General features: G+C 42.2%; 8 protein-coding genes across 10 annotated transcripts; 4 read left to right on the top strand and 4 right to left on the bottom strand.

The window, feature by feature from the left end:
• The first annotated feature begins 13,037 nt into the window (after positions 1-13,037).
• On the top strand, positions 13,038-21,201 carry LOC311498176 (cdc42 effector protein 3). Its single transcript, XM_084558646.1, has 2 exons — positions 13,038-13,250; positions 18,751-21,201. Exon 2 carries the CDS (start codon positions 19,259-19,261, stop codon positions 20,189-20,191), a length of 933 nt encoding a protein of 310 aa, XP_084414772.1. The 5' UTR covers positions 13,038-13,250; positions 18,751-19,258; the 3' UTR covers positions 20,192-21,201.
• A 995-nt stretch (positions 21,202-22,196) lies between these two features.
• Positions 22,197-30,513, top strand: ercc2 (excision repair cross-complementation group 2). Its single transcript, XM_084558530.1, has 23 exons — positions 22,197-22,514; positions 22,825-22,924; positions 23,242-23,319; positions 23,444-23,506; positions 23,642-23,755; positions 23,895-24,011; positions 24,546-24,662; positions 24,890-25,013; positions 25,112-25,208; positions 25,318-25,451; positions 25,980-26,148; positions 26,350-26,468; positions 26,550-26,619; positions 26,876-26,945; positions 27,165-27,266; positions 27,381-27,444; positions 27,587-27,708; positions 27,805-27,897; positions 28,043-28,115; positions 28,218-28,288; positions 28,859-29,002; positions 29,168-29,311; positions 29,603-30,513. The coding sequence occupies exons 1-23, from the start codon at positions 22,510-22,512 to the stop codon at positions 29,693-29,695; spliced, it is 2,283 nt and encodes a 760-aa protein (XP_084414656.1). The 5' UTR covers positions 22,197-22,509; the 3' UTR covers positions 29,696-30,513.
• Positions 30,514-30,622: 109 nt separating this feature from the next.
• klc3 (kinesin light chain 3) lies at positions 30,623-40,792 on the bottom strand. The gene is made up of 14 exons (XM_084558531.1): positions 40,607-40,792; positions 38,328-38,576; positions 37,532-37,597; positions 37,051-37,215; positions 36,295-36,370; positions 35,572-35,717; positions 35,366-35,448; positions 35,105-35,192; positions 34,765-34,866; positions 34,303-34,476; positions 34,043-34,142; positions 33,254-33,434; positions 33,041-33,107; positions 30,623-32,936 (listed from the first exon to the last, which is right to left on the bottom strand). The coding sequence occupies exons 2-14, from the start codon at positions 38,535-38,537 to the stop codon at positions 32,853-32,855; spliced, it is 1,542 nt and encodes a 513-aa protein (XP_084414657.1). The 5' UTR covers positions 38,538-38,576; positions 40,607-40,792; the 3' UTR covers positions 30,623-32,852.
• Positions 40,793-50,821: 10,029 nt separating this feature from the next.
• On the top strand, positions 50,822-55,072 carry ckmb (creatine kinase, muscle b). Its single transcript, XM_084559293.1, has 9 exons — positions 50,822-50,869; positions 52,232-52,344; positions 52,562-52,658; positions 52,794-52,948; positions 53,113-53,245; positions 53,347-53,518; positions 53,855-53,978; positions 54,083-54,272; positions 54,492-55,072. Exons 2-9 carry the CDS (start codon positions 52,252-52,254, stop codon positions 54,668-54,670), a joined length of 1,143 nt encoding a protein of 380 aa, XP_084415419.1. The 5' UTR covers positions 50,822-50,869; positions 52,232-52,251; the 3' UTR covers positions 54,671-55,072.
• Positions 55,073-55,198: 126 nt separating this feature from the next.
• On the bottom strand, positions 55,199-100,984 carry mark4b (MAP/microtubule affinity-regulating kinase 4b). Its single transcript, XM_084559437.1, has 17 exons — positions 99,986-100,984; positions 85,464-85,661; positions 84,251-84,304; positions 72,143-72,191; positions 71,991-72,056; positions 71,115-71,185; positions 70,755-70,811; positions 70,282-70,518; positions 69,793-69,912; positions 69,326-69,425; positions 69,084-69,193; positions 68,799-68,988; positions 68,438-68,658; positions 67,868-67,971; positions 64,944-65,222; positions 60,224-60,268; positions 55,199-58,213 (listed from the first exon to the last, which is right to left on the bottom strand). The coding sequence occupies exons 1-17, from the start codon at positions 100,031-100,033 to the stop codon at positions 57,880-57,882; spliced, it is 2,283 nt and encodes a 760-aa protein (XP_084415563.1). The 5' UTR covers positions 100,034-100,984; the 3' UTR covers positions 55,199-57,879.
• Positions 100,985-106,620: 5,636 nt separating this feature from the next.
• On the top strand, positions 106,621-109,066 carry LOC311498299 (uncharacterized protein; the record flags this gene model as incomplete). The annotated part of the gene is made up of 1 exon (XM_084558832.1): positions 106,621-109,066. The coding sequence occupies exon 1, from the start codon at positions 107,138-107,140 to the stop codon at positions 109,064-109,066; it is 1,929 nt and encodes a 642-aa protein (XP_084414958.1). The 5' UTR covers positions 106,621-107,137.
• A 332-nt stretch (positions 109,067-109,398) lies between these two features.
• LOC311498298 (uncharacterized protein) lies at positions 109,399-122,574 on the bottom strand. The gene is made up of 13 exons (XM_084558831.1): positions 122,005-122,574; positions 121,359-121,711; positions 121,185-121,254; positions 119,504-121,094; positions 118,756-118,763; positions 114,454-114,599; positions 113,099-113,197; positions 112,762-112,975; positions 112,555-112,619; positions 112,267-112,389; positions 111,833-112,112; positions 110,663-111,408; positions 109,399-110,454 (listed from the first exon to the last, which is right to left on the bottom strand). Exons 1-13 carry the CDS (start codon positions 122,420-122,422, stop codon positions 110,188-110,190), a joined length of 4,380 nt encoding a protein of 1,459 aa, XP_084414957.1. The 5' UTR covers positions 122,423-122,574; the 3' UTR covers positions 109,399-110,187.
• On the bottom strand, positions 115,421-118,782 carry LOC311498556 (uncharacterized protein). 3 transcript variants are annotated; one of them, XM_084559202.1, is made up of 4 exons: positions 118,553-118,782; positions 117,366-117,681; positions 117,279-117,329; positions 115,421-117,070 (listed from the first exon to the last, which is right to left on the bottom strand). In XM_084559202.1, the coding sequence occupies exons 1-4, from the start codon at positions 118,712-118,714 to the stop codon at positions 115,620-115,622; spliced, it is 1,980 nt and encodes a 659-aa protein (XP_084415328.1). In that variant the 5' UTR covers positions 118,715-118,782; the 3' UTR covers positions 115,421-115,619. The 3 variants fall into 3 exon arrangements, with proteins under 3 accessions (XP_084415328.1, XP_084415327.1, XP_084415329.1); XM_084559201.1 differs by having other exon boundaries at positions 117,279-117,681; XM_084559203.1 differs by having other exon boundaries at positions 117,279-117,681; positions 118,674-118,752.
• Positions 122,575-128,489: the final 5,915 nt, after the last annotated feature.

Below are 128,489 nucleotides of genomic sequence, written 5' to 3'. Positions count from 1 at the left end.
GCATTGTGACAATCAGAAACTACACTTGGACCTAATATTCACTTATTGTTTGAGCCATTAGTTGATCTGTGCAGTTATTACCTCCGCTGTCAATCTCATGACCTCCCACAAACGTACAGTAGAAAACGTGCACGCTTATCGGTGACATGTCCACTTCCAGTATGGATCTACATGTAGGATCAGTTATCTCCAGAACTTCCATTCCTTGTTTCTGCCATTCACCATAAACAGTTGGAGCGAGGAGCGAGTGGCAGCGTCTGAATCAGGGCGATGAAAAGCAGTCGTTAGAGTAACTGTGGAGTCGCGGTAGAGGAGCTTATCGATGTTTTTGACTTCCAGAAGATTGTACAACAGCTCTCAGGATCATTGTCGACAGTCTTGTGTATAAATGTTGATCATTTTAATTTATTTTTTTATACTTGGGTAAATGTACTTCCTCACTTTTTTGAACTGAATCATTTTGTATGTCACGACGTGTGGTTACCGCTCACCTCAGTGGGATGCAGGCTCTCTGAGACGGGACGAGGAGAGAGGCTCGTTTCTTCATTTGGTTTAATGTGTGAAGATTCAGACTAACAAAGGATTCACTATTGGCTCCTCTCTGCCAGGCCGTTCAAACGCCTGTCAGGAGCGCTACGGTTCATTTGTTCTTTGTTTTGTAGATTTATTTTTATGTTTTTTTTTCTCACTCTGTAAATTTGACCAGTTTCCTTCCTGACTTTGGAGGAGTGGCGTTTTCTAACTGTACACTGTAGGTGAGGTTGTAAGTATTTAAATAAAGTTGACACATGATCAACCAGTTAAAACTATGTTTCTGCATTTATTTATTTCTTTTTATTTTCTGGTTTGAATCATGTATTACAGCCACACGTTATCTAAGCTTCCATGTCTGTCACAGTTTCAGGCCAAAATAAAAATGATTTAGTTTGATTTTGTTCTCTTGTCATCTTGAAATATGCAGTTTGATTCTGACAGTTGTCTGTCTTTTCTGTCGTATTTATTTTAAGATACTTAGTGAACCAGACGGGTGGGGTTAAATAAAATCAGGACAGGTGGAGACTGTGGTCACTGAGCGTCACTTTGTTTCCTGTGACTATTTCAATTGTCTTTCTCTTCTTCTGTCGTCCTGCCTGTCTCCAGTTAGATGATGATTTATTTGAAAATGCTCTTTTGACCCAGTCCCTCAAATCCATTTTTCACAACCAGGCATGCTGCTGCCTGTCGTTCTGATATTGTTCTTTCATCTATCTAGGCTCGACTGAACTGTGTCGCCCGTTTGGCTCGTCGTCCGTGGCTTCAGATCAGCACCTCGGCGGCACGCAGCCAGTTTCCTGGTCAGCAACGATTCTCGAGTGATTCACTTCCTGTTCACCCTCCCATCCTGCAACGCTGGCTCCAGGAAGACAAACCATTCATCCCGCACCTCAAAGGTTTCCTATCACACACACAAACACACACATCCACTCCGCTGCCAGTTTATTGGGTACAGCCCTCTGGCTTCACGCTGCGCCCGCTCTTGACCTTCAGTGCAGCTGTTGTTTATCGTGGACTCAAAAAGTTCTGGATGCATGAATTTTGTTTGTTTGAGAAAAACATCTTGACCGGTGCTGCAGTGAAGAGTACTTTCCAGATATTTATAACTCCTTCTGCTGAGTGTTGGTCACTCTTAACACTCTTATCGCAGACTCTTTTTAACTTATTCGTAACCTCTTGCAAAACAATTTCCTTGAAGGATTAATGAAGTACTCTGATTCTGATTCTCATTCAGTAATGACATATTTCTTGCAATATGAGGCATAACTATTATGAAATCTGGGTGGAGATGATGTAAAGTCTCACCAGGGTTTTCCGGGACTCCCCTGAGGCACTGAAATTGTCTACTCCCTGTATCTTTTTATGAGTAATCTCCTTAGCTTGCAGTTCAGGGAAGCTACCTGTGGTGAGTGTATATATAGAAAATCTGATCCTCTTACGGGACGACTTCAGCTGGGATTTGGACGTTGGCGGTCTGTCCGCTGCAGTGCCTGTCTGTGCACTTGTGGGGGCGCCGTGTGTGAACGGCTCCGGTCTAAAGATGCTTTCCGTCTCTCTCTGCTTGTTTGTGTCTGTCTGTCTCATTATCCTGGGAGTCACTGCTTCATAAACGCTGCAAAAAGTTCCCACGTGCTGCACTTAACAGAGAGGAGGGCGCAGAGGTTGTGGAAATAAAGGAGGTTTATTCCACCCAGAGGACTGGCAATTAGTGTTCAAGACCCTTTATTTTTGCTCAGAAACAATTATACGACTGCGTTAAGAATGAGTCATCTGCGTCAAACAAATAAATGTAAAGAACACATTGTTTTGCTGTAGTTTTTTTTTCTCCCCGGCGCCCTCGCTCTCCAGTCAGGGAGTCTGTCTGTCTGTCTCTGTGAGTTGCTTGTTGTGAGCTGCTCCAGATAAGAGCGTCTGTTAACGCCAGAAATATACAAACTCCTGCCTCGGATTTCTTCTCTGTCTTTGTCTCACTATATCAGGACCGCCAAGCTGATAATATTGGAACATAACTGCCAGAAAACGGCATCATCCACCTGCGGCACCGTCCGCTCACAGGCTCATATGAAGTGGTTTTACTTTGTCTCAGGAATGTTTTGTTTATCAAAGCCGACAAGAAGGAACATTGTGTGCTGATCCAAACAGAATAAACACCACCATCATTTTATTATGACTTGATTGTGTTGTGCCGGGCCATCTAACCTTATTAGTATTTTAAATTATATTAATTTTAATCCTGTGACCAGTCAGGGAACAGATTTATTTATGTTATTTGGTAAAAATGTGTATAGTGGCTTAATTCGTACTCAAATCCCAGCACCTCTGGGTATTATTTAGTTATTTAAGTTGTAAAAACATTACACCCTCGTTAAAATACAACATAAATTGCCTTCATGCTGATATCTGCGCCGCCTGTGGACTCTGACGTGTGGGGCGAAGGTCGTGAATCCTGAAGGGAAGCCAGGATGGATTCTTGCAGTGTAACGGACAAAAACCTGGCCTCATGCCTCGGCAAACTTCCTCTGCTGGGATGCAGCAAATTAATTTCCAACTGAGTGTGACACTTTTGCTATTTTCAGCTTGCGCTTTCAGCGGATAATCTGCAAACATTAGCTCTATTTTATATCATTTTATCTGCAGTAGTAGTTTATCTGTGTGACCTCAGGACAGTCTGTCTGCAGAGACACCTCAGGGTTGGCCGTTATCTTGACAGAAAGATAAAGATTTTTAGCATGACTGTGTAAGCATAGACACATTTTGACTCTTAGGGTTGCATTTGCTCACCATCGAGCACCAGACTGGTGGAGTTTACTGGTTCCGTTATCAATCACTTCACAGCACAAACATTTTTTCTTACAGTTTGAAACTCCATTGTTTGGCCTGAAGGACTTCATCTGGTGCTACTTCTTCTCTTGTCCTCTCTTATTATACAACTCCACCTATCTGGGTAAATAAATCTGGGTGGCCAGTGTTACAGAGCTCCTCATGACGTCAGAAGATCCAGAACAAATGGTTTCTACAACGCGGACAGAGAAGAGAGTCGACTGTGTCCACTGTGGCCTTCAGCTGCGGAGTGGCCGATGAATAGATCAGCAGCAAGAGGTTGAGATGAACAAACTGACATCACTGTGTTGGTATGTATCTGCTCAACATGTGACAGAGGCCTTTGTGGCAGCCACATGCTTTTGTGTGTGTTCCTATAGTGCTGCATTGCACAATTCACTATCTGTGTCTGCATGCATGACTGTGTGTGTGTGTGTGTGTGTGTGTGTGTGTGTGTGTGTGTGTGTGTGTGTGTGTGTGTGTGTGTGTGTGTGTGTGTGTGTGTGTGTGTGTGTGTGTGTGTGTGTGTGTGCACACACCAGTCCTCATCTCATTTACAGTAAATATGTACGTCTTGTCATTTTCTGTAATGATGACTGTGACAGAGTCTGAGTCAAACTCCCTTGTCGTGCTTGATTTCTGCCGATGTTCAACAACATCAGTGACACTGACTCGTTGTTACACGTCTCTTATTTACTCCCTCTGCAAGTAAAAAGGTTTTACTCTGGCCTGGTGATCGAGATGCAGAGACTTTTCGTGTTTCAAATTTCTCCCAAGTGTCTCTTATCGAAGGAGCCCAGATAATTTTTTTAATTTTTTTATTTTAACATTGCAGTTACTGAGCAAATATGTGAATGTGTATATTTAATCAGTGGCTAGCACAGACCAGCAGCAGACTGGCCCGTATCTGTCTGTATCTGTGATGGCGCAAACGAGCGATCACAAATGGAGGGACCATACATTTAAACAAATGCGCCACTTTATTTGCAAAGCCGAATAAAGTGCAGTAAATACACAGATCAGCCACAACATTATGACCACTGACAGGAGAAGTTAATAACATTGACCATGTTGGGACAATTCAGTGTTCTGCTGGGAAACTTTTGGATCAATGGTGTGGATGTTACTTAGACATGTAGCACCCACCTAGACCAGACCAGGCACCCCCACCCCATAGCAATGACACTCCTTGATGGCAGCAGCCATCCCCAGCAGGATGCAGCCTGACACAGACACACACACACACAAAAACACATTAGGAACAACTAAAAAAAAAAAAACATGAAGAACAGCACAAGGTGTTGACCTGGCCTCCAAATTCACTAGATCCCAAACTGATCAAGTATCTGTGGGACATTCTGTTGCCAGACACTCTCAGAAGGCCCATGTCCATTCTCTGATGATGGTGATAAAAACAGTGGTTGACTTTTTTACTTATAAACACAAAGTAGATGATTACAGAGAGTCACGATAGAGGAACAGTTTTGTCAAAATCAGTGAATGAAGAGGTTTAAAACCGCTATAACTAGTTTAATAGTAACAATAGATCACGTGACCACCTGTGTGTGAAATCAGTGGTTCATCGTAGTGAAATTACAGAAACACACAACTTTATAGTTTTGGTTTTCCAGTCTACAATATTTCTGTGCCTGTTTACTCTCAAAAGTTTAAAATACTCACATGTTTAAATAATTTCCCTGCATCAAACGAGAGAGAGACAAAGTCTGCGACCAGCTGGTGAACATTTGGAAAGAATCCATGTGAACGCCCACTTAATTACCATTCTGTGCTCTTGGTGTTGTTGGGGAGATCCTGGTCATTTTAAATATTCTGGATATTTTTGTCCCACATTTTTGTGGGCTGTGTGTTGGAAATACTGAAGCACATGTGGTCAGTTACGTTCTTGTGTGTGAGGGTCCACATTCTGAGCGGGGTTAACTGCTTTTTTCCTCCACTGTGTCAAGCCTAAAAGTCTGATTCTCAAGTGTGTGGTTCCCATGAGGAGCTCACAGTCAAATGTTTTTAATTGTGTCTTTTTGAGGACACTCCTCTTCCCTCACATCCTTAAACCGGAACCTAAATCTTAAAACCCGGACTCTAAAACCAAATATGAAGCCTCAGACATCATTTCGAAGGCGTGTCGGAAAGAGAGAAACGGACAAAAATGTCTAGAACACAAACACACACACTGCTTCCTGTCCCTGCTGGAAGAATTTCAGCCATCACTGATCTCATCCTGGGAAGACTCGTCCTTTCCTCTCCTTTCTTTTCTTTAAATTCACTTTCCTCCACAGTCTGTTTAATTTTCTCAGTTTCTTTTCTTTCCCTTTCAGGTTACTGTAGTTCATTGCTTCACGGTCACTGTCCTCGCTGTCAACAAAACAAATTCCTTCCATATCTCCTCCTGTTTTTCCTCTTCAAGCTCCATATTGGTCCCATTCCTCCTCCTCCTTGATGGATCACTTGTACAACTAAACAATGCCGCGCTTTCCTGTCAAAGGCAAAAAGGAACATTATATTCTCAGTCGGGCCATAGCCTGCCAGCCAGCCAGCCAGCCAGCCTGTCTGTCTGCAGAGTGATGATCATCCCTAAATTCATTGTTTAAATCATCTTTCAAGCCCTGTGTGAATATGGGATCTTGAGTTATTGAGACTTGCTAAGATCCTCCAGTATATTTTAAGAAAATATGTAAACACTCAGTAGTTATTTGGTTAGAAGCCAGTTTATCAAACATCTGAGTGCAATTTTTAGGGGGTCTTATTAGGCTGTGACGCCGGTGCTAATTTGTTTTCATAGTGTTTATTTACACAGGGACGGTCAACAGAGCATGCTCAGTGCAACTCTGTCTCTCTGTGTCTTGAGAATCCATTGATGGTTGTGTTTTGCAGATTAAGATAACCAGTCTGTTAATCTGAGATGCTGTAAATGAGTTTTGGAGAACAAGATTCCCTAAAATTTTGCATTTTTTCACTGTCTTGGAGGTTTTCAGATAATCAGGCCGATATGTTAGTCTCCGTCTGTCCATTGCATCCACATTGCATCACGTATGTTTGATTTTGCACATATATGCACATAATTTGGAGGATGTTGTTACTCAAGAGCACGAGTTACAGCCTTAAGTTTAAAAAAATGTCACCTAATTTAGTATTTATAGTGTAATGCCATATTTTATGTTTATGTTGTCTCCATATCATATAGGCAATAAAGGAAGAACCAGGAAAGTTGTTTTGTTCTGATCTAAATTAGCTTTTGCATGTGATGTTTTAGTTAGCACTGATGCCTCTAAGCAAGAAGGTTCTGGGTTCTAATCCATGGTCCAACTGGTTCCTTTCTGTGTGCAGTTTGCATGTTCTCCCTGTGCCTGCATGGGTTCTCTCCAGGTTCTCCAGCTCCCTCCCACCGTCCATGCTGGTTAGGTTCACTGGTGATTCTAAATTGGCCGTAGGTGTGAGTGTCTCTCTGTGTTAGCCCTGTGATAGACTGGAGACCTGTCCAGGGTGTACCCCGCCTCTCGCCCGATGACAGCTAGGATAGGCTCCAGCCCACCCACGACCCTCCAAAGGACAAGTGGTTACAGAAGATGAATGAATGAATGTAATGTTTTGTCTCTGGCTTGGTTTAGTGGTTTGATGCCCGCCTCCATGTGTCAAAGTGTCCATGAACATGACTTCTCTACTCTAATTGGGTAAAATAATGGCAACCACTTACAATTTGTTCAACATTAAACTAAATATAAACTGAACACAGATTCATTTTGATCAGATTCAGCTGTATTTGTGTTAAAACTAAGAGTAGATATTACCTATTGGTGCCATTTTGACCTCCAGTCTCTTGAAAGATCTACAATTCTTGTGGTGATTGGACAGAAATTCCCAACATCTCTGACTTGGAGTTACAGCTCGGTGGCTGACATCATTGTTTCCACTCTGTTTGTACCTGCAGTGTTTGTGACGTGGCATGATCGTGGCATTATTCTTGTTATCCAGGATGTCTTGGCGTAACTAAAGCATGCCGTGACATGCCAATGGAAAATGCAGTAGCCTTGAAACTCACATCGCCTGTAAAACATGCTCACTGATACTAATGTGGACTAATATTTCTGGTATATAATTACTGTATGACTCTGCAGCAGCTGTGATGAGAAACAGCTAAATTCAAGAGCTCCAAATCTACGTGCCTCAAACTGAGATGCAGTTCAGACACTGAGGCCTTTATTAAGCTCAGGGGAACAATTCCAACATGACGTCCACACGACTTGCGGTGGTGTGTCAGGCCTCGGTATTCTCTGTTCCCAGAGACTCCAACATCAACATCTCAACTTCCTGTTGTGGACCGAACCAGTCCACGGGACAGATTTAAAAGTGGTCATGGCTGGCATGTTCCCAAACACACACACACACACACACACACACACCCATACACACTTCACCACTGCAGTAAACATTGGCACCGGATTTTGGACTCCCCTCTGTTGGAGGGAGATACACTCTTTCCACACTTTCTCACAATTCTTAATGTTGCACAATCACATACACACTCCTCAGTCCTGATGTTTTAAGTTTGATATAAACCCTGGTAAGAGTTTTAAGGCTTCCATCTGCACACACACACACACACACATGCACCTTAGTCCTGCTGGAAGCTTTCCAGCATCAACAAGGAATGAGCTGGATGTTTGTTTGTCTTGCGTTTCAACCATTGAGGTTCCCAGGTCTGCTCTGTCTGTCAGTCACACACATGTAAACACATGTGTTTGTACTGTAAACTGCTCTACACTCCACATATATAGACCCTGGCCCTGACATGAACATGAGGCTAATTGACCTTAACCCTTGAACCAAGTCTTAAAGGAAGCATTTGACGTTTTGGGAGATTTGTCTATTTTCTTTCCTGCACCATGTGAGATGAGAAGATAGATGCTTCTCATATATCTGTTCAGTAAATATGAGTCCACAGCTGGCGGCCAGCTAACGTAGCTTAGCATTATGAAATCATCAAGAATCAACATATGTTGTTTGTTTTTTGCCTCCGCTGATTGCTGGACGGTAAAGTCCCAGTGATGCAGAGATTCATCATTTGTTTCTGTAGAAAATATAATAAAAGGTTTTAATCAATTAGCTCCAGTTGCCCGTAGACTTATTATTTCCTACAATTTCCCGTCTTTTTGCTTGGTTAAGATAAGATTGGCTTATGATCTGTGCAGGAACTTGAATTAGTGTATTTCTTCTGAAGAAGTGAGGTCAAAGCTGAATGTCTTGGTTTCAAAATGAATGTTCACACACTGTGTCCCTGTTTCATTCACGCTCAGCGATAAGTAGAAAAGCAACCATCCGGCCGCTTCCCTTCCTCTCTTTCTCTGCCGCTGTCTATTTCGGTGTGTTTGTTCCCGGCGGGCGGGGGCTCTGACCCTCCGGACGACCTCCGAGCCTTGACACGGAGAAGGAGAGCAGGGGGGAGGAGAGGAAGGAGAGCAGGGAGAGAGGGAGGAACGGGGGAGGCCAGAGGAGAAGGAGAGGATTGTGGGAACGGAAGGAGGCCATAGAAGAGGGAGGATCAGTCCTGGATGAGAAGATGGACACTGATGAAAGAGAAAGTCAGCTGTGAAACATTCATTTATTTGTTTTTCCTCTTAAATGCTTTTATGTAATAACTCTCTGCAGCGCTGGTGACAAGAGAGAAAGGTGAACTGGAGATTGCGAGCCATTAATTTATTTATGTAACAGCACTTGTGTGAAGCGGTTCATATTTTAAGGCTGGATTGACACGTTTACGGTGTCCTCTGTTATTCTGACCTCGGTCCTCTTACATCATTCATTGTTTTGCTTTCCACCGCCTGCTCGCACTCTGGAAATCAATGCTGCAAAAAAATGCACAAAAAAAAAAAAATCTTTCCCTCATGAGTCACAGATTTTATCTTCATAATTTTATCCATCTCACCAAAGAATTTAAGGAAAAAGGTCTATTGTTCAGGTGCAGTCACACAAACGATGACGAAATTACTTCTGTAAGCTAAAAATAGAAACATCATTCGTTTCCGTCAGTTAACAGCCGACAGTCTGACGATGTGGTTTTCCAGGACGATGTCCACACTTCTGGCTTGCTTTAGCATCTTAGCTAATATTTGCTAATTAGTGCCACACAGAGCTACACTTGTGTACCCTTAAAACGACTGGAGAAGTTAATATATTGTCTGGGAAACATGAATGTCTGCAAAAAGTCGATCAGTTCAATATATATCAAGACATTTTTAAGTGAAAACTTTTGCAGAACTAGATTAAAATCTGTATTATTAGTAATCTGGGGAACATGAATGAATGTACAAAGTGTAACAGCAGCGTCTCTCATAGTCGCTGATACAAGACAGTGTGGACCAAAGTGGTGGACATCATCTTATTAACTTTCTTAAAGGCTTTGTTTAAAGACACAAAGAGGCTACTTGCAGTCTGGAGGTCTTATATTGGTTTGACGGCCTTTTATCTGCCTGTTATCATGGTTAAAGCTGTCTCTTTGAATTATGTCAATCTGGTGTATTAGATCCAACAAATAGCTCTTTAGTTTTGAAATTCATGCTTCTCACATCAACCCTATTATCTTTAATGTTTGTTTTAAGTTTATAATTTGTGTCTTATCTGAAGAAACTTCTTCTTCTTCTTCTTTTCTTTATTCTCTCCTCTTCCCCCTTTCAGCATTTTCTTTTCCTCCCTTTCTCCCTCTTCCTCCTCGCATTTGCTTCAATCACAGAAAAACTAAATGGAAACACATGGAGGCTCGTTTACTCACAGATTCCCAGAATTCCTGGCTATGAGGTCACTCTGAGCCTCAGTCGTACGTCGTTTGCGACTTTGGCTGCACGGAAATGAAAATGCAACCCCACGCTCACCAGGAGCCACTCTGGTCGTTAGACGATGTGGGTCAGGACTGCTGAGGCCAAAACGCTCTTAAAGATTTTTAAGTCGGATTTATGGCGGTGGCGTTTATGTGAAGTAGTTTAGGAAACTATTAAGAAAGACAAAATGGATCATAAGACAAGAAAACATTCCCATAAAGGAGCTCTGGTAAATACAGTCAGTAGTAGAGCTTCAGGCTTTTCACTGAAATGCAAAAACAAATAGCTAAAAAACACTTTCAATCATTGTACAGGCTATTTACACAAACTATATTTTCACTACAGCTAAATAAAGATGAACTTTAGAAGTGTTTTTTTTTTTTTAGATATATATGAGTGAGGCAAGAAATGGTTCTGGGAAGGAGACTGGAGGTGATTCAACAAAATTTCATCTCAATCTAGACGCTTTTATTGTGAAACTGCATGTCTCACGGGGACGGATTAATTCCACCTGGCTGAGTGAACCCCTTGCATAATTTCCTACAATGAGAGAGGCCCGACTGGCTCTGGCTGTCGGCCCAGGCTGCCAGCGTCGGTTTAGAGGATCAATGGTGCCATGTTACAAAGAGAGAGAGAGAGAGAGAGGGAGAGAATATATAATCTTTTTCCTTGTTCCTGTAATTCTGACACTTCTACTTCTTCCTTCTGTCAGTGATCGATCTACTTAGAAGAAACTAAAATGATTCATATTTTTAGAGTTAATCCCATCTTCTTCCTCTTTTTGTTCCTACTCAGTTTATCTGTAACTTTGGCAGACTTCACATTGATCCTTGCTTGGGTTGTGCTCCCTCCACCCAACACACACACACACTTTGTGCCTCAACGCTGGAGAAACACCAACCTCTCTGGGGGTCTTAGCATGGGGCAACACCTGGGGGGGGCTGGAGGCCTGGAGGCCCGCCATGAGGCCTGCTGGAGTGTGTGTGTCTGTCAGAAAGAGATATATGATAGCGGTCCTCATGTGGATCCTCATGTGGACCCACCCCGCTGATCACATCTTGATTTACTTAGGTGATGTCATATCTGTGAGTCAGTCTCTGCCGTGTGATATAACCACATCTTTCACGGACTTTGAGTAATTCTCCTCTTATCTAGTTTACACATTCCACTCGGCTTCAAACACTCGCAGAGAGTGAGAGCTGTGCAATGAGCGAGAGAGATAAAGAGCGAGCTTTATTTTAGTCTTTTTTAAAGAAATCCTGCAGGAACCTCTGAGATTGAACACGTGTGTGTGCTGAAGACACACAGCGAGTCAAAACACAGATGACGCTGCATGAATTTCTGCTGCAGTTTTGATATCTTGAGACCCTTTTGCTCTTGTGCTTCTCCTCTCCTAAATCCTTAAACCAACATCTCAGATTGTTTGGAGGTTCTGCTTGTGTGCAGTTTTAGTGTGTGATGCTTTGGGCACGCTCCAGTGGATGAGCAAAGAGGGAATGGGTTTAATTTGCCTTGCAGGCGTCCTTCAGGAGCCGTAAACAAGATGTGTCTGCAGTCTGACCCGATGAACAGCCAACGTACGCATTCTCCGTTTGTTAAATCCTCATTAGTTCGCTGCAATTATCCTCAGCATCAATGCTGTTGGGGCAAAACAGAATGTGCCTCCAAACTTTATGCTCCGCTGGGCCTCGGCTGAGCCAGCAGTAAAAATCTGAGGGCCCATTTAAATGCATAATTATCCCTTGTAATGCAGAGAGTTTACAGCTCTGTGGAGAAAACAAGGCAAATGTTGTTGACCCAGATAGAGCCACACAGACAGACATTACATGACATCAGCCGACGGAAAATATTTCAAGATGCAGTTGTTTTTGCAAAATTTTAATTTCAGGAATCTCAGAGATGTCAGTAAACTACACAGCATGATGCTCCACGTTTCGATTTAATCTGATGTTTATTGCCCTGGTTCAACAACTCTCCAGATGTTTAACCATCACCTGAATGCACTTGATCTGTTCTCTAGTTTTCAGTCTGTGCTGCTCATGGCTGTTGGACCGTGAAGCTGCAGGCCTGGGGTTTCTGCCTGCTGCTAATCAAATTAAAGAACAGAGTATTCATCACCTCCACGCCGTCTGTCACAGCGAGAGATCGCCTCTAAAGACTATTCTCTAATTGGCTGTGAGAAGCTGACAGGTGGTCAGAAAACACGACTTTCGCTTGCAGCTGCTTTGCAAAGCTGGGAGAAGAGAAGTCGCACGCAGCAGTGAGCTAAATTTGTGTTTTGTTAGACGTGGATGTGGCATAATCATAAATACAGGTCCACTCAAGAATGGTGACACATTTATCCTGGGGGTTAAACTGTTGGAGGCTACATCCAGATATTATTTCTCACCCTTTGACCTTTAACCTGTTAGGGTTTCACACCTGTTGATCAAAGGTTAAACCGAGGTGCTCCACCACCAGTGTTGTTTCTCAGGAATTTCTCTTGGCTTTAAAGGTGAATTTGATCATGAGTCACTGCTCATTCTCTGTTATCAGAACAGTTCTGGTGGTTTAATTATTACAAACTCATTTAAAGAGCCGTTTAATGGGTTATATGTCAACTCCATGAGTCAGTTAAAGTAACACCGGAAGTTGAATTGTTTACCTTCAGTATAAAACCAGGCAGGCATTGTTTGATGTTAATTTTCTGGGAAAACCGGTCAAATTAAATTCAGAAAATGTCACAAAAAAAGATGAAAGTTTCATAATGTGCAGATTAATATCTCGTATTTTTTCTGGCTCAAAAAAGTCTTCCTCATTGAAGCCCAAACTGGATGGCGTTCAGTCAAAGTGTCTTATTTTGAAATTCCCAACCGGATGTGCTCTGTGCTCAGTGCTTCAACTTGACTCCTCTCGGTCGTTCTGGTGAGCAGCTTTACTTTCCCCGTCCAGAGCGCTCCAGAGACAGTAATAACCCTCCAGTAAGAGGTTTACCAGCCTCAAGCTCAGCTCCGTGTCCGTGGACAGTGCGACTAAACCACTTTTTTACCTCCAGAAGAAAAATAAAAGGAGCGACGGTTCATTTTGGAGGTAAATATCAATTTAAATCATTTGTTTTTGAGGGTTTTGTTACTTTTTCCTGCGTTTAAATGTGGTCACTTGTTGTGGTCTGTGGTTCGCTGTTAACCTGTTGAATAGACTTTCTGTTTTCTATTATGAAACCTATTATCTGGAATAACAAAAAGAAGAAAACCGCGACCAGAGAAACATTTTGCTTTTTAACATAAAAGCCTGGGAACACTGTGAGTGACACTCCCTTTGCTTTCAGCGCGCAACGTGCGCAGTTTGTCAGGTTGAAGGGGTCTAGAGGAAAAACTAAAATACACATATTTTTACACCCTTCTTTCTTTTTTTTTAAAAAACTTTTATCTGAGCATTTTCTTTGTGGTTTAACCTATTGTAGCCTCTAGCAACACGCACCACAGTTGTTTTTTCTTAATCTACTACTGATTTTGGTGACATAAGAATATTAAAATGCAGCCTGACTTTGTTCCATGTACAGTAATCGGTGTCTCGCCACAGTGAGACAGTTTAGGCAATAATGGACAATATCAGCCATCTGCGCTGTGATGATCTAATTGCTAAGCTGATTAAGCGGCGCAGAAGCTTTTCAGAGGTGATGAAATTCTCCAGAAAGGCAGGGCTAACCGTCGATGGCGAAATATTTTAAAACACAGGCAGTGACTCATACAGGCAGTTACCTGCTCAGCTACCTGTGCCGTCCCAGGAATAAACTCTGGTCTGCTGCCAAAGAACTGGAGGTCACATCACTCCACAGGGAGCCGGTCGACCTGGTATTTCGTGCTATTTCAGAACAGCCTCCAAAATATTCACCTATATACATGTTTGTCTGTGTGGATTAGACCAGAAGGAGGTAGACTCGTTCCACTTGCACCAATCGCTCAACTACAGAGGGTCTGCAGGAGGACATGGGATGATCTCAGAGGCTACAGTTACATAACACACACAAGGAGGAAGAGGAGTATGGGGGGTTAACTGACTTTATTCTTGAACTTCATTCTTTAATGTTTAATCCTTGCGCGTTATTAGTGTTTCTGGTTAACTGTTAATGAACACCAGATACACATGAAGCTACAAGGAAAAGAAAAAGGACAAAACTAAACCGTGTTCTCTGGTTTTAGGATCAGCTGAGTCAGTGGCTGCACATTACGAGCTCCTGGAGGCTATTTTGGTCCAAAGAACCGCAATACGGGAAAATTAGTCACCATTAACTCACAGAAATGTATTTTACTGAAACCTGGATGGCTGTCAAAATCCGCTTTATGGTAAAAACAAACGGATTAGCAGACGAGCAAAATGCTGTTTTTTTTTTTTTGTCAACAGTCTCCTGCTGTGCGTAATTACGCGCTGGATAACAACAATAACTGCAGCGTCGTGCGTCCAGTTGTGTTCCTTTGCGTGTGTTTGTGGTGGAGGACGACAGGGCTCGCTGGTGGCTCTCTGGTACAGTTTTTAGTGAGAGACAGGAAACAAACGGAGCCTGAGAGCAGAAACAGATGTCAGACCAGCCTCCTCTGTGGCTGATTGCATCATCAACAGTGTCCCAAATTCCAGCTTCCAGGAACGACGGTGAAGGAGGCAAAGGCACACTTCCTCTCTGTAAAACCTGGCACGATGAACTGAAAGGAGGGTTTTACAGAATATTGTCTGGTCCTCAGTTGGTCTTCTAGTTGCTGGATGATTCAGACTTGATCTCATTGTGGAGGTGGGAAAGTTTTAGGTTTGAGGTTTGACAGAAATTCACCTGGGAACAAACGTCCAAGTCATGGCTCAGTGGCTCTGGAAAGCTCCCAGTAGAGCCATGTATGTTAGCATGATATGCGTCTGGGTGAAGAAGACTTTTTAATCTTTCTACAAACATATCTGTAGATTTTTTTATTATATTAATTACCCCTATACTGTAAATCAGAATAAGAAGAGCAATGATCAGTATAATTTATTGCAATCTTTGTGATTAAGTCTCACTACATTTGATTTAGACCCACACATTGAGCATGTGAGTGTGTGACGACTCCTCATTGATTGAATTTCCTCACTAATGTCATTAAGCAACAACCTCCTCATTGTTAGTTTAGAAAAAAAAAATCCGTCTGAAGTTTATAGCTCTGGTTCACTGGAGGTCAGACATTTGAACAGTGACTGCAATTGTCTTTCATAGCTGCCTCATTTATTATTTTTTCCATCTAAAATCGGGATATGTTGTATTTATGAGTCTATTTTTTGCATCCCTGAAACAGTGGAACGACTGGAGGTGTATGCTTGGACAGCCAGAGGTTAAACTTTACTAATGAAGACTTTAAAGTGGCGATATAACCTTCACACACTGGCTTAAAAGACAAGAGTTGACTTTGTTGGTCAGATTTTCAAACACTAAGTCCAAAAAGAAAGACTGAATTAAATATTAAACACTTTCTTCATTTCCCAGGCTTTTTGAGACATATTTAACCAACTTAATCCTGCGATATAACACCAACTGTTGCTTCATCGCGTCCCCGTCCAGTTCTTCTGCTATTATTCCTGTTTGCACTGTTGTCCCGTTTCAGTCTGGTTGTTTTCGTGGGCTTTAACGAGGCCGACAGAGCGAGCGCGCCCTCCCTTCATTAGATGTGATGGTTTGTTAACACAGCTGCTGGATTCATCTGTTCCGTTTCTTATAAAGTTAGAGCTGGTGCTGTTTCTCTTTGTGTTAAAACCAGAGCTGACAACTTAATGTCTAATTCTTTATGACTCTCAGTGGCTTAAATTAGACTGAGCTGTTTCAGATGTCATCTTTAATAAATCTGTGGTTCACGTGGAGAGAATTTCTGCCCCAGCTTTGTTCCTCATTTGTGGCCGACAGATATTTGTGGATAGCGGCATTGGAGGGACAGAGGAAGAAAAGAAAGAGAGTCTGAATCAAGTTCTTCACATTTGAAAAAGACACAGATTCTCTCACAGACAGGAGCTTCACCTTAATCATGCGGACTCTTTTTACCTTTGACCTCATGGTTACAAATCTGCATCTGGAGGCTACAGAGGCTAACCGAGCAGGTAACTTAAAGTAGGTAATGTAAAGACATCTCAGTCACAAACTGTCCACGTGCAAGGTTGTTAATACCACAAGAGGGCGCCGTTTATGAGGCGTCTTCTCATGAAAAACAATTAAAAGGCGACAGCATTACTTTCACTAAAGTGCTTGTGCCTCAGCCTCTGCACTTTTCTAATTCTCAAATCTTCCTTCTTTTATTGAAATCTCCTACATTTCCCAGAATGCCTTGGAATAGTCAAGTTGTTGCATGCAGCTCTGGTTGTTAGACAGTTTCATTGTGCTCAAATACTAGAATAAGACTGAGAGACTGCAGCTAAGCAGCCAACAGGTCTGAACCAGTGCTATGTTATGTTTACAGCAACCCTGCTAATATGTCGATTTAATGGCGGTTGATGATGCTAATATTTGCTAATTAGCACCAAGACACAGATCAGCTGAGCTGTAAAGAAGCCTCACTCTTAACTAAAGGTAGAGGACACGTCATGAGACTAAAGTCGCGTTAGGATTCATCCTCTGGAGACCATGAACATCCATTAAGTAGCTGTCTAGATATTTCTTAGTTTCAAACTGATGAATGACTCTAGTATGGACTGGAAATAATAATTAGAAATGATCTCATGGAGAATTGTTCATGAGATTTATCAGAAACTGTCTGAGCTGACGGTGGGGATTTCAGGAACAGTTCTTCAGGATTGAGTTGATCTGTGTGTCAGCGCTGAGCTCATTACAACAGATGTACTGTAAACGCCTTGGCTGGTGCCAGCTGATCTGATGCCACGCTGCCTCCAGATTCAGCCACAGCACCAGTACGACGCCTGCCAGGAAGGTTACTCATCGCTTTTCTACAGACGAGACAATAATCAGGTTACAGCTGTTTCAGACGACTTTAAATAAGATTTAGATGATTCCTAACCACTGAAACAGAAACACGTCTGGAGCAGCTGGTGTTTGCAAAAGAAAGTGTTATTCAGTTGATTATAATCTGCAACCTCTCCACTAGGTGGCACTCAATTCTACACACTGGCCCTTTAATTTTCATTTTAAGATGATACTCATTCTTTTTTTTTTTTTTTTTTGCCTGTTCATGTTAGACTAATCCACCTTTAGTGCCTCTTCTAAGAAAAGTTTTGCAACACAAAGATTTTCCATCGTGTCAGTTCGCCTGGAGTAAATTTCTCGTCTGCCGGGTCAAAGCTTGTCCTCTGAGTGGGTGCATGTGAAGTCCCGTTGAGTGCGATACATGCTGCAACCTGAAAAGACAGCATGAAATACTGCAGTTTGTGTCGATTGAAGAACCATAAAACCTCCGGCTGGTGAGAGACCGAAGAAGAAGTGCAGCAAATTCACTGATCTGTGCCTCTCTTGATTATTTTGAGCTTGTTTTTATTCTCTCTTCTTTATCTTTAGCTCTTCTCAATTAGCCTCAAAATATATCAGCTACTTAAAAGAAAATCACAGTTTTAACTCTGTGGAGCCGGAGCCGGGGATGGTGACCTTTAAATGAGGCCCCAGTGTGAACATTCACAGGACCCTTTCAGATGCCACTGAGGCGTGAAGGAGACAGGAATACTCTCATTCTGCTGGTTTTTAAAAAATTTAACCCTGCGCAGAAAGTTAAACAGAGAGTTCAGTCACATGCTCAAGTAAAACAAGTCCCTAGAGACAGAAACATTTAAGAGATTTAAGGCTGAACAGCAGAAAGTCAAACCTGTTTTCATTCTCACAGTGATGTTGTGTAATAATTATCTCCTCAGTGAGAGACATCCAGTCACAAGATGAACCTCAGGACACTTCTTTTATGCTCTATTTAAATTCACTCTGCTGTTCTTAAACAATGGTGAGCATACAGACATGGAGTCAAACCTCAGGCTGCTCCTCGGTGTGGATCAGGAAGGATTGTCCTCCTCGTCTAAACTCAGCCTGGAGATAAAACCCAGCGGTTAAATAACAGCAGGAATGTTTGGATGTTTGGATGCTGACTGAATCACAAGATCACACAAGCTCCAGGCCTGACCTGCGTGTCGTCCCATAATTCAGCGTGTTTGTCTCGGTTGAGACACTTTTAGGGTCCTGGCCTGATAACAGGCCGCCACACGCCGCGGCGCCAGAAGCTTCAATTTCCGTGCGGTAATTTGTGTTTCCACTAACGAAGCCGAGGGGTTTTAGGGGAATGTCTGACCAATTTTCTGCTCTGACTCGGTGGTAAGAGCCGCTCTGGGACCTCAAGTCACACATTTTCACACCATTAGGGGCCTGCGGACCCCTCTCAGCAAACACTGAGGATTCTTGGAGTGTTTTCCATCATATGTCCTCTGGCTCTCTGAAAAGACAGTTGTAAATCTCCCCCCTCCTTCATTCCTCTCCCCCGTGCTCCGTCCCCCTCCCCTCTGCCCCATCTATCTCCCCTTGCGCTTCCTCCCTCTCTCTTCATCTCCTTCGGCTTCTTTCTCACTCCCTTCTCCCTCTTGTTTCTCCTCACAGATCTTCACTGTTTTGATGTCGCATTCCTGAAGTTTCTGAACAACTCAGAGGAGCGATCAGCAGCAGACGGCGAGGCAGCCAGAGATCATATTCTTCATCCCTTCATCCTTGTTGCCTGAGCGGGGATAAAGAAGCCAGTGTGTGTGTTTGAAGAGTCAACGACTCAGCGTCTGCTTGGATATGGCTTTTCTGTGCATGAGAGGAAGACAGAGGGAGCTGATCTGAGGTCAAGGCCTTCCTCCTCTCCCCCCGAGTCACATGTCAGCGTGAGGCTCAACCCCCGGGGTTGCTATCGCTACACAGACCGACCTAAATACTTGTAAACTCACCAGGAGAAGCAGCACAGACTGGATCACTCAGCTGGGAGTGGAGAGAGCTTCTTATCAAGTGAGTTTGCTTTGGAGCTGTTGACATTTCTCCTGCTGGTTTCCATCCCTCTGGGAAACTGACGGAGTGACGGAGTGAGTGAGTGGACTGAACCACCTCACGTCAAGTTTTCAGAAGCAAAATGCCGGCAAAGACACCGATTTACCTGAAAACAACAACTCCCAAAAAGGGCAAGAAGCTGAAGCTGAGGGACGTCCTGTCAGGGGACATGATCAGCCCCCCGCTGGGCGACGTCCGTCACAGTGCACACGTGGGTCCTGAAGGGGAGGGCGACATGTTTGGAGACGTGGGTTTCCTCCAGGGTAAGATGGACATGCTGCCGACTCTGAGCCGAGGACAGAACGGCCACTCGCGCTCCTACAGCGTGGAGAGACAGGAGGACGACGGCTTCGCTGCCAAGCAGGACTCACACAGCTACGCCTACAACGGTTACCACTACCAGCACTCCAACGCCGGCCTGCTCAAGACCACCATCTCCATGCCCGTGTTCATCGCCCACGAACAGGCTCCACCCAAACCTCCACGTCTCCACCTGGACGACCCCGCTCCTCCGTCTCTGCCCCCTCAACAAAACCACCTCCACCACCATCAGCCGCCTCCAGAGACCAACCACAAACAGGCCAACGGCTGCAGGCCCTCAGACAGCCCACACCTGACCCTGTCTCTGTGTGAGAATGGCGTGGTGGGTCGTCTGGCGTCAGAGCCCTGCCGTGACATCTCCCTCTCTCCTGGCATCCGCCGGCTCGTCCCCTCCTCTGGCTCCTTCTCGGAGGTCTCGTCTGAGGACTCCATGTCAGAAATCTGCGGGTCCCTGGACGTTCGCCGGGGCCTCAGCCTGGACTCTGATGCCGGCCTGAGCAACGAGGACCTGAGGAGCGAACGCAGCGAGTCGCCCTGCCCTGCCATCCACCACGCCGGCCTCACAGCCTCATCGGCCGTGTCTCGGTCCGACTCTATGGCCGGATTAGACCTGGATCTGGGCCCTTCCATCCTGGAGGACGTCCTGGGCATCATGGACCGCTACAAGACAGTGGACGATCGCTGTGAGCTGTGAACAATAGAAACACTAATATGACACATATATTTTTATACATGGTTTAATATATCCTTAAAAACTTTATGAAAAGACTGGAGGAGGACAAAAGATGGAAGACTGGGAGCAAGAAGGAGGTGAAACTGTTTTCGTCAACAACACGGTTCGAAGGTAATGAAAGACGTGAGTGTGGACAAAGTGGACATTATTGTTAAGTGGAGGGACGTCTCAGCTCGACATGACATAAGCCGAGGCAACAGGCTGGTCCTTAGGAGCCTTCACCAGAGCTGAACCTTGCACTCATAAACCGTCTCAACACATTCCTGACGTCTAGAAGAATACCTTCCACTGTCTCCGTTGCATCGTCTGTTTTTATGAACAGCTCTGAGGATTTTGTCTTCACCTTTCTGCTCGTTTATCGTTGACAAATTGCCAATCAGAGGTTTTCAGACTGAACTGGGGAAAATGATCAGCTGCACAACTACTAATTATTTCTTTCAACGTTGAATGTGAGACAAAGCTGAACTGCAAACACAAATAGTTTAACGCTACAGGCCACGATCTGTCCTACTTCACTTTAACTGAAGTATCAGCTTCATGAATATTAATATCTCCACAGCTTCTTTCAGATGAAAAATATAAAGAACTGGTGAATTTACTGATGTCTCTACCTGCCGTCTGGAGATGCTTTTCTCTGGAAGGTTTCGTTTGTTGATCAGAGAGAAACTGAGGATCTTTATTGTCGTCGTTTAAAAAGCTTTAAGTGTCAGAGAAGTGCTGCTTTGTGAACCATTTTTTCAGATATTGGTCTTTTCCTCCGTTTTTGAGGCTCGCTGTCGGCCTCCCAAACATTCACTGTCTGCATTATCACAGTAGCCTATTATTCAAATGTCATTTATGCTGTGTATACTTCTGTAAATGAATAAATGTTTCCTATAAATAAATCTTTGTGTATGGACGAATTCTTCACGCACACTTAAATATATCAGCTCCATATAAAGATTTTAAAAGCACCAAGAATCTCACACATACTGTAGGGAGGGATGAGGGATGTTTATTCTGAAAAAAATATATTGGAAGTGATGAAGGGAATATAAATTTTGCTTAAAAAGGTTTAGGGTTTAACACTTATTTCAGATTAGGGCCAGATTAAACCAGATGTGATAATGTGAAAATAATATGAAAGGAAACATCACATATAAGGATATTAAAACTAGACCTTCACTAACACTGCATGGTAAAATAGCGCATAACCGTTATTTTTTATCGACGTGCATAACGTGTGCGCTCAATGTGATTTATTTTGAAAGGAACTAGCGGAAGTCGTACTATACTGTCATCGATATTAGCGCACATTTTACTAATTTTAATGTGCCCGTTGAAAGTCCCTCTGTTCCATTATGTTGTGTGTGTGTTTACTGCCCTCCAGTGGCCAAAATATGGAACTGCATCACATTACATTAGTAAAGTTTGCGTGAATGTACAAACTAAAGCGCGTCATTATTTCTGTTTAAAATTTTCAAAATAAAGTAAAAGACCAACCGTTTTGATAGAAACAGGCCAGCCTCCTGCAACTTGAGGTTCATGTAATCGACAAATAGCTCCTACTTAGACTTAGACTTCTTTATGGTAAGTTGTCTGTTACGTGCTAGAAAGGTTGCCGTAACGTATCCCACAGATTTATATCTGTCACGGTATGGCCCCTACATTGTACGTCCTAGCGATCTTTTCATTAAACGTTCGGTGAAGAGATGCCAGTAGTGTCCATCATAAAATAAATCAACTTAGTGTGTTTCCGGTGTCTTCTGTGCATTCGTTTTATTTTCGTAAAATGAACCCGGAAGTTGAACAACATATCTGCATTGACGTAAATTTACTAATCTTCAAGTCAAGTTAGCGTTAATAACAACATGCTAACATTTCCGGTGTAGCTGTTGCAATAAAACTCTTAAAATAGACGATGATTAAACGTACCGTATTGTAACAATGAATATACTTGGTTTAATTTGAGTGATTAGGAATATTATATAATAGTCATATCAACCGCGAGTTCAATTTAGTTCAGTTATTTAATTTTGTTCCTTCGCCAGTTGACGATTGAAGTAATTGCTTCATCGTCCAGTTAGAGGGCGGTAATTCAACAAGGACCATTTAACCCGACCTGAAAACGTAGAAGAAGAAGTAGTAGCAACAGCAGCAGGAGAAGAAGAAACGTATTGTGGTGTTGCTAAACTGCAGTTTGTTTTGTGTTTTGCCTGCGTTTAAGATATCGATGACTTTTTCAAAATAACGGAAGTAATTGACAAAGAAGAGGAGCGGCTCTGACACATTTTGTAAACATGAAGTGAGTATTTTAACGAGAATAAAAACCGTCTTTCCAGACGACATGGGCTGTCACTGCTAGCTTGATTACACAAAGTTTAATGTTACCTAAATGACACACCTGAGCTAAGCTAATGCTAAATATGATTTTAGCAGCTGCAGGTTATCCAGGTTATCTTTTAGAAGTTTATTTGTTATTGTAATTTTGACGTAATGAGACTGCGTGTGCATTAGCTTAGCTTCATTTACACGTTTTGTTCATTAAAAGTCCAGTTTGTAGCCCGTGTTTCTGCTGTGAGATGCTAACACACACACTCCCTGTTTGTCCCCAGGCTCAACATTGAGGGTCTGCTGGTGTATTTTCCTTATGACTACATCTATCCTGAGCAGTACTCCTACATGCTGGAGCTGAAGAGGACGCTGGATGCTAAGGTGGGTGGTGTTGAAGTGTTCTTTTTTTCTACAGGATGCAGATATGAGCAGTCAGAGATGAAGCTGGATTGTTTAATTTTATCCTTACGACTACGTCCAACTGTATTTCAGAGTCTGGTTATAAGATAGTTCACGTGTTTTCTCATTCAGGCTGAAAGCAGCTCAATCATATCTGTGTATATTATAAAATGTGGGGTAAATGTTCTTTCATTATTGTGTCTGAGGAGATTCCTTTCTGAAGTCACAGTCTTTGTGTTACTCTGTCGTATTGTGTGACTCCTCTGGTGAAATGCCTGCGTGAACCTGATTGTGTTCAGGGTCATGGAGTCCTGGAGATGCCCTCAGGAACAGGGAAGACCATCTCTCTGCTGTCTCTCATCATTGCCTACCAGAAGGTGAGTTCAGTTTCTCTCAGACGTGCTGTGTCTTTAGGCTTAGCTGGAGTTAAAGTTTCACTCTGGGTCCACATCAGCTGATGACATGTGAAAGTCTTAACACGGTTTATACTTTCTCACACAGGCTTATCCTTTGGAGGTGACCAAGTTAATATACTGCTCCAGAACAGTTCCTGAGATTGAGAAGGTGAGTGAATGTCCAGTCGAATGTGTTTAAAATCAAAGCAGCAACAGTTTAATTTAACTTTCCTGCTGCTTGGTTGGAAGTTAAAATGTAATCTCTGCATCTTGAGTCATATTTATTTGTGCTCCGTCTCATGAGGTTGTGGAGGAGCTGCGGAAGCTGATGGAGTTTTACGTCAAAGAAACTGGAGAGAGCAACAACTTCCTGGCTCTGGCTCTTTCCTCCAGGAAGAACCTTTGCATCCACCCAGAGGTATGAACATTAACAGGCCTCACATACAACACAGAAACACTCAAAGCTGATTTATCACCAGCACAGTTATTTTTTTTTGTGGATGTACGACTAAGTTTATCTCTGCTTTGTGTCTGAAATATGACCTACCTTCACACAGGTGAGCTCTCTGCGCTTTGGTAAGGAGGTCGACGGGAAGTGCCACAGTCTGACGGCATCGTACATTCGTGCGCAACGTCACAGCAACCCCAACCTGCCCATCTGCCGCTTCTATGAGGTAACGACTCACCTGAAGTCTCGCCAATCTGAATTACTGGAAGCTTTCTGCAGAATTAAGATGTTCTCTGAGCTGTGTTTGCAAAAAGTGTGGGACTAGATGCAGTCTTGCTAAAAAACAAAAACTGATTTTCATATCAACATGATGATTAGACAACTGGTCACAGCCGACGTCCCACAGCAGCCGTAGAACAACGAAAACTGACATGAACTGACTTGTGTGTTACCTCACTGTTGGGATCTCTAACTGGGTCACAAACAATGAAAAGTACTCGCATAGCAAGTTGTAACTACAGACTATAGCTGGTGTCTGGTTTCTGGTTGTCTTCTGAATGGACTAACATGATCTCAGGTTCAGAGATTAATCTGATGTAGACTCACTGAGGTTCTGCAACATGAGAAATGATGTTTGAAGGTGGAAGTAAAGCTCAGAATCTGATCCTGAACAACTCGGCCATTAAAAAAATCCAATGTATTCATTTTCAAACTGACTGATGCAGACAAAGTTCATGTGGTTTATCCTCCTCTGTCGTAGGAGTTTGACGCAGTCGGCCGTCAGGTGCCTCTCCCTGCTGGCATCTACAACCTTGATGACCTCAAAGACTTTGGCAGGAGGAAGGGCTGGTGTCCGTACTATCTGGCACGGTATTCAGTAAGTTAATGGACAAATTTCAACAGTACAGATGTGAGAAAGAAAATGCTTGGGCGTAGAGTGTTTTATTTTAGTGGTTTATTTCTCTTATTAAAAGTTATTGCTCTTCCACGTTAAATTTTTTTGTAGTGAGAATCCATGTCCAACAATACCACAGTTAAGTTTAACAGACTAATAAACTGTAGTTGTATGTCCTGCAGCTCATCGTCTCTCTCCTGTCTCTTCAGATCCTTCACGCTAACATTGTGGTGTACAGCTATCACTACCTGCTGGACCCCAAGATCGCCGATCTGGTGTCCAAAGAGCTGGCCAAGAAATCTGTAGTGGTGTTTGATGAAGCTCATAATATCGGTGAGGAGGTGAACGTGTAGATTTAAGACGTTTAGTTGAGTTTCTTGTGTAGAAATTTAGAATTAGCTTTACACGAACGTTGGTGTTTCGCTCCCCAGACAATGTCTGCATCGACTCCATGAGCGTGAACATCACCAGACGAACGCTGGACCGCTGCCAGAACAACGTGGACACGCTGCAGAACACCATCCACAAGTACGAGCGACTGAACCGGCTGCATCCACGTTTCCACCAGAACGAGAAAGTGGAGGTTGTTAGTCGGTCATAGATGATAGCCGTTGTGTTTCCTCTGCCTCTCTGATAGGATAAAGGAGACGGACGCTGCCAAGCTGAAGCAGGAGTACAGACGACTGGTGGAGGGGCTGAAGGAAGCTAACGTTGCCAGGGAAACGGACATCTACCTCGCAAATCCAGTGTTACCTGATGAAATTCTTCAAGGTTCGACGTCAATACTGATTTAGTTTTTCTGCTCTTATTCATTCCATTCTCTGCCCTGATTCTAGAAAAATACTAAGTTTAAAATGACACCTTGGTTAACTATCGTACTACTCATGAAATAACCAGCCACATAAAACCACAGAAGAAAAAACTTTAGACTGTTTACAACTTCTTTACTGCTTGTGGTAACAGTTTTAGTGAGACAAATTTTAGTGTTATAGCTTCATCAGAGAAAAAACAGAAGTCAAATTGCTTTTAGGAATAGAAAACATTTGTGGTGTTTCTTCTTCCTCAATGATCAAGAAATGAATTAAATTCTTACTTCCCAACAGAAACGTCACAGCCAAGCCAAACTTCTCAGATTAGCCCAACTCTACAATGTGTTTTTGACCGTTTCCAAACTGAAATAAAATTTTAGTTTATGCGTTTATGAATTTTATTTGTACTAAAAGCACTTTACAGTCTCAAAACCGTAAAGCTAAGGCTCCAATAAACTGATCTTTCTTTTTCTCTCTCTCTCTCTGTCAGAGGCCGTCCCTGGTACGATCCGCACAGCCGAGCACTTTGTTGGTTTCTTGAAACGTTTCCTGGAGTATCTGAAGTCTCGTCTGAGGGTCCATCACGTCGTCCAGGAGAGCGCCCCGCAGTTCCTCAAAGACATCTTTGAGAAAGTCTGCATCGACCGCAAGCCTCTCAGGTCTGTTTTGGCCTCATAACTGAAATCCTACAAGTCTAATCTTTATAACCTCATTCAGTTTTCTTCACTTTCCCATCTTCTCTTCAGTCCCTTCACCACCTGTTTAAGCATTCATTTATTTATTAGCTAACTTTCTCCTGATCCTCATTCCCATTCTTCCTGTCTCATAACCTTGTACCTGTCCTCTTTGTGTCTCTGCAGGTTTTGTGCAGAACGTTTGCAGTCGTTACTGCGAACCCTGGAGATTGCAGACATCGCAGACTTCTCAGCTGTTACTCTCATCTCTAACTTTGCCACCCTTGTCAGCACCTACAGTCAAGGTACGGATACACTCCAGTCTGTCAAAGTCACATTTTAACATTTGGCAGATACTACACATCTCTCTCTCTCTCTCTGTAAAGGTTTTACTATTATTATTGAGCCCTTTGAAGACAGAACTCCAACCATCGCCAACCCCGTGCTGCACTTCAGGTGGGCTGGAACTCATGAATTATGGATTTAAAATTGGGAACCATAATTACTTGATGTTTCTTTTGGTGCTTCCTTTATAGTTAATAAATTTACCGTTAGACAGACGTTTGAGAAAGTTCTTACAAGACATGGAAATATCCTCATAAGAGGATTCAAGGTCATTGATTAGTCTGGTTGATATGAGACTCTGTGAGATCATGTCATGTTAATATGGGATGTTTTTTTCCATCTTTGTTCCTCTGTGTCTCCCTCTCAGCTGCATGGATCCATCTATAGCCATCAAACCTGTTTTTCAGAGGTTTCAGTCGGTCATCATCACTTCTGGGGTATGTTACACATCACAGTGGAGTAGTAATATCACTTTTGATTGCTAGCTTTTTGTGAATGAGTTTTTATTTATATACACCGATGCATTCATTGCTTCTCATCCTGAGTATCCTGAATATCTAGTCTTTCTTTTACCCTGAAAAGAAATAATGTTGTTGTGATCATTAGACTCAGTGGCTCGCCTCTAACCTCCCGTCCATCTGTTTGTCTCGCCTCAGACTCTGTCTCCTCTCGACATCTATCCCCGAATCCTCGACTTTCGCCCCGTTACCATGGCATCCTTCACCATGACGCTGGCTCGGACCTGCCTCTGCCCTCTGGTGTGTAGCTACGCTTGGACACACGCGTAGAAAAGCTGAGCTTGGTGGACGGCAAGAACACTTTTGAATTTGAGACATCCTGTCAAACTCTTTTTTTGTTTTTTTGTTACTCAGATTGTTGGCCGGGGAAACGACCAGGTGGCTCTGAGCTCAAAGTTTGAGACCAGAGAAGACTTTGGTGAGTAGAAACGTCTCTCATTATTTATTAGAGCGTCACGTCCCCGTATGAAGACATTAAATGTTTCCGTTTAATCACAGTATCTCACTACAGAACAAAAACAGTATCAGTCTTCATACATATCTGTGTTTTTCTTTCCCAGCTGTGATCCGTAACTATGGCAACCTGCTTCTGGAGATGTCTGCTGTTGTTCCAGACGGAATTGTGGCGTTTTTCACCAGCTACGTCTACATGGAGAACATCGTGGCGTCTTGGTATGAGCAGGTCAGTGTGAGCGTACAGATGCATAAGAACAATAACATGGAGTATGTCTAACTTTTATTTATTTAGTGTGTTATGTTTTGTTTTTACTTGTATCAGGGCATCCTGGAGAATATCCAAAGAAACAAACTGATCTTCATCGAGACTCCGGATGCTGCAGAGACGAGCATGGCTCTGGAGAAATATCAAGAGGTTTAGAGAGACTCCTGTTCTCTGTTTATTATTAAAGAACTTACAGAAACATTTACTGTGAGGTTCTCGTTGCTGCCAATTGATGGTAATGTTATGTGTCATCTTGCTGTTTTCCTTGTGACCTTTTTTCCTTTTTACTCTTCAGGCTTGTGAGAACGGTAGAGGAGCCATCCTCCTGTCTGTGGCCAGAGGAAAAGTGTCTGAAGGAATAGATTTTGGTAAAAAAAAAACCTCTACATGGTTATATGTAACAAGATGCAGCAAACATTAACTTGTTCAACATGTTAAATTATATTAATCTTGTTCTGTTTTCTGTTCAGTGCACCACTTTGGTCGAGCTGTCATCATGTTCGGAGTGCCGTACGTTTACACGCAGAGCCGCATCCTAAAGGTCAGAACTATCACTGTGTCCGAACTCTTTATTTGATGTCCCACAACAGAAAAGTTCATTTTGTAGGTGGAGAAAATGATAGTGTTGTGACAGTTACTACAGCTGTCTGTGATTATGCAAAAATAATAATGATCATTTGTAAATGTGCAAAATCTCAATTTCCTAAACTGCTGGAAAAGAGTGCACAAGGCCGTTTTATAATTTTGTTATAATGTGAAGATTTTCTAATATGCAGCCTCATTCAGAGTCATTTTTGTGTCAGACTGCATGCATGTTATTAAACTTTATCTCATGGCAACTGAGGTCTCGAAAAGTTTGTAGATCAGGTAAATAGGCTTGGAAATCTAAATCAGTGAGGATATCAAAGGTACAAATATTTCTTTAAACTGGTTTTGTCTGTGAAGTTTGATATCAGAAACAATACTTTTAAGATTTACCTCCTATCAACAGAAAACAAGGGACAAGCAGGGATATTTTCATTTATTAATCACATCCATTTCTTTGCCTCCGTCTGCTCATACCTTCCCGGTTTAAGAATATTTTTTCCTCTCACTGAAACACACGATTCAGGCTCGGCTGGAGTACCTCCGGGATCAGTTTCAGATCAGAGAGAATGACTTCCTGACCTTTGATGCCATGAGGCACGCAGCTCAGTGTGTGGGCAGAGCCATCAGAGGCAAGACCGACTACGGGCTCATGATATTTGCCGACAAGGTCTGTGATGTTTGAATATTTAATGTCCTTCTTGGCGTCACCTGGCTTCACGTCCACAATCCACTGATAGTTTGCTCTAGCTGAGCTCCAATGGAGGGAGTGAAGATGAGTCAGTATGAGGTGATAGAAGCTGTAATGACTCCCTGCCCTCCTCCACTCCGACAGCGTTACGCCAGAGCAGACAAGCGTGGAAAGCTTCCTCGCTGGATTCAAGAGCACATCAGTGACGGGAGTTTGAACCTCACCGTGGACGAGGCCATCCAGCTCTCCAAGCACTTCCTGCGGCAGATGGCTCAGCCTTTCAGACAGGTACAAGCTGGGATGTTTTCTTTTTTCCACTGCTAACCAGGTAGTTACCTAGTCTAACGGTACGTTTAGTAGGTTTTGAAATAACAAGGTTGTCTTCAAAACAAATCAAGTTTGAACATTTAGTGTAGTTTGAATTGTGCAGCCGTGAATGTGAATCAGAAAGCTGATTTGTGGCACTAGTTGTGAATAATTAAGAAGAGTTAGTAGCGCCATCTTAGTAGGACACAGAAAACATATTATTATAATAAAACCTCCACTCTTACACACTCTCTCTCCTCTCCGTCTCTCCAGGAGGACCAGTTGGGTCTGTCTTTGTTGACTCTCGAGCAGCTGGAGTCGGAGGAGATGCTGCAGAAAATCGCTCAGATAGCTCATCAGACTTGAAGGTGACCTGCACTGCGTAATGCCATCACCATAGCAACGCCCTTCATCAGCCGCTATCAGCCCGACATTAGAACCGCAAGTACAACCTGTAGAGAGCTCACAACCAGGACAGCTTTACTAGATTTAGGACGTTATCACCAAACAAAAACACCATTAAGAAGTTATTTATGTCGTATTCATATATATCAAACACAGGTTGGTTCAGCTCTGTGGTGACAGTGAGGATTTCTGGCAGATGAGCTGCCTGTAAGATTAAACGCCATCGAAGGCCTGAGCCTCAGAAAACTGCTCAGTATTTTAGAGTTTAAACATATCGTAAAGGTTTGCCTGGTAAAACACCCTGAACATGACATCATTCCCTTGTCAGGATGTATTTCAGTACCGTTTATGACTGTTCATTGTATTACTCACCTGTAAACTGCCACTTAAACCAATCAGATCTGTTTTAAATATTAGATCTGTTAATTTTGGCCCAGAATAGTCAAAGCAGATGTTGATGCAGCATTTTGTAAAAGCCAAATCACAGATGCAACACAAAACAAATTGACATGAAAGAAAAACTGAAAGTCTCAATATGAGATGTGCTAGTTTACAGCATTCTCAGTAGTTAAATTTTTTTTTCTTTTGTTTTGATAAGTGAGATGTGTCAGTAAGTTACAGAGGGTCAATGAATCAGCATGTGGTTGGTCTATATAGTGTCTGTCATACAGACAAACCTGCTGTTAGTTTCCTTTGCTACTGTACATAAGTTTTATACTAAACATGAATATTTGTCTGTTTTCCAACCAGACAGTTGGAATATAAATGTTTGTATTCAACAGCCGACTCAGGTTTTTCTTTAAAGTGTTTTAATCAGGACAATGTGTTTGTTTAAAGACTTATTTCTCCGCAGACAGCCTTCACAAAATACCTACACAAGAGTTCCAGTGTCGTCTTAAAATTTATTTCAGCTCAAGTTTGCAAATATAAAATACAAACATTCATCTTTATCAGAATAAAACACCATCAGAGGAGCTTCTACGTACTTTACCCCTCTGATTTTATACGTAACATTCTCACGTGTGCTTCGTTAAGCTGGTAACAGACTGTAGCTTCTACAGCGACTAAACAAACAGCAGTGACATCTTCTACCACAGCAAATGTACAATCAGTCCAGATAGAATATGATGAGAGTCCTAAGAGGAGTGTTATTGGATAAAATGAGGATCTGGTGTTAAAGAATCCAATATTTCCAAGCAGTGCTCTTATTTGCTTCTGTATTTTTGTTTATTTTCAACATTCACGAGTATTAAAGTATGTTTAAAATGACTGTTTAATGCCCAAAGTAAAGCCATAAAATGTTTGAGACCGTTTAGCAACTAGAAGCAATTAGCTCAGCAGAACAGATGTGTCATTTAAAGTTAGTTAAAACTGTTTAATAGTTTTTTTTTGTGGATTTTAGGCATTTCAGTGAATAAGCACAGATGTAAAATGAAACCTGAAGGTAGTCTACGTCAGTTGTCGTTTGTTAATGCTACATTAAGCTACTTCCACCATAGTGGAGCAGAAAGTCTCCGGAACAAACCATCAGCTTGTCCAATAGTTTTAGCTTCTGTTCGCAGAGACACTAATTTCCTTATTTATTTATGCTAGCCAGATCTAATTTGTCTCTTTGCATAAAGTCATATTATCGCTGATGTTTGCTTCATAGTTTATTCTTCACCGTTGTCCACAGTGAGTTTGATATTTCTACTAGAAAAAAAAAAGTAGTGGAAAGGCGAGTTGGACGTCATATCAGACCAACGCTGGCTACGTTTACATGGACGCTGGTCTTCAGACCAAAAACACTTCATGTAACCACCTCAATCAAAACAGACCGGCCCTGATCAGAAGGAACGCCTAATCGGATTGAGAGGAGAGGTGTAAACCTTTTCAAAGATCTGTTCATTAGAAAAATATGAGCTCCCAATAATAACTCTGTAAACTGATTATTTTATTTAGCGTCCACGTAAACGCAGCCACTAACATTCAGGCACACAACAGCGACTACAAGTATCCAGAAAGCTTTGGAAGTGGTTTCTGATTAGACGGTCGACAACTCAAGATGCAACAAATACGAGATGGCTGAATACTAAAATGTGTTCGTTAGATGGAGGATTTACCACCATGAGAATAAGTAACTACAAACATAGAATGTGCAAAATTATCCAGTTTTTAAAAAGTTGGATATGTGCCTTTTTAGAGCTGGTGTTAATTTTTTTTAAATGGTTCAAATCACATGATGAATTTCTTAACTTTAGTTTTTTTAGTTGTTTCCTTATTTTGATAATGTGGAATGTCAGAACTGGACTGTGGTCCAACACAGTGGAAGTAAACAAATCTTTGTTTTTATGTTTTAGGTTTCAACAACATGATTAGAATGACCGTCACATTTTAAAAGGCAAAACGCATCTATTACATTTATAAATAACTTCATCAACAGTATAAACTTAGCTTAAAGTTTCTCCCTCGTAAACCAGACGTAAAGATCACAAGCTGACAAACGCGTCATGTTTTGATCGTTGTGCAAACGACTTTACATCCCCGTGCTTCTCAAACGAGAGTTTATACAATTTAAAAAAGTAAAGTTTGTGTGCCTTATTTAATAACTCAATGTCAACTGGAAAGTTGCTTAGAAGGGCACACTAGCATGAGGAACACTATCTCATGCAGGTGTGGTTTTTGGAAGAATGTAAATTGTGAAGTTTTCTTCACAGTGTAATGGGAATACTTTAAAAGTCATTTAAAATAGTTTGTGTTTCACATAATAATTGACGGTTAACTTGTAATTTGGAAACTGATGTTTTAATCTAAAACCAGGAATGAAGGAATATTAAATTTCAAGTGATGAGGAAGGAAATGTTTTAGTGCAACGAAGACGTATCAAGGTAGATTCAGTGTAGGACCCTCACCTCTCGTCTCGTTTGAGACATTTATCATTGTTATATCGAAAATATTTATTTGCTGTTTAAAATATCATGTTTGTGACACTTTTGTCCTGAGGGGATTCAAAGTGGTGAATCCACTCTGACATCTGATACGATCCACACAAAGCAGCATGTTTAGTCTGTGTGTGTGTGTGTGTGTGTCCAGTTGTCTTTGAGATGTTGCATTTAGAGGGAGGGTGTGTGTTTGTGTGTTAGCTTGTCCCACCGAGTGAGCCTCGTCTCGTCAGACTCTGCGTGCTGGAGCTCAGGCCTCGGACGTCCGCCAAACGGCCTGGCTGAGGAAGACAAACAAACACACAGGACAGATGTTGGTGTGTTGGGTGGAGTCGATGTGCAGCTATTTTAAACGTGAGACTTGTAGATTTTCTCTACTCCTCACCTGGGCGCCGTCCTGACTCTCTCTGGCTCCAACGTTCAACACATTCAGAGAGTTTGCCCTCTTCATCCTGAAAACAAGACAGAACATCAGAAAGAACTCAAGGAGAGAAGTCGACAGCCTGAAAGATGAAACGAGTCACAAGCAATTTAAAACCATAATCAGGACATTTCACTTAAAGCTACCGTCAGTTTAACATCTTTATAACAGCATTACCCAGCATTCCTTGGGGTTGTCTCCTCCATTCCGACTCCTTTCAGCTTGCGCACTAGTTTCTCGCTGCTTCGCCGTATCGACTCTCTGAGTTTGGTGAAGGAGCCGCTACGTTTCAGGTTACCGAGTCCGTCCTGTCTGCAGCCGCCGTCCTCAGCTCCAGACCAGCTGGGACGACCGTCACCTGGAGGACAAGACGGATAGAATTACCACCTTTAGATTGAGGAGTATTAAACATTAAAAAATAATTTTCCATCTGTCACTACCTTAAGAGTGGACTAAAACTTTTGAATCTTTCAGGGTAAAGTTATGAAGCCAGCCCAACTTCCCCTGTCAACAACATTTTTGTGGGGTGTTTGTCTGGAGTCTCTCCGTTGGGGAAATGATCTGCCGGGTTAATCAAAAATGGGTGGGGCTTTATGTGGTGATGAGACAGAAAGCTAACAGCAACAGTAGTCTTAATTGTTATGAGCGTCTTGTATTTGAATTTGTTTGCAGAGAAACTGGTTGGAGGACTATCCAGTTGCATGCAGATTTGTTGGAAAACGCCCCATAATGAAATGCAAACGGCGTGTTACCTGACTCATTTATGTCCATTTACAGAGGTGACCTGAATGTCTGAAACATTCACAGACACAATGGATTGTCTGTTACTCTTGTATAAAACGTGTGACAAATTAGTTCCAGGTTATCTGGGAGGATTCTCAGCTGTGTCATGGTTATGTCAACTTACAAAAACCTAAGCGTCAAATTAAAATATATAACATATACACACGAACACACACACCGTACCTTCCACAGATCCAAACTCCTTTTCATGCGCTCTGGTCAGGATCTCTTTGTAAAGAGCTTCAGCTTGTCTATATTTCCCCTGCTTAAGATAGCACGACGCCTGTGGACAAAGAAAGAAACGGGATGATGTGTAAAATAAATATAGTTCCATTAACAGCGCTCATGTTTGAAACCAGTTTCTAATTTAGTTTCATCACCTCTGTAGTTTTAAAAGCTTGTTCTGATTTGAATATGACAAACATTCAGACACTTCCTCTCACCAGGTTGTTCTTGGTCTTGGCCACGTTGGCGTCGTCTGGTCCCAGTTTGCTCTGGTAGATGTGCAGAGCGCGTTCGTAGTATTCCTCCACCTCCTGGTACTTCCCCTGGTTCTGACACAGCAGGGCCAGGTTGTTCAGCTGCTTGGCCACATCTGGATGATCTGTACCCAGAACCTGTACCCATACAAATACACAGAGTGAAACACTTTGTTATTTCTGGAACAAGGATGGAGGCTGGTACGGGACAAGGCAGAGAAGATCTGGACGTTTCCTCAGAGTTGTGCATGCCTTTAATTGAGCATTAAAAAATAATAGACAAATAGTCTAAGTTGAGGACATTGTGGTGGGTAGGGACACAGATTTTAAATTAAAATTAAAGAACATTAAAGATTAAAATTATTATTAGATTAGGTTGGATGAGTTACATAAGAAAATCAAATATGCACCATAATGTTTTCTCACCTTTTCTCTGATCTCCAGAGCTCTTTTACAAAGTGGCTCTGCCTCCTTGTATTTTCCTCGTTTCCCATAAAGCACCGCCAGATTGTTGAGCGTTGCTGCAACCTGCACCCACACACAAAAACAAATGCTGTTAATTATATTACAAACAAAGCTTCATCTTAATCACAGGGAACAAGGGAACAATTAAAAAAATGTCAACGAGCAACAAATGACGTTATAATATCTGGTATGATTCATCCCTCTGCCAAACAAGTTTTATCTTTGAAGTTTAAATCAAGTTGAATTAAACTGTCTCACTAGAAGTTCTTTATGTAGGATTTACTGGTGGAGGGTAACTTACAGCCGGATGGTCCATTCCTAGAGTTTTCTCCCTGATCGCCAACGCATCGTTCAGCAGGTTGGCTGCTTCTTTGTATTTGTTCTGGTCTCTGTGGAGAAACATATTCCCACTCAGATCAGAGCTTCTACATAACATTGCTTTGTCTTAACTGAAGATTTTGAATGTTAAATCAGTTTTTAGAGACATTTCTGAGTGATCTTAACAACTTAAAATGTCCATTAACGGAGTTGTGGAAACTTGTCGGAGAAAGTGATTGATCACCTGTACACCAGCGCCAGTATATTCAGCATGGTGGCTACGTCTGGGTGGGTGTGGCCCGAGGACTTCTCCAGGTCTTCCAAAGCCTGTTGAGACACGATCGTCAACCAGAATGGATCAGTTTAGTCCTCTGGTGCTTTTATTTTGATAAGCTGCTGTTAACAGATCCTGTATTGGGGCAGCAGTTGGGGATAGAAGCCCCTCCTCACCTGTTTGCACAGTGGCACCGCGACCTCGTATCGACCCTGGGATGCGTACTGGATGACCAGGTTGTGGAGCGTCCGGAGGCGGGCGGGGATCTCGTAGCCGCCCTGCTGAGCTGCTGCTGCTGCACTGCTGTGGTGGGGCTGGGACACTGAACAACAACAAACAAAGAGAAAATTGTTTAATTTGTTATTTTTCTTCATAAATTACAAACGATCTGACATGATTATATAACCAAGAAATTAACTTTATTGTTGAGTCAGATTTAATCTATGTCAACTCAACTAATTTTTTTTTTATTATTTCATTGCAGCTTTAAATTCTTCTGCTCAACGTCTGTTGCATGTTTTTAAAGATTCAAGTCTTCATTATGTCCGTCACTGTGCTCGCCTCAAACAGATTCACCCTCTCCGTTGAGTGCGTGTGATACAGATGCTCAAAATGCAACATCAGTGTTTGAAATCTGTTTGTTATGTGTCACAAATAAAAGCAGCAGCGTAGTCTTCAGACAGATCAGCATCTACTCACATAGAGTGTTATATTCTGAGCTTTTCAGACCCCTTTCATTGTGTCTTACTTGAGTTTTTCTGTGTCACTTTGAATTTCGCCTATAGGGGATCAATAATTCTACATCTTATCTTAAATTTGACAAATTTTGAACAAACATTTGACTTTGGTAGGGAGGCGGTAACATTATGAACCCACATTTGACACCCCAATAGCCTTACTCTGAGACTGTTCTTCATCCTCAGCAGGAAATAGGTCATCCAGAGACTCCTTGTTGGAGGAAGTGTCTTTGTCATCCTGAAAGAAGAGAGAAACACTCAAGTTAACTCAGAATATAACAGAAAATCACTGTATTCACAGCACCAATGTTAACAACTAACCAAAGCTTCACTATAATTTAACTCCTAGTTTTTATTTTAGAACAGTCTAAGGCAGTTTTATTCAAGCTGTAGCGATCATCTGTTTATGCCCAGCAAGCTCTAAAAATCTCAACTGGGAATAAAGTGCAGATAAAAAGCCAGATTATTCCCCCAGGAGTTTGTTGGAGACCAAAGCAGACGTAAACGGAAAGTAAATATTCAAACGACTCCAAAGTGAATGATAAGTTGTTCCATGTCCATGGCAACACACCTGCAATTCTGCTGCGTCAGGGCTGCACATCTGACGTCCGTCTATGCAAAACATAATTAAACAGCTTTACTAGATCTCTTTAAATATCGGCTGCAGGTCCCCATTGGTCTCTACAAACTGTCTCCTCAGGTTAACCAAATTTCAGAACAGTGGTTTCCTTGAACATACACACAACAGCCTGATAAAAGTGCTCAAAGATCTAATTCATGGTGCAGAGCAGACTCTTCTCATTACTCTTACTACGCTGGTTTTCTTTGATGCTTTGTTACTATAGCCTCCTGCTGGCTGGTAAAGAACGGCAGACAATGCATGTCGATGTGTTTGGGTTTGCATGTGATTTTCCTCACCGGTGGCGGCTCGTCCTGGTCGTATTTACGTAAGGAGGACATGAACTGGAGGTGTCTGTTCTGCTCCTCCAGGGTGACCACCTCCTGCTCCTTGCTCTGAAGCCGCTGCTGAGCACCGGCCAGCTCGTCCCTCAGCCACTGGTTCTCCTGACAGAGACGACGCACCTGAGGAGGACGTGGGACAGAAGGATTAGATTAAAAATAAGGAGGGAAAGAGATGGGAAGAGAGAAAAGGGACAGGACAGGACAGGAGGAGGACAGAAAAGATGATAACCAAAGAGAGAGGAGGAACAAAGGGATGAGCATTAAGAGAAGAAGAAGGGCAGAGTAAAATAAGTAGAGGAGGAAAATAAAGAAGTAACTATGGGATATTATGAGGAGAAGATGAGGGAGAATTTGAATCAGCTTTGACCAACAGAAGAGCCTCAGAAAATAAAGTATGTATGAACACAGTGTCTTTGTAAGTTTCTGTGAAACTCACCTGAGCTCGGAGCTTTTGTTTCTCAGCCTCTAGTGAACCGAGGTGAGCCGACAAAGCCATCATCACCTGGAGGGAAGAAAACATCAAAATTATAACTTCAACTGATAATAAATTTAATTTATAAACCAAACTTAAGACTCAAAACAAAGTTCACAAGACAAAAGTAATGGGGTGTACAAAAGGTTCTAATGTAAAATAATATTTAGCTGCATTTTCCTAATGGAGTTCTAGTCCTACAGACATTTACTTGACCTGGTAAACTCTTATTTGGTGACTGAGTTTCTCTCATTCATATCACTTGTGTGCTATTTGATGCAAAAACATTTTTAGGATAATACTTTTTAAGTATTTATTCTTTCTTCTTGTTTTTGTCTGTTTTCTTTTGTGGATTATCTACTTAAAATGGTAACGCTCCGTGGAGCCATGTTTTTACACTGTCAGCACCACAAAGTCAGGTGAGTGGTTTATTACCCGTCTTTGTGTTTTTTTGGTTTGAAGAAGCTGGCTCACTTTTAACCAGAATAAATCAACAACATAAGTGCAGCTGCACAATTTCAGCGGATCAGATCAAATCCTTTAAACAGGATGACTAACAAACACATCACTGGAAATACACACAAGAGGTTATAATTAAGTTCAGTCATTGGCAACAAGAACAAGAAACTCTAGTCTTTCTTTGATGTATATCCACCTTAAGTGATTTTTTTTTATTGCCAATAAGCAGATTTTCACCTAAAGTGAATCCTGTGTAAAAAAAATTTTATTTTGTTCCACTTTATTCAAAGCCATGTTGTACCTGTGCCTCGCTCAGCCCCAGCTCTATGCTCTCCAGGGACTGTTGGATGATGCCGCTCTTCTCCTGCTCCACGCTGCCGTTCTCGGAGGCGGCCCGGCTCTCCACCGCCTCCTGCAGGCTCTCCAGCAGGCTGCGGTTTTCTCCCCTCAGCGCCTCCAGCCCGGCGATCACCTGCTGCGTGCTGCACAGAATCTCCTCCGCCGACAACATGGCTCCTGCTCTGAGGTTCCTGCTCTCACAGCAAATGACCTGGAAACGACATGAATGGCAGAATCGTCATTGCAATATTTGTAATAGCAGTAAAAGGAAGAGCTGTACAACTAGTAGCAGAAATACAGAATGTATGAGAAATAGTGATATTAGTAGCCAACAGCAGCATTAACAGTGAAGCCTGGTGCTATAGAATATGAAGACTGAAAGAGGAAAAGAGAAAAGAGCAGAAGATAACCAAGTTCAGTTCACAACTGTCAGCAGCTTTAATAAACACAAACTTATGATGGTTTTTCAGTTTCTTCTTTTCTGATTTGAACTGAGCTGTAAGTCAGAGAGGAGAAGCAGCCGTCTGAACTAAATACAGATGTTACAGCACCTCAAGGGCATGCAGGAGTTTCCTCTCCAAACTATGAGTTGATATACGCCTGATAAACATGCATCTGCATATGTAACTATATGTTCTATATTATGCTTGTGTGTACTTTAATTGTGTTTATTTTGTGTATTTGAACTGTGTTTTAAACAATTCTGTACGGTGACCTTGAGTGTCGTGAAAGGCGCCTATAAATAAAATGTATTATTATTATTATTATTATCTATTTCAGCCTGAATCAAAAGCTGTGTTGTTTTAACACCTGAGTGGCAGAAGTTTAAAAAATAACCTAATAAGCAGGTTTTCTTATCCTGGCATACAAAGATACAACCTGAAAGAGATGCAAAGTGACCATGAAGGAACACAAGAGAGTGGAGATTAAACAACACGTCAAAGCAACACAGAATGAGCACAGAACAACTACAAAAACTCAAAGCAACAAGGCAGGGATGCAAATTGTGCACAATGAGATACAATACTGCTAAACCAATGTAAAGAGACATAAAGCAACTCAAATTACCACTACAAAGCGACATAGAATGATGACTAAATGACATTATGGGATGCAAAATTACCACAGTGGGAAAATATAACCACACAGCGATGCTAAACCGTTGAAAAGAGACAAAAAACTACCTCAAACCGACATAGAATGACGACAAAAAGGCCAAAGCAACCATAAAGGGATACAAAATGTGCACAGAGATTCACAGCAATGCCAAACCAATGCAAAGAGACATAAAGCTCAAATTACTTAAAACCACTACAAAGCGACATAGAATGACTACTCAAGGACATTATGGGATGCAAAACAACCACAATGAGAAAATACAACCACACAGTGATGCTAAACCGTTGCAAATAGACAAAAAGAGACAAAAAAGGCGAAAAGCAACCAGAAAGGGATGCAAAATGTGCACAGAGATTCATAAACAACCACAAAGAGACATTAATTACCTCAAAGCAACATGGAATGACTACAGAAAGACACCAAGGGATGCAAAATGATCACAAACAGACTTTACAACCACCACAAAGAGACATTTAAGCGACCAGAAACAGATTCAAAAGAGGACCAGGAAGAGTCGCAACACAACTACAAACAACATGGCGGTGTGATGGGGGTCTTTCACAAATTTAATCCGTCCATGTGTTCATACAGTATGACTGGATGTGTGTGTGTGTGTCCATCTGTCAGTGCAGACACAGGAAACGGTCACATACCCCATGATACTTAAAAATAATGCTGGACTTTGGTGCCATTTGGGATCTTTATAAAAAGCAGCTGATCACAATATTAGACAATGAAATAGAAAACCTACAGACACAGACACACACACACACACACACACACACACACACACACACACACACACAGTATCTAAGCGCTTTGTTTACTGTGGGCGGCGCAACAGTTCTCAGCGTCAGTCTGTCAGGAATCCTGTATATCTATGTTAATTTAAAGTAAACTCAAACCTGTCACCTCATATAATTACAACTGCGTCACATTAGGAAACATTTCTATTTATTTCTCTAATTAAATTAAATGTGTCTGCAATGAAACATCACCGGCTGCTGTCGCTACAAGACATCAGCGGTAAATTAATAATCCTGCACCAACATGAAGCTGTAAACATGCAAATACACACAAGAACCTTCATTTCAGATCGACACAAAGTTATTTATAGCCTACCTGCTAAAGTCCAGGCTCCCGGTGCGCGGTTCCGTCTTTTTTTATCCACTCTGAGCTATAATTATTATTTTTGTTCGTGAAGTAGAAGCTGTCAGTGGCAGGCGAGCATTTCTACTCACAGTAACTTTGACTTTATTTGGTGCTGAACAGGTGGGACGGTGAAAACCGGAGGCTGTAAATCATCCACCTGCCGCCTCCTCGGCTGTCAGCTCCTCCTGTCATCACAAGTCCAGCAGCGGCAAGCTGGCGTCAGCAAGGCCGCCACTTCCGCTTCTCAACTTCAAAGTAAAAGTCTTGTAAATTACGCATTCCAAGTGCTTCAGTTTAGTTAAAGAAAAAATGTGAAAAGTGATTGATTTCAAAACAAATTATATATTTTTTATTTTGAGAAGGTCTTATTTGTCTTAACAGTTTTAGTTAGTTAGGTGTACTTTTACATTAGAATATAAATGCCTTACATGGCAGCCATTCTTGCTTTTTCTTTATTTTCTTCAGACAAATCTTCAGACAAATCTTAAGAAAACTTAAGTCAGGTGGATCTTAAATTTCTGAGATTTAATAGTCAGCAAACACACAAACAGGATATTTAAATAAAAATAACAGAAATAAAATGTGTTATTTGGTTGGTGTTTTTATTACTTTCTTGCTTTAAATTGACCACAGACCAGTGTTTGTGTATTCCTTGTACATACAACTAACTCCTCATCTCACATAAAATTCATTTTTTGCTCTAATATGACATACAGATAGATTTATTATTATTAGTATTATTATTATTATTATTATTAATTCCTACCTATTAAACACACCTGTCCATCATACTCACTACAATGCACGAAAACATTGCCATTAGGCAGCACAGCATGAGAAAACAATTAGATTCTTATCTTACATGGTACATATACACATATACTGGATAAAATTTACCTAAGTGGACCTTAACGTCACATCAAAGCCTTCAAAATAGTTTTGAATCACTTTTATTTTGAAGGCAAATTCTCATAACTTCCTATATTTGTCCCGCTATGTTTACTTTACTTGACGCACCCGAGAAGCTTACCTGATCCCATATTTCCCATCATACACCGCGGCACCGGGGCTGGCCGTGATGGTTTGTCCGGGACAAGGCCACCTATCTGCCGGAGAGATGAACTGCCTGCAGAAAGAGAGAGAGAGAGAGAGAGAGAGAGAGAGAGAGAGAGAGAGAGAGAGAGAGAGAGAGAATGTATTATCTGACATTTTCTTAACATAATCCATTATAATGTTTTAATTTTGAAATCATCCTCATGTACATGTACACTTTTGTTTAAAACATTATATTATTGATTCAAATACACATTAGAAAACTCGTCCGTTAATTAAAAGTGAATAAAATATATTGTCAGTATTTCTGTTTGTCCTGTGTCTACATGCACACACATACTTCAAGCTTCCCTCTGAGCTGTGATTGTGTTGTTTCTGTATTGTTGCCACCTCATCACAGATTAACACAACGTCCATTCGGGCAGATTAACCGGGGGGTCTCTCTGTATGTTTGTGAGCCAGAGGTCAGCCAGCATTAGTCTCATTAATGTCCCATTAGCTCAGCTATGAGGGGGGAGCAAGGTTTAAGGAAACAAACAAACAATCACCTTGAGTTCCATTAAGACTTTACCGCAGCAGCGTTTAGGGTGAGTCAGCGGGGCGGAGGCTCGGCGGCTTAACATGAAACGTTTGCAAACCAGTTCTGTTATGTTGTTGCGTGTGGCAACAATTAACTGGAAGACAATCATGTAAAAGGCCCCCACCTTTCCTGCACATGAGCATAAAGACTTCAAACAACATTTTGCATGTGAAGCAGAGCTCTTCAGCTGCTGCAGCCGCAGGATAAAGAAGAGAGGTGGCGGTATGGTGGCGTGGTGTCAGGAAAATAAGGTCTCACAACACTCAGCTGCTCCTCAAGAAGTTTCAACACAGACTATCCTTCTGGAGAAGGCTGAGAAAATTTAGTATGTCAACTAAAATCCTTAGCAACCTTTACCATTTCAGCCACAGTGTGGTTTAGAAACGCCACAGCTCAGGACAGGAAGGATCTCTAATGTGTGATAAAAACTGCACAGTTAATTTCTGGAGCAACCTTCATCATCATTACACATCCAAGGTTATCAGGAGAAGCCACAACATCACCAAGGACAGAACACACCGACAACACAACCTCTTTATCATCCTGCCGTCGGGGAGACGATATACGAGTGTGAAAACAAGGACAACAAGACTCAGGGACAGTTTCTACCCACAACGCCTCACTTCACCATCCCTACCACTGACTGTCTCTGTTTTATGCCTTTTACTTTATTTACTTTATTCAGCAGCACCTTGTTTTTATCAGCTCACACTGATAAACAAACACTATGAACTGTCATTCTACCAATATTCCCTCTTATAAATCAGCTTAATTGGGTCTTAATATAAATAATTCCATGCTTAATATAATTAAACTCAATAAAACAAGCCTGATCTCTACACAGATTAGTGTCCAGTGTTGTAACAGAACATTTAACACTACATTAGACACAAAAAGACACTCTCTGGGTCAACTTTTAATATTAAACACCCTAACACATGAACAGCAAACTGTTCGTCTCGTCACTTCCACAGGAAACAAATGCTTCAAGTCCTCGCCATGAAATGTGAGTAAAAACCTGCAGAGCAGCAGCTGATGACAGCCGTCTGACTCAGCTATGGATTAACATCAGTGGTGGATGAAACTGTAAACTTACATTTGTCTCAGACAACAGGAGGACGTGTGACAGCTGAAAACACAGCTCCATGAACAGATCAGCCTTGATTATGTACAGCTGGAGCAGTGCAGTGTAGTGGCAAGGAGAGGAGAAAGGGATTGTGGGTAAGTGAGTTTTTCTTGTGTGAGATCAGCAAGACGTCAACATAAGCATTTATATCCTTTAATATTTAAAACTAGTTGTGTACTTTATATAGTTTCTTACTGAAAAAGCAATTTCTTAAATATTCTTTGTCTATTTTAATATTGTTTTCTCAAACTTTACTATTTATATTTATGTGTTCTGACATGCAGTACATCCTTTTTATTCGTTCATTCATCTTCTGTAGCCGCTTGTCCTGTGAAGGGTTGCAGAGGGGGGCCTGGAGTCTATCCCAGCTGTCATAGGGGCGAGAGGCGGGGTTCACCCTGGACAGGTCTCCAGTCTATCACAGGGCTAACACAGAGAGACACTCACACCTACGGCCAATTTAGAATTACCAATGAACCTAACCAGCATGTCTTTGGACGGTGGGAGGAAGCTGGAGTACCTGGAGAGAACCCACACAGACACAGGGAGAACATGCAAGAACCCAGAACCTTCTGGCTGTGAGGCATCAGTGCTAACCACCACACCACTCTATGATTATTGCATGTGTTAGCAAAGTGAATCCTGTTCTGATTTTGATAGTTTATTAATTTCAAGCTGAGTAAGTTGAGCTTTTACTAGCAGAGTTTTATATTTCTAATGAACAGCTTCTGATAGAAATCATACAGTGATGTAAATACACTATAATTTATATGAAATGCGCAGTAAAAGAAATGAGAACTGAACCCCTCACTGCTGAAGGACCACCACATATTTCACATGAACCTCTGCAGGTCAAAGTCCACTCCTCCACCTTTGGCCTTGGCGCAGAAAATAGAAACAGCTCTATTTGGTCATCTGTGGCAGTCAGAGTATTTATCATCCAGGTCATGGTATATCCAAAAAAAACAAGCTGAAACAAGGACAAGACGTTTCATCCATGTAGCTTCTTCAGATCTAAAAGAGTGGTGGGGAGTTGGGGTTTAAATAGGAACATCTGCGGGGGGAGACCACCTGAAACTCACATGACCAGAGTCCGTTAAGGACCAGATACCCACCCGCTGCATTTGTTTAATTCTGCCTGTTTATTTTCTGTAAAGTTGACCACACCAGATCAATTGGTGTCACTTAAATGACAGAGGGATGACCAGCAGGGACAAACACTGCGTTAATGTGAAAAGATAATAAAATAAATCCCTCTAAGACTGTCCAGCCTTCTAAATCTTCTCCTAAACCCCACTGACCATTATAATAACTGTTAAGTCACTGATATTAAATGTGAATGCACGCTTTCACTCTTTTAACTTATTTTATGTTTTGCAAAACGTAGTTCACACACACACACGCGCGCCGGAGTCTAATGAGGCGTCTGAAGATCATGATTGAATATATCTCACTGGTTCATTTTGCTCTCGCCTCTCGGTGGCAGCGCTGAGGACACATTAGCATCTCTGCCTATCATTACAGTGTCACATCTAAAAATAACAACATCATTAATTATTCAGCTACGCCTCCTCACACGCGTAATACACTCAATAGCAGGTCCCTGACACACGGAGAAGTTTAACACAGAAAGACAGAGACTGAAGTGTGTGTTTTGTGTATTTCTGTGTGTTTGAAGCTGAATGAGGCATGTGCATGGTAGAAATATGTGCATGGACATATGTTTTGTATGCAGACACACCGGTTCTGAGAATTATGCAACACACACACACACAGAGCAGAGTCAATATGTTACAGCTGTCCTGGTCAACGTCCCACTGATGTAAAAATAGAACTAGATGCCTTCAAGAACAAATGGGAACAATGACACACACACGCTAGACTACTAGTCTACAGCTATGCTAACATGCTCATGGTGACGTGGTTTAGCAGGTATATGGTTTATAATTTTAGTTGCAGCCTGCTAACAATGCTAACGTTTGCTAATTAGTAGCAGCAAACACAAAGAGCAGCTGAACTGCACATTTCCAGCTTTGCAGGAATTTAGCTGGAAACCAAAGAACAGGACAAACTGTAATGAAACCTGAGGATCACCTACGATTTATCCTCTGGGAACCGTGCATATCAAGTGTCGTGGCAATCCATCAAGTAGCTGTTAAGATATTTCAGTCTGGACGAAGGTGGAACACCCTGCAGCCATGACACTGGTGGGTCCTCCACCTTGTGACAGCAGTGAAGGTATGAGACATGAGTTGAACATGAAATTATATATCGTGAATCATTAATATGTGTTCATCCTGGGTACAACGTGTTTTCTCTTCACAGCAAAAGATCAAATCACAACAGTTTACTGCTCTTGGCTTGCTCCAGTAAAATGAATTTCAGCAGTCTGCTTAAAGTGAAAGTGGATGAATGGACGGAGAGATGGAAGGAGGGACTGACTGACTGACTAACTGACTGACAGCTGAGTCGATGCAATTCAATCGGGAGAACTGGCACCAGAGAGGACCTGGTGAGGCGGCACTAAAGATAGAAATCCACGGTTCCCCCCTGAGCTCCCCTCACGATGAGCTCATGTTTCATTTCCACCTCACCACCGTGATCTTCACGGGATGCACACAAAACCACAAAAAATAAATAAATAAAAATCTCATCTACGAGAAAGAAGTTGCACAACTCAAGATTTGTAAAATTTGGAAATACTGTTTTATGTAGCTCAGTGCAGATGGGACAAACAAAAATCCAATTCACCAGCTTCATCGAAATTTCAGTTGAAACCGGGAAAAGATCTCCAATAGAGAATATGTTTTAAGTAGAGATTTAAAGAAATACATAAAACACATCCTATTTATTTACCCCTAACACATCGATTAATGCTGCTCACCTTGTCATTGTCATCTTTCTTTCATTACTGCTGCTATGTATGGTGAAACAAACCCCTCTTTTTTTGTGTCCATTGTCTGTTGCTATGGTATCTTCTTACTGATCACTATGAACTTGAACGTCACAGTGATAACTAGAGCTACTCCGTGACCTCACTGTCAAACCAAATCAAAGCCTGAATCAGTCCAAGAATTTTATCTGTGAGGTTTCAGTTTCAAACAAAGCACCATGGCAGAGGATCATATGAGAATCAGCAGCAGAACCAGATGTACTGTCTGTTTTGTTCCATGCATTTTTCTTTTTTTCTGTTTCAAAAGGTAGAGCCTACGTTACCCACAATGCAACTGTCAGTTTAGTCACTAGGAGATGCCAATGATCCACTGGCAGCTAATGAAGCCTGAAGCCTTCAGCAGAGGTGAGGAGCAGGCTACAGAGGTGTGGTAATCTCAGATTATTTCCATTTCTTCAGACCTAACCGATGCTGACTCTAGTGACATTTATCCGACGTCACACAGCTTCCTTCGCATCTACCAACATCCGCCCTGATAAAGCAGGCAGCAGTTATCTTTCCCTCACTTATACCTTCTATGTCATAAAGATAATTTGTGAGAAAAACTAAAGTAACAGCATGCACATCAACAAAAACATCACAAACACAAAGCCTCGCTCCTCATTGGCCTAAACGTCGTTACCCCTTCTCTTTCCATTCCAGCACTTTTCACCATGTGACACAGTTAAATTGCACATGTCAACAGAGTTGTCTTACAAATTCCTGCGTCTATTTGTGGGCACCTCAAACATCTAACATCATTTTTGTTGCCCTGGCTCAGGACTGCAGTACGTCTGAAACTGTCAGTCCAGGTCAAATCTGCCGGATGCAAAGTAGGCGTGAAGATCCTCCCTCCCGGCTTCTGCTGCTGCTGCTTCCAGAACTGTCTGATCTCTTTCATAAGAGAGTTTACAAAATTATATGTGAGATTTAGAGGTTACTGTGCATCAGTTTAAGTTCAACATTGACTTCACATGTTTTGTGTAGTTTTCTTTCACTCCTTCTCTGCAGAAAAACTACTATAACAAATTTTAAGTTGATATAAAATGAAGAAAGAAACCTCACAAAGGTGCGTCAGTGGATGCCACGGGTGGTGGGGACTGCCAGTTGTTCCTGGCAATGCCTGTGTGTGAATGTGTGAATGCATGTAGCTCCCAGCTGCTCCCTGAGGCCCTAGCTGTGAATTAGCATTTGCTATCAGACTGCACGCCAGCCTAAACAAGATTTAGAGGTTACCGTATATCTATGTGACTCAGTGACTTCTACCCTTCTACTAATTAAAGCATTATCTAAGAATCAAAATGCATAACTAACGCAAACTAACACAAAGTCATAATCAAGCCACTTGTGCGATGTGGTGCTGAAGCTACAAACAGCATTTAGAGCAAGGTTATCTTGAAGGTTTACAAACTATATAAACTTCTTTAAGATAGTATGATCGTATGTTAGTCTGCTTCCTCTCTCACACACACACACACTGCATCTAAAATAGTAGAAACACATGCAAATAATTACCAAACATGATGTTAATGCATGGCTGTTGCTATGGAGTTTCCTCTGTCTGTTTGCATGCATGCACACATTTGCACATGCACCAAATTGTGCCTGGCAGCTCAGCTCAGGCTGCTGCCTCATAAGCCTCAGAGCTACTTTAGATATCACCTAACAACACATTATCACACAGACATTAGAAATTTTTTTTTAATTTAATTCAGTATTATGTAATTTAGTATGCACTATGCTCCCCAGGTATTCCACATGATATTTTGCACATTCAGTTTCAGAACAAAATCATTATAAATGATTCACACTGTGTTCCTGGTTTACATAACTGTCCTTAGTGCCTGTTTCCCCGGGGCAGCTGCAGGGTTCTGGGGCTGTTTGGCTCTGTGGTGGAGGACAGTATGGGTGTGTGTGTGTGTGTGTGTGCGTGTGTGTGTGTGTGTGTGTGTGTGTGTGTGCGGGGTGGGGGTGGTGGGGGGGATAGTGTGACAGTCTAAACTGGGAGACTGGATCTGTGCCATAGTGGCATACGAGCTACAGACCTAACCGGTCTGAATGGGCAGAAGACACACACAGCACATATCACACGTCAGGCATGACCTTTGAGTTTTATTGACAGGGAGGGTTTGTGTTAGAGGATGTAGTGGAGGGTGAAACAGGACTTATTTTACATAAGACATAGAATTTAAACACTTCCAGGCTGCTACATTTGATTTATGATGATTATTGAACAGTGTTTGAACTTGTCCCAGACACAAAAGCTACAGATATATTAAAAATAAAAGCCATTTCATTCTTCTCATTAGAGGTATTTAGGGATCCATGACTGGCTTTTATTGTTTACTCACTAATTGCAAAGTTACATGCGTGTGGTTGTGTCTGACACTGGGAACACACTGATGTCCTGTTACTGGTTGGCATGGTAATTAATAGCAGTGTGTTCATTCATATGAGTGATCGCTGTGGGGGAGCAACACGCAACAACACGGAGAAAGACTAATTTGGAAAGCCATGTCTGTGGATGGTCAGGCCACAGCTGTGAAACTGGAGCCCGACGGTTGATTTAGAGCAAAGGAGCTGAGACTCAGGGTGACTCTCCTGCATGCATGAACGCCTTTCTGCAAAATCTATTTAACTGAAAGGATGGATACAAACACAAACACACTGAAATGATCCTGGACGGTCTTAGTCTGTATTTTTTCTGCCCTTTCTAAGCGTTGTACTGTATTTTTGGGGAAGCTTGATGTTTTAATGCCTCTGCTATTGAGTCACAAGCTCTAAGTCTATTTACCGAGCTCACGGTCAATATTAGAAACACAAATTTCTGCCTTTTGTTTGCCTTCTCCAGCCAAATGTCCATCCCTGCTGGTGTGAGGGTTAAAATAAAGATACCTCTACTACTAAACATGCAGACTTGAATGTTTAACACTTAAAATACTTCAACCTCAGCTCACAAACAGTCAAGTTAAAGGTGCTCTATGGAAACAAAACCAATTCTGTACATAAATTACGTTAAACTTGAGAATAGTTTGACAATAAAGGTTTTAAATACTGAGAATTGAAGCTCTAACTGTGTCATCAGACAGAGCTGTGATTGGATAATAGACGACAGATCCAGGCTCAGTTTTCTGTATTTCATTGCTGACACGGCAGTAACGCTGTTAACAAATCATCTCTATAATATTTCACTCCTATGACACTGTCATATATCAAAATTATTATGCAGCACAGTCATGTGTTTATTTTTATATTTTAAAGTAATGAATAATGTGCTTTTTCCTTATTTAGTCCAATAATGTGTTTTACCTATTTTGTTGAGATGATGCGGTGGTTTATTGGATGGGTTGAAGGTAGTAATTGATCTTTAGTTTTAAAAAACAGTAAAAAAAAAAAACCCAAACGATTGTTAATTTAAAACTATAATGAAATCTGTTCACGAAGAAACACCTGAGATCCCGGTCATGTGCTTTGGGGAAACCTCGATCCTATGTACGACTGCTGTTTGCGTCACAGCATCTCTCAGCTCCACCCATCAATTTCTACTCTGTCACATGATGTGGGTGATTTAAAATCTGTCTGCGGGTAGATTACTGGGGTCTATCACATTACTTGTGGCAGTTAATGATGTTGGCACTTGTGCAGAACAGTGCTGGACTTGAGGACAGAAAACCATCTCACATTTTGATTAATAACATATAAGTTAATATTTATATTTCCCCTTAAATGTTTAGAGTTTGTACAAGCATGTTGAGTCTCCCTCCACTAAACTGGTTGATGAGAGGGCCAAAACAGTGAAATCCAATCTGAAATCGCAGTTACTGTGATTATGTAATCCGCGACCAGCTGCTTATTTTTACTCCTAAATGTGCATCAGTTTATAGGATGCTTATGAAACATGGTGGAGAGTTTCAGTACAGCGTATGTGCATGCAACAATACAGAAATTATCTGAGACCAGGGAAAAACTTTGTTTTCACTCTGCTGAGTTGAGCATTACATGGGTGGATTGAAATGGACCGCCATTGTAATCTAATTAAAACAAAGTTGCATGAATTTTAAAGTTTTAAAGATTTAAAACTAGCATCTAATGTTATTTTACAATAATGTGGGGCATGTATTATAATTCTCTTTTGCATTACTCTGGATGAGGTCGAAACATTGGCTAGTGTCTCCATGCAATCATGACTTGCCTTGCATAAAATATGAATGTTACATGATGCATTTCTTTCCTGCAGGCTCCTATCAAGCAGCTATGAGCAGGCAGAAGGTGAAAGGTTGGACCGGACGGCTGCAGCTGTTGCCTTGTCTCTCGTCTCGAGTGTTGTGTGATGTGCGTTCTTGCCTTTTAGAAACTCACTCGGGCACAGAAGACCCCCTGCAGCCAATCAGACGAGGGGACCCCAAGCCCAGTGAGCCAATAGTGACATAGGTCTGGGTATAAAAGCTTAAGTCCATCACCTGAAAGAGCTGGGCAACCCCTACATTTGGTGGACAGGATCTGATCCCGGGATCTGTTACCTCTTTCTTTTCTCCTAAGCAGGTAAAAAGAAGCACAAAGCTTTACTTAATCTTTTTGATAATCCAATGTGGAATATTATGGTGATTTTTCTTCATTTGTGTATGGACAAAAAAAATCTTTCCTTGATCAAACCTCACAAAAAGAAAACTGCCTTAAGAAGGCAAACAAACATCAGTCAGTTTCCTGTTAGCTGGTGATTTCTGAGCCCTGAAATGTATGATCCTCTTGCATTTTTATCTCGGATACCTCTGAAGATTTGCACATTTTTTTCTGACATGGAAACTACTCAAATCTACTTTAATCACTCGTTCTGTGCACACTGTGACCTGAAACATGTTTTTTTTTCCTTTGAAAGACTTCACAGGCTCGGCTGTGGGTAGTACTAGTCTGATGGGTCGTAGAGTACGCAGTGTCGCTCAGACAGTTGTGACTATCTGTCAGCTGTTGCTGACCCCAGCAGGGCAGGGTTGAGGTGTGTCTCTGAATAGTTTAGAAGCGCGTGATTTAGTCATGGAACTTGTGGAGCCATCTGTGAGGCATGCAAGCTTTGACCTTTCAGTGCACCAGGTGTCATCAGTTTCTTGCACCTCCACTACCTGACGTAACCAACTTCTGACCTCTGTCTGAAAGAGAAAGAGACTGGCTCATAAATAGATAAGGAAAGCTGGCAGCTGTGAATTTATTCCTGACCTCAAAGTGACTAATTCTGCAGCAGTCTTCAATTTATAATTTCTGTTTAGGTATTGGATTGTGAAGTTTTGGAGTAAAAATATACAATTTACTTTACCTTCAATTTACCTTTAACAGTTTTGAAGTGCGTTTTGAAGTGAAGTGTGTCGGGATAGAAAATGATTTATCATAAAGTGCTGGAGACTCCCTGCAGAGGTGGGAGGGGTGCAGGTCAAGAGGTGGCGCAGCCATGCTATTAATAATCTTCGCTTTGAGGGGAAGACAGGTGGTGAGACAGTCACACAGATACAGCACAGCTGACAGAGAGAAGAGAACATCAGACAGCTAAAAGAGAGAGACATAAGAAAGAAAAACCCACAGGAAGACAGACAGTATGAGAAAATGCCTCCTGCTTACCAGAAGATTCATAGACAAGGCACTTGAAAAACTTGGAGAAATGCCAGACATGAAATGTGGTACTCACTGCAACAGATGACCAGCAAATAAGATTTGACAAATACATGTTTTAGCTACAAAAACTATTAAATACATTTTTAGTATTTCTGATTTAACACAATAAGGACAAAAGTAACTGAGTTCTTCATGACCCTGCACAAATTTTGGCTTTTCTTACACTGCAGAACTGTTACACCAAACTACCCTCACGTTCTAAAAATGAAGACGTCGTCTCCATTTTTTCCTCCTTTTTCTCAGACGGTGAAACAATCGCAGCCATGGCGAAGAACTGTCACAACGACTACAAAATGAAGTTCTCTTTGGACGACGAGTTCCCCGATCTGTCCAAGCACAACAACCACATGGCCAAGGTACAACTCCACTTCTTACACTGAACAGCCATGAACACCGATACCTTTCGACATGAAATGACTGTGTTCTCAACAGCCACGCTTTTCAGTAAAGCTCGACTGTTCTGTGCACGGTGAACAAAATGTGCTAAAAACATTCAAAGGTACTTCTCTTGCACAACAAAACTTTAAAGACAGAGCAAACCACCTGACCTGTGTACTGTATCCTCTATTGTAGGTGCTGACCAAGGAGATCTATGGAAAGCTGAGGAGCAAGTCCACCCCCAGTGGCTTCACCGTGGATGACGTCATCCAGACCGGTGTTGACAACCCTGGTAAGAAGGAGCAAGTCACCAGGATAGAGATAAATACACACCAGTAAAGACAGGAGTTGAGGAAATATAAATGAACACACATAAGAAAATGTATATATGCACCAACATTCCCATCCTCCCTCTTGTCTTCCCAAGGTCACCCCTTCATCATGACCGTGGGCTGCGTTGCTGGTGATGAGGAGTCCTACGAGGTCTTCAAGGATCTGCTGGACCCCATCATCTCCGACCGTCATGGCGGATACAAGCCCACCGACAAGCACAAGACTGACCTGAACTTCGAGAACCTGAAGGTGCAGAGTCAAGACATGCATGATCATAATGCTGTCGATTATTGTCATTTGTTTTAGGGATAGTGTTAAAGTAAATACTGTTAGTTTTGATAAGCAACAAGTTATCCATCAACTCATATGTCAGCCCTGATTCGGTCAAAACATTGGCGTCTTTCTGTCCTCAGGGTGGTGATGACCTGGACCCCAACTACGTGCTGTCCAGCCGTGTCCGTACCGGCCGCAGCATCAAGGGATTCACCCTGCCCCCCCACAACAGCCGTGGAGAGCGCAGAGCCATTGAGAAGCTGTCCATTGAGGGTGAATCCCAAACTCATAACAACAACACACATGTTTGTAGAATGATTTTTCAGATACTGACTTCTTTCCTCTGCACACCTCCCTTTATTGCTTCCTCCCAGCCCTGGCCAGCCTGGAGGGTGAGTTCAAGGGAAAGTACTACCCCCTGAACGGCATGACCGACGCTGAGCAGGAGCTGCTGATTGCTGATCACTTCCTGTTTGACAAGCCCGTGTCCCCCCTGCTGACCTGCGCCGGTATGGCCCGTGACTGGCCCGACGGCAGAGGCATCTGGTGAGAAAAACAGAGACGAAATTAAATCTAAGTTAATTTTAAGGCTCAAAAACAAACACTTTGTGGACAAAAATCTACCATCTGTCCTTCGCAAGCGAGCCTTTCTATCACCATCTGTCCCGTAGCCATAATATGAGAATCCTGATTATTCCTGCTTTCAAACATCTGTTGAAGTGTGTCATGATTACCATGGCTGCAGCACACACTGACCCTTACAGCTTGTAAATGTACCATTATGCAAACTGTGAGTCAGTAACTTTCCATTTCAGGTTGCAAACTCTCTTCATGTTTCATCATTACTGGATTTTGTAACCGAGCTAAATGTTCTTCCTCCAGGCACAACGACAACAAGACCTTCCTGGTCTGGGTGAACGAGGAGGATCACCTGCGTGTCATCTCCATGCAGAAGGGAGGCAACATGAAGGAGGTCTTCAGACGCTTCTGCGTTGGCCTGCAGAAGGTGATGCACAAAAACATACTTTCATATGAAGACGCAGGTGCACAATGTTTAATTTAGCGTTGTGTGTGCGGCTATTTTTAACCATTATACATTATCATCTTCAGATTGAGGAGATCTTCAAGAAGCACAACCACGGCTTCAGTTGGAACGAGCATCTGGGCTACATCCTGACCTGCCCCTCCAACCTTGGAACCGGCCTGCGCGGTGGCGTGCACGTCAAGCTGCCCAAGCTCAGCACACACGCCAAGTTCGAGGAGATCCTGACCAGGCTGCGTCTGCAGAAGCGTGGCACAGGTACCGGAAAATAATTATTTGTCAAGCTCTGGTATAAGCAAAGCACATTTTAGTTGGGGTTAATGTTAGCTAGGATGTAAAATCACTTGATAGCATAAGTATTCACCTCAGTCTCAGCCTGTTTTTTTTTTGGGGGGGGGGGGGGCATATACATAGGATGAGGCTCACAGTACACTTCTTCATCGTGGACTCAAACCTCTCTACTTCCTTTCCGTCCAGGTGGTGTGGACACAGCCTCCGTCGGTGGTGTGTTCGACATCTCCAACGCTGACCGTCTGGGCTCCTCTGAGGTCGACCAGGTCCAGCTGGTGGTTGATGGCGTCAAGCTCATGGTTGAGATGGAGAAGAAGCTTGAGAAGGGAGAGTCCATCGATGGCATGATCCCCGCCCAGAAGTAAAGTGGACAGACAACCCATGACTGAATGACCGTCTGTGTTTGTTTTTTTTATTTTATAAAAAAATGAACAGGTAGCCTTGTTGTAAAGTTATTTTACTGGTTTCGGCCGACTGGCTACATCCTGCTTTCTTCTCCTTCCGTCAAAAGACACTCCACTTTTCTTTCCGCTCCTTCCTTTCTTCTTGTAAACTTTACTTTTCCTTTACTCTCATGCTTTTGCCTTGGGTTCCTCTTTTAAGTTTCCTGTAACTTTAATCATCTCTCTTCCCATCTTCTCTGTAACATCCTGGGATCAATCCATGCATAGTCTGGTCACGGCTATGTGTACGCACCGAAAGAAATGTTTTTTTTTGGTTGTAAAATAGAACTGGACTATTAAACGATGCCCCATGTAACAATCAAACCTGTCTGGGTTTTTTTTGTTTGTTATGGGAAACATACATAGTGAAGACAATCCATGAAAGGGGACACACACACACATATATGATATTCATATATGAGAAAAAAAAAAGAGTCATAAAATATGAAAGAGGTTGAAAGTCTTTATTTTTGTGTCACACATTATTTCCTAGGAGACATGCAGGATTGCAGGTCGATCATTTCCGTAATTTCAGCCCATAAGTTAAGTTTTATTGATAACAGCGACGGCTTCAAACACACTATACAACAGAACTGCAGCCTTAAAGCATGGCCCTAACTGTATCTAGAGAACGGGCCTCCGAGGGGTGGGGGGCGAAGGGGGGTGGGGGGTGAGGCCAGGTTGTACAAAACAGAAAGACACTAGCCCTAAAATCACAGCTTCACATTTTCAAACAGTGGTGGACACCTGCTGCAGCAGAAATCTCCCATAGAACGATCACAAGTGTGTTGCAGCATCTAACCTTTCCGAATCTAGTGTCTTGTTAGATGCTGCATACTTCAGAAGTTATAACTGCTTGGCTTTATAGAGAAACAACATAAGTAAACAACCGCTTGATTTTGGAGTTGTCAGCGTCGACGCAGCGAAACATGATCAGCGTAGCACTTGGAGGACTCTGTGTGCGTATATTAGCTGAATCTTGGTAGCTCTGAACTGTGACGAGAAGTTTATTAAAACAAAAAAAAAGTCATTCAAGTTCATCTGAAACCTCACAGCTGCACACATTGGCTCTATGAGGCAGGAGTCTGATTGGTTAACAGTCATAAACCGCTTAACAGCAACGCTCGAATCTGATTGGTCAACAGTCATACACCTTTCAGCAGTGCTGCAGCCTGATTAGTCAGCAGAGGGGAAAGGTTTACAGTTTGTTTGTCAAAGGAACACAAAACAAATCTGACATTTAACTCAATAAAAACTTTTATGAGACGTCGTGAACTGCTCATGAGAAATTTGGTTACAGATAAAAACTTCATTTGTACCTCAGTTTCTTTAATAGGACATTGTGGCATCACTAAAACCAAATGGCACATATACCGACACCTGAAGTCATCACAGCTGGTTTCACTACGGGAAGTTAAGAAGCCAGTGTAGGTAGGTACATATAAGTAGAGCAAAGAAAGGCATTCAGGCTGCAATTTATTCTCATCAAAGAGCCTAAAGTGTGCGCTACAGAAAAACAAAATACAGATTTAAAAACTCGTCCAGTAGAGTAGAGTGAAATACTGGCTAAACAGCAAAAAAAGTGCTCAATTAATTTCAACAACGTACTAGAAATATCAAAAAAATAGAAGTAAATGAGACAAGGAGCCCTATTAAGTCTTAATCACTGCTAATTCAAGTCTTGGTTCTTGGCTTTGTGGCTGTATTGCACTACACTCAAGAAAAGCAATGGCTTTCTGAAAGTCGGTGATATTGTTATGCCAAAGTGCTACCGGAAGAAGACGTCAATAAAACGCCCGCTCCTCCAAATACTCTGAACCAACACAGGCTACGGTAATCATGAGTGGGGGAAACATTTTTAGAATAAGAGATTAAATGATACTGAAAGCTCTTGAAGATCACCTTTTAAATTCTATCTTTTTGTTGCATCAGACGGTTTGATGTCGCAGGAAAACGAGTTGGATTTTTAGCATCACACAGTGTTAAATTTCTATTTGATTTAATTTTACTGTGTATTTTTAATGTATTTCAGTTAAATGTAACGTTGGCTTTATTTAAGTTAAACTACCCGTGGTTAAATGGCATATTCGTGTCATAAATATGAATTCCAATTGGCCTGATTTCTGTTATAAACTCGCTGAGTGGAGGAAGTGACGTGGCACAGAAGCTAAAAGGGAAAAAGGAGAGATCCCAATAAGACTCGATGATTTAAGTAAGAAATCCTTAAGGAAACTTTGGAATTTTACCAGTAAAATGTAATTTTTGTTTTTTTTTTTCCCAAGGAGCAGATGTTATGAGGTACAGCTAATCAGGTGGGTTCTATTTCATTAGGCAGCTTCGCTCGTTTGTAAGCAGCTCACCTGTCGGCTATCAACGCTCACATCAACAGTCACATGACAAAATCCCAACTGAGCAGAAACATGGGTTTTGTTAATGGCTGGGCAGAAATTCTGTGATGCTTAATGGTCTTATTTGGTCTGTCACAGGTCTCTGCATTTCTGCATGTCTCCCCCTAGAGGCCGGAGGTCAGACTGCGCCCTCAATACTTCAATGATGTGACGCCTGCTACCAGATAAAAACAACTGATGTCAAATATCTGCCCATTTTCAAAGCATTAAAGAAAGAAAATAAACTTAATACACAAAAAAATTAAAACATTTCTTTAAATAGCAGCTCTTTAAAAAGGAATGGTGACAAATATACAATAGGAATATGTCAACAACAACAACAACAAATCAATCTTTACCATTCTCAGCAACATCCTTATCATCATCAAATATGAAATAGTGAAAAACAAAAACAGTCTGACTCGATGGGCTCGTTTACTATGGAGGTGGTGGCGTGTGTTAAGCAGGGATCGTAGGTCACTGACAGCTCCAAGGTCAAGGGTCATCATAAGTCTGCCGACGGAGGCCTATCCACGTCTGTGCATCCATTTGTCTGGCTGTGATTGGTGGCATCAGAAGAAGAGGGTCTTTGGCGGAGGCGGGGCATCGCTAGCCACATCAGATGAGGTGGAGCCCAGGGGTGAAGAGAAGAAAGGGATGCTTTCTGTTCCCCCTCCTCTTCATCCCTCCTCATTCCTCATTCCTGTGCTGTCTGTCATCAATCTGCCCCACCTCCGGTCGCCCTCAGAGCTCCAGCTCCTTGGACACTTTGGTGGCGATGTCTCTAAAGGCTAACGGTGCCCCCCACAGGCGCTTGAACCTCACACCGCTGCTCTGGCCCAGCCCGCTGGGCAGCTGGCAGACCTCGGCCTCGAAGGCCACACGGGCGCCGGCTGCTCCATGGGTGCAGGACAGTAGGAAAGGCCCGGCCAGATGGACCTGGCAGCCACAGCCCTGTGCCGCCTCACGAAGCGCTAGCACCACCTCGGCCGGGTCGCGAGGACTCCGCACCCTCACATCCCAGCCGCATCGGGGGGTCCGGGGCTCTGCCGCTTTCTGATGCCCAGATAGATGGCGACTGGAAGGGGAGGGAGGGGAGGCCGATGCAAATGGAGGATGAAATGTAGGAAGGTTTATGAAAAGAAAGAGCAAGATGAGGTTGATGGGATGTTTGGAGGGTTAAAAGTCGGAATGGTAAAAATAAAAATGGGAGAAAGAGGAGGGGGAAGATGTGAAGGTGGGAGATTAGATATAAAAGTGGGAGATGAAGAGATTCAAGGATATAGGAGTTAATGTATGCATGAGATGGATATGAAGGCAAGTGAATGGATGTGTGGTGTATGAGTGAATTAGGGAAAGGAGACAAGAAAAACATAATTAGTATCATACATTGTTGGATTCTGATGCCCTTCCTAGGTCAACGGTTAAATGTGTATTTTCTATTTTTTAGCAAACAATGCAGATGATGGGCAACTCTAAAAGAACAAGAGTGATTTGGGTCGCTGACCATATATATTTATTCTATTCTTAAATGCTGTTATATAATAAAAAACATATGTCACATAATAATTACAATGTTTTAATGGACTGTTTCTAGATTAACACATACAGTAAAATCAAATACCACATCGTAAAACATCAAGCTGCTGATGAAGGAGGCTAAGCTGTTGGTAGGAACACAGAAAATGAACAAACGGTCTTTCTTTTCTTTAAATCCACCGTCACAGTTCTACTCGCAGAGATCATCTACCACAAGGAACCACACTGGCCCAGACTACAGTACGACCACATCACAGTCTGTCAGCTACAGTTTACCTGCTGTTTTTAAGCTGGGACTGGGCTGGAGCAGCCGAGGCTGACAGGGAGTACACAAGACCTTTAGAAGCGTAATAAGCTGAAAATAATATGACCCTCAAATAATACAGATGAATGACGTGAGAGTAGAAAGATGCACATACAACTACTACGATCTAGTTTTTCAAGGTCTGAGATAGAGAGAGGTAAACACGTCTTTCTGTTTAAGGACCTCTCTGTACGGACTGTATGAAATAAGTCTCTAAAAATATTTGGGAATCTTAACACATCACTAGTATAATTTAGCATCTGTACTGGATTAGACCAGGAAAAGATGATTTTAAACCTAATCTTACTGGTTTAGTCAGACAAACGTACAATATTTGTTGCAAAAATTCCAATTTACTTCGGAACATTGGCTTTATTTAAGTTAAACTACCCGTGGTTAAATGGCATATTTGTGTCATAAATATGAATTCCAATTGGCCTGCTTTACTAACAGATATAAACTCACTGAGTGGAGGAAGTGAAGCGGAAAAGAAGCTAAAAGGGAAAGAGGAGAGATCCTAATAAGACTCGTGATGAAACGTAATTTTTGTTTTATTTCCAAGGAGCACTACCGTATGAGGTACAGCAGGTGGGTTCTATTTCATTAGGCAGCTTTGCTCGTCTGTAAGCAGCTCACCTGTCGGCTATCAACACTCACATGACAGCATGGATTACATGCAACGATGTGACTTTGTGAAAACTTTGAAGCTGATCAGAAACAAACAGAAATCAGGTCGCTGTCAGTTTATTGGTTCCAGATTCATTCGGCATGACGGCAAACGCACAGCTGGAGTCATAAAGAAGTATGTTCAGAGGTCCTGGAAGCGATGGTGTGACCCCACCTGAGTCCTGATCTCAGCATCACGGAGTCAGTCTGGGATTTCACGAAGAGACATAATACACTAAAAGAAGATGCTGGAACCTGGCAAGGACCAACTCAGGACAACTGGTGCTGATTTAAAGGATGTTCACAGCAAATACTTTGGTATAAAACTGGAGTTATTTTTAAAAGCATTAGCAATTTGATTTTAGAGCCTAAAACATTTTGACAGAGCTCTATATCATTTATAAATAACAGTATCGTCATAATTGTTGTTATTCCTTTAGTCTGACAGAGAATTAATGGAAGCACTAACACATAAAGTCTAACTGAGGAGTGAATTAAGACGTTAAACATCCTTGAAGCAGATTATTCTTCTGTTGCTGTTCAGTGTCAGTGTCGAAATAAAAGTAAGCTCGTACTCACCTTGTGACCGGAGATCTGCTGATTCTCTCAGGTTCGTCTGTGACCCTCAAGAAGAAGACAAACGTGTCTGTTAGGAATCAATCGGCCAATCACGTCCTCACACAACCCCCCCTCCTCCCCTCACCGCCCACTGCCCCGCCATTTCCTGGTCTAATGCACCAATCAGCCGCACAGCTACATCCACTAATCACGACACAGAAACATGATGGCTCATCGTCAAATCACAGATGGATCATCAAACCTGCACTGAAACACTGGATGGTTGTGAAACGACAAAATGTCACCAACACGACAGGTGAGACAGATTAACAAGGGCAGGTGGAGTGAATCTTTAGCACGGGGCCAGGGTTCAACAGACAATACAGTGTGTGTTGCAGTGGTGGCCAGGCATGATTCAAATTTAAACACAAATCTAATTCTGTTCTGGAAATATCACGAGACGTTTCCACTCATGACTTCTAATGAATAGTTTCTGACAGCGTTTCACAACTGTTGCATGGTTTGTTTAGCATTTCATCTCAGTAATAAACTCCATATTAAACTTTCCACTCATTCATGCACCACAACGTCACATACAGGTTGTTGCAAACATCCCTCTGCACATTGAGTTTATTTTTTATATTTAGCTCAAGTTGGACCATGAGCTATTTTTTGATTTGGATTGTGAGAAGTCAAATATTACTGTCTTTACAACTCAGAGAAAATATTATTGGATGTTTAAAACGCTTTGACTTAATCAGTTTTCTATTTGCTCCATCAAACTTTCTGTCAGGCTCATGCTGCTTAAAGCACCTCCCACCTGTGGCCACCAGAGGCTGCTATTGTCATCTCCTCTCTAAACTTTCCCACCAACCTGGCAACCCGGCCTCTACTACATGAAATAAATGCACCCTGAAAGTGTAAATACTGAGATTTCATTACTAAATCTTATTGTTTTTAACGGAAATTAAACCTACTTTAATATTATCCACGCTTAAAGATCAGATCTAAGTAAATGTTTAGAGTGTGTGTCTCAGCGTTTTGACTGCGTCACGACTCTCAAAGTGGAGATCCCTGCTAATCGTCACAGATAATACCCAGGATACACTTCAGCACTTATGAATGATTGTTATCCAAACACTTATCCAGCAAATAAATAGATGTGAATTCCCGTTGGATTAAGTTAATCTAATGGGATGATGGAATATTTCAGTCTTAATGTTAATAAATAGGTAGTTGAACATATTTTGGGCGTGTCCCATCTAGATTATGACGTTGCCTCATGTCTGGGTAAAGAAGTAGAGTGAGTAAGACTCAGAAAGTGACACCAAGGTGCTCTTGAGCAAGACAAATGGCGTCACAACCTTATGGGAAAAAAATCTAAGTGTTATGAGGTGGCAGACTGAACAGACTCTTGTGCTCTGAGTCAGTGGCTGTGTTTAAAGCCTACAGCATGTGCACATTGTGCAAGTGGGAACTGAAAGTGAGGAAATAAGAGCAGAAATACACAAAGGCGAGCGAGAGATCGACAGACCAGGTCGAGAGAAGCTAGCAGAAGTGTAACAGAACAATCTGCTTGTATCTTGAGAGAGGGCTGTAAAGAATCCTTGTTTAAGAGAAGGATAAATCCTGGTTACATAACTAATCCTGATTTAAAACGGCAGTGACGCTGGGTGGGTCAGTTGGGATGACTGGTGCAGGCTGAGATGCGTCTTACAAGCATCTGCTCCTGCAGAAAGCTCAGACCTATGCTGTGTACTTCTAATGTTTACAGCTACAAAGCTTCAGGCTGAATTCTATTTACCCACTGCACCTTTTTTACCCAGACATGAATGTTTACAACACAGACTCTGCTAAATAAAGACTTTAGAGGAGAGGGTCATTTGTGTGTTCTTGTCACTGATTCTCAGATCAGAAAAGAGGCATAGATGTAGTATGAACTGCATATACTGAAGCAGAAAAGAAAAATAATAATTTATTAAATAGCTAGCTAACAGAAATTTAATTCGCACCCATGTTTGACATTTTATAGACTGACAAAGACCCACCGCCCCCTTAAAACAGTTTAACGTCAAAATATTGGCCCAACACATTTAAAAGAGACATCTGACCAATTATACGTGTAAATAATGAATATGTGCCCCAAAATACTGACACACAGAGAGTAGTCCTCTCTTCATCTCTACTCCTTATGCTTTACCCCCTACCTCTGTCTTGTATAAAACACCAGTAAAGCACCATCCCCCACTTTTCCTGTCTGTCCTGGATTCTCTGCTTTCTCTGAGCCCGGCTGCAGGACTGCTGATTTGTTAACAGCATGGGCAAACATATGGTGTTGATTATATGACTCAGACTAGTACAGTTGAGTTGCATAAAACTCACATACGCCAGGGAAAACACAAACACACACATACATCTCGATAGGGGCTGTTTATTCCACAAACTAGTCGTGCGACCACGTTTGTGTGTTCTTGTGTATGACTATTGGTTTCTACATATGTAAGCTAAAGATAGCTGCTCTTTATCCCTGAGGATAACATTTAAAACCAGTATGTGGTTATAAGGAAAATCCACAGTGAAAAATCAAATAGTAAACGTTCATCCTATTATTGTTCTAGAAAAGCTAAACTGCTATGTGTGCTACTGGAAGCAGGTAATAGTGCGGCACCACCTACAGCCTCTAGTGAGTGCTACAGCCAAAAGCCGAGCCTGCAGAGACACAAGCAGTTCACACAGACAGACACACAGACAGACAAACAGCTGCCGATCAGAGTTTTGGCAACACAAACATATCGCTTTCAGATAAAACTGCTCTATAGGAAGTAAAAACACATCTTTCTGGACCTTTTAGTCACAGAATAAATTTAAATTGAGCCACAAAAACTGCTTCTTTGTCAGTTACTGAGGACATGAAATCTAAACATGTGCAAACAGGATGGACCTGTGGTGGGATGAGTCAGTCTGACCACAACTTAACGGTAAAGACATTTAGGTAATATACTGAATATAATGAAATTAGAATTAATTTTGCAGCTGAAATTTAGGACTTTTTGGAAAAGAGGAAGGAACAACCGTGTAATTATTCACTATTATATCAATTTTGTTTTATTTTTTTAGACTTTTCAGGATTATTTTTCAATAGTTTAAGTTAATTCACTTAATGAGCCATACACAGACATCCCCATGAGTTTATATGACCTATAAACTGCTTCTCACTTTCTGTATATTTTATAAACTAATATTCTTTTTAAACCATTCACTTCCATTAAAATAATATAAACCTGAAGTGTCTTCTTCATCAAACACGCACTGGAAGAACTAATTACACAGATCCACACAAAACTGGACATTTATTTACTTTAACTAGCAAGTTTTTTGTTTTTTTATTGACCCTGAACCGTGCCGTGCAGATCAAACTCTACCAGTAAAGTAAATTTATATCAGATAAGAATTTGCATAACTAAACTCCAACCTGCAACAGACAGCGGATGAGGGGTTGAGGGGATGACAGGGCACTGGCAGGCAGGCAGGCAGTCAGACAGACAGACGGAAGCAGCCAGAAAACATGGGAAAGGAAGACTTACTAACTGTTTTTGTTCCCTGTGGGAGGGTGCAGCCCGACATGGACTTGTTTGAGCTCTGACGTTTAGAGGGGTCAAGAGTGACCCTAGGAGGAGAGAGGAAGAAGAGAAGAAGGAAGTGAAGAGAGGATGAGAGGAATGGGAAAAAAAAGGAAAATGAGAGAGACATTGAGTGAAAGAAAAAGCAAGTGAGGGGGAAGACAACACAGAGTGACAAGTACAAGTTGAACAGTATGCACTGTAGTTCAGGAGAAAAAGGAGGATAGAAGAGTGGCAGGTGACTGGCAAGAAAAAGCCAAAGTTGTTAAAGAATCAAACAAACAAACATATAAAGCAACAATAAGCAGCCAAGAAAAACTGACTGTCAAGGACATACAGTACGTCCACCCGACCAGCAGACCTGGGTCTAACAGGTAAACATCTGTCTTTAGCTCAGAGTACAACTCAACATCATAACGCCTTGTGGAGAAGATTTACTTTCAAGAGAGAAGTTAATGCGTTACTAATTCTTGCTCTCTATAGTCATATAGTCTGTATTAGACTCGATTAGAAATTCCCCTACCCAAATTAATAATTTGCATTGTTGGCTGTTTATTCTGTTGCTAAGAGAAACACCATAAACCGAAAACACCCAACCAGGTCTGACTGTCCAATGCATGAATTATTTCATGTTCCTATCTCATTTATTACACTCCTGTGGGATAAATTTTTCTACAGCTGCTGACAGGCGTGGGACTGGAATAAAGACTAATTTGACAACAATGTTCAAACACTGTTAGACCCAGGTCTGACGTTAACAATGTTCTGAAGCCTGTAAAGCTTAATTATTAGAGAAGAAAGGTTGGTAGGTTAGTACTGGTTAAGGAAGAGATGGTCAGAGGCAGCAAGGTTAGCTAAATGAACTTCATGTACAGATTTATAGCAAATGAGCTACACTGTCAGTTACAAGCTGATAGGCCCGTTGAGGAAATCTACTCCTATTTCAACAATAATAATCAAACACATACAGCCCTGAAACTTAACTTGTCTCTGTCACTTACTGTCCTTCCTTATCCCGTTTTATTTTTAGAGTCAACAAAAGCGAAACTCATCCTCTTTTATACTAAACCATAAACAGTATCCTTTCATTTCCTTCTTATTGTCCTAGCTTTTCCCCTTACCTGCGGGTCAACTTGGAGGTGATCTTGCTTAGCAGGTTGGTCGTGGCCCGGGTCCTGGCATGAGGGAGTGGGCTGGCATCATGGGACGGTGTTGGGGATGCTGGGGGGGCATGAGAGGGAGGCCGGCGGTCTCTAATCTGGCCTCCGTGGAAAGTGCTCCGCACCGTGGAGCCTCTGGAGAGACGAGAGGTTGGCGTAGAGGACGAGGAGGAGACTCCTGAGGCGCCGGCAATGCTGTGAGTCGAGGGTGAGGCGGGGGGAAGGCGGTGGGATAAGGTACTGGAGAGATGGGTGAGAGTGGATGATAGTTGTAATTAAGATTATTCAAACGCCTTTCGTTAAAACACTATTTGCAGTTTTCTGCATTTTGAAATATGGTTTTCCAGAATCTTGAAACAGAATAAAAAACACCCAAGCAACATAGAGTATCTTTATAACGTCATGAAGGCAGAGCAAACTGTCTGAATCAGTGTTACTCAACAAGAAACAAACTGTGCAGTGAGCATTTTCAGTTCACTTTTAGTCAAGCCACAATGACTCAAAGTTAACAACAGTGCCTATATTCAGAAAAGGGAACACAATGCGTCTTCAGTATTTTCAAACAAAAGCTGTATTTGGGATGCAAGTAAATACATGTGTGTTTTAAGTAATGATTATTATCAGTGTCTTTATTAAGTTCATTTAACTATTACTTATATATAAACTGATTTGAGACGTTCAGATTTATCAAGAAGCATCAACACCTTTACAGATTTAACTGCAAATGTTGCAGAAAACATGTTGCAGGGAGAAAGAAGGAAAAGAGAGGTATACCTGCTCCTCACATACTGACCAAAAAATGTTCTCTACCTTTTCACCCTCTGCCATCTTACTTCATGTCCCCCACCTCTTGTCCAATTCCTTTCCCTTCATCCAACATTTCACACTATCATCGCACCTACGCGCACACACATACACACAAAAACGCACTTATATACACGTCTCCAACCCTGAATCACAGGCTGGCTGGTGGCCTGGGGCTGCTTTTCATAACGCTCCAGATAACGCCCACACACTGGGTTCAAGTGGGGCAGAACCATTAGACGGGTTAAGTTGAAGCACAGCCGTCGCGCAGCAAAATCGTTTAACGTCAATGTGAGCCGACTGCCCACTGCAGCTCTCCGCACGGGGGGCCGCACAAGGGATGGAGGTGAGGAAAAAAAATGGGGTAAGAAAAGAGAAAAGGGAGGAAAAGTGCAGAAATGGTGGAAGAAACCTGTGGGGTTTAAAACTCACAAGAGTGCTGCTATACCTTTCTGAATGTTTTTTTATGATGTATTTTGTTGTCTATCTTTAGGGTGTGTTATCATAGATGAGTGTGTGCCTACATATTGTGCCATTAATGCAAGGACTCATATATTTTCTGCAAACTAAATATAGACCCACATAAGCAGTGTTTTATGTCTCTGCTGTGGACTTTATCCCCTTTGATATAGACATGTTTAATCCACATTTTTATTAACAAAATGTGTGTGTGTATCCATGCACGTGATAGTCCCATCAACCACTCTAGCATGGCATCACATTGACAAGGCCTCTGAGGCAAGAGGAGGGTTATGTTGGCACAACGACAGACCTCGCTTCATCCTGCTGCTCTCTCCTGTTCACCTCCCTCTTTTCCTCATCCGGTCACCCTTGCCTCGTTTTACACGTTTTATCTTTCGTCCCTAAATCCTTCACCACCACTTGTAGGATCATAAATCTGAGCCACAACGGAGAATACCGTCTCAGTGCCTCCTGGACAGCGGTGACTCATCGTTTCGTCCAGAGCATCTAATAAAGCATCATGGCTGGTAAACATGTTTGAGCAGTTTACAGGATTTTTTTTTTTTTAAGCGCAACAACACTGACAACTTTATTATTTATGGGCACATGCTGAAGATTATTTTACCCTACTTTATCAAAAGTTGTTTGCACATTCATTAAATTGTGACTGTGCAGAAAAATTTTACTGGAGATAAAAAAAAAACTGATAAAGAGACAGAGGGATGTAAAACAGGGCAGCCGGAATAAACGCGAGAAAGTGACCATCATAAAAGAGTGTGTGTGTGAGAGACAGACAGAAGAGGAGATGGTGATCACTCATGCTCTGTGCCTGACAAGCAGACAACCATCTGTCATACAACAGACAGTCTCGACTGGATACACAAATTCACTCACACACACACAAACAAAGACAGAGACAAGCTCACTCATGCACAGTTTAAGCCCTTCATCCTCTCTTCAAGAGACAAAATGCATGTGAAACAAACACACTGGGCCAAACACTCAAAGAGAGACGAGCCGTACCAGTCAAACCAGTCTTTATAAAGCCACACATTACACACCATATTTACTATGAATACAAATCTAATTTTCTAAAGTGGGAATATTTAAGCTAGTGTTCACCTTGCTGTTATTTAAGAGCCGGCAAAACAAATAAATTATTAGCGTGTGCACCAGATGTATTTCTATAAAACTGAATCTGTCATTGAATTTATTTTTATTTTTTTCACCAAGTTGCATCAGCTCCTCAAACCTAAACCTTCTCAATCAGAATCGCAGAGGTTCTTTAGGGGGTTTAGAGGAAATTTAGACATACCACGAAGCATGAAGTGGCGATGCTCTAGGGTGTTTGAACCGACATTCAACACAGGTGGAGAACAGGTCCTATCACTCCTTATAAATATGTCCCTACATGTATGTGGAATGATCACTGGCTGCGACCCAAATTCCCACAAATAAAGTGAATCTGCCTCATGTTTTTTTTGAAGAATCACCCAAATGTCTGCACCATGCATGATTTCCCTAACCATGCTTGTTTTGTGTTTTTTCATCATACACCTGATAAAGCGATAAACCGAGACACAGACAGACTCATATTTAAACACCTGCACTCCTCTCACCTGTTTTCTTTGCCGTTTTGCAGCAGGGAGTGTCTATCAGTGCCGGATCGGTCCGTGCACACATATGTGTTCCTTCGAGTCATGGCACTAGCCGGGATGTTATTCTGGGGAAAGAAATGTAAACCCAAACGTAAGCTTACTGAAATTAAAAATGTCTGAAATTATAGCCTGTTACACTGTGATGTGGTGGATGAGCTTATCAAACAAACCAAAGAGAGCTTCAAAGCCGAATCAAATTCTGGACAAACTTGCCTTGACCTCTAAATGCCAAAAGCTCTGCCTTTATGTGCTGTGTGAAGCATTAAAGGGTTAATCTCAGGTTAATCTGACTCCTGTCTTCAACTCTTTACACTCTGTATACTGTGTCCTTCTCATGCTTAATCTCTAATCTGGGCAAATTCACAGTAGGTATTCTTCTTGAGGTTCTGCACGTATGCTCCTCTGTGAATCTGTGAGGATGTTAGTGTCTTCTGTTTATTACTTGTGTCAGTGTTGCATCAATTTGTTCTGATCTCAGGGAATGGAACTATATGGACCGTAAGGACTCTACCATCTGTACTTTGGTCTTACCGTGGTTGAGTTGACCTCCTTGCGTCGGTCAGGTATCTCAGCTTTATTTGGGTTGTGAGCAGAGCTAACCATGGGACTGGAGGGCGTCGGGATGCTACGAGAGCCTACAGTACTGGTGCTTGGCTTGCGGACTGACAGGCGCTCCTCTTTAAGCCCTGAACCCTCACCCGCACCACTGGGGCTTCGTTTGGGGTGTGTCGTCCCAGGAGCTGCTGGACCACCTGAAAAAGTACACAGAGTTCTCAGTGAGGTAGTTTTCCTTCACTCCAAAATTTCAGAATTAACCCCCTCCATTCTCATCAGTCAAAAACCAAATTAAAATCCAACATGTCATGTGTTCAGTCTTGGTATTTTGCCGTACAGAAGTCAGAGTGTCGTCTCTGGCGGTGGTATGTCGAGGCGCTGCGCTGTGCCTTATGGCCGGAAGAGGAAGACGTTGCACCAGAGGAGGAAGAGGAAGTGGAGTGTTTGCTCGTTCCATTGGTGATGGCGCTGGGTCGAACTCGAGCCAGACTTAGAGTGCTGCCCGATCGAGACTCTGTGCCATCCGTCTGAAATCATAAAATGTCAAAGTTGTAACCTTGTCGTTGTGATATTTAAAAAAAACAAAAGAAGCAAAAAATAAAAAATAAATCGATTCATTCACCTCATTCTTGCGTCCCAGCAGCAAGTATGTGGCAGTGATGTCATTGTACTTGCGGCTGACCAGTGCATCTTTGACGTCTTCTCTGTTGAAGCCCATCCCAACCATCACATCTGAAACAAAACATATGACACATACGTTTAGCCTCGAGTACAGTACACGGCCATCAGGCATTTTTCTGAAAGGATTTACAAGAAGTCTTCATCATTTTGGGTCAATTATTAAGTAAATAAAGAGTTTCTCACCAATGCGGCTGGTATCTGTGAAGTCCTCCACAGGCTCTATATGGGGCTTGAGCTCATCACTGTCATAGCCGACATTAATCCATTTATCTTTCATTATTTGCTGGTGATGAAAAAGAACAAAAGAAAGGTCTTGTCAATACAAGACAAAAACTTATATGAACTTATATAACTTAGAAAATATATGAAATGTTTAGAAGACTGGTGGTTCTTGTTTTTAATATCAAATCTAATTTGCAACTTCAACAGATTGCTTTGCACCTATGTCAAGTATATCCAGTGATTAACCTGCTTCCTTAATAACTAATTAACCTGTGCCACCGTTCATCTTTATATAAACACACAATGATTACTTATTGATCAAAACATCTAATTGAACAGTTAACTATTTAAACACTGTTATGGTCATTCTGGGCTTATATAGTATGCACACTGCGTTGATCCCACTAACGATGCAATAATAGTCTCACCTCCAGTGAGCACCGCTTGGCGGGGTTGAGGACCAGGAAGCGGCGCAGAATTCCCTCACAGTCCGTAGACATGTAGAAGGGCACACGATACTTCCCTCTCAAAACCCGCTCCCGGAGCTCCTGAAGACAACACACAATCACACAGAGTGAGATTAAACAGCGACACTGGATCAATGAGAGATCATCACGAATTAAATAAAACTGAGAAATGAAAACCAATATAAATTGTAGAAGAGGTTACACAAGGAGTCTGGAAAATCAGAAAATGCATCACAAGTACACTTTTCTGACACTTTACACTCATAGCAATGACTGGTGACTGCATCCAAAATAGATTACAATAATGTGTATATGGTACATTATTTTTCTTTTATAATACAATACATCAAAAAAGAGAAGCTGAGGCGGTAATTCTTCCACCATAAAAGAAGCTTTGAGTCACCTCAAATGACATTCATCCTGTCCCAGCACAGACATCATATCACCCACCTTCAGGTTCTGCCCATCAAAGGGCAAGGAACCGCTGACCAGCGTGTACAGGATGACGCCCAGGCTCCAGATGTCCACCTCTGGACCGTCATACTTCTTCCCCTGGAAGAGCTCTGGGGCGGCGTAGGGTGGGGAGCCGCAGAACGTGTCCAGTTTACTGCCTGCAGTGAACTCATTACTGAACCCAAAGTCGGCTATTTTGATGTTGGAGTCAGCGTCTAGTAGCAAGTTCTCCGCCTACAGGAAATGACATAGACATTAAAAGACCATGAATAATATACAAACTAAAATGTACAAGGGATTTCAGTCACAAACACACCGTACTATTTCCATATTTGCAACTCAAAGCTAAAATGTATTATTTATTTTAGGGATGTTGTAGCGTTAAACACGTTTTAACATATTTCAGTTATATTGCAACAAACATTAACTTTCAAAGAGTTCTTAGTTTTCTTATACCACTGTGTAATCACCTTCAAGTCTCTGTGAACAATATTCTTCTGATGACAGTAGTGCACCGCTGAAACAATCTGAGGAGAGAGAAAAACAATATAAAGATATATGATGGTCCACCATGGCCAACACTATAGTATAACAGGATTGCTTGTAGTTTAATCACAGCTTTTGTTTTATTTGATCAGAACTACAGCGAAAGAGTTTCCAACATTTTTCATGCATTGATATTTAGGTCACAAGTAAAGCAGTCACATCCACTAACTCTAGGTAACTATGAAGAGTCCTCTTCTTCCTCTCTTCACAGGGCTCACGCTGCAGGTGATAGTTATCAAAGAACAAAGACATACAGAAGAAGCAGGGCACAGAGATTTACTGACCTGTCTGAACTTGGCTCTGGCCTCTTTCTCCTTCATTCTGCCATGAGCCACGAGGTAGTCGAACACTTCACCTAGAAAACAACCAAATAGTATTAAACCATGCTATGTTTTAGGAAGGCATGTAAGTTAATTACACACTGACAGTTTCAGTTCTCTCCCTGTAGCTGTACTTGTGGTATAGAAATACAACACGTTTTAAATCAGAATTCCTCTTCTTTTATCGTGGGTCATGCTTGTTTAAATGTTATGCATTGCAAACATGCTGCCAAGATGTTTGTAAGCTCTGAGTCAGGTCTGCATCAAGCTTGCACATGGAGCACAGCCACACTCCAATAACCACTACATTCTACTGAAGAAATACTGTAAATGTCTGAAACATGTCTGAAAATAGTCAAAGTATGTGTGTGTGCTGGTTTGTGGAAAAGAAAACACTTTTGTGTGCATGTCCTCCAGCCAAACAATTAGCCCCAGAGTTCCTAAAGAGTAAAACAGATTGTTGGACAGAGTCGCATGTCGGCTGGTGAGCTGCCACCTCCTTATTAGGTACTGGAAGCAAGAGACACAACATACAGGCAGAGCAGCAGAGAGAGATTAAGGGATCACGAAGAGAAAAGAAAGAAAAATAAAGACGCTGCAAATAGATGAGTGCATGGGAAACAGTGGAACGATGTCTAAGTGCAGGATGAATAAAACGGCACAAAAAAAAGACAGTAGAGAAAACATTAGAGCAGTAAAACACACAGACAATTTTACTAATGAAAATACTCTAAATTAATTAGCTCATTGGGTAGATGAGTATAGTTCAGAAGTAATAAATTTAAGTGGCAACATTCAATACTTGGCAAAGATGAGGGTGATGCTGGTGGTGTCACTCACCTCCACTAGCGTACTCCATAATCAGGTAGAGTGTCTTTTCCGTCTCAATGACCTCAAATAATTGGACTGTAACACACAGAGAAAGATATGTTAGCAGTACACACTCACCACCTTCACACACACAAGATAACAGTTTGTAATGTTTAACTCACCTATGTTGGGATGGTTCAGAGTTTTCATGATGCGTACCTCTCGAAACAGCTGAAGAGGAGAGAATGAATCATAAGAAATACAAAAATACACAATATGAAAGCACAGTGGTAAAATTATGCTTCAATCTCATACTATTACATGACTGAGTATAATTTAAGAGACATATTTACACATGGGAAGTGTAAACCGCGAAATCATTTGTGTAAAATAATGTAAGGTGACAATATATAGAGGCAGAGCAAATGATTATACAGTATAATGCAGATGTCTGAGTATTAGCATACTGTCATCTTGTCTATTTCTCATTCATCAAACCATTTCTTCTTCAGTTAATTCATACAGTTCACAGCTGGCATATAGGCACTGCTACCCTCCATCCATCTTACCTCTCCACACCCAGCACAAATGCATACACGTTCCCACTCATACTGATGTTTCCGACCACCTCTAGACCTTGGGTCACCCCAGGGAATGTCTCACCGATGCTAGGCCGACAATGAGACCTCTTCCCCTGGGTGTGCTTTAACTCTGGTAGACCCCATCCATCACTGAACTCCAAACTGCTGCCTCATCCTACCACTCTGATGCCATCTCTCTCTCTCTCTCTCTAATTAAGGTAATGCATTTGTCTGGGAACTCCATTTAAAAGATTACACGGGGAAGTCGCTGGTTTTGCAGTGGCACGTGGTGAGGCCCAGTCATAAGATGTTTTTAAGTATAGTTACAGTAAACTGAAGCAGGGAAAAAACTCATGAAGTTCCCTGCAGACGGTCTCTGTGTAAGTATTAAACAAATGCATTCAATCCATTCATCCATCATCAGTTTTTATTTGGCTATTAGTGACAAAGTGAGACATTCTGACCCTCGAGGGGAAACGCAGCTTCACTGGGAGGAGTGTGCATGTGGGGTGCAAGACAAAGTGAGTGTTACAGTGGAGTGTAGGAGACCAAAACAGAAACAGAGAATGAGTCAAATTAAGAAGGCACAGGAGATGGGGGGTGGGTGCAGAAGGAGGGAAAGGCAATGAAATGACAAACTAACAAAGCAGGGGAGAAAACAAAAGAAGGGGTAAGGCACACAGAAAGAAATCACATGTGTTCGTTTCAGTGTCATTTTCTTGTTCTGCAGAGCACCACTGCAAACTTGCCTCGTTAAAAAAAAATTCTCCCTAAAAGAATAAATTATATACAAGTGGAAAAAAGGCAAAGGACGAAAAAAGACAGAGGACAACCAGTGAAAAGAACAAGAATACAAAAGCAGGAATGCACTGATGCCTTCATTCTAGTAGGTGAACCTCAGCTACCCTTGGAAACACACTCCTCCCTTATCTTTCTGTCTCTGTCACCGGAGCATAAAACCCAATGCAATGCTCATTTTATGCTCTTATAATTCCCATATTCATGCACTTGTGTCTGTGAATTGCTTTGCAGATCAGCAATAAACACGCTGAGTCATGAGAACAGAAAATCCTCATAAAATTAATACATTTTCTCCAACTTTATTTCCCTGTTGGTCTTCTTTTAAGGCAAACATCCGACTGTCCTTCTAAGCCACGTGTAATTCTCCCAGTGAAGTAACAACTCTATGACATAATGTTACAGTCGCCCGAGGCACTGTACAAATGCCTATGCATGTTTTCTACACATGATCAGACACAAATTCCTGGTATCCAGTGGACCCAGAGGAAAACAACTGGTGTAGTTTGGCTACGAGAGAACACATCCTGCAAAGCACACTGACTTTTTCGCAATGTACAGCTAAATGTGAGCTGTAAGAGCTGCATGTATGAACTTATTTGATTAGAAATTCATTTACAATGTCACAAAAATTATGAAAGCTGAAAGATATTACTGTTTAATATAACTGTAAACTAAAAATGTAGGTGTTTTGGACATTTGCTTGTAAACAATAAGTAATAAGCTGCTTAAAAGTTCCCACTGTGAGCTGTCGCCCTAATTAAATAAAAAAAATAATTGAAAGATTGATAATGAGCAGAATTGCTACTTGCAGGCATAAACTGATTTCTGTTTGGCAAATTAAGTCTGCACATAAAAAGGCATGTGCAGCTGAGGTCTTTTTATTTTTGATCTGAATGTGCGTGAGGAAAAAAAAACTGTGCTGTGTAGGAGAATCATTCACCCATAAGAGCCACAGATGATATTCTCCAACATGAGTTTCAATTCTTCTCTGTCACTTTTTACATTCATTGCTCTTATAATGGGAAGCTGCACCATCATAAACACAAACACAGGTCCAGAGGGAGTGTGTGTAATTGAATTAAGTGCATGGTGCATCAGCTGTTCATCTGAGCTTTAAGAAGAATTATCGGCTAAGCCTCTCCTCCTTCACTTCTCCCCCTATACACCCATTCACCTCTCTCTTCCTCTCCCTCTCTCTGCTATCCCGTTTTTTTATGTCTACTTTTTATGGTCCACTATGGGATGAAATCCAATCTGTGGCCACTGCTTGCTGGGATGTTGCATATTTAGAGATAAAAACAACAGCTGGGAATCGTTTCCGAAACAGGGAATAGCTGAAGGGAGATTGTTAAGATCTAAAAACATTAGCAACTGGCCAGGAAATTGTTGAGTCACTGTTATTGATCCAATCAATACTATGCTCATTCTGCTGCAGTGTTGTGCAGTGCACACAGTGCGCATGCTGTGTGTTTTCTAAAGCACATAACCATGCATTTTTGAAGATTAAACACATTTAATTTGTTCTTGGCAAAAAACAAGAACGTGATGTTTTTGTTCAGACTGTGCTTGAAACCACAGATTTATCTCACCGTCTTTCTGACCTTCTTATATTCCCCCTCTCTTAAATCACTTCCTGTTTCTCTCCCATGGTGATAACCGCGCGTCACAGTTGCCAGGGAAACCCAGGTATTAATCCCTGGGTTTGGATCTCCTGCTCCCCGGGGGGCTGTGGGAAGTCATGGAACGCCAAACACAGGGCAGGAGCTGTGCACTCAGAGACACACACCAGGCCTGGTGACACTCAGCTGCTTCTGTGTGAGTTTCACTGATGTTTTTTTTTTTTAGTTTTAAAGGGTTTTGAGTGGCCTTCAATTAATTATGTGTTTAAAACTGCATTTAAACTCCTCTGGATCAAATGCAAATATTTACAAGGTTTTAGTCAATACCAAAAGCAAGATTATAACTTGACAGCAGTGTTGTCATCCTTTACTTTTCCTTTCTTCTTGCCCTCTCTTCAACTCTCCAGCTCTTGTACCTTCTATCAGACTGCATTAATCAACTTTTCAGCATTTACGTCCGCTCTGTCTCTCGCCCCTTGCAAGGAATCGTCCAGGGCTTTCACTGTTTTTCTACAAGGATTTACACAAAGCAAGTTAATGACCATATGTCGGGTTTTTTCACTTTTCTTTTTCTTACTTTGTGAGGAGTGCTGTGCGGGTTTGATTCATGTGTCTGGCCTGCCAGTCTATTGTCCTTTGACCTGCTCGACCAGACTGGGTATCTGTGCTTCACACACAAGTATGCTCGCACAAGTATGCATGAGAGTTAGAAATGGAGAGCATGGAGAAAACAACGATGTTGAAATAAAGAGTTCTCTAGCTGACATATTTAAATAGCCAAATTTTCTCCTCTGCACGGCACACTGTCTAACAGAATAAACACTCTACACATGTGAAACACATCCACTTATCAGTCACAGACAATCACAAGACCAGAGAAATTCAGAGAAAAATAAGGAAAGAGTCTTAAAGACAAAGAACGACAGAATGAGCGAATGAATACACTCTATACTTCTGCGTCAGAGTACTTGTTGTGAATCACCCTCTGTTTGAGAGCGTGTCTGAAAACTCTGAATGAGACCGTTCAGTCCTCACTGCGTTACTGCAGTAGTCTAGATAAAACATTACAAAGCACTTCAGTCAGTATTTGTGTAGGCACCAGCCCTCTTCACTGAACACAAGCACTGCCATCGTGCCCTCCAGCAAGGCACAGTTCAATCAAAGCCAGTCCATCCAGAAAAACCTGCAGAGATCATTGCTGTTCCTTAAATGCTATGTTGTGTAAGAGCTGCAACTGTTGCTGTAGTATGAAGTCATTTAGGTCTGGTAGCACATGGCTAAAGTGATACTGGAAATAAACCATTACAGTGTAAGTATCGAGGTTTAGTGCATATAGTAAGGAATGCTTGTCAGGATTCCCAGAAATATACAACCACACCTGAGATCACGATCAAGAACAAAAAAGATGTAAATAACTATTGCTCCACTCCTCCAAAGCATGTACAATGAAGCTTTTGCTGAGGGCCGCTTGCCTCCCACCCTGTCGGAGGCCTCGATTTCCCTCCTGCTTAAGAGTGATAAGGATCCTCTCCTGTGCGGTAGCTACAGGCCGATCTCACTCCTGAATGTTGACCTTAAGGTCCTGTCCAAAATTCTTGCCCTGCGCCTACAGCGGGTCCTACCTAACATAATATCAACTGATCAAACAGGTTTCATGCTAGGAAGGCACTCCTTCCATAACACAAGGAGGCTCCTAAACGTCATCAGTGCGCCTAGCTCAATTGATCCAGAAGTAATTGTCTCACTGGATGCGGAGAAGGCCTTCGACAGGGTGGAATGGAGTTACCTTTTTTTTATCCTGCGGAAATTTGGTTTCACTCCAGAATTTATATCTTGGATCAGATTGCTTTACACAGACCCAGTTGCCTCCATTCACATAAATGGTCTCCACTCTGCCCCATTTCCCCTCCATCGTGGAACCAGACAAGGTTGCCCTCTTTCCCCCCTTCTATTCGCCCTAGCTATTGAACCTCTTGCTGTCTGGTTGCGCCAGGAGGATGGGTTTGAGGGCATCACTAGAGCTGGTAAAGTTCACAAATTATCTCTATATGCTGATGACCTCCTCCTGTATATGTCTAACCCGGCTGCCTCTCTTCCCGTGGTTTTGAACATCTTTGACAAATTTGGATCCTATTCTGGTTACAAGCTCAACCTCCATAAGAGTGAGCTTTTTCCCATTAATTCTTTGGCCAGAAATATACCCCCTGCTTTTTTCCCTTTCAGATATGCTACAGATGGATTTAAATATTTGGGGATACACATTACAGATTCATTCGACCGACTCTTCTCCAAAAACTTTGCTCCTCTTCTTGAAAAATGTAGGGTGGATTTTGACAGATGGTCTGGTCTCCCTTTATCCCTGGTAGGTCGTGTTAATCTAGTCAAAATGGTTATCTTGCCCAAGTTTCTCTATCTGTTTTCACACATCCCCGTCCTCATTAGAAAGCCCTTTTTTAAATCACTGGATCAATCGATAAATTCCTTCCTCTGGGGCAATAAAAATCCACGCATCAAAAGATCTATCCTACAACTCCCGAAGGATCTTGGAGGCCTAGCACTGCCCAATTTTTTACACTATTACTGGTCCTGTAATATTCAGAAACTCCTATTTTGGATTACCAACCCAACAGATGTGGAATGCCCAGCATGGGTAGATATGGAACTATCCTCCTCTAAACTCTCTCTTCATTCCCTGCTTTGCTCTCAACTTCCACTATCTGCCTCAAACTTCTCCCCTAACCCTGTGGTAAACAATTCTGTTAAAATCTGGATTCAATTTAGGAAAAGCTTAGGCCTCCATAAAGCCTCGGACCTTGCACCCATTGTGAATAACCACCTGTTTCTGCCCTCTTGTGTTGATTTGGCCTTTCGTACTTGGTTTGACAGGGGGATAACGAAACTTAGAGACCTTTACAACCAAGGGACATTCATGTCCTTTTCGGAGCTTTCCGTGAGATTTGACCTGCCCAAATCGCACCTATTCCGTTTTTTTCAGACAAGGCACTTTCTTCAGATTCAGAACCCTAAATTTCCTAGTCGGCCTCCGGAGTCCTTGATGGACTCGCTACTGGCGCTTGATCCAAAACAAAAACGACTGATCTCTTGTATTTACGGCCTTATTACTTCTGAAATTGACACCCCAGCATTCGGTCCCAAGGACTCCTGGGAGCTGGAGCTTGAAACTACACTGTCTGAGGATTACTGGCGACGGGCTCTGCGTTTGGTTCACTCCTCTTCAATCTGCGCGCGACACGGCCTTTTGCAATGTAAAGTGGTACACAGGATTCATTACACTAATAAGAGGTTATCACGGATGTACCCCAATGTAACCGACTCTTGTAACAGATGCCGTCAGTCTCCGGCTGACCATTCCCATATGTTTTGGTCTTGCCCCAAGCTTGCTACATTTTGGGCTGAAATTTTTGCAACTCTAAGCAGTGCGTATGACACTACCATCTCCCCTGATCCTCTTTCAGCACTTTTTGGTTCTCCCTTGCAGCCTCTTGCCTCCAGAACCATGCAGACTGTCCTTGCTTTTACCACTCTGTTGGCTAGGCGTCTCATACTTTTTAATTGGAAGCTCCCCCAACCGCCATCTCATAGTAGATGGGTGAAAGAGGTATTATTGTCCATTAAACTTGAAAAGCTCAGGTTTTCCCTCAATGGTTCTCTGGGACGTTTTGAAAGAACATGGAGGCCGCTCCTGATTCATATTGAATGTCTCCATTCTCTGCCTGATTGTGATGACCGAGTCCCCCCCCCTTAATCTATTTAAAATATTTTCTTTTTCTTCTCTTTCTTTTTTTGTGTGTTTTATTTTTATTTTTTGGTTTGTTTTTGTTGTTGTTTTTTGTTGTTGTGGTTGTCGTTGTCCGCTATTCAGCTGGGAATGTGGGCGGGATCAAAAACGGGGAAAAATGGATATTGGAAACCCCTTTGCTCATTTTGTACAGATTTTACTGTGTTTGACTTCCAATAAAAAAAACTATAAAAAAAAAAAAAAAAGATGTAAATAGGAATGGATACAGTAGTATTCTGCATCTGTCAGAGACATTTCAAATATATTTATTTGAGGAAACATCTGACTAAACTCCTTCAGGGCATATGAAGGCATCTCTGCCAGGGCTTGAGGCAAATAATCGAATAAGCAACAGCACACAAGGATTTGACTTTGAATGTATGACTGACCCTGCATGCGATTGGTTCTGGGAGCACCGCCTTTCTACTCTATCCTAATAAGTCTCCAAGTATATGAAGACCTCCTCCTGGACCGTCCATTCACTTAATGTGCAGCGGTAATTGGAGCTTTCAGGCCCACTGATGGAGGCAGCTGAATCATTAATGAAGAGTAGCTGCAGTTTAATTCTGGCCTCATAAGGTGGGTGTTTGACCCAGGTCACGAGAAGATGGACTTGAGTACATAATGAGAAATACATATAGTTTAACAGATGCAGGGCGAACTAAATACTACAAGGGGAGAGTAAAAGTAAAAATAAAAATAAAAATAAAAGTACGCATGAAATACCAAGGCATCAAACTTCTCCAGCCATTGTTTTCAAGCTGCTTTGAAGATAAGCTTGTGGGAAAACCTTCTGCTTCTGCTCTGTCTGCACTCTCGTCCCTTTATTGTCTAATTATTCCCTTTACACGCTGGAACAATAACAACAATGCATGCAGCAGCAACAACGTTATTATGCACAGACACCCACACAGGGACAATATGCTGCGTACAATGGCAATCCAGATAATGGCATTACACATGCACACAAAGGCGTAGCAGAAATTGTTTTGGGCTGCGAGTGTATCCGCCTGTTATCATACATACGACCCTACACACACACACACAGTCTGTTGTCAGTTCTGCTCTGTATCTTGTCATTCTCCAGGTCCCTGCTCCTGTGCCAAAGCCCCCAAACCATCCCCACCTCCCCATCCCTACACGACTGCCCCCTTTTGTTTGCCTGTCTGGAATTTAGCTCCTGGCTGAAGGGGCCTGAGCAAGGGACAAAACACACTTCACAGCATTAGATAGTGGCTCAAACTCTGTCTGGCATGCGCACACACATACACTTTACTTTTGTGCACACACACAAAGTTGGATAGCTGCCTGCAAAAATCTCCTGTTCTCAAAGTAACACGAGGCTTTTGATGGGGCCCTGCATAGTCTGGCAGATTATCCAACAACACACACTGCAGGGGAAGAGTGCACAAAAACATTTCTCGTCCCGTGTGTTGCCATAAAGTTTATATAAACACAAGGACAACATTATCTGGTCATGTCTTCCCAAAAGGCTTACAAGTAGACCCACCTTTAAAATTAGTTTTCCATTCTGGCTACATTCAGTCTGACATTAGGATTTTCAAATCTGCTTTTAAACACTTTGCATATATACGCTTTTCAAAGACTAAGGAATATAGTATTTCTCTTACTGCACGTGTCCTGGAAAATGTTTGATTTTGATGAAGCCTGCAACTTTTTGTATGCCTGCAGTTAAGTACACCTGCACATGCATGGATAAATGCATGCAGCGCTTTGGCAGTGCTGGCTCCTCTATGAGTGCTTTTAAACACTTTTAAAAGACCATAACGTGACAGTCCATATGTCCCTGTAGTTCTAATATGCGTACTGTAGGGCTACAGACAGATGTGATTACAGCAGAGCCACTGCAACACAGTGCCTGGGGAGAAAGTAGAGAAAAGTGGGACACAGCACTACACTAAAGAGAGCAAAATAAAGAGGAGATAAAGAGGGAAAAAAAAGGAAGAAGTGGGGAGAGAGAAGAGGAAATGGGGCATAAACCATAGAGAAGAAGTTGACAAAACACAGACTGAACCACAGCAGAGTGTGAAGAGAGAGACCAAGAAGGAGATAGATGAAGCACAGAGCTTCCGTACAGAGAATTAGAGAGTTGGCAGAAGCTGCTGTGTGCTTCGGTTTCAACTCAACTGTGAATACTACAACTTTTGAATATTAATATTGTGAGAATAAAAATGCAAATTATGTGCATACCCATTAGGTACGCTGAAGCAAATAAATCAATCTGCCATGAAAGAGAAAAAGACTGATTAATGTTGGAAAAACACTGTGAGCTACCGCTGCTTTTATTTCACATTTTCTTTCGAGTGAAACACAACATAATGGTTTGGCATTATCCAGCATTAAACCAGAAATTGAAAATGTCCAGAGTCACGTCATTTATTCAGCTAATACTTTTCCTGCTTTCTCATAAAAATTAATATTTTGTGGGTTTGTCGGTCAGACATAACAATCATTTAAAAGATACCATTTAAACTATTTCCTTAGATTGAAACAGTTCAACAGTAAATTGAGCAACTGACACATAGTCTGTCATGTTACACAGAATGGAAAATAATTATATTTCTAAATAATTCAGAATGACTAATGTGCCATTGTGTTTGAGAAATGAACTCCTCATATGACAGGCAGAAAGACTATTTTCAGTTCCTCGTCATAATTAATTGATTTATTGAACATTTCAATGTGCTACTGCTGTATAATGGAATTAAACAGATTATAGATAAAGCGATGTCAGGATACAGAGACAGGCATTGAGCGAGAAGGCATGTGACAGACAGAGCCAGACAAAGAGATAGAGAGAGACAGTGTCACCTGGCAGCATGCGTCGTGTCCTACACCAACTACAATAATGCTGACAGGACAGGATGTAACTGGCAGCCCTGAACCTGACACAGCTGCGCTATGCAGCACTACACCACTACACCACCATCAGTCTGCAGAATACACAAACGTTTGGACACACAGCTTTGTGTCACGATTGATAAAAATAGGATCTTAGATTAGAGTCTTAAAGAGAAGACTTGCAGCGTAATTAGGTAGGCAAATAACCACTGGAACTTCTGAGAAAAACATGGTGAATATCATGATCAGCCTTTTAACAGAAGAAATGTTTGTGCTCCCAGTAGCACAATGAAACACACAATGTATACACAAATATGATGTCCGTAGTTTATCAAGTGGGGACAACACCCTGTCAGAATATACTGTAACTGTGCTGTGATATGATAATGTAGATTTATAAACAAAAAAAAATACTTAAAATAGAGAAACACCAGATTATAACTGATATATGCAATGTTGCATGAGAGTCATCAGTATCCTTTTATCTATATGCTGCAAAGTATCTGTGCTTGATTAAAATAAGTTACAACAGCACAGAAGTTTAAAAGATATGTAGGTATCACAGCCACTGCTGGGCATTATCTGAACACAATAAATAGGATCAGCTTGTGGTTTCCCTTCTTTATCCACATTTGCTCATTTTTTTACAAGAGCTACAAACAGTTCGAGAGTTGTGGGATTTGTAATGGCCCTCGAGGTTTAATATAATCATCGCTCTAAATCCTCTGTTGAGGCCGCAGATATTATTGTCTTAGTATGAAGGAAACTTTTTAGGTAATTTATCAAATTTGGAGACACAGACTGCTCTCCTGGTTACGTCTCAGGTTTTAGTGGAACTTAATTTGATCAGTCATCAGACTTAACTGAAATTCGGGACGCAGATTAAACTCAGATGCTTCAGATATAGACTGTGTGGGTGTGTCTTCTGCATGAAAATCCTCTTGGTTTAACTGAGCTGATGATGCATCCTTTGTTCAGCGCACAAATATGAAAGAGAGTGTGGCATAAAACTTAAAAAGTGTCACTAAAAAATATAAATGCCATGTTCAGGTTGATATCTGATGTTATTTCATGGCAGAGCGCAGAATATCATCTGAGTGGATCAGGATGTAAATTAAACATAGAAACATAAAGATGAATACCATGAATATCAAGTTTTAGATGAAAACAAAAAGTGCATTTCCTACTGAAGCAGAGCAATCAACTCGCTGTACCAGCCAGTATCTAGGCCAGATGGACTAACTATCGGTCAGAGCCAGACACCATCAATAATCCAACTTCGTTTTATCAGCACAGTCAAAACCTAGGCTGAACTTGTTACCCAACCAGCTGAGAATTCATCAATAAGCTAGCTGTGTGTGATGCAGCATTGATCTAAATGAAGTTAGTGAGTGAGTGTGTTTTTTTGGCAGTGAAGGTTCAGATAAAGTAAGCTCATAATCAGACAAGGCCAAAGTTTGGTCAGCAGGGTCGTCACTGAACAAAGAATCACTTGTGTGAACTGTGAGAACTGTTCTTACAAATGTGAGCTTATCGTACTTGTATGCAAGGTTAAAGCACAGATGGAACGGATCTGACAAACGCGGAAAAAAAGTGTGGGGAAATATATATATATATATATATATATATATATATACACACACACTCGGAAATATTGTGTGTGCAGCTAAGCAATGAAAAATGCTTTCACTCTGTAGATTTAATTCTAATCACTCAATCAAGCTTCAGTGTTTCCAGAAGGATTTTATACATGAAGCATTTGCTGCAGAGAGCACAGTCACCAATATGTCAACGCTGCATTATTCAAAGAGGTCAACATTCCTCCATTATTTAAAGAGGTGAACGTTTCCCATCAAAGCCAAACGAGGAAACACTGCAACTACAGCTGCCTGATAACAGTATGCAGGCCTGAGGCAACGGTTCTCACTCGATTTTGTTTCATTAGATCGCTCTCACTGAACACATGCATCACACACACGCACACATTAACACAAGTAGATGTAGCGGGCCAAGTCCAGACAGTGCAGGGCTTAATCTCATTAGAGCCATGAATGCCACACGTGTAGTTAATACATGACCCTAGATGTCACTAGACAAGCATACAGTGGCTCACAATACTTCAATCCTTTACCCAGGTCAGTTCCAGTGGACTGAGTGGTGAAATGACGGTTCTATTATGCTGACACAAAGCCTCACGGGCTTATATGAATACATCCTATACTGGGTTTACAAAATATTAACCAGTTGTAAAGTTGTGTTTTCTCTGCAGCCACTCCTTACACTTGGCCTGATGTAAGCTCTTAACATATATTAAGATAACAGTTTCACATAAAACCAAAAGGTCAACGTTCACACGGCCACTAGATGCAAGAATCAATTAAGAGTTACAACTTTATCTGCAGATTACTCAGTTACAGACATTAGGATAATGTAGCTGGCATGAGAAAGAACAACATCAACAGAAAACAATGCATAAATCGAAAGTTATGACTCTTATGACACAAGGACAAATTAGCAGACGGGTAATTTCTGCTTATTGAAAAGTAGGTGACCTAAATTTGACGTTCAAAGGCTGAAAAACCCATTACCTGTGTCTAACACACACACATGCAGTCAAATGCCACTCACCTTCTGCAGGCTGGTTGGGTTGAGTTGTGTTTTGTCAATGATCTTTATTGCAACCTGTAAGGAAATAACAGAAAAGGTGAACACAAGAGATAAATTCACACTAACAAACAAACAAATCATAGCTGACAATATTCCAAACAAGATTATTTAAAGCTTAAAAAGCTTGCACTTAGTCACGGACCACTACCTTGCACAATTTACTGTATGTTAAATATTATTTTGAGCATCACCTGATGATTATTATTTCCTTGACAGATGGTTCCTATATAGACAAACATATTAACCCTTCAGAAATGAGAATCTGTAAATGAAAAATATTTTGGTATTTTTCCTTAAGGCTATTTTTGTAAAATTTCCACTCCAAAAAACACCCCCAGATTTAGTCACTGAACCACACTGGGAGAATTTGGATGTCTCTGCGTCCTCATCAGCAGAGCAGAGATTTGAACTGCAAACAAAATGTGAAGCAACAGAAATGAAGAATTTCCCACTATGTCATTGTAGCACCAGGCAGCCCAGTCTGAGCGGTGCATTTAAATGGTTGTTCATCACTTTTTAAATCCATTAATCAGCTATTTGTTCCAGTTCTGACTATATTTATAATGAAGGACTTGATGGCTGCTGAATATTGTGAGCTGATGCATTTTGTCAACACATTTCTAGCAGTAAATTACATAAAAAAAACACACTTTTATAGCATATAAATAACCCAGAAGCTGAATCCACTAAGTAAACCAAGAAGGCTTCAAATCGGCCTAACTGCATACGGTGAACCGGTCAAAGACAGCGTCAAGGTACTACTGTAAACCACCCGATATACGACTGTCTTCAGCTTTATGTGGTTTGAACGCAACAGCGCTCACATGATCGGGCCAATGGCAAACACACAAAGTTTCTTGGGCCTAAAGATATCAGTTCAACTGATGTAGGTCAGGGGTTTTATGAGAAGAAAGACTACTGTGTATTTAAATACACAGACAGACACCCACACAAAATTTTTTATGACCGTCTCTCTACAAAGGCTCTAAGGTCTTGATAGTGCTGCAGGGCTCGAGTCTGTTCTGGCTCCAAAAACACTGGTATTTACCCAGGAGTCTACTGCAACTTTTCTCTCATATAAGCCAGTGTGCACAACTTTGAGGCTTTCCTTCAGTGCAATAATAAGCAGTTTTTGCTGTCAACCGTCTCCTTCCTTCCTGTTTCTTAAACTCACCTCTCTGCCGGTCAATATGTGTCGTGCCAGTTTGACCTTGGCAAAGTTTCCCTTGCCGATGGTTTTGAGCAGCCGGTAGTTGCCGATGTGCGCTTGCTCATCTGAACAAAAGGCGATGGAGTTGCGACATCGGGCACCAAGTGAGCGACTTGACCAGCCAGTACCTTTCTCTGAGCGGCTGGCCGACAGGGAGGCATGCTGAGGAGAGAGAGAGAGAGAGAGAGAGGGAGACAGATAAAGTGTTAAGTTCTACTGAACACTGAGATATTTCCCGTACAATACAACTATTTTTCAGTAAGTAAATTTATTATTAATGTAAACATATTTTTTGCTCCGTACTGAACTACAACATGTGGGGAAAGTAAGAAAATCAATTTTTCTAAACTGTAATTTGCTGTATTAAAGAATTCGTTGTGAAAACACTTGTTAGCTGCAGACCTAAGGAAAGGCATACTCTCCAAATGAACTCCCTCCCCTGGGTGATATAACATCAACAGAATGCCAACAAAGACCTTGTGACCATGACTCTGGTTCTGTTAGTCATGTGACTGCAGTCAGGGTTGAAAAGCTAAAGTAACCAGGTCACCCTATAGATCCCGTCAGACCTCTTATGGTCTGCATTCTTCACATTCATGAGTGATGTGAGGCCACGACCGTACATTAATCTGCCCAAGATGCCCAATTCTCTGCTGATACATACGACAAGCACTGCTATGACACCCTGATGAAGAAATCCCAGTGGAACAATATAAATAAAATACATATATTATCAGACTCTGCCGCAATCAATCAGTGAGACTGATTTCAACAGTGTGACCCAACCTGAACTCTATAAGTCAATTGAGGTCTGAGATTTTTTAGCACAAACATCGAACTCTAATCCCTCCATCTGCTCTCCTCAGCACTGAGCGGAAGCAGAAACATCCAAGTGAAATAAACTAGCGTGAACCTTTCATATGTTATGGGGATGACATGAGGAACAAGGAAATAAGAAAGAACAGGAAGCATCAGAACATTCAAAACAAATACATACATTTCCAATGAAGTGTCACAGTATTATTTTTAACTGTTTTTCAGCTGTTTTGTTTGCCGGCTACCACCCAGTTTCCTAAACACAGAAATGACTGAGCTGTATCAGTCAGTGGTATCTTAAGGCAGTGCCTAAATGATAAGTCAGTTTAGATATTTATATGCACCACACTGGGCCAGATCCTTTCTCTATTCACAGTTTATTTACAGAATGGTTGAAACAAACTGTAGTGTTAGTGACAGGAAATGGATTAAACAAATCTGGACAATAAAAGGTGAATTCAACCAAGAACTCATGACAACTCGTCCCACATCACATCTTTCCTGTCTCTTCCTGCTTAACACCCAGCAAATCAGTATGTAAACTAAGGTTGTGTCAAGTGTACAGTGTTACACAAAGCCCTGTACAGATTATACCTTTTAGACAAAAGAATTAGAGAAAACCACCAGAGGGTGAGTCACTGTATTACTGTAAGAAAGGAAAAACAACCTTGTTCTAAGAGAAACTGTGCAACCGTCACACACTACTCTGTGTTTCCACACCGTGAGAACAACCTGTACACACACACACACAGACATACATAGATAAGAAGTGTGAAACTGAACTCGGTGTGGTAAACACAAAAAAAACCTAATCATTTTCCTGCACACATGAGAAACGCCTCAGGTTTTTAATACCAATATTAGTGATATAACTTCTACTATTGTTATTCTGTAGCTGAACACCGAGTTCAGATGAAAGTGAGGCCCAATGCTGCATCAGACTCTCTTCGACAGTAAGTCCCTGTTTCCATCCTCTACCCTTATCCACCTGTCCATGCGTTTACTCATCGTTCTCTTCCATTTGATATCCTACATATTCTTCTTCATCTTCTTCTTCAGCCCTTCATTTTTTGCTCTCCAAGCAGCATTTTGCACAATCATCCACTTTCCGCACAACTTAAATCCCTCGACGCTCCCCAAATGATGTAGGTGTTAATTTGCATATAGAGCGGAGAAACGATCTGGTCACAAGTGGAGTTTGAAGACGTACGTGGAGCTGCATGCTAATGTATAATGCCAGGGGCGAAGAGACGTACTCAAGAGCTGTCCACTTGGGATCGGATCCCCCAAGACACGCGTTAACGCCAGGTGTGAACAGGGTTTGAGGACGCTTTTAAGAGGAATTTGACTCATATCTAAGGACAGTGATCGGTTATAAGAAGTGCTCAAAAACAAAGAGAAAGTCGCTAAGTCATATAGTATGTCAACATATGAAACCATATATAACAAAAAGAATGAAGATTGCAGCCTTTAAGAAGAGAACTGCAATTTATGTTATGACTGCATTGTGAATGTGTACACCAGAAATCAACCAAAATTGCCCTGGTGTTTCTGTTTCATCACTCTATATGAAGCTGACCACAGACAGACGGTTGAGCTGTGGGGATTCCTGAGAACAGAAATAAAAACAAAAACTTGTGTAGAACAGTATCAACCAAGCAGTCCTTAAAAAAAAAAAAAAACATAAAAAAGGCAACTATGAGATACTGAGCTACTCGTATATAGTACTATAGCCACCTAGCAGCTGTGTCCCTTGTCCAACTCTTTCAGCCACTTTCATTTTCACCTCCTCCTCGGCCCTTCCCCCATTTATTCACCCCTTCTTCTCTCTTCCCCAGCTCACCCCATCCCCCAGACAAATCAATTTGCCCCCCCATCCCCTGTGTTCTCCTCTCCATGCCTGGACACGCCCTCTCTTTTGTCTCCCGCTGCTATCTTCATTTTCAGCGACCTCACATCAATTTGAGCTTCATGCTGCCCTCCATCACACTGCTCCCATCTAACCCTCCCCTCCCCTCCCCCCGTCCCACATACTCCTTTCTTCGGGGAGTGCAGTCCATCGATTCACCCACTCCTTCTGATTACCACGCAGTTTCAAGAGAAGGCCTGTGTGTGTGTGTGTGTGTGAGTGTGTGTGTGTGTGTGTGTGTGTGTTGAGCGAGGTGTGATGGGGTTTCTAGTTTCGGCCGACCGAGGAAGCGAAGGTATTTGGGTGAGGAGTGGGGGGGATAAAAGCTCACCCCAAGATAATTATGGATGTAAGGTGACATTCGGTGCAGAAGATGGATGGAGGGCTGGTGGAGTGTGTGTGTGTGTGTGATGGGGTTAGTATGTTATTTGCACATTCAGCAACCAAGCAGCACCTTGCACTTGCAAACCGAAATGAAAGGAAAGTCAAGGATGTAACTGAAGCTGAACCTATATTAGGTTAAAATCACATTTGTTTTTAAGAGCTTGCCATTCGATCTGCCTCTTCTCTCAGTCTTCACTTCTTTGCCACGTTTTAAAAAACAATGTTCTGTGTAGATTTAAATTCAGGCCTCAGGATTAAAATCCTGATCAGTTTAAGTATAGTCATTAAAGTTAATGTGACAATTAATTTTTTACTGCACCATCTGCAATTCATGTACACTGAGTAAATATTCATTCAGCGTGGAAAGAAAGGGGGAAAATATTTTAGTCACAAAGAAAAATGACTCTGAAACGTTTTTTTACTCCTATTACCAGAATGGTTATAATTGATTTCACTGCAAAAATTCACTTTACCGTTAAGTTTTATAGTAACACGTTCCTCTACATCATCGTTGACCCAACAAACTCAATTTTGAAGTTGATCCTTTAAATTCATTCTGTGTGCAACAGGAATTACAACATGGCGTCATTTAAACAGCAATAAACTCGGGCCTCAAGTGAAATATAAAAAACGATTAACAATCCAAAGCTGTCTTTTAAGCTTGAAAAGTCACCAAGGATCATTTTCAGAGATATGCTGTGTGCTGTATGTGTAGCTGTCCGTGTCTATGTCATGACGTACAACTAAATATAGCCTTTGTTCTTGCTCTGGGGGTTGTCGCTGTATAAATAAAACTGAATTGAATTAAAAACAGGGGAAAATAAACCCGACTGTCAGGCTCTTGTTGTTTTCCTCTAAACTTTTAAACCTATCAAGCCGAATGATGGCATGACATGCCTGAAGGAACCTGATCAGAACTGCGTGTAAGATGAAGATTGTATCTCTCCTCCTGACGATACTTACCACTAAACACAAGCATAAATGAGTCAGCTGTTCTTCTCCAAAGTAAGAGCATTTACCATGAAAAACTAAAAATGTTAGAGCCTGGTTTATGCGCCTTTGAGGCAGAAGTGATATGTAGAATAACTCTACAGTCAGCCTAAAACATGAATTGAAGTGTACTGGAGTCATGAGCTGTTACATCCTCCTTAAAACGAAAGACAACACGTTGGCTAAAGTGACGGCATGCATGTTAGCATGTCTTGCATAGCTATCCTACGGCACAGCAGCTACGTTCCATCTGTGCTGGTCTGTGTGGGCGTAGAGCTGAATAAAATGCTGGGTAATGTTAATGGGTGAATGGAAACTCTCATGAATCTTGTCACACCATTCTTCTAGTTTGAATATATGTTAGCAATTTGCCTAAACACGTTTGCACCTGAGCTTTTATAGCTCACACATATGATTTCATAAATCCACAATAATGTTAATATTGTTTCACTAAATGCTGCTTCTGTTGTGTACGTGAACGTTTTAGAGCTTCACAAATATAAATCATGAGCTTTTAAATCAATGTCGGAATGATTGTTTGTCCTGCTGCTACGTTTTTAAAGAACATAGTTTTCTGCTCGGTGTCATCTGTAACACGAATACAGATGTAGATATTCTACTTGCGTAATCGTGGTTTTAAACAAACGTGGAGCAGCATGAAAGGAAGGCACACGATGTTACGTCAAGAAACACAGAGTGACGAACACAAACGTGTCTCCAAACAATGGACCACACCCTGAAGGAGGTGTCCTGCTGTTGCAGCCTGGACTTTCTGTAGGTTTCAGTGTGTGTGTGTGTGTGTGTGCTCGAAGGTATTGAGTAATGACAGGATGTGTGACACTGGTCCCCAGCAGAGGAATGGTGTAACCATCGGGCATCCTTACCCTCTACTAACACTCACACTGACCCACAGTGCCTGTCCAGCTTCCTCTTCCTCTTCAGCTGCTCAGGCTCTCTGCCTCCGACTTGCGTGTCACTGGCCCTAACGTTCACCTCCTCTATCATACACAGCAGACACTATGTCTCCACAGCACAGCAGAAAACACATATCATTACTGAAAATGAAAAAGAATTTGAGACACGGACCTACATCTCTACTGTGGCTTCCTGTCTGTGATAAGGTTCTTAAAGTCGTTTACTGGCAAATGAAACTTTAATCATTGTGAATTTAAAGATATCCTGCTGATGAGGTCAGCAGATTAGACTTCTCAACGTGTCTCAGCGCAGTAGTTAAAGCATATTTAAAGATCAGTTTCTGGTGTTTTAGTGATGTAATATGCAGACCAAAACTAAAAGGAAAAACGATGTAAACAAAAGGCAGCATATACCAATAGTTTTAGGAATGTGTGCCTGCTATATCTAAACAACTGCAAACTGCAAAAATAAGAAAGTGCATTAACAGAAGAGTCCACTGTTGCTTTTTACGGACATGTTGGTTTAGATGAACATACCAGCATAAATACATCCGTGGTGGACTGGAAGTATAAGATGCCACAAGTAAATGTGACCTCACTCTAATGTCTAATATAATAAGAAAATATTGTCTTTTGTCTACACACACAAACTAGTTTCTTCTTTTCTTTGTCAACAACTATGACATCCTTAAAAAAAAACTCACATCTCACTCATCAATCAGGAGTGTGTGTCAAGAGCAGCAGGAAGTTGCAACTTAACCTGCGTCACTTCCTGTCCTGGAGAGAGAGATGTCACAGTGATGACAGCAGACGTGTCACATGTGGCGCTGCAACACTCAAGCGAGCGTTTCCTGGCAGGCCCGCACAAGGAAGAGGGAGCTGCCAGAAAAACATGCCATTGACCATGACAGACAGGCTGTCTGATACTGTGGAGCCATGACTCGATCAGCTGCTGACATTCATGTGATCTGATTTGGTCACGAAGCACAAAGCTTTCCACAAGTGGACAGAGCAGTGCAGCAGGGCAAACTGGATAGTGGGCATCGTGTGCATGTTTATGTGGAAGTAAGGCCCACGTGTGTCCAGTTTAATAAAGTAAACATGCATGCCATTGTTATATATTTGAACAAAAGTCACAAAAATCATCTAAAAGCATCATCACACAAACACCTGATACAGCTGCCTCAGTAAAGGTCAGTTAATGGCTTTTCATCCAACTTCAGTATTGAGCATAGAAAGCCCCCTGTTTGACATTAGTTTAATATTGATCTATTGATCTATTGATCATCTAACAGAGCCAAAATACCTACATAATATTTAAACAATTTCAGGACCGACAATGTCACATCTACTTACGTCGCAGGAAATAAGCACTTGAGGAGAATATTTTATTTTGATTCATGTGGCTGCATTTTCTGCTGTACCAGAAAACAGATAACACACAGTGACAGGAAATGTGGGAAAAAGGAGCACGATGAAAAGATTATGGTCAAGTTCTGAAAATCCTGAATGGTGAGCAGCTACTAAGAGAATTCACGTTCTTTCAAGAGGAACTGCAAAGGGCCGACAGTTACTGAACAGCTAGAGTGAGGCGTAGTGTTTCCAGCACACCACACCCAAATCAATGTAAATGACTGACAATCAAACAGAACGTCAGTAAAGCATCTTCTTATCTAACTAAACTACTGATGCTGCTTCCATTTACAGACCTCTACAGCAACATAGCAGCTGACATACTCATTCAGATTCCTACGAATAACCATTAACCCGGAATATGAGCCGGACTAGTTTGGCGGTAAAGCTCTTCTCTCTAACATGTACTGTACATGTCCCCAGGCCAGTTTGTAGGGTGTTGTTTTTACTGGAAACTCAGCACTGAGCTTCTGTTTTATGTAGCAGTAGCGAAGATACACGGATGTATCAGCTGTTTCAGGAATAACCCTCATTCAATTCTCTCATTTAATTATTATTATTTATTTATTTTTTTAGCTCTAAAGGTTTCTTGGGCTCTCAGGTCAGGAAACCTGCATTAAAACCTTCAAGCAAAACATGGAAATTAGCAGCAACTATTTAAATTGCTCAGCTCAGCCTTGTTAAATACATTTTACCTCATTCACTAAATTCAGTTTTGCAAATTTACATATTATTTAACTGGATCATCATATCTCTAAGTGGATGTGATCTGCCTCACCCTAGTATTCAACATCCCATTCAAAAACTAGCTTCCTTCTATACAGGCAGTAATCCTGCTGAAAACCCTTACATGAACGAATGTGTTTTTGCACCTTGATCCGCCTTTTGTTGAGTTCATTGTGCTGTTATGTTAGAATATTGTTGTGTGGATACAAGATCAAAACGGTCTGTATATCCTTGAATCCTGTTGACTAACATGCTCAATATAATCTAAATATTATTGCCAACATGAGCCAGACGGCACAATTTCAGAGAGGACAAGTACCCAACAGTGTGGGTTAAAGGCGACCTCCCTCCTCCAGTCTGACATTATCTGGCTCCAGTATGCAAAGTGTAACCGGATTCCTCAGTCTGGACAGTGCAGGACTGCAAACACACACACACACCCACACGCACACACTGATGCTTTCTGGTCGCCTCTGGAGATCTGCCACATTACTCAGCATATAATTCACCACAGGGCTGTGATCGTCAGACCGGGCTGAGCACGGGTCAGATTTATTCTGTTTGGATCAACAGCAGCGGATTAAAGTGCTGAGTCACTCCTTGGCTAGACTACGGTTTCTCTCTCTGTCTCTACACAGTATGATTCGTTCTCTGTAATGATCTGTTCCCTAAACCCTGTGTCACTGCATGCTCCGAGATACAAGCTTCCACAAACGCAATAAATAAGCTCAATCTTCCTTTTCCAAATTTAGACAACTATAATCCCCATACAGGAAAATTATTTCCTACTTGGGTGTTATTTTTGTACCACATAACTTTTAAGATCTATGACGGAAACATTCCTCAAATGAAGTCTTCCGGGGGTGGAAAAATGCCGCCAGACGACCAGACAGGTTGTAAACAAGTGTGTAGTTTTGAAACAAATAACAGATCCAAAATATTACTATTAATACCACACAGTAAAGCTGTGCAGACGCAACCATGAGAATTCAGTATAGATGAAAGCTAAACCAGAAAGTCTGGAGTGTTCACAGTGGAGTGACTTTCTGAAGATTTTTAGGTCTGGGTATCACTACTAATTTCCTGAATCGATTTGATTCCCAGTTTGATTTGATTCATTTAGAGATATTTCAGAAATGGTTTCAGAGATCTGTATTATATCCACAATATTTTACTTCTAGTTGGCGCATCTGGCTTTTGTCCAGCTCTTCTCTACCTTCATGCTTTTTAAATCCAAAATGATGCCACACATCGGTTTTCAGGCCTGACGGTTGTTTCTAGAGTTGGAGGTTTTCACACATCGCCTGATCTCGTTGTGAGACTAGTCATGCAAGATCGTGTCTAACAAGAGAAAGCAGATAATAGCATATATTTTTATTTATTTTTTATAAGTCGATATTGGATATTTCAAACGAAGACTGATTTGAATCAGAAAACAATTTTCTTTAAACCAATAATTTTACCATTTATCTTCATTTTCTGGTACTAATTGTCCCGGATGAATACTATAGTATTCATCATACTATAGTATTCATCCGTGGTAGGAATGGTTGCCAAACTACAAAAATGCTCATCACCTTCTAACTGCTCGCTTCACTGTCCTTCCTAGCCTTTCATTGTTTTGGTTCTGCTCTGTCTGCAGGTGGATCTCACACCTCGCCACACGACCTGCTCGGTAATATATGCTAAATGAAATGAACTGTTTGACTTCACAGAGTCTTGTGTTGCAGATTATTTGATTAAGTGGTTGAAACATCCATGTTTGATGGTTGACTTCAAGTGGCTTTGTTTATTTGGTTTGGAACTGAAATTCTACAGGAAATTATTAATAAACATTATCGGCCAAGAAACGTGTTACTGATGTATTATTTTAGGATTATGCAGGAAACTATTAAGACCTTGGTGTTAGAGGAAGTCATGCTAGAGCACACACCCTACAACTGTACTAGTGTCTCTCTGCTCATAACAACTGAATAAAACAAAAATATCATTGAAGAACTGAATCACTTGCTCTGTGTTTCTGCTCACAACAGTTAGAGGACACCTTGTTGTTGTGGCGCTCGTGTCCGCAGCAGCTAATGGACAGAGACAGGGGCAGCTGTTTCTGCTGCAACATTTCCTCTGGTTAACAATGAGAACATTACACCATCACATGATACTGTCTTTACTTAGAGTAAACAACATGCAACATCGCAAAGAACCCAGTTTTAGTCAGTGGACACAAACAGAAAAATATGATAAATGTATATACGGTAGGAACCATATGGATTCACTTGTCCCTTTGTCACTTACGCAACTGAAAATAACAAGTGAGAAATGCAGACATATGTGATTTGTAAAATTAATGCAGAGATTGCTGTTGAAATGAATATATCTATCACTCAACCCAACAACATTTTTGAATCTTGTGAAAGCTCTCGACCTATCTGCCTCTACATATGTCCACTCCTGGAGCAGAGCGTTGACAAGAGACACACTACGGATGCAAACAGACTTTAGAGAATAAGAAGAACAGACATTGTGGTGTATGTGCGGGGGGTTAAACTGCAGCAACTCGGAGGACTGTAAGTCGACACCTGAGAGCCTGATAGTAGAAAAGCCCTATTGCACAATGAACACAACAGAGCGACTGTGTGCTCTGAACTGAGTGTCTTTCATGCTTGTCTGCTGGTTCCTTTTTGTTACCGTGCATATCTATGTGATAATACGTTGGTCTGCCGTCATTCTTCACGTGGTATCCTGATATCCAGAAAACACCACCTGGTCAGCAGCCGTTGACAAACCTTGAATACGTTAAAGATGGCAGTTCTGACAAAAAGCCGTGACAGTTAGAGTTGGACTTTGTGCAAAGTCTAATCACAACGCATAGTTTGATCTCTAACCTGCATTTACTGGATTACTTGCTTTTGTATCACCACAAAGTCAATCCTGATTACACTTGGAGTAAGTTTTAGGCACATATATTTAAATGAAACCCGCTTACACAAAACAGACACACCTTACGTACAATCAGAGCGGAGGGCAGTCTATGTTTCCACAAATAACACACCTTCAGCAGTTATTTAAAACTTCCTCTACAGGAAAAGGATGGCACAGTGACAGTGAGCGATGGGAAACAAATTTAAAGTGCATTCTAAAACAACAGACAGAAGACAACACGGTGCTTAAGCAACTATTACTAATCTGATAGGGGTTAGGTAAATCCTACAGTTTTCCTTAAAAATCTGCACAGACATGTTCTTGAGCAAACCATTCACAAGGAGGCCTGGTAAGCTCTTAAGCTCTTTTCCAGCGCTGCAGCTTTACATTCACACTCTCATAGCTGAATCTAGTCAGTGCAACCACAGTTTGATACGCCTGCCCACTGACAAGTGTAACTCCAAGTGTCTTGCTCATGGGCACGATGGTGGTAGCCATTAAGGCTAAACAAATGGTAACTCAATCACCTCTCCAGCCAGAAATCTCCCTGTAACTGGCCCACTTCTCTGACCTTTGGGCTACTGTTGTACCCATAACACATTTCAGTTGGGTTGAGCTGGCTAGTGTGCAAAACCACACACATCAGCAAGGCATTGTGACCAATATAGGTTATCTAATATCAGCACCGCTAATTTTACACCAATCATGCATGGTTCAGTTGGCCTCAGCAGACCAGATGATTAAAAGCCTGAGGTTGTTTATGACTGTACGTCGTGTGTTTCTAGGTGAAACAAATGCCACCGAGGACGCCCGAGGTGAGTGCCAGCTTTCGGGTAACACGTCAGGACAACAAGTTCATGAATCTCTGGCTTGTCCGAGGAACACAAAAGCCCCACTCTGGCCTGCAGTGGCACACACTAAACACGTCGGCTTTTTTTGCAAGAACACACAGCTGGGCATGTGCGCACAAGTATTCACCCCACACCTACTAGATGACTTCCTTTTCTCGCTCTCACACACACATACACACAAAGATCAAAACCTCATGACTAACCCTCAAGCAAAATAGTTGTCGCTGAACTATGGGAATGGCCAGACAGACATACATGCATACCTATTTATTAAGCTTGCAAAGAGCTTCAATTTTTGAGTTTAACCCTGAACTTGTGTGTTCATGCAATGCGGACAAACCTCTTTCAAGTTAAACACACGTGCATATTTAACAAGACCTGTAACAGATGCAGGTTTAGCAGATTCTGGTAAAGCCATCTGCATTTGAAAATGAAGAAACCAAAGAGAAAGTTGTTACAGCCTCTACATACATCATAAATGCTCATTATATTATGATTTATGATGTTTCTTCAACTTGTGCTGCTTATTTCTAGCTAGAGCAACTATCAAGTCAAAACGATAGCAGACTCGTACAGTTGTTACCTTAATTAAACTTTGCCAACCTACAGAAAAGGTGAATATTTACCATAAAACATAATTATATACATGCAACATGCTAGTAGTTACTCTGGGAAATATTTGGATGTGGAAAAAGAGCTCCCCGACAACCTCACTGCTCACCAGTGGATACTTCTGGAAAAGAAGTCGTCTGTTCTGGCTCCGTTTGAGGAGTTGACAAAAAAAAAAAAAAAAACACATCAGTGAGCTCCTCTGATGCTTTGGTATCTGATGGGATTCCTGCTGTGACCGTGCTACAGAGACCTCTGATCAGAGAAACAGATGAAGACAGGCCTCTTGCACTGCGGCCTAACAAAAAGTGGTATCTGAGCATCCCTAGTCTGATGCACTTTACTGGTAACATGTCATCTGGAAATCCAACAAACAGTAATCTGTACTGGTTTGGTCATGTAGCACGTAGAAGAAAATAATGACGACACAAAAATACTTTTAACATCCCGTAACGTGATGGTTAAATTGCACTAAGGACTGAATTGTTATTACTCAAAAAGGTTAAAAAAGGAAAAGGATAGATGCCATGCTGCCAGGATTAGAAGAGACACCAGGGTTAGGTCTGGTTTCTGTGACTTTCCATCCTTGATGGAGCAGAAGAAAACACGAGGGAGACAAGTGAACTGAAACGAAAAAGACTAAAAAAAACAGAGGAGAGCAACGAAGGGAACAGAGAGTACAAACACGCAAAATCGACGGCGACCCTGGTGTGAAAGTGCTGGATGTCATGTCCCGAGTGCTGTGACTGAATAATAACTCAGCGTGGTGATAATGATCACAGAAGACGACAAGGCCGCAGGAGGATAAAAATCACAGGTCCAGTTGTGTAATGGTGTGTTTAGGATGGCGTCCGCTAGGCAGAAGGTTATGAAACAGAGCAAATAAGCTCTATTCTCACCTTCTGTGTTACATGCAACATGCACTGCTACGTGCACCAACATGCTTAACCCTCGTGCTACCCTCTTGCATGATCTCTATCTGTCTGTCCATTCGCTTGGGGTCCCAGAGACCCCAAAGGTAGCACGAGGGTTAAGCATAGCTATATACATGCACATAACACATAAATATCATGTATGTCATAGCTATTTGATCTCATTGTGTCCTTCTATTGACTTCTATGAATGATTACCTAAAACACAGCAGTGATAACATTCAACTCCAAAAAAAGAAACCCACTAAACAAATTGGCTCCGTTTTAAAACTAGCACAGGGCAGCTGATTCAGCTCCTGTTTTTTACATTTGCTTGTTTCTTGTCAAAAGCGTGAATGCGTAAGATAAGGCCTCTTGTTCTGGGAGCAGGTGACTGGTGTGTGTTTGGCAAAATGGACAAGAGTGGGCGAGGAAGGGTGGGACGGGAGGAGTAATGTGGTGGTGGGGATATGGAGGACACCCTGTAGTTGCCATGGTGAGGTTACTAACAAGAGTGGCTTGTGCTTGACCAGGACAGAAATCATTCTGCTGCTCAGCTGACAGTTATATAGCTTATCCCCCTGCACTGCTTTAATACAGACATCTCTTCTACGCTGCATCCATATCAGGCGTGCATCCACTGTTACTTATTATCTTACTGTATGTAGCGCCAGTTTTTTGAAGTTAGATATTTGGGAGTGGCCTGAAAATGAACGTCCAAACCAGCCACATCTTGTAAAAATCAAAAAACCTCCTCTAAAAGTGCTTCTGGTCCCGCAAGGTACTACAGGGAATATGAGTCAGGATCACAGTCATAATTACCCAGCAGATTGGTAAAATGAGGCAGCAGCATGTCTCCCATGTATGGTTTTCATGTATTTTACAATAGCTCACATAAACTTATAATCCAGCCAGTGTCACAGCCCAAATCAATTAAAAACTACCGCTGTGGTAGAAGATCGATGTGAACGCCAAGGACACCAAGTAATTTTACAATAAATTCAGTGGCGGGGGGATATCTGCACAATATCTGAGCAGCAGATAGAGACTGAAGTAGCAGTGACGACATACCCTTTAAATAACCTTTAAACATAGGAGGGAAGTACTCTTTATTTTGTCAGCTGCCGGCTGGTGCAACAAACGGAAGTAGCTCTTTGTTAGAGGTTTAAATACAAAAGCAGAGAGTACTAATTGAGGCTGCTGAGCATCAGTTGGTGTGAGGTAGTTGCCCTTGAGATAAAGGTGGGGCAACTCTGTACAGCTGCACTACTGGAGTCAGTATGTGGTGAAAGGACATTCGAGAGACTCACATTCATGCTATTATCTGTACAAAATGCTTCAAGAACACTTTAAACTCAAAGCCTCGTCTCCAATAACCCCAGACGCCGCGGCGCACACAGAAAAACACCAGCAGGACAAACCTGGCTAGCCTGACACAGCAGATTTTCCAATATTGGGCTGCCCACTGAGCCGTCTGTCAGTTACACTAAAGCGGAAACTGGACAGACCAGACAGGGTGGAGGGGGACAGGGAAGGTGATGGAGGGAGGGATGCAGTGGAGGTATGGGTGCAGGGCAGGCTGGGTGTGGAGAGGGCTGGGTGGTCTTACATCAGATGCATTAATTATTGATCAGCTGGGCGAACACAGCGGTGGAGGTGAGAGTCTGGAAGGATTTTTAAGGCATCTCATTGATTAAATGTGTGCTTTTTGCCTGTGTGTGCAATCAGTGTAATACAAGAGACTCAGCACACAACACCCCCTCCCCATCCTTCATCCATCTCCCCATGTCTCCCCATCCCAGCCAGCCTGTATGTCCAATTGCAACCCGTCCCAAATGAGCTAGGGGAGATTAGCGCGTCTGTGTCGCCTTGCTTGATTGCAGCTGCTCTTTGCACATGGCACACTAATCTCAAGACCTCGGGGTTGAGGGGGTTGTTATTATTATTATCACTTTCTTCAGAAGCATAATAAAACCTAATTAGAACCTTTTCCTGCAGCTGAAGGTGACAAACACACCGCCTTGTCTTTTAATTATCTACTTACATGGTCCGGGTTTCTCTCGTTCCCAGGCAGTGCCGTGCGTAAAGACATGTTCGTCCCTGAGTGCGCTTCGCCGTCCAGGAGAAAAATGAAAGTCGGCTGTGGGTTTGTGTTCACAATGGATCAAAAAAAAAAAAAAAAAGATTAGCCTGGCTGTCAGTCCCACCAGGCCCGGTGTATGGGAGGAAAAAAAAAAAAGACCTTCACTTCTCATACAATCCTCATTGTCACAGTCCGTGAAGGCAGCACAGATCACCAAGACAGTGATCCAGCTTAAATGGATGCGTAAAAAAACAACAAAGTGGTTCCCTACATCCACCTCATGTCTGTCTGCTGTTGTTGTTGGTACCAGCCCAGCCTCCACTGAAGGAGGAAAAAAAAAAAAAAACACCCCCCACTTTGCTTCACACGTTCCCCCAATCCCACCCAGATGCTACCGTATCATTTCTGTGTAAACTGTCTGGGTCCTTAAACAATAAAACAGTGGTCACCGGTTTACTTTCAGCAGCATCGTCTTCACATGAAAAGAGGAAGAAAACACAATCATTGAGGCTTCATCTGCTTCTGCTAGTGGTCGGTAAGAGGAAACAGTCGTGGGCTCCGAGTGTCCCTGTGACCAGTGGAGAGAAAAGGGGGGAGTTTGTGTTTTTCCTCTTAGCTAGCTAATATGAGATTCTCCGTCTGCCACACGTCTGAGTGGTCGCTCCCACGGAGAAACGGCCACACGAAGAGCTCCAGGAACCGGTTCCGACGGCGGCAGCAGAAGCCGAGGGATGTGTGGGGCCTTGGGAAATAAATCAATGGCAAACTGTATTGAAGAAAGCGGCGGATGTGCAGCCTCCCAGTCGGTCTCTGGCTCTTCCTCTCACTACTCCAGTCCGCCCTTAGCTCCTCTCATTCGGCTGGAAGCTGGAAGTGCTGCCGCGGCGAATGGAAACAAGTCGCCGACGTCCAGGGGGGTGAAAGTACGGTCTCCTCCCGTGTCAGAAACATAGCATTTGTTTTCTGAGAATGAGGCGGTAGCGGACCGGGCAGCCCTCCGCCTCCCAAACACACAGTGACAAGAGAAAGAGTGGCGAGAGGAACGTCAACGGTAGGAACCACAGGCAGGGCTGCTGCGACGGGGACCGCGCACGCGCACACACGCGCCTTTCTCTCCTCTGTGTACTCGTGGTGCCTTCAGGTGCGCCGCACAAAGTCGGTCTTCAGAGCAACAACCCAACGTTTGTGAAATAAAGTCACATTTCTCATGATTATTATAGTTATTTTTATATATATTTTCAAGTACTATTTAACAGCAACAAATGGTTTGTATTATTTTTTAATAATAATGTTGAGTTTTACCTCAAGAGAAACAACACCACCTATTCCTTTATTCTAAAATAACATTATCGCCCCCTGGTGGCTGAAACTGGCTATTTTGCTGGGGGGGGGGGGGGGGGTCGGATTAAGTTACAAATTATTAATATTTTTATTATTATTATTAACAACAATAATAATAATAATATAATAATAATAATAATAGCCACTTTCTGTGCTTGAGCCCCTAATTATCGTTATGAGATGCCATACATTGTGTTCGATGACACATGATAATAAGTGGCTTATTATCATCTGTGTCATGAACAAACTGGATGTAATCCTCTCTCGCACACGTATTGTTTATACTCACTGTCCTCACCACCGCCTCTGCACATTTTACCATAGATACTGTATATTTTCATGTTTATTGCTCAGATTGCACATGGTCGTATTTACTGTGTACAAAAACATACGTATAGATCTATGTATGAATACAAAAAGATGTGCAAATAATGCGCAGTTTATGCACAAAGTGTTTTCTTCTGTGAGTTTCTTCTATTGTTGCTGTGTCACCCTGAATTTCTCCTACTGGGGATCAATAAAGGTACATCTCAGCTAGCATCTTCCATTTCAAAGGCTCTTCGGCTCAAATATGTAGGATATCAGTCATTCATATTTTTGTTTCCCTGTCTCTGTGAAGCAAAGGAAAGTACATAAGAAAGCTCAATGATCTGCGCAGGAGGCAGAAGCTTGTACGCAAAGGCCACAGCTTCACAGAAACAGGACACTGCAGCTGGATGGTCCCATTTTAGGGCCTATCCCTGAAATGGCAATACAGCGTGACTGCAAACTGTCTTTGGGCAGATAACACTACTAACTCTAATAACATCCTCTTCAGCTCAAAGAACAGACTAGTTCTGTGTTATTTTGTCTGAAATTTAAATTTGCTCATCACATACTGTATGTTGACATATCCACCGATATCAGTTCATCTCGTAAACAGTTTCACGTTTCAGGTTCATTTCACAGGCAGAACATGCAAACTCCACGCAGAAAGGCCCCAGTCAGCCCCATGGACTGTTTCAGGTTCATATAAATGTGAAACAAAGCATCATCTTTCCGACAGCATCAGAACTCAACACACTTCACCAACCCTTCCCCCTATGTTCTTAAAGGCACAACTACTCCATTCATACAGACATGCAGAAGTGTGTGTGTGTGTGTGTGTGAGAGAGCGAGAGAGAGAGAGCGTCATTAATGCTTCCAGAAGTTTGCGTAGACCTCCTACCAGGAAATCTGGCTTTGCCTCATTTGTGTTTGTTGGTTCAGAATTACAATGAATCCTATTTAAGATGACTGAACCAACACTTACTGCCAATTTAACACATTTATTAAACAACAAGACTAATTCCTGTAAACAACAGCAATCCAGCAGTATTTATCACGCCACAGTTCTTCTCTGTATGTGCAGTTGTTCTGTTGAACTAAACCCTTAAGAAATATGCTCTCTAAAACTGAATTTAAATGATTATCAAATTGGTCAGAAGTTCGGAGGTTATGAAGATGTGCAGTAAAATGTGAACTTTTGACTATAGCACGTAAGACGCGTGCACAGCATCTAATAGATCTAAAATCGTTTTCTTTGGATTACACTGCATCCCAGACATTTATTTTTACTTTGTTCAAACAGGTTGTTCCAGAGGTGAGCGTTGGTGAGCTTCCAACACTGGAGGATTCTTGACTCTAAGTATTTGTTGGACTTAAAGCATCCAACAAACAGTGGACGACCTTATCTTTCTTAAGTCCTTTAATCTGTGCTAATCAGGCAGGAGGAGGATTTCTTCTTTCATCTGATTTCATCTGACTCTCACAGTTGGAAAGAAAGAAGAGCCCGAAAAGCCATGAACACAGTCGCCCTCCCCTGAAGTTGATTGGACATTTTTATGCCTTTTCATTTGTTCATATTTTATATCTGCTGCCATGCTGATCTAAACAAAGTACCGACAGTAGAATACATAAATTCTGTAGCCATCATGTGCAGCCTCGTCAACAAAGAGGACGTATTAAGTTATTTTTTTCCTTTTTGTTTCTAGTTCTCGAATATTTGCTAAAACAGATTAATTTAAGCCCAGGACCTTTATAGAATAGGGAAATTAAAGTATATACTGTATATATAGACATTTGTGGAACAAAGTACTTCAGGATCTATTGAGCTGTCCAACAAAATCAGAGCTGTACTGATTAATACACAGAAACTGTTGCGTTAGTGTACCTAATAAACTGATAACTGGGAAAATATAGATTTTTCTAAGATGTCTTTACATAACTCTTGACGCTTTATTGATAAAACTGGAAACTCTTACCTGAACTGATCTGAACCTGTTGGACCGAATCCAGGGCCTCATCCTTCTCCCCTACTTCCTGGTTATGACTGGCACCTTCAGCGACCTTAACTCCCTCAGACCAACGGGCTGCTGCTGGAACAAACAGGTGAGCGACACAAGAGCAGATTCACTGTCATCCCTCAGAGAACAGAGGCAGAGAAGGACATTAGCTGGAACAGCAGGGGAATCAATGCTGGAAAGAACAACCAGAGCAGCAGTCCATATTTCCACGGACTGCAGAGCATGTACTGAACACAGTGTTACAGAGTGCACCGGCTTCATTAGCATCACTGTCCAGTCAGCTGTGTGTAAACCAATTAGAGAAAAAAAATACTGGATGTGGAATTGTCAATACTTCTAATGGGCTATGGAAAGGGAAGGGAGGTGGTGGGTGAGCCTGCCACTGTGTTGTTCTCTATGTGTGTGTGTGTGTGTGTGTGTGTGTGTGTGTGTGCATAGCTTAGTGATTTTTTCATCTCTGTGCACGTCAGCAGGGATTGATCCAGCCAGCAGCTCACACCGACCCTGAGGGCATCGTCACACAACCAACCACTTTTTTCTCAAACTTGTGAGGACTTGCGTTGAGTTAAGGCGTTCCCAAGTTTTTTTGTTTAACACTAAAAACTATATTCGCGGCCCCACCCTTAACCAAACATTAATTTAAATCTATGATAACACTAAAACCAGCCAATTGAAGAGCAGACACAGTAAAATGATCCGGGTAGGTCTATAAAAGGGTCCACTGATACACACTGAATCATATTATTTAAACCTGAGCATTTTAACTCTGATCTAAACTTCAATTATATGTTTGTTTTAAGAAAAGAACTGGTTCAGCGTTCTGAACCAAACTACAAATAGTAGTTTGCATATATTCTGACCATTCAGATCCTGAATGGAGCCATTTCATTTTAGTTTTGGGGCTTTAAACTTTATGATGTGACTCTCAGAAGTTTCTAAAACTGGGATACAACTGTATTCATGAAACCAGGAAGCTCTCCACATGCCTTCATCTGTTAAACTCAAAAACATTGTTTTATTCATCTTACTTTGCAGAAACTGCAGCCTCGGGTGGAGATTTATGAAATGTTTTTTTAAAAAGCAAATCCATTCTTTGACTCATAATTTTTATGACCTAACCCAAATAGGGTTTTGACTTCCTTTAAACTTCCTTTAAGTTCCAGTGGTAGAAGTAAAAACCTGAAAACGCTGAAAGTATTAAAAAAAGTTCTCACATAAATACAGAAACACACACACAGTCTCCTCTTCGGCAAGAAGCCAATTGTAACAGTGTCGTCTCTGCTAATCCCCCACACTTATTCCCACGATGGCCTGAACTGTAATCTGGACGGGATTACAGCGAGCCTGACCTACTGTATGGCCCCGACAGTCAGTGCAGCAGGAAGCTCAAAGCCAGCTCATAATGTGCACATGCACCGACGTCACTGAAGCAGATTTAAAAATAAGCACACAAACACAATTACACAAACTAGTCGAGGAAAGAGGGGAAAACATTGATCTTCTTCAGTAAATAATATTAGTTTCCCATAATTTGATGTGACGGACTGCAAGAGCAGGTTCTGTCTGGAAAAAAGGCTCAATAGATAATCAGTTAAATCATGTTTTATGGTCTTTTGTTGCAACTAAACTTGTTGATGTGAAAATTAAGAAGGACACTTCAGAAACCAGAACCCTCTCTCTTGTAGAAAAAAATTAATGAAAGTGTGTCATCTGGAAACCTTCCCCCATAGAATGAGTTTACAGTGCCATCTGTTGGTAAAGCAGTGAGAGAAATAAATAACTAAAACCAGATCTCATGTAACTGTGTTGCACTGCATCTATTGTCATGTTGCAGTGTGTGATATTATTGCATATTAATGACTGGCAAACAAACTAAAAGGACTTGAAAGAGTAAATCGAGGCACCCAGAATTGGACAGAAAACGAATGAATAACCCCCAAATACCCAAAAAAGATTAATAAATATTGTGATTGTACATGCTTTGTTATTGCTCATTCTTAAAAAGAAAAAAACAGACTTCACATTATTATTGCAAACTATTATTATACTTTCTAAACAAGGAATCTCAGGGTCAATATGATGGTGATTTGCATGCAGTTAATTACTAGTAAAAAACAGAAGAAAAGTTAAATTGATAGATAGATAGATAGATAGATAGATAGATAGATAGATACTTTATTAATCCCGAGGGAAATTCAAGCATCCAGTAGCAGTTACAAACATTGAACATAAAATAAATTGATCCTCCTTAGGAGAACTGTTAGCGCTTCATTTGTTAAAATAAGGTTTAGAACTTAAATCATCAAACTGTTCAACTCAAGGCCAACAGGGGCACAATTTCCTGCTTGAGAACTTTGACCGTTTTGCATCTGCATAATAAGACTTTTCATTTCACTACAGGCCACTTATTCCTATGAATTCCTTCCTTCTGAGGAAATAAGGCACTGACGCCTAGAAACCACCTGAACCTGTGAGTGTGCAGCGGGGAATTTTTATTCTAAACGCTGGTGGTGTGGAACTCCTGTAGAACTACACTGCTGCTTTCAAAGTTCTTCTAAGAACACCTATTTCATAACCACATCTTCCTCTGCAGCAGATGAACGTATGTGAAGTACAGAGAAGCCTCCATCACAGCATATAAACAGTCGGCAGTCTGTGTCCTCTCAGTCTTAGCAAAAGCATCCTGCTACGAATCTTCAGGCCCTGCCTTCTCATCAGTGGTAAGTTTTGATTTAAAGGAAATTTGAACCTGATTGAATTCACACTTTTAAACACACAGATATAATCAGTTTGAATGGAGGTTAATAAGAGATTCCGCAAATAACCAATTTCTATAGAAGGAGTTGTTGAATACAGGAAGAATCAACATTGAGTATGTCCTAAAAAAGGTTCAAAAACCAAACTAAATTCAGCCTTCAAAAATCAGATGAAAATAAAATGCACAAAATAAGTAAATAGAAATCTCTTCAGAACTCACATTAGCACTGATTTGAAGAGTTTATGTGGAATTTCTATTGTTTTAACTCTGCAAGCCTTAATTATTTTTAATTGAACATAATTACATAACGTTGTGTGTTTCCTGCTGCAGCCCACCATGCTGGCAATCTTAACTCTGGCCTCCCTGAGCCTTGTGGTGGGGGCGTCTGACGTCTGCCCACCATCCTGCCTGTGTCTCCACAACATGACCAGCGTTGAATGTCAGGAGAAAGGACTGGAGCGGATCCCCGAGCTGCCGGACGGCACCGAATATCTGTACCTCTCATACAACGAGATACAGGATGTACCCGAACGTGGGCTGGATGAGCTGCTGGTATGAAACACACAGTAACCTGGTAACTGCTTTTGAAAACAGTGCAGTGGTGTGACCTGTTTGAGGTTTCTGTAAATATGCTGCATAGTTAGTGTGATGTACTGTAGTATGCTACATGAATAATATGCAGTTTAGTCTATGAGGATTAAACATGAAAGACTTTTTACAAGTGTACTCTTCTTTCTGGTTGTCCTGCAGAGCCTGGATCTGACTAGAAATAAGCTAAATGTCTTCCTGTCCCTCAGCCCAGTCTGGCCCAGCATGAAGAATCTGTCCAGGCTCTTCCTGCGTAACAATGGCCTCATATCTCTACACCCTGCTCAGTTCATGAACTGCCCTTCTCTCACCATACTGGACCTGAAGGAGAACCAGATCAAACATCTACCCGTCGGATTCCTCCGTGGATTAAATAATCTGAAGACACTTTTTCTGAACTTTAACCAGATTCAAACGTTACAGGTCGGTGCACTGGAGGGAGCGCCCGCCCTCACCGACCTCCACCTCAGCCATAATACAATAACACAGATAGAGGAAGGTGTTTTCAAGAACTCCACAAAGTTAGAGAAACTAGTTCTGTCCAACAACAGAATCACAAGTGTCAGCGAGGCTGGTTTCAGAGGAGCGACATCTCTCCAACACCTCGACCTGGCAGGTAACTTGCTGGTCACCGTCCCAGCTGAGGCTCTGAAGGATGTGACCAGGCTCAAGTTTCTGAATCTACAGACGAACAAGCTCATCAGCCTTCCAGAGGACAGCTTCTCCTCACTGAGCCAGTTAGTCCATCTAGACCTGACCCACAACAAGCTGACCACTCTGACTGAGGGATCACTGAGAGGTCTCACCAATCTGACTGAATTGGACCTCAGTCGAAACCTCATAGATTCTCTTCCCTCAAATGTTTTCAGTGACCTGATCCGCCTGGAGTTACTGGATTTGTATGGGAACGCGCTGACATCTCTGCACCCGGACGTTTTCACTAACTTAACAAAACTGAAAGAGCTGGTGCTGGACAACAATCAGATCTCAGCCTTACCAGATGGGGTATTTGATTCACTTTACAAACTCAAGGAATTACAGCTCTCCAACAACCGCATTGTTGAGCTCCAGCCGACTACGTTCATCAAGCTGAAGTCTCTACAGAACCTGTACTTGGAGCACAACGCTCTGGCCCATCTCCCTAAGGGCCTTTTCAACAAGACGAGTGAGCTCAGGGAGATAAACCTCGATCACAACCACATCAGGTCTCTACATCCCTCTGTCTTCCATGGTTTAGATAAACTACACTCACTGACACTTTCTGGTAACCGTCTTTCCTCTCTGCACTCGCACCAGTTCAAGAATCTCACTGCTTTAAAAGAGTTAAGACTAGATCGAAACCTCATTGTTGAACTTCCCACAAACCTGTTCAGCGGTTGCACAAATCTCGCAAAACTGGATCTGAGCAACAACCAAATCTCAGAGCTGTCCCGTCATCATTTTGTAGGGCTGCACAAACTTAAAGAGCTCAAGCTGAACTTCAACCAGCTTCACAGCATCCCTCCCCACACCTTTCACTCCCTCCACAACCTCCGCAGACTCCTGCTGAAGAACAACAGCCTGGAGAGTTTGCACCCTCATCTCTTCGCCCGACGGTCAAACCTCACAGAACTCAACTTGGACGGCAACAAGCTGGCTCACCTGCATCCTAATGTCTTTCACAGACTCACAAACCTCCAGAGATTGAGCTTGAAGTCCAACCAGCTCAGGGCAGTGGAGACTGGGACTTTTGAGCCTTTGAGAAACCTAAACGTTGCCAATCTGTCAGGTAACTTGTGGGACTGCACCTGTGGAGATATTCTCTACATTAGCAACTGGGTCAACATGCACAGAGACAAGCTGGGGGACCGGCCCACTTGTTTCTCACCCATTACTGAGGGTGTACCACTGTCACAGCCAGCTCTGTCTCCCCTGTCACTGGATGGTTGTGTTATAAGTGCTACGAGTGGTTTGCATTCATTTCCTCTAAAAATGCAGACTCTGCTCACACTGTTTCTCACTGTTGTTACCATGTTGTCACATCCTTTGTAGTGGTTTAGTTCCCTGTAAGCTTTGGTTGCATTTCTTTGCTCTTTCTGCAAACGTCTGCTTCTGGTTTTAAAGTACTTTTGCGTGAATTCCAGTTTTACGCAAGAGCTGCAAACTGAATTAACGTGAATGTGCATAAACATGCAAGCCAGTGAGAAGATTATTGCTTATTCTAGCGCAAACAAGAAGTGGAGCTCAGATAAAGACAAACTGGTCTCAACAGGGGCGTGCATGAGTTCAGAAATAACTCGAAAAGAATTCAAGTCTGTGAATTGTTGCGTGAATGACTTTGACGACAAAGTAATCAAAAAACATCTGAATTTTAAGCTCTTTTTGCTGCTTCCAATGAAATAAATAAAGGAAACGTAAAATTTAAAGTTGGATTTGTTTTTTAATCCGTTTGTGTCACAGTCACAAAGTTGAAATATCACATAAACTCTCCACAAGAGAAGGTACAGATGCAACAGTCTTACAAAATTAGTGTTTCCGTTACGTCCTGTCAGTTCTTCGTACGCACACAAGGCAACTTCACAAGTTTTCGGGAGAGAGCTCTTCAAGTTACACCATCATAAATATCAGTCAATGCTGAAAGAGGCAACACACAATAACTATTTAATAAGAGCTGCCCACAGAAGTTAATTCTGAACTTAATTTGTGTTCATGCTTCCTCTGCAAAAGCTCACTCTGAAAGAAGTAAAACTGTTGTAAACTTTTATATCCATTTGACACAATGACCAGTCCTTTCCTGTCCTTGTTAGTGAGTCCAGAAATTAAAAAAATATATTTCTTCTTCATATTCGTACACAAAAAAGTGATTAGTCACTCTGTAAGGGGGCAGTTTAGAAGCATTTATCTTTAACGAGGAGTAGAGACATTTTAAAAAAAGTTAGGAAGCTTGCAAATGCATCCAGATAAAAAAAATGAAAGGTCGCTCCGAACAAGAAGTTTCCTCCGTCTGTCTCGACCTTTTTTCCACTACTCTGGATCTGAACCTGCCTCCATCACTGTCCTAGCGGTCCACAATCGCCAAAACCACTTTCACTGCAAATTCACTCATTTCTTCCTCAACACCACACCGGGGGAAGCTTCCTCTACCCGCTCAGCCTCCAGGGCAGATGACACCATTAGATGTAGAAACACTTGTGGTCCTTCAGGTTCCTCAGGTAGGAGAAACTCTTCCCGCACTTGTCGCACATGAACTGCTTCTCCCCGGTGTGGATCTGCTGGTGGGCCTTCAGGCTGTTGCCCTGGTTGAAGCTGCGTCCGCACGTGTCGCAGCTGAACGGCTTCTCCCCCGTGTGGATCCGCTGGTGTCTGTTCAGGTTGCCCGTGTTGCTGAAACATTTCCCGCATGTGTCGCAGCTGAACGGCTTCTCTCCGGTGTGGACCACCTTTGGAAGAGACGTTTAAAGGTGTGGTCAGCCTTGGTGGATGGTGCTATATTATTTAGGAGCGAATTTGTTTTGACACACTGCATCAAACTGGTCAAATCTCAAGTTTTCTTTCTTTTTTCTGCTTTACACAGCCAGCATCACAGAGACAGAAGTGTCTACTCATTAATAACAAATCAGTAGTCTTAGTAAAAGTTTGCAAACCCACCTGATGTGATTTGAGGCTGCTGTGCTGCGTAAACATGCGACCACAGATGTCGCAGGAGAACGGCCTCTCCCCGCTGTGCGTCTTCAGGTGAATCTTCAGGTAGCTGGACGACTTGAAACTCTTCCCGCAGAGGCCGCAGCTGTGGGGCCGGTCGACCGTGTGGTGCTGCTGGTGGGAGCGAAGGTCGGTGATGGAGCTGAGCCGCCGGCCGCAGAGCACGCACTCGCAGGGAATAGTCGCCGCGTGCGTCTGGAGGTGTTTGCGCAGCGAGTCGACGCAGGCCGCCGCGGCGCCGCACGCCACGCAGGCCAGCGACTTGTCGTCCGAGTGCGACGTCTTCTGGTGCATCTTCAAGGAGCTCTTCTGGATGAAGCACTTGCCGCAGGTCTCGCAGCTGAAGGGACGCTCACCCGTGTGTATCCGCTGGTGGCCTTTCAGAGTGTCGGCCTGGTTGAAGCTTTTGCCACAAGTCTCACACCTGAACGGCTTCTCACCCGTGTGTATGCGCAGGTGGCGCTGCAGGTTGCCTTGTATTGTGAAGCTCTTGTTGCAGTACTGGCAGTTGTAGGCGCGCTCCCCGGTGTGGACTATCTGGTGCATTTTCAGGCCGTGCGCTCGGTAGAAGCTCTTACCGCACTGGTCACAGCGAAATGGCCGGACGTCGGCGTGGAGACGCTGGTGATTCCTGAGGAGCTGCTTCAGGGTGAAACCTTTCCCACAGACATCACAGGTGTATGGTCTCTCTCCTGTGTATAAAAAACAACAAGTAAGTGACACTGAGCGACATAGAGAGTCAGATGCGTCTTTAAAACTCAATTAAAAAACTTTCATATACATATAACTCTTAATAACCAGGTGTATTATGAACGCGGTCACTTTAACTGACTGGTTCATTTTTTGCAGCTTATATGAGCCTTAAACAGGGCTTAATTTTAGCTTAATAACTGCGGCCTTAGCAGCACTGATGGGGGTGAACTGCTGAGCAATCACATGTTTTTCAAACTAATACTTTTTCATAATACTTTGGTGTGAAAATGTTGGTCACAATCAATCCTGTCAGTCAACTAAACTTGTACGTTTGTGTAGACGTTTCCTCACAAGTTTAAAAGGTTTGTACAGACTCCAACGTGTGGCAGAGGCGTCAAACAAGACACAAAAATGGATGCTGACCTGTGTGTAGTAACATGTGGGCGTTGAGACTCCGCTGGAACGAGAAGCCTCGTCCACACTGAGAGCAGTGGAACTGCTTCTCAGCGTTTGCGCTGTGGACGGCCTGGTGGGCTTTGAGCTGCAGCAGCTTGGTGAAGGTTTTCCTGCAGTGTTTGCAGCTCAGCTCCTTCTGACTCTGGCTCTCCTTCCTCGCTCGAACTCGATGCAGCTTGGGCTTTAAAACTCGTTTAGATCTGGTGGTGTACCCTGGGTCGGCCTCATCTGGATCCTCTGGCTCCAACTAACAGAAGAAAAATGACCCATAAATTCAACACATTTATTATTTGTTTGCAGCCATAGTAAGTTGACCAATCTCTGAAAGGGTCAAAGACAAATGTAGTATAGTGTGTGTATGTTAATAGCTTTGTATGATCTAATGGATTTATCAAACCTACCTGGTAGTCTGGGTCATCGTCATCATCCTGGCTGGGATCTCTGTTTTGAGCAGAATCAGACAACATCTGGTCAGCTAATCCCTCCAACCCTTCCTCTTTTATTAAAACTGGATGGACGCTGTCCTGAGAGGAAGACAAGACACATTAAATCAATACACATATGAGGATATGAGGATAATTATGTTCACTTTTGGTTCTGTGTGTATATTTTATGTTATAGCAAACAGAGACACTGAAGACTGAAAACTCTGTGACCACAGTTTGGTGAAGACCCTGTTCTGTTCTTACCTCATAAGTTCTGCCTTTCCACAGATGAATTATAGGCGACCTCTGCACTCCAGCATCACCTGTAGCTACAAACAAAAAGATGTTGTTCATTAGTGTAACCGTCATTATCTCACAAACTCAGAGAAAAATAGATGATATTCACGGTTTGTTAGAATCTTTAAAAGTTAAACTCTGCTCATTAAATAGACGACAGTTTGACCTCCTCACCTCTGAGACTCTTCCTGCCCGATCGCTGGCCGCTCTGACCCGTCTCTGCTCTGCTGGTCCTGGGTAACCTCTCCCCCTTCTGTCCGCTGCCTCCCTCCGTCAGCTCCTCCGCCTCCTTCTGGCCTCCGCTGCCCTCCAGCACCAGCTTCAGCTCCGTCTCCGCCACCTCCAGCCTCCTCGTCAGGTCATCGATCTGTGCCACACTCTGCGTCACCTTCCACAACCCAGACAAACAATTTCAGTGGAAAACACTCAAATTTAAGACACATTTTTTTCCTGTAATCAGATGCACTTTAACTCAGAGACAGAGAACAAACATGTGACAGCAGAGTCGTACTTCAAGTCGCAGCAGAGAGGAACACTCCTGGAACAGCTGGCAGATCTTCTCCACAGCTTCTTGAGCCAGAGACGTCATGAAGACGGTCAACTGGATCACCTGAACGAGACAGACTGCTGCATCAGTATTAATGAATCAATAATAGACTTAAATGACTAGATACAGTTTGAGAAGTTGAAATACATTGCCTGGCCAAAAAAAAAGTCTCCACCTGGATTAAACTAAGCAAATAGGTAGGAGCCTCCTATTGGATATATCCAACAAAGGTTCAAAAAAGGCAACTGGACTTGTAGAGTTTGACAATGTCAGGATTCATGGGGCTCAGATTGTGAAAGAGTGGTTCAGGGAGCATGAGACATCATTTTCACACATGGATTGGCCACCACAGAGTCCAGACCTTAACCCCATTGAGAATCTTTGGGATGTGCTGGAGAAGGCTTTGTGCAGTGGTCAGACTCTCCCATCATCAATACAAGATCTTGGTGAAAAATGAATGCAACACTGGATGGAAATAAATCTGGTGACGTTGGAGAAGATTATGGAAACAGTGCAACAGAGAATGTAATCAAAGTTAAAGAAGGTGGAACGAAATATTAGAGTGTGGGACCTTTTTTTTTGACCAGGCAGTGTATAATCAGATTAAATACAACAGTTCAGTAAAAAGAGGAACACAATATGACAATAATCTTGTTCCTGTTTATAATCCAGACTAAAAACATTTTTTTTATAGGCAGCTAAATCAAACTATTTACTACTTTATCTGTAGTAAAGCTTGTTTTATGATCTGAAACAGTTCCACTTGTAAACTAATAATAGATCAAAAGTAAACAGACATTTCACAACACGCTGAGGAGCCACTGCTTTAATGATTTTATTTTTTGACAGCTGTTTTTATTCAACTGCAATTCCTCTGCAAATTAACTGCAGCTGTTTGTGGATCAGCTGATTGATTAATGAAACAGCTGATGAATTGTTTAAAGTCTCATCTGATGATCCAGGTCGAGGTGGAGACCTGTGGCTGAGACGCTTCTAGACATACAGCAGATAGATAACCCCTCCCTGGGGTCCAAGTCAAAATGGCGTCCAGAGCTGGTTTCTAGTGGCTTGTTTTTCCACCTTCATGAAGCAGCTTCTCATATTTAGATCTAGTTCAGTCTGAATAAAAGAAAACCCTCTCTCAGGAACAGCCCTGCGCTCAGTCAGTGTCTGGAAGCTAACCTCAGCAGCTAGCTAGCTCTTCTATTTCTATGATCAGCTGATTGTCTAGACGAGGAGGCAGCAGAGGAGGAGGAGGAGGAGGAGGAGGAGGAGGAGAACCAGGACCAGGACCAGAACTGGACCCGGCTCAGCTGTACCTTCTCGTCTGAAGACCCAGCACATGAAGACTCTTCTGTTGAATCACAGCCGCCGAGAACTTTGGTCATTTCTGTCACCGTCGCGTTGACCATCATCTCCAAGATGGAGCAGACCTGCGTCTCCACCTGCGACATGATCAGTAATCAACGTGTTCTCCTTCCTCTTCAGACGTTTAGTCATGAAAACTACAGCTTTGGCGTTTGGCGCTACAATGTTTTGTCGTTGTGGTAAGAAAAATAAAAACTCGTGCCGCTCTCGGTGCGTCGTCTGCTTCCTGGTTCATGCCCTTCAAAATAAAAGCGCTCGGTCATATCGCCAGTTGTCACAATCGCCACAACACATCACCGCCTCCTGAATGCGGAAGTAGGTTACGTCCTTTACGAGAAGTTGGGTCATAATGTACTTTAAAATCTTTCAAATCAGCCTCAATCTGGTAGAGACGGTGACAGTATCCGTAAAATGCATCTATATGTCAGGTTTGAGTAGTTTTACTGTGAAAGTTTTATCCGGAAGCAGTGCTGTATCATCTTGTCTGTTTTGACACTGTTGACATTTAATTATGTGCTCATCGCCACCCAGTGGCCAAAGTTAGGAACTGCAGCGTTAGTTTTATTATTATTTTTTTTATTTTTCATTATACTTCGTTATTATTATCTATTTGTTGATCAATGATAGTTTGAATATTAGAAATCAAATATGAATATTAAAGTTGATAAAAACTAAACATTACTCAGTGAAAAAGAATGATCAGTTATTTTACTGTTGTCAGTGATGATTAATAATAGTGTACTCTTTGTTATCCAACAATAAGAATATGTACAATTTTATAGAAATGTGTCCTATTCTGATTTATATTCAGAATAAATGCAATAATTAGAAATAAATACCATGCCACGTCAGAAGATTTTAGTTTTATTCTGAACATTAATAGTTTCTTTGTGAATATTTCATAACCAAAACAGAAAAGACTGAAAATATAAGGTTTATTTGGTTGACTTAGAGTTTGCAGATCAACATTTCCAGTCACACAGTGCAGCTGAAACACTTTTATTAAAGACAAGGTGCTCGAAACATATCGGATATCCGTAGCCAGTGGTTGGTACTTGTAGTTTTATTTACTTCCTGTTTAGGTTAACAAGGTCTGGCTGACACTGATTACTTTCCATCAGGATGTTGTGACGCCGTCCCTCAACACTTTCTGGTATTTCTCGCTGCAGGTGTGTTTCTTGAGCAGCCTCGAGTCTGAAAATCTGAGCCCGCAGCCGCTGCAGGAGTACGGCCGCTCCCCCGTGTGGACCTGCATGTGAAACTTGACGTGTCCGAGCTGCCTGAACCTCACCCCACACACCTCACACTCGTAGGGCTTCTCCCCCGTGTGGATGCGCAGGTGTCTCAGGTAGTTTGTGTGGATCCTGAAGGCCATGCCGCACTGCTCGCATTTGTGTGGTTTCTCTCCAGAGTGCTGCAGTTTGTGGGACTTGAGAGCGGAGAGGACGATGAACCTCTTCCCGCACACGTCACAACCGAACGGCCTCTCTCCTGTGTGGGTCCTCTGGTGGTAGTCGTACGTGGCTTTGTAGAAAAATGACTTCCCACACGTGTCGCATCTGTACTGCTTGTGTCCCGTGTGGACGAGCTCGTGTCTCTTCAGAGCGCTCGCCGTGTCGAAGCCTTTGTGACAGATCCCGCAGCTGAACGGCGTCACATCCACCGTGGTTTTGTCCTGTCGATAGATGACTCTGCGTTCGCCTCGCTCTCGGGCTCGTCTTCTAATCACCTGCCCGTGTTTTTCATCGTGAGTCACTTTCTGGTGCTTCTTCAGCTGGCAGTTGTACAGAAACGTCTTTCCGCACTGGTCACACATGAACGCCTTGGAAGCGCCGTGCAGGAGCATGTGTGCTTTCAGCCTGTTGTCCTGAATGAAGCTCTTCCCGCAGACCTTACATTTGAACGGGGCTTCCCCTGTGTGGATGCGAATGTGTCTCTTGAGGTTTTGCTGCAGGGTAAAACCAGCCCCACAAGTCTCACATGTGAACATTTTCCCTCTGTGGACGGACTGGTGCGTCCTGAACGACCGCCTCTTCGCAAAAGTTTTCCCACACACCGAGCATTTGTAAGGATGCTGACCGGTGTGAATGTTCTGGTGGCACTGCAGCGTGAAGGCGTGTTTGAAACTCTCCCCGCACTCTGAGCACTTGTGCGGTTTCTCTGCAGAGTGCACGGCCTGGTGAGCCTGCAGGTTGGGTTTGGCCTTGAAGCCCTTCCCGCAGGTGGAGCAGATGAACGGCCTCGTGTCCGTGTGCACGAGTTGGTGAATCTTCAGCCGCACTTTTGTCCTGAACGTCTTGTCGCAGAGCTGGCAGGCGAAGCTGGTGTATTTCTTCTCCTCGTGTCGCAGCAGGTGGTACTCAAACGTCGCCGCCGTCCTGAATTTTCTCGGACACTGTTCGCAGGCGAAGAGCTCCTGTTCCCTGTGAGTTTTCATGTGCTTCATCAGATGAAACTGACGGTTGAAGCTCTTCTTACAGACGTCGCATTCGAACACCGTCACTTTCCTCCTGACCGCTGCTTCCTTTGTGTTTTTTGGTTCAGCTGTGATTGTTGAGGTGCCATCCCCTGCAGCATCAGAAGAGTGAGAACACACGATCAGCAACAGAGACAAAAAACACAAAACTGGACTTGTAGAGTTTCATGTTTCATCCAAGTAGCTTCTTAAGCTTTAAAAATTGACTTTAGATGAGGAACGATGATTTTCTTTCTGAACTCAACGCGCAGCCTTTTATTGAACATGACGACTTTTAATCTAATTTTAAAGTCAACTCACCAGCATCTCTCTGCACTAAAGCAGCAGCAGCAGAAGCAGCAGCAGCAGCAGAAGCAGCAGCAGCAGCAGCAGCAGCAGCAGCAGCAGCAGCAGCAGCAGCAGGCGTTGGTTCAGCGTCTCCTTCTGTTTCTTCCTCTTTCGTTATCTTCCCACACGGCTTCAGGGTGAAGATCAGGCCGCTCTGCTCGAACAGGACGTGGCAGCCGCCGAGGATGTTCTCCATCCACAGCCTGGAGCTTTTTAAACTTTCAGTCACCGTCTTCAGCTCGCTCTCCAGCTGATCCACTCGGACCTTCAGACTGGTGTTGTTGGCGTTCAGCAGAGAGCTGACCTGAGAGAAAACGCTGCTGATCTTTCTGGACGCCTCTCGTGACAACAGCTCCACAACGCGGTCAGAGTCGGACTATGAGGATTAAAAGAAAGAAGAAACATGTGATGACCTCTTTCTTTGTGTTTCATGCCGTATCCTAATTTATATGTTTATTTTATTTTTAACTTTGAAATATGAATAAGAAAAATAGCTGCAACTGTCTGAAAATGCAGTGTAGTAAAAAAAATACTTCCTGAAATACAGTACACACATATACAAGTACTTTAGTTCAAGTATTTTGTAGTATAAAGACAATTTATTTTACTAATTGTGATCATAAATACAAAATATAATCTGCTATTTCATTTTTTAATTAATAATTAGTACTTTCACTCAATATCTTTATGAAAGGGCAGAATTAGTAACTTTACTTTTGGTATTTTTCAGTATAAGAATAAATAAATAATAATAAAAACGTTATATAGTCTTAATTCTAAAATTACTACTTAAAATAACGCTTTTATCGACTTTACATCAACGCGTGTGAGAGCTGCAGGTTATTTTCTTTAATAGATTTTATACAAGGAAACGCTTTGCTAAAGTCTGCAAATTAATAAACGATTTTCATGCTGGAAATTAAAGGGCATGTATTTAAAAAAAGTTGGATTATCTTTTTAAACTGTTGTTTTAATTTCCCAAACGCTTAAAGTGAGTTTAAAGGCCGTTATTAATAGGCTACACCGATATATCCAACGTATGGTACTTCAGTCTGTTTTGTAGCTAGCTATGGCTACATCCGAGCGTCCGCCATCTTTGTTGTTCCTCTCCTTGAGTTCACTACTCCGTCCGATCAATCTCCACCAAACATAGAATCTCTGCTCAGTTAAATGAACGGGTCTCTACTAGCATTAGCAACCACCGCTGTGTAAAAACTACAAATTACACATTAACCGCGCTCACTCACTTTACGTCTCGTCCCCTTCGTGGGAATTTCTTCTTTTGAATTTCCGATCATCTCAACCGCGGCATTAATTGCGGTCTCCACGATGGACTTTGTTTCTGAATAAAACACAAAGTTTTCTGACATTTTACTCTCTGGTGGTTTACGAGCGCAGAAAACTAGCATCAACGTTAGCTCGAGCGAGCGGTTGAAACCGGAAATGATACTGGCCCAACTTTAAAATTTCAAAATAAAAGCAATACGGTCGCTTTGATTGCAAATGTTCTTTAATTGCAATTACAAGCCCCCAAAAAATATATATAGATCATCATATTAAATAGATTTGTACATTAGAAAGTCATTTGACAACTTCAACCTTGAAAATAATAAAATCATAATGGAATTCAATCTGATGACTGAAAAAAAAAATGTTGAAATGTTCCTAAATATCAAATTAAAAATTGTAAATCTTCACTCAACAGGGGTAAAAAGAAGTGGTTTCAACTCTTGAAAACCAAACATTTACACACATATCCTATGTTTAATATGTCCAAGTTTCACAAGAGGAATTGTGATTTTTATTATGTTTTTAACAGGTCAATGAAGCAAAAAATAAAAAACTACAAATGCCACAAACAATTCTGCTAACCTCAGAGAAAAGAGCTGCAACTACACTTTATATTCTCATATGATTAATCCCTTCATGAGTAATGAAAATGACCTTGAAGCACTAATATAAAATTAAGCCAAACTTCCCTTTCCCCTTTGTGAAGCTGGTGTAAGCAACTATTTAGTATTTTTGTTTTCCTCATGAAATATTCAAAGCTGAAACTGAAGAACTTCCCAATGACTGAGCAAACTGGACCAGCTCAGATTTTAAACATTAAACTTTTTTTTTGTTCACTGAGCCATGTGTAACTAATGCCTCCATGTCCTTTGGTTTTGCAGATCAGTCTATAACGAACCAGCGTCTGCTATGATCCATCACAGCTGTGCTTCTTGAGCTGCCTTGAATCGGAGAAGCCTCGGTTGCACTGCTGGCATGAGTAGAGCTTCTGACCCGTGTGGACCTGCAGGTGAGACTTGAGCTGATTCGACTGGTGGAACTTCCTCTGACAGTACATGCACTCGAACGGTTTCTCGCCCGTGTGGATCCTCAGGTGTCTGTAGAAGTTCCCGTCTGTTCTGAAAGCTTTGCCGCACTGGTCGCACTTGTACGGCTTTTCACCCGTGTGGATGCGTTCGTGCTGCTTCAGGCTGGCGGCGTGGAAAAACCGCTTCCCGCACACGTCGCAAACAAACGGCTTCTCCCCCGAGTGGCTTCGCTGGTGATAGCTGAACGAGTATTTGTTGTGGAAGGACTTCCCACATATGGTGCAGTTGAACTCCTTGTGCTCGCTGTGCCCTTTTTCGTGCAGCTTGAGGGAGCACGCGGCGCTGAAACCTCTCAGGCAGATTTTACAACTGAACGGCTTCACCAGCGACTTGTTCTGCCGTCTGGACTGTAAGAAGTTTTGCGTGCCGTCCGATTCCTCGTTCCTGTCGGCGTGGACGTACCGCTGATGTATGAGCAGCCTGCAGTTGAAGAGGAACGTCTTCCCGCACAGATCGCACATAAACGGCTTCCTGGCCCCGTGGAGGAGCATGTGAGACTTGAGCTTGTTGTTGTCTGAGAAGCTCTTGCCACACTCCTGGCAGGTGAACGGCTTCTCTCCCGTGTGAATGCGAATGTGCCGTTTCAGGTTGTTATTCAGGCTGAACCTCGCCCCGCAGATGTGACAGGTGAACGGTTTCTCTCCCGTGTGAACTACGTTGTGTCTCTTCAGAGCTGTGCCAGTCCGGTACGACCGGTTGCACACGGTGCACACGAACGGCGTGTCGCCCGTGTGCTTCCTCTTGTGCACAGTGAGGGAGTGGGCGTATTTGAACGTCTCCTCACACAGAGTGCATTTGTATTTTTTGGTGTTGGTGTGAACCATCTGGTGGAAGCGGAGGGTGTCTTTGCTCTTGAACTCTTTCCCACAGGTGGCGCAGCTGAACGGTCTTTCTTCCGAGTGCACGGCCATGTGACATTTCAGCTGGACCCTCGTCTTGCAGGCCTTGTCACAGAGCTGACACTTCAGCATCTGCTTCCACTTCTCGTGGCGTAACAGGTGGTTCTCCAGCGACTGCTTGATTCTGAACGTTTTCCCGCACTGGTCGCAGGCGAACGGCTTCGGCGGTTTCAAGCCCTGGTGGCGTTTGAGGTGGTTCTGAAGCGACTGCTCTCTCCGGTACGACCTCTTACACTGAGGACAGGGGAAGGGCAGCGGGGCTTTTGTCGTCTCGTGACGTAAAAGGTGATTCTCCAGAGACTTCTTCTCCAGGAAACTCTTGCCACACTGCTCACAGGGGAAAGGCTTCTTGTGGGCCGCCATGTGTTTCTTCAGTTCACCTTTCCAATAAAAGCCGACGTCACACTGCTCACAGAAGAACCGCTTCGCTGTGCGTGACTCTTTCTTTCTCGGCCTTTTGTCCTGCGTCTCACCCTCACAGAGTTCTTTCTCTTCAGCGTTGTCTGTGAAAACTGAAAGTGAAGGAAAAATTGCACATTAGTATTTAATTATCTGACAGTTTCTAATCATTCAAAATGATGTAATGGTAACACATGCCCTACCTCTGTCAGTTTTATCAGTTGTTCTCCTCGTCCGCCTCGGTCTCCCTGAAGGCCCCTCTTCCAAAGACTTCTATGAGGTATAAGAGAAGAGTTTAAGTGTCTCCCTAACACCACAGAGAGGCTGAATCTGTGGCTGCAGCAGACAAGTATACAAACAAACCAGAGACACTCCACCTTTTCTTGTGGCGAGTCGAGACCACCAGCGGTGCTGGAGTCTGGACTGGGGGCGTCCCGAGGCGTCAGTGCCGCTGCCGGTTTGAGGATGACTGCCGTCGTCTCAGAGACGTCCATCAAAGGCTGGGTGACGATCTGACTGGGAGCCACCAGCAGCACCGTCGGAGCGGAGCTGACTCTGCCGACAAACACCACGGGGGCAACGGCAGGCGCAGCGGCGGCTGCAGACTCCACCGCGGAGCTGGAAGCGACTTCGGTGCTTCCTGCTGAAGCCGGAGGTGGACTCAGGGTGGAGTCCTTCACAGCTGATTGCAGGTCAGCCTGACTGGTGGAGACGGACAACACTGGTCCTTCTGTGTTCAAATAGAGAGACGTAACCTCGGTGTCAGACAGGTTTAATGTGGCACCAACATTTTTCAGTTAAACACGTGCAGAAATAAATGGTTTAAAGTAACTTGATCAATAAAAAATACAGAAGATGCTTTTGTTCTGGCTGCTTTCCAGAAACATTTAGCAAACTGAAAGCATCACATGGTAATTAACACTACAATCTTCATCTGTACACACTCATTTAAAAATAAAACACTTTGCATGTTGTTTGTGTACTGCTGAGCTCCACGTGTGTGATCTATTCATTGACTGTCACCTATCAGAGAGCCGTCCTGCAGCAGGATGTGTGTCGGGCCTCCGGGCGTCCCACCGCCTCCTTCACTGATGGTCTTGATCTCCTTCTCCAGCTGCTCCATCTCTCGGCCCAGCTGACCCACTCTGGCCTCCAGCTCCTGCTCCAGCTGCCCTGCTTTCCTCTGCAGGACGTCCTCCAGCTGCTCCACTTTGGCCCGCAGCGCCTCGTTCTCCTCGAGCAGCTCGGAGGAGAACTCCGTGAACGCTTTGTGGATCTGGACCACCAGACATTTCTCTATCTCCTGGATTTCGCCCAACTTCGCGTCTTCCCACGCGGCGTTTGGCGCCTCTTTCGCCCAGACATCCCTGAAAACGGACACGGTCGCCTGGATAGCGACCTCCACGATCGACGCCACTTCGCTGCCGAATCTCGCCTCCATGTTTGTTCGGTCGCTTTTAAATCTCAACCGTCGGCGTCCGACACTCGGTGACACATTTTCGGCCCAAATAGGAACTTAAAACCGGACGCAGCTTTATTTTATTACACACCAACCGTCTTTCTTCCGTGTCAACACTTGCGTTCGCTGTCCTATATGGCGGACTGTGCGCCACTGAAAAATCTCCGTAGTGTACTTCCGCTTCCGGTGCCGTGGCTAAATTACAAAATAAAAGCTCTAGAAACATAGGGGAACAACTCAGGAAAAGAAAAACGATTAAAATCAAATTTATGATACTAAAACAACACATTTCGTTTTGACGGAGCAGTAATATTCCTCAAATAATTTATGTAAACTTTAAAACTTTTTCAGACATATTTTAAGACATTTTCATGTTTCTTTTCTCATACGAATAAACCAGGACTGTAAAAATTAAAGTGTTTTAAGTTTAAAATTATTTTACTGTCGGAGTTTTATCTAGATGTGCTCCACTTTGCTTGTAGTTCCTCTACAGATATAAATAAGGGATCCAGCACTGAAAATTTGTTTTAAAATTTTGTCTATTTTAAATTAGCTCGTCCTAATCTGGGTTACTGATATCAGACCGTAAACTTGACTTTCATTCAAAGGTTTTTTGTGTTCAAAATAAAGAGCCTAGACCTCAAATAAAAGCTTTACAAAAAAAAAAAACAGACACAATTGTTATCTTTCAGTATCACAATCTGTATTTATCAATTCAAAGAAACAACTGTACACAGTCAATGATTTGCAGTTGGTTCTGATCATTTTATACATTATTGGTTCGTTCATTCACCCCTTTTTTCCACGTTTGTGTCGCCCCGCTATGTTACAGTGATTGTATAGTGGACAGATGGGACTTCAAGACATGCAGTACCGTAATAGAGACTATGTCATTCATGCAACCTCTTTGTCCTGATGTGTTTGTGTGGCGTGGATCGTTTTATTTAACCCCACTCGTGGTACGAAACAATCCCACATCAACACGGTTGAACAGCGCAAGGACAAGGGGCAGTTTTCCCAGTGTCACCATGGATCAACTTATATCCTTCGTTTGTTTTTTTACAGAAAATACTTCTGAGCAAATATATTGGTACATTATGAGGTTGCTGTATGCAGGCATACGGGAGAGACAGACAGGCTGAGGGCAGATAGACAGTGGTGCTTGGGGCTCCTGGGAGGGGAGAGACTGTGGCAGCAGATCAGCTGGAACACCGGTTTATATAGAGTATGTAGTGGTTTATCTTTGGCTGGGACTAAATGGTGTTGCCTGAATCATCCGAATGTGAGAACCACACCAATAAATGAATAAAAATGCTGCAAAAAATTCACTATGACTGTTTCACCCAAGTGTTTGTAGCTGCTTAAATTATCTCAAGACAAGTAGATGATGCCCTCTTTATAAAACAATAAAATGAATGTCTCTTACTTAATGATTTAAAATGGAAGGCTGCACGTTTTAATGGAAGGATGCTAAACAGAAACGTGTGTTTTAATGTTTGTATGCATGTGAATCTAAAGAAAGATTGTGCTGTTTGTCATTTTTAAGCAGAGATTTGTATTTACGCATTAAAACTCTGAGAGAGGATGAAACTAACGACACAAGAATATGCTGCAAATGTTATCAGGAAACTGATGATGAACCTGGTTTTAAAAGCACGGGATAATTCTTTAAACCAGAGCATTTATAGATAATAACATCCGATAAATGTGTCCACAAAAGCAGCTTCGTAGTAATTATAAAACAAAATACAGCTAAAATACTGACTGAACAGCGCGAGTTCTTATGAATGTGTTGCTAAATTTAGCAGCTTTGATTGTCCTCAAAAACACAAGGCTAAAGAAATCTACTTAAGTGACTGAGCCCTTTACAACGTCATCTGTGGTAATATTCCAGGCAGTGTGTAAGTGTGTGTGTGTGTGTGTGTGTGTGAACAAGATCAAGGCTGAACATCTGTTTCTGTCCGTACGCTAGCAGCCATGGTGACGGATGAACAATGAACGTGATGAGAGGCTGGACGTGATGTTTGACCTGCTCCTGAGGGGTGACATGAAAACAGAAGAGGAGCCGTTTCCCGTTCGTCAAATGCAAAATGAATGAGCAAAAGTGGATTATTAAGCTGTTAAATTTGCTTAAATGAATAATAATTTGGTCTGTAGACGATCAGGAAACAACAAAAGGTGCTCAAGAGAGGTCCGTGAAGATTCTCAGTCATTCAGATCATAGCGTCTCTAAGACAAAACCAGAACAAAGGCAGCGGGGCTGGTTGAGTTTTCTTGAAGACGTTTCATCCAAGTCTTCAGCTCTAAAAGACTCCTAGGGTTTAGTACTTTATTAGGACCATCTATGAGTGGTAGCACACCTGAAACTATCAGATACTGACATGCAAATAGAAAATGCTGTTCAAATTAAACTGCATGGCATCTTCTTTTTCACAATTAGCAGTTTTCTAATGAGGAACTGATGGACAGAAACTCCCAAAAGTTTCACCCCCATTCACATGTGTCATTAGAGAACCAACATCCTCTGATTCCAGGCGAGTATTTGGTCATTAACAGACTCTAGTCATGTGAGTTTTAGGTGTTTACTGTTCAATATGTTGGAAATAAAAACCTAAACTACTTAGATGAAACATCTGATTGCAACTGATCCTAAAACAAATGTATTCTGTGTTTAATTACACAATGACATAAACAATTAATCATTTATAAACCTCTGGCAGGCATTTCTTGACTTGTTAATCCCTTTGCACCAACTGTAGGAAAAAAAGAGTAATCATTTGACGCTCTTCTCTAACTAACCTCTGACACAACCTTCTTCGATCTACCGTGATAACTCTCAGCTTGTCTGGATCTGACGTCCCTCTGCTGGATCCCCACCACCACTGACCATCAGGCCTCAGCTCGCAACAGGCCAGCGTCCCTAGTGCAAAGAAAAAGTTGCATAAAGTCTCATTGCTACCATGGACAACACCATCATCATCATCACGATAAACAATATTAATCCCTGAACACAAATTAGACTCTAAACTGAATTTTTTTTTATCATAACGGGAGGAAACACTGATCCACACGGAAACATTTTCAACAGCAAAACTTCACACTCATTTGAGAAAAGAAAACGCCGACTATAAACACATTAATGACAAACCCAAAGGTCTTTTATTCGTCATTTCATCTCGGCTGACAGACTGAGGCTGACGTGAACAGAACAGCAGAAACACACACAGACAGGCAGCGCCCCGGCGTCCAAACCATCGACTTTTAGATTCATCTGAGTCGAATCTGAGCGATTGACTTTACACGTTATCTGGTTATTTCTGGTGTCAACGGTGTAAAACAGTTTTAATCCCACACTCTGTGATGTAATCTGTCCACGGGCCAGCTGTAGCCTGCACAGTCTGTCCTGTGTGTATCAACAGCAACACACTGCGCTGGTTCACGATGCTGTTCTGTGCCACTTTATACATGGAAGTTTTGCTCATTCAAAATTCACTTCTCTTAACTCTGACTGTGTTTGTTGTGTCCAACATGCATGTAAATGATTGCATTGATCCGGCATTCACACCTAATTAAGATGCATAAAATGTGTATGTAAAAATACGAAAACAAATAAATAAAAAAACAAATTACAGTCCTTTTTGAGACGTGTCTCATGATGAACACAAACCGGCCCGACGGCTTCAGGAGAGAATAATTTAAAATCAGTGAAAACCTAAAAATCCTGGAACAGCCAGACGTCATAACACTGTTTAAAAAGATAAACGTCACCCTGGCAAATATAGATATCTGAAAAATATAAAACTAATTCTGAGAGTGATTCTTGGAAATGACCTGCTCGTAAAGAAATATGTAAACTTCTGCATCTAAAGTCCAACTGAAATCACGTGAAAGTGTCGTTTTATTTTTTTTATTTAAGGAACATCTTAGGTATGTTACTGGCGACAGGAGAATGAGGGACCAAGTGGATGGTGAGCAGACGGAGTGTTGTTAGCTCTGTTGTTAGTTCTGTTGTTAGCTATGGTGCGCTGAGGTTAAGCAGATTCTCTAAACCTGCTAATTTATCTTCACCATGAAGTATTTTAGTCTTGTTAAACTGAAAATCTGTTTAAAACACTTGCATTAAAGGACAAATCTTGTGTTTTTCTTGCTAACTAGCTGAAGTTTGTTGTCCTTGTTGCGCCCCCTTGTGGCCGTGAATAAAACAACTCATCAAGTACCAGTAGGTGTATTTCCAGCCTCCAGCAGCCAGGGGGCACTACAGAGCCCTCTGAGAACTTAATTAGAACTAAAAGTGCAGCTAACATCTTTTAAAACAGTACTTTTCAGTTTTCCAAGATTAAAGACTTTAAGAGTTTGGACTTTGCAAACGTACATCTTCTCTCGGAACCTCAATGCCGTCATGAAAGCGAAAATATAAACGTAACCCTTTTTGTTTCTGACAAGCGATCCGCAGAGCAGATGGAGCAAACTACCAGCATGCAAATGAATTTCAGTTGGACTTGAAAGACTCAAAAACAGCAGAACTGCAGTGAACAGTGTTTCATAGAGTAGCTGTGACATAATAATAAAAAGCAGAAAAGGAATTTAAAAAGGATTTTAAAACGCTGTCTGACCAGGATGCACCTAACGGAGCTGGAAAAGGAACTCATCAGCCTTCACAGCTGGTTTTCTACCAGCTAATTAGACTCCGTCAGTTCTTGTCTCCCTGTGGGTTATGGCTTTATGGTGTGTTAACAGGAAATCAGAGACTGTATGTGGATGCACAGTCAGTGGGGCTGCAAAGACGAGCTTCTCTAGACGAGTGATTTCTCTCCAAGCAAAACATGCAAATCTTGTGACAAACAGACGGTTGAACCCACCCACTACACATTTGGTCGGTCGGATAACCTGGCTCTCAGTGGCGTGTCAGTCCATTCACTTGTTTATTCATTAATTAAGTCGGTCATGTCAGTTGTAGGACCTTTAACACGCCGCTGCATGTTTATAACCTCGGACATTTCAAACCTGATGAGTGTGAATCTGTACGTCTATCTTTGTGAGGACCAGTTTGAGCAGTTTTAGACCTTGTGAGTGAGGACATTTTTTCAGATCGTCACTTTGGGACTGTTTAGATTTGGTTTTGGGGTCAAGGTTGGGGTCAGGCATTTAAGGATAAAGGGGCAGTATGTTAGTGGGGGTCCTCACGAAAACAGAAGTATGAACCTATGCGTGTGTGTATATATATCCGTGTTGTGGACTGGACATATCTGGAAGACTGAGGTGGCATCTGAGGGGACAAACATTGAACATGTGTGAAGCACACGGTAAGCACACACCAACACAAGTAACCTGAGAGCTATGGAGACCCTGGGAGCGGAGAGCATCAGCACACACACTCATACACACACACACACCCACACACACACATAAACAAGTTCTGTATAAAAACGGATGCAACAGATGTGTGTGAATAAAGCATATAAGAGAATATCCGATGAGTAGTTTGATGCTGTAAGAGAATAAAAGAGCAGATGAGGCCTGTCTTCAGCCCTGAAAGCCTCATTCAATAAAAACATGCCAGAGTTTGTGCTTATGACCAAAGCCAAACATGCCATTCATGGAAAACTAAAACCATTTTCTAGGTGAAAGCTGTATTTGTTAAGTATTTTTAGTGAATGAGGCCCCTGGGGATCAGAGGCTTATCTCTTCTGATCGGTCCTCCAAGAAGGCAGCTGTCTGAGAGCTGTACATCTGTCTACGTCGCTCTAATTTAGACTTGAAAGTAGTCCAAGCTGTGCTGTAGTCCTCGTTGTCACAGGTTAAACACCGTGTGACTCGACTGTCATGCAGAAATCTTCACTTGAAAATCTGTAATCCTACATAAATTCTACACAAAAGAAGGGAAGCTGCTCTGTTTGCTGTTCGTGGGCAGATTTAAACGATAAATGTGATGATATTTCAAGAAAAGATTCTTTTTTTTAAGTTCATCATTTTAGGCATTTTAGGATCTTATTTAATCAAGTTTAAAACAGATCATTCTACTCTTCTCACGTCTCAAACCATCCACCTC

Source organism: Chelon labrosus (assembly GCF_963514085.1).
Source record: "Chelon labrosus genome assembly, chromosome: 13".
Classification (NCBI taxonomy): Eukaryota; Metazoa; Chordata; class Actinopteri; order Mugiliformes; family Mugilidae; genus Chelon; species Chelon labrosus.
Note: the sequence above shows the minus strand (reverse complement) of the source record. Positions and strands in the feature narration are given on the sequence as shown.

Coding starts and splice junctions, on each gene's coding strand:
- LOC311498176 (XM_084558646.1), top strand. CDS start 19,259: ATGCCGGCAAAGACACCGATTTACCTGAAAACAACAACTCCCAAAAAG.
- ercc2 (XM_084558530.1), top strand. Junction 24,663..24,889: donor ACTATCTGGCACGGTATTCA/GTAAGTTAATGG, acceptor CTGTCTCTTCAG/ATCCTTCACGCTAACATTGT. Junction 27,709..27,804: donor TGGCGTCTTGGTATGAGCAG/GTCAGTGTGAGC, acceptor TACTTGTATCAG/GGCATCCTGGAGAATATCCA.
- klc3 (XM_084558531.1), bottom strand. CDS start 38,537: ATGTTGTCGGCGGAGGAGATTCTGTGCAGCACGCAGCAGGTGATCGCC. Junction 35,193..35,365: donor ATACTGGCGCTGGTGTACAG/GTGATCAATCAC, acceptor GTTTCTCCACAG/AGACCAGAACAAATACAAAG. Junction 34,477..34,764: donor CTCTGGAGATCAGAGAAAAG/GTGAGAAAACAT, acceptor GTATGGGTACAG/GTTCTGGGTACAGATCATCC.
- ckmb (XM_084559293.1), top strand. CDS start 52,252: ATGGCGAAGAACTGTCACAACGACTACAAAATGAAGTTCTCTTTGGAC. Junction 52,659..52,793: donor GACCGGTGTTGACAACCCTG/GTAAGAAGGAGC, acceptor TGTCTTCCCAAG/GTCACCCCTTCATCATGACC. Junction 53,979..54,082: donor TCTGCGTTGGCCTGCAGAAG/GTGATGCACAAA, acceptor TATCATCTTCAG/ATTGAGGAGATCTTCAAGAA.
- mark4b (XM_084559437.1), bottom strand. CDS start 100,033: ATGTCTTTACGCACGGCACTGCCTGGGAACGAGAGAAACCCGGACCAT. Junction 84,305..85,463: donor ACATATTGACCGGCAGAGAG/GTGAGTTTAAGA, acceptor ATTTCCTTACAG/GTTGCAATAAAGATCATTGA. Junction 72,057..72,142: donor TCTGAACCATCCCAACATAG/GTGAGTTAAACA, acceptor TGTGTGTTACAG/TCCAATTATTTGAGGTCATT.
- LOC311498556 (XM_084559201.1), bottom strand. CDS start 118,714: ATGCTAGTTTTCTGCGCTCGTAAACCACCAGAGAGTAAAATGTCAGAA. Junction 117,682..118,552: donor CGAAGGGGACGAGACGTAAA/GTGAGTGAGCGC, acceptor TAATCCTCATAG/TCCGACTCTGACCGCGTTGT. Junction 117,071..117,278: donor TTTAGTGCAGAGAGATGCTG/GTGAGTTGACTT, acceptor CTGATGCTGCAG/GGGATGGCACCTCAACAATC.
- LOC311498298 (XM_084558831.1), bottom strand. CDS start 122,422: ATGGAGGCGAGATTCGGCAGCGAAGTGGCGTCGATCGTGGAGGTCGCT. Junction 112,390..112,554: donor GGAAAGGCAGAACTTATGAG/GTAAGAACAGAA, acceptor TCTTCCTCTCAG/GACAGCGTCCATCCAGTTTT. Junction 112,113..112,266: donor ACGATGACCCAGACTACCAG/GTAGGTTTGATA, acceptor TTCTTCTGTTAG/TTGGAGCCAGAGGATCCAGA.